A 144,179-nucleotide genomic window follows, 5' to 3' on the forward strand; every position below is an offset into this window, starting at 1 on the left:
TAATCCTAATTCGAACCAGCAATGTCAATTTCAGCGCTACTCCCCTCGTTGGGGAGGAGTACAGAAATTGATTTTAAGAACCCTTTATTTCGAAGTAAATGGCTTTGTTGTGTGGACGGATGCAGGGTTAATTTGATTTAACGCTGCTAAATTCGACCTAAACTCGTAGTGTAGACCAAGCTTTAGCACAGGGAAAGCTGAGGATCAGTTGAGAGAGTCTTTGGAATTAGTTCTGCATGGTAGTGTGCCCTTTTTGGGTGATGCTTCACCACCATCACTCCTGCTCTAGGACCCACATCTCTCCAAGGACCACAGCATCCTCTTCAGCGACACAGTCCTCTGGCCTTGCCACACACTGGGTTCCCCCCTTCTGGGGAACCTGCAGTACTCTCTTCAGCCACTTCCCTTAGTGGCAACTGCAGCGAATTGTCTGGCCACTTACTCGTGGCCCCAGCATCCTCTTTGCCCTTGCCTCAGGGCCTCAGCCTGTAAACTCCAGCAGCCAGCCAGGAGCTGTCTCTCACTTCCCTGGTCCCTGCTCGCAGCACTGCTCTGTCCAGGGTGCTGGCAGTTCTCTCAGCTCTCCAGAGACACAGTCTTTCCTCCCTGGGCTCCCAGCAGAGAACTGCCCTCCTCTGCTCTGCAGCTCCCTTTTTATATGGGCCTTCTTGGCCCTGCTTGGCTTCTCCCTTCAGCCCTTCTCTGATTGGCTGCCTTCTGCACAGCGTTCCTTGGGCTTTATTAACCCCTTAGAGCCCAGTGTGGGGCAGGCACCCCACCACAGTGGGGAAGGGAACCCACCTGCCTGTCTGACTCCTAGTCTCAGGACCTAACAGAGTCAGGGAGGAAAGGAAAGGCTGGAAGCAGGCAGCCTCACCTATAGAGCACTTCTTGGATTAAACCCTGTGCTTTCTTGGCTACTCTGCTATGCCTGTAAGGGCAGAGGAGCCGGCAGGGAGATAGTGCAGCAGAGCTCAGAGATGGTTAATCCCCCAAGCGGTTAACTGACCCAGGAAGGAGAGGAATGTTGGAGAGGGAGAACGCTGCTCTCCATTGCCCAAAAGCTGGGCAGAAACAGCTCAAATTGCAAAGTACAGGCAGGAGCAACAGAAACTGCCCCAGTCTGGTACAGTGGAGGCAGAGACTCTGGCAGCAAGCAGGAGCAGAGGAGGTATGGCCAGAGCATGTGGAGCTGATCTGCCTCCACGAAGCTGCTGAGAGAGGAGAGCAGCCTGGATGCCCAGATTGTGGGAGGCACTGGGCTGCAAAAAGTACTCCATATGAGCCCCTTAACCACTGACTTGTACAGTGTGTGTGTTAGTAGTGAAAGGACTATTTCTACCATTAGGGTTACTATAGCAATGAGTTCCACATACACTGACATTTAAGTGGCAGGTGCTGGCACAGTGGCAATCACGCAACAGTTAACTTTGCTTGAAATAAGTCTAATTGAAATGGTAACTGTAGTGCCTGTGCCCCGTGGGTGGACCTGAAGTATGTTACAGGTGTGCGAGACTACAGGGTGAGCAGCTGATAATTTTCTCTAGTGTAAGCAAAGCCTGTCTTCAAATGGAGACTCTTCCTTTTGAAAAGTTTTTGCTCTGTCATTGTGTCCCTTTTTTCTCCAGGTGTAGGAGAATGAAGCAAGACACTGCCAGATCTCCGTATGTGTCATTTGAACCCCTTTCTCCTTTAGGACCAGAAAAATTAGTATCTGTATGATAGTAACTGGCACTAACAATGCAGCGGCATTAGTGGTTGCAACAATGTTGTAAGCGCTAGTGTAGATGCATTTGGGCATTTTTATCACAATGCCATGAAAACCTTCTCTGAACAAATGGTAAAAAAAGTTCCCAATCCCAGGCTACAGTAGCAGCTTAGCACTGGTGCAGCAGCACTCTTATTTTAACACATTTACTAAAGTATTGAGTGTAGATGCACTAGGCTATTTTGTAGCTGTTTTTCAGCACCATTGCATCTATTATCCATGGCGTAGTTCTAATGTAGATCAAGAACAGGCATTTTTGTGTCACAAGGGTAGCTATTTTTCTAGTGTTGTCAAGGGCTTTGAGAGAGACAAGATGAGTGAGATAATCGCTCTTATTGGACCATTTACTGGTGGTGAAAGGGACAAGCTTTCGAGGTTACACAAACGTTACACAGAGATCTTCTTACTTCTGAAGAAGAGCTCTGTCAAAGCTTGAAAGCTCGTCTCTCTCTCACCAAGAGAAGTTGGTCCAATAAGAGAGATTTTCTTGTCCCCCTTGTATCTCTAATGCTATGTCTACACAGCAACTAGACACCCTCGGCTGGCCCATGCCAGCCAACTCAGGCTTGCAGGACACGGGCTTCGGGGCTGTTTCACTGCTGTGTGGACTGTGCTAAAGCCTGAGCTCTGGAACCTTCCCATCTCACAGGGTCCTAGAGCCTGAGCTCCAGCCCAAGCCCAGCAATGAAACATCTCCGCAGCCTGAGCCCTGCGATCCTGAGTCGGCTGACATGGGCCAGCTGAGGGTGTCTAGTTGCTGTGTAGACATATCCTAATACCCTGGGACCAACAGGGCTACAACAACGCGGCATACAAGGTCTTTGAGAGCACTTTCACTTCAAACTCTCCAGCAACAACAGGTGAATAGACCTTAACGATTCTGAAGAGTATTTTCATGGTTCCCCTAATTGGGAAAAGTCATATCCCATTAACATTTAAACAGGCCAGCTCCTGTGTGACAGGAATTTTCCTAACTTCTGGTATGACATAAGACCGAAAAGCTCTCCATTGGTCAGACATATTCACAATTATAAACACATAAGTAAAAAAGTCATTGGTAGAATATATGTCAATTACAACCAAGAATAACAGATTATTTATTGCCTGTCATGGATTGTGTCACAGAATTTCATAAACTCGCTCAGAATTTAAATTGGACTCATAAAGCTAATCCCTGGAAAATAAAGACACACTGATTTAGCATTTCAGCTGAATTGAATAAACTCTTATTATTTTTTAATTTCCCTAAATTATAGCAAATCTGTTTTTAACAGGGGGGAAGTTTCTAAGGCCTGGTCTACACTAGGAGTTTATGTCGAATTTAGCGCCGTTACATCGAATTAACTCTGCACCCGTCCACACCACGAAGCTATTTAGTTCGACATAGAGGTCTCTTAAATTCGACTTCTGTACTCCTCCCCAACGAGGGGAGTAGCGCTAAATTCGACATGGCCATGTCGAATTAGGCTAGGTGTGGATGGAAATCGACGCTAATAGCTCCGGGAGCTATCCCACAGTGCACCACTCTGTTGACGCTCTGGACAGCAGTCCGAGCTCGGATGCTCTGACCAGCCACACAGGAAAAGCCCCGGGAATATTTGAATTCCTTTTCCTGTCTGGGCAGTTTGAATCTCATTTCCTGTTTGGACATCGTGGCGAGCTCAGCAGCACTGGCAACGATGCAGAGCTCTCCAGCAGAGATGGACGTGCAATCTCAGAATAGAAAGAGGGCCCCAGCATGGACTGATCGGGAAGTCTTGGATCTGATCGCTGTGTGGGGCGATGAGTCCGTGCTTTCCGAGCTGCGATCGAAAAGACGGAATGCAAAGATCTACGAGAAGATCTCTAAAGCCATGGCAGAGAGAGGATACAGCCGGAATGCAACGCAGTGCCGCGTGAAAATCAAGGAGCTGAGACAAGGCTACCAGAAGACCAAAGAGGCAAACGGATGCTCCGGATCCCAGCCCCAGACATCCCGTTTCTACGAGGCACTGCATTCCATCCTAGGTGCGGCCGCCACCACTACCCCACCACTGACCGTGGACTCTGAGGGTGGGATATTGTCGACGGCCGGTTCCTCGGACATGTTAGCGGACGGGGAAGATGAGGAAGGAGATGAGGAGGACGAGGCAGTCGACAGCGCTTACAAACGCTGATTTCCCCGACAGCCAGGATCTCTTCATCACCCTTACAGAGATCCCCTACCAACCGTCCCCAGCCGTTAACCCGGACACAGAATCAGGGGAAGGATCACTCAGTAAGTGTTTAAAACATCTAAACATTTATTGTTAACAGAACAGGAATATTAACAATATTAACAATGGGTTTTGCATGATTACTTTGCCCTAGGCGCTTAACGTTTCAGTCCCTGGCAGTGCAACTACTGAAAAAAATCTAACAATGTCCGGTTTAGCATGATTGTTCTGCCCAAGCCGCTCTACTGTTTAGTCCCTGCCAGTGCAGCTACAGTAAAATGCGGTCTATATGTCCGGGGATAGAGCTGAAATCCTCCATGGACATCTCCACAAAGTTCTCCTGGAGGTAATTGGAAAGCCTTTGCATCAGGTTCCTGGGGAGAGCGGCCTTATTGGGTCCTCCGTAGTAGGCAACATTTCCGCGCCAGGAGACAAGCAAGTACTCCGGGATCATTGCCCTGCAGAGCATGGCGGCATACGGCCCTGGTCTTTGCAGGCTTTCCCGAAGCATCCTTTCTTTTTCTGTCTCTGAAATCCTCATCAGAGTGATGTCGCTCATGGTGACCTGCTTTGAATTAGGTAGGGGAATGTTAGTATTGGGACTGCTTGCCTGTTCCTTTACAGAACTGTAACCAGCGGTTTACAGCCACGTGGTGGAGGCGGGAGAGGGGCAGCATACAGGGATCTTTCCCTGGGACAGCCGCGAGGGGGTGGGACAGGGGCAGAGTTCATGCTTGCCGGATTGCTGGCAGCAGGGACTGGCATTGCTTTCAGTGTGAAAGGAGGCCAGTGCTACTATTAAAGTTTTAAGCAGTCACAAGTCTACGGCTTACCATGTCGTCCTGCTACACAAATTCCGGTGTCCTGCTCCGCTTCTCTGATCTGCACTGCAAGACCCCAGGCACTGAATGCGAAGGCCGAAAATTTGACCTTGTCCTGAGTGCGCATGTGATAGGTGCTGTGCATGGTCTTGTTCACAGAGAAAGACTATGTTCTTTGTTCACAACTAAATTTATCTTTCTGAGGAATTCACTCCCTTTTTCCCATTCCCACAGCTGCGACTGTCTCCCGACCTAGCCTGGCATCACACTCCCAGAGGCTAGCGCAGATTAGGCGTAGGAAGAAGAGGACACAGGAGGACATGTTCTCGGAACTTATGGGCTGCTCCCGAGCCCAGGCAGCCCAGCAGACCCAGTGGAGGGATAACTTGTCCCAAATGCACCGATCACACATGGAATGGGAGGAGAGGTGGCGGCAGGAAGACCAGCAAGCGACTCAAACGCTGCTTGGACTAATGAGGGAGCAAACGGACACACTCCGGCGCCTTGTGGATGTTCTGCAGGACCGGAGGCAGGAGGACAGAGCCCCGCTGCAGTCTATCTGTAACCGCCCTCCCCCGCCACCAAGTCCCATACCCCCCTCACCCAAAGTCCAAAGAAGGAGGGGCGGGTGAGTCCGTGAAAACTCTCACTCCACCCCTGCAGACTGCTCAAGTACCAGAAGGCTCTCATTCCCCAAAATTTGATAAGTCCTTTCCTTCCCGCCTCACCCAAGCCCCCGTCCAAGTTTCACCCCCCCAGTTTCATGTGTAGTTGCTAATAAAAAATACGTTTCTGTTAATTACTGTTTCCATAATGTTCTTTTAGAGGAGAGTCTGTCTGAAGGGGGGGAAGGGGGTTGGTAATTGGACAGGACAGTCACCTTTACCAGGTACAGAGGCGGGGGCAGGTTCAGCAGCAGGGCACACACACATTGCAGTCACTAGTTACCCTGGTTAGTCTGGGAGGTGGTTTTCATGTTCGGGGGGGGGGGAGGGGGGGCTCTGTGACTTTGTGGCGGGGGAGGGCAGTTAGAGATCTCATGCAGCGGTCCTTATCCTGGATCACAGAGCCACGCAGCAGGGGATCTGTAACCGTCCTCCCCCTGCCACAAAGTCACATAGCCCCCACACACACAGAGTCCCGAACAGGAGGGGTGGCAGGCTCTGTTGAAACCACCAGTCCACCAGTGCGGAGCCTGTCATTCCTGGAGTTTAGAAGCGTCATTTGCATCACTACACTACACCCGCTCCCCACCACAGTCTGCGTCCCAGGTTCAACACTTTAACGCGAAAACAGTAATAAAGAAAACTGTGTTCATTAACAAAATTCAAGTGATTTTATTTTTAAACATGTGTTGGAAGGGGGGAAACGGGGTATGTAACTGGAGAGGATACTGAACATTTAGTGGGTAAAGAAACGGGGGCAGGTTCAGCTTCTCTGTACACAAACTTAAAAGTCACAGGTTACCCTGCTCACTCAGGAACCTAGCTTTCAAAGCCTCCCGGATGCACAGCGCATCCCGCTGGGCTCTTCTAATCGCCCGGCTGTCTGGCTGGGCGTAATCAGCAGCTCTCACAGAGATTGTGGAGCACACAGCAAGCTGCAATAACAATGGGGATATTGGTTTCGCTGAGATCACAGCGAGTCAGTAAGCTTCTCCATCTCCCCTTGAGACGGCCAAAAGCACACTCCACCACCATTCTGCACTTGCTCAGCCGGTAGTTGAAGAGTTCTTTTTCAGTGTCCAGGGCGCCAGTATAGGGCTTCATGAGCCAGGGCATTAGCGGGTAGGCTGGGTCCCCGAGGATGACTATAGTCATCTCCACATCCCAAAGAGTTATTTTGTGGTCCGGGAAGTAAATACCTTCCTGCAGCCGTCTAAACAGACCTGAGTTCCTGAAAACACGAGCGTCATGAACCTTGCCCGGCCATCCGCCGTTGATGTTTGTAAAACGTCCCCTATGGTCCACCAGTGCTTGCAGCACCATTGAAAAGTAGCCCTTTCGGTTGATGTACTGGCTGGCCTGGTGGTCCGGTCCCAGGATAGGGATGTGAGTTCCATCTATAGCCCCACCGCAGTTTGGGAATCCCATCGCGGCGAAGCCATCTATGATGACCTGCGCATTTCCCAGGGTCACTACCTTTGAGAGCAGTAGCTCAGCGATTGCGTTGGCTACTTGCATGACAACAACCCCCACGGTAGATTTGCCCACGCCAAAGTGGTTCGCGACTGACCGGTAGCGGTCTGGCGTTGCAAGCTTCCAGAGGGCTATGGCTACTCGCTTCTGGACAGTCAGGGCTGCTCACATCCGGGTGTCATTGCGCTTCAGGGCAGGGGACAGCAACTCACAAAGTTCCATGAAAGTCCCCTTCCGCATGCGAAAGTTTCGCAGCCACTGTGATTCATCCCAGACCTGCAGCACTATGCGGTCCCACCAGTCCGTGCTTGTTTCCTGGGCCCAGAATCGCCGTTCCACAACATCAACATGACCCATTGCCACCGTGATGTCCTCGGCGCGGGGTCCCGTGCTTTGTGACAGGTCTGTGCCACTCTCAGACTTCAGGTCCTCACCACGCTGCCGTAGCCTCCTCGCCCGATTTCTCTGCATCTGCCTCTGGGAAAGGTGGATGATAAGCTGCGAGGTGTTGACAACGGCCATAACAGCAAGGATGGTAGCAGCGGGCTCCATGCTCGCAGTGCTGTGGCGTCCGCGCTGTCACTGACCAGAAAAGTGCGCGAACTGATTTCCCGCCGGCGCTTTCAGAGAGGGAGGGCGGTAGTGACGGTCGGATGATGACAGTTACCCAAAAGCACCCTCGACACATTTTTTTACCCAGAAGGCATTGGGGGCTCGACCCAGAATTCCAATGGGCAGCGTGGACTGCGGGAACTGTGGGATAGCTGCCCACAGTGCACCGCTTCCAATGTCGATGCTTTCCCCGTTAGTGTGGACTCACAAAGTCGAATTACTGTCCTTAGTGTGGACACACACGTTCGATTTTGTAATATCGATTCCACATATTTGATTTAAGTAAAATCGAACTACTCTCATAGTGTTGACATACCCTAAGGATCTGAGGGTTGCAAATGGTGATTCCAATGAAATTCTTCCTTATCCCCATAAGGCCATCATGAAGTAGCTTCTTTATGGAGTTATACAATCCTCTGCAGTTTTGAGATTGGTGTGAATAGGAATTTTATAGCCTGTAGAGGAGGTGAAACATTTGGGAAGGAAACAATGCTAAATGTTAAACTCACCTACCACTCTGGAAATTGTTTGGCTGACAACCTGGTGACAGGTAATCCAAAAGTATGGATATCAGGGGAATGGGGAACTTCTGCACCCATTGGGATTGTCCTACACTCATGCAAATAAGAATACAAGGACATTTAACTCCTTAACACCAGCAGAATTGGCATCTCCTACTATCACTTTGTCTAAGTATTTATACTATGATCCTCACCATGGCTGCAGTTTGAATTAGCATGTATCAGTGTAAATTTGATTCCTGACCCCAAAGAGTTAATCAAATTTGACAGCAATTTATGCTGAATTTACAGGTGAGTTGAATGGTTAATTATGTTGTGGCTGCTCTCCAAAATCTTGGTGCACGTTTGCTCTCTCAGGACTTCATACATTAGCAATTACCTAGCATGCTTAGATAAGCACTAACTAGAGTGACCAGATGTCCCGATTTTATAGGGACAGTCCCGATTTTTGGGTCTTTTTCTTATATAGGCTCCTATTACCCCCCCCCCCCCCACCCCGTCCCAATTTTTCACATTTGCTGTCTGGTCATCCTAGCACTAACATAACGTACGTTGTGACATACATGTTTTATGCCCCTCCCCCTTCTTCAGTAGGTTTGAGATGCCATTAGAGTCAGTGAGTAGATGTGGGCTGATGTTTTTTCCAGAATGCTGATGACATCCTAGCACTAACATAACATACGTTGTGACATACATGTTTTATGCCCCTCCCCCTTCTTCAATGGGCTTGAGACGCCATTAGAGTCAGTGAGTAGATGTGGGCTGATGTTTTTTCCAGAATGCTGATGACAACCAGCATCGTGGGCCAGGCTCATGGCCACACTGGTGCAAACTGGCCACATTGGGCAGGGGAGGAATCCTCTTCAGTAGGGGAACCCTCTGGCCGTGCAGCCCAGACAGCCTGCAAACTGGCCAAGACACGATCTAGTGCTGGAGAGCGGCAAAGGTGCTGCCCAGTGTAGAACTTCTGTCCAGGCAGAAGTGGCTGGGGTTAAAATGCCATTTTATGCTACAGGTCCTCCGGTGTGGCTCCTCTGTTTGTACCAGGTTGTTGCCTGTTGGTTCCAGAATTTGGCAGCTGCAAAGGTGGCTTAATACCACATTTGCCTCTCCACTGCTGGCCAGTATCTCGAACAGTTTGCAGGCTGTCTGGGCCTGTCTCTCCAGCTGATCTGGACTGGAAAATGCAAGTGGGTATCCTTCAGTGGTGGGGTAAGTCTGGGATAAAAATGAGAGCAGGCTGGTGAGGGGTGATTATGGTGGATTGGGAGAAGCTACCAGAGAATATGGCTGATTATCGGACCCCCCACATGCGTGGGAGTGCTTGGCCATCATTTGTTACCAATGCTTGCAACACAGAGATATGGTTAGATTTATGCAGCACAGCCCACATACTTGAACAGGCATTTGACTGTGTGGGGTTCCTGTTGGAAATCTGAAGAAGTAAAGAGTTTGTTTTGTTTTCTTGGTCACTGGCTGTTTTATGTTGTCTGGGATTTGCTTTTGTTGTGTTGTGTTCTATTGCTCTGGATTGTAATTATAATGGGAGACTGATATTGGTGTGCTTTATTATGTTTACATTGAAAATAAATAAATAAATATTGGTTCTTTTAAGTAGTGGGGGTGTAGAATTGTGGAAGACGAAGTGAACCGACCCATATTACCTTCATCGTATTTGCCATTTCCTGTTAAATGTCCTCCTTCGAAATACAAGTGAAGAGGCCAGATGTATACAGTGGGAGGTTTTCAAGATTCATTTTTTAAGAAGTGAGGTGCAGCCACAGAGTCATGTCCTTTCTCCACACATAAGATCAGCATCATCACTGAACGCACACTCCAAGCATAGACTAAAATACACTAACTAGCAAGAGCTGGTTGTTCTGGCCCCAGAAACCTCTAATCCCACAATATTTTAAAGAATGATCTGATACTTGACACCTCCAGGCCTTTTATTTCAAAATGATTTTTCCAGCACTACAGACTTGATTGAATTTGGCTGGCTATTGCCACAGAAGAATGCACTGATGAACAACATTAAGCAACATGCCAAGAATGATGTACGTACCATCATCTTCCTGTACGTCGTATGTAATGCTGACACCTTTCTCTAAGATGGCAAAATGATGGGACCACATGTCTAATGGTTGTGGCAGCTCATATGTACTGTCGGTTGACCGAAGCAGAGCCCTTTTCTAAACCTTTAATGTCCAATTGTGCATGTCTCCTCAAATGTTTTGCCCAGCTCTATTAAAACAAGTTCAAAGTTATCAGATTGGAAGCAGATTGAGAAGTGAAGCATTTTGGCCTCTACTCTACATTATCTGTGTTTATGTGACTATGAGATCCCATTCACTAGCTACAGTTGTTCTATAGTTCACACATTACGTGGCCTTAAAATAAACTCAGTTTGGCAATCCTCTCTGTATAATATTTGAATGATTTTCCACATTCTTTATTATAGGCTTCACCTTTACAGTAAACAGACTTAACAATTGGTTCCAGTGTAAAAAGAAAACCAGACAAAGGGACACATTTGATTCCAGTTTGGATAATGGAGAAATACTGTGAGAACAGCCATTGATTTCTCTATAACCAGAAGTGGAAAGTCACGTTCCTGCACACGTCACGGTGGTGCCAGCAGAAACTGACCAGCCCTTCCCAATGTGTCTACAGAGGCTCAATGGCCCATAGTGGGAGTAGCCCTTCCTGTTAGCTGCTGAGAAAAGCTGACCAGGGATGAGGATGAATGGGGAAGAGTGATCATATGTATTTTGGCGAGGTTGAGAGAGTATGTTTTTAAATTTTGTTTCCCTCATAGACCCAGAAGCAGGGAAACAAAGGGGCAAAAGACATTATAATTATTTTTAATTTCTGTCTGTCACAAGTAAGCGGACAGAAATTAAGCTCCTCTAGGGTGTAAATACTAAACAAAAAATAAACGTGGTTTTGATTTTGTCCTTGGCAAACCAAAAGGTGAGTTTGCCAGAAGCAAACCCCAAACAGGGCTGCCCGTGTCTGTCTGTCTGTCTGTCTCTCTAATAAGTAGATGACATATGTTCCTCAACTGTTGTTTAAGCATGATGGTTGACTTTATTAAGGGAAAAACACTCTGATAATAAAATATTATAACAGAGCTGTGTAAACCACTATGACTATAGAGGGATCAATCAACATTTCTAAAGTCCATTAAAAAAGCTGAAAAAAATGTTTAAATCTAACTTCATATGGTAAACCCCCCCCCCCCCCCACAGTTTTTTGTTAAATAGCTATTTACATGGTTGACATTAATCAGCTCCAAGAGGAGCCATCATGGTCATTGGGCCAATAATAATTATTTTTAAGTCTTTTTGAAATAGCCTTAATGGTTTCAAAAGAACCCGTAAGTTCTGTTAGGTCAATAATATAGGTTTGAACAATAATTTATAAACGAACAGTTTGTGATCTATATTGTCAATATATATTTCCATGAAAGGCTTGTAATCATTAATATAAAAGCAGTTTAAAATTAACCAACACGCCCCAAAGGATTTTACCAATAGGATTAAGTAACACTAAAGCTGTGACACAAGGAAAAAATAAATAAATATCTCTTCTCTGTTTTTACAATGTGCCTGTGTTTTGAACCTGCAGACATCTCAGTAATGAGGTGCATCTTTAATATTACTTAGCTGTGGGTTGTGTGTGTATTTATATAAATAGATTAGTTTGTAACATTAAAGTTAATGAGAAACTTGTGCATTTACAAGTGCATAGTAATGTCCTTCCTTTGCCAGCAGCTGGCTGTGCGTCCCTTGTTCCACTACTTTTCCATTATGAATCACTGTTATGACATCAGCGTTCTGGACGGTCGTCAAGCGGTGAGCAATAATAATGCAGGTTCGACCCTTCCTGGCATCGTCCAAGGCTTTCTGGACAATCTGCAGACAGATGCAGTAAAAAACTTATTAGTTGGAGAATCTTCCCTTTCATAGGTAACATCCTGGCCTTTGTATCAGAGGGGTAGCCGTGTTAGTCTGAATCTGTAAAAAGCAACAGAAGGTCCTGTGGCACCTTTAAGACTAACAGAAGTATTGGGAGCATAAGCTTTCGTGGGTAAGAACCTCACTTCTTCAGATGCAAGTAATGGAAATCTCCAGAGGCAGGTATAAATCAGTATGGTTATCTCCACACTGATTTATACCTCGTTATACCTAGCATTAAAGGTGCCACAGGACCCTCTGTTGATCTTTGCCTTTATAGTTCACATTATCACTTAGGTGTTCCTCACTGGGGTTTAGGAGTCAGTACTTCCCATGCATGAAGGAGGCCTCAAACACAGGGGCCTGATATTACAACCTTTATTTGTGTGAGTAATTCCACTGAAGTCATTGAGACTACTCTCATGAACAAAGGCTAGCAGAACGAGGTCCATAAGGATCTAGTTTGGACCAACATAAAACTTAGATTAACATGCAACACAACTAATTTGCAGAGGTGTAATGAATTGTCTGTGATATTGGCTGCTTACCAAATGTGTGTGTTCTATTTGACATTGCATCCTGTCTGTTTCCAACTACATGCCAAATTTAGAGAAACTAACAACCTCTGACCTCCCTGCCATATGCACTTGTCCACGTGTTTGTCAGTCAGACATGCACAATACTTAGATCAGTTTGGAGAAAGCAGACCAGCCAAATACATAGACATGACTAAAACTTGCGTGTTCATTGATAGTACCAGCAATGCCAGACACTTCTTGTTGTCCATAAAAATCCAAAATTCAGGATCCTGACATCTGGCTCACAACTGGATGGCGGTTTGCATGGTGGCATTTCTCACTTCTACTGCACCCCCATCCAAATGAACAGTTTATTCGTCCCTATCGAGTCTCCCCCATCTCCTGGAGATGGTGGCTGCAGTGGGGAAGCTCAGCCAGCTCAGCAGCAGAGGACAGCTTAATTACTCTCTCTTCACTGCACAACATCTCCTGAGAGGTGGGAGGTGTTGCTGAAGCCTTTTTTCCAAGCCAGCTGCTCCTGCATGTCACCTCTTACCCTCTGAACGCAGGTGGATCAAAGGACTGGGAAGCGGACAGAGGCAGGACAACATTAAAGCGGGAGTGAGGGACCGTCCACCGAATTGCTGCCGAATAGCTGGAGGTGCCACCCCTCTCCTGAGTGGCCGCCCCAAGCACCTGCTTGCCAAGCTGGTGCCTGGAGCCGGCCCTGGTCATAGACAGAGAGTGAGCTAAGGATTGTTCTGTGGAACTTTCAAAATTGTATTGTACATGGAGCGCCTGTGCTCTTGCAGTGAAGCGTTCAAACCCCGTAATTTTGTGTATATTATAAATGGTAGAATGCATATTACTAACCTTTTCACTTTCCGTGTCAAGAGCAGATGTGGCTTCATCCAGAAGCAGAACTGCTGGCTTACGAACTAGAGCACGAGCAATTGCTATTCTTTGTTTCTGACCTCCAGAAACTTGTGCTCCTTTGTCACCCACTCGGGTATTATACTTCTGTATAAGAAAATATTCATTGTGAAGGAAAGTTAGAAACAGAAAGTTATATTTTTCATAGCAGATAATGTACTATATTAAGCATTTCCACCGTGAAAGAAAAAAGAATAATGTAATGGTTTTTAATAAAAAATAAAATTTTATAAGATTTTATTAACTGTTTGAATCAAAATGCATATCTACAGCTACACGTATTGATAACTGCTCTGTAATGAAAATTCATTTCAGCATTAGAAAAAGACTAACTCCGAAGTGGTGCAACCACTGATGTGTCTAGTCAAAGACACCTGTACTTAAACATATAGATCTCAAGAGACTTTTATAATTTCAAGGCCCTAGAGACCCACACTCAGGAGGTGACCCTTTATTTCTTACACATCCAAAACTTTCTTCTAAGTACATTTTCAAAAACTAGGTGGTCATGAAAAAGAAATATTGTTTTTTTCAATTTTCAATTGTCATTTTCAATTCCATGTAACTTTACAGGAAGCCCGATTTCTTTGGGATTTTCCAAGGTTTTTATCCACTTTGAGAACTAAGTTCATGGCAAACATGAAGGTTAAGATGTACTTGAAACATTTTACCTTTCAGATAAGACTAAAACTAGAGAAAGTTTCAGCCAAAAAAGGAAAAAGAATTGGCAAAGTTTATGAGGAAATGAAAATAAAGGTTTAGAATCGAATGTCTCTTTTATAGTTGTTATATAACATCACTGTGGTGGAGGAAAACAAGAAAGCTGGAGCTCAGATTTTGCATGTGAATTAGCTAATTATGTGTATGTGTTAATACATATTGCAAGTTACATTTTTAAACATCAGCTTCCTATTTTCCTCTTTGAGAATTGTAAACACAAGAAAATAAGCTTTTTTAAAAAAACAAAAAAGCATATTGTTTTGCATTAATGGGAGTTGCTTAGATAGGTCCCTGTGAATATTTACCCCACACTGAGAATGGAAACACATTTTCATTTACCTCTGGGAGATTTTCTATGAAGGTGTGAATATTTGCTGCTTTAGCTGCCTCTTCAACTTCCTCCTGACTGACAACCCTACTGTTGTCTCCGTACTGGATATTTTCAGCAATGCTGCAGTCAAACAAAATAGGCTCCTGTGACACAATACCCAATTTGGACCTTAACCACTGCAAATGCAAAGACTTGGTATCGAACCCATCTGCAAACTAGAAACAGAAAAAGGGAAAAATCATTCCCTGCAGAATGCAATACTCCTCCTCAGGTGTACAATGTAAATGTGAAACACCAATCTGTAAAAATCCTCTGACCTGTGCTAGAGTTACAGTAAAAGTAAAGTGGTCAGTGAACCACTTCTGATGAAATAATAGATGATCAGATCTTTCATCCAAAATTGAACTGAACCAAAACTCTGAAAATTCAAAAGAAGATCAGATAACCTTTTCCTCTCAGAAGTATTTTTTTGTGCACGTCTGCTCTGCTAGCTTCCGTAATAGATGTGGAATTGCCAATCTATAACGAGATGTGCCCACAGAATTTCCATCTTTACTGATGATGGCAGGTACCAGAGATCTCATGAGAAAGTCTGTTTATAAGCTTCTTAGACCTAGATGGTTGAGAGCTCCAATAAGAATCCACATCTTTGGGCATTTATTCAAATATCTTTTGACTCACCATCTCTAGGCTATTCGTCTTGGAGCTCCCATCATCATTAATAGGACTTGCATCAAAAATCTCATCAAGTGATGAATTAGACCTCAAATTGTGTCATGTTAACATGACTACAGGACTAGGGACAAGGGTTATATTATGGGAAGTATATTCTTATGCCCCCTCCAATATATTAAGTAAATTAACAAAGAGATGCAATCTAGTGATCTAAAGCCAGGATGGGGAGTCAGAAGATCCAAAGTTCTACTCCCGGCTCTACCTTAAGCAAGTCCCAAGTCTTCTCTACGTACCCGGACCCATAAAAACACTTATCCACCTCAAAGGGGTGTTGTGCGGATGATTTAATGTTTGTAAAATACTTTGAAGAACAGTTCTATAAGCTCAAAGCATTAACAGCTTCACAAATCTCTTCTTACCACTTGTCCTGCCATAGGGTCATAAAATCTCTGCAACAGCTGAATGGATGTGCTTTTGCCACAACCACTGCTCCCCACCAAGGCTAGCGTCTGTCCTTTATTAACCTTCACGCTGAGTCCTTGCAAAACTTGAGCTTCTGGTCTTGTAGGGTATACAAAATGGATGTCCCTGAATTCAATGTTGCCATCAAACTGACTCTGGAAACCGCAGAAAATATATAAATGTATGAAAGAGGACCTGTCTATCTTGTACAGAAGCATCAAACACAACTCATTATGGTCATTTAAATGAAGGCGTTGACAAGTCAGTTGGAAATGGTATGGCATTGTCAAACCCAGCCAATTTTTGTCCGTTTATTATTGCTTAAATATGCAGTGACATTGGATTAGTATCTTCTGTGTACAGGACCTCCTTCTTGACTGGTTCTTTTCTGCATCTCTCTCTCATTTATATCATTCCCTTTCAGCCTGGTTCATCATTACTTTAGGTAAGTAAACAACCCTAATACCTCTCTTTTATGTCATCATTACATATAATCCAGACACTATCATTGTGTGTGGAAAATATAGGTCCTGTCCCTGGGAGTTCACTCTCTAAATAGTGTCATTTAAACACATAGTACGCAGGATGAACATAGTACAAGGTGAACATCAGATCTCAGATTGGGTTAAACATTTTTACTTTGGTGGATCATTCATACTTTTCAAGGACAGCTATGTTTTAAGTGTAGGTTTGAACAAGGAAAGGGTAGCTGATTGGCTCTTTTATGTAGGAAGGGAGCTCTGAGTATAAGAGGTGGCAAGGAAGAAGACTTGAAGACAAGGGTGAGTGAAGGAGATGTCAGGAGAGACTGTGGGAGCCTCCTTTGATGCCTGGGGGATGGGACAGCTCCAGGACCACAATACCAGCGCTGTGAGTAGAATTATAGAATATCAGGGTTGGAAGGGACCTCAGGAGGTCAGTACAATGGGCTCTTATAGCACCTAGAGAACTGGACTTTCAAGGTTTAAATTCTTTGGGCCAAATCTTAGCTTCATTGAAGTCAAAGGCAGCTGCTTCACTGGCATCAGGATTTGGCCCAGAGTGGTTTCACTTTCAATTAACATCTTTATCCGCAAGAAGATATTTCCCCTGGAGCATTAGTAGTCTGGGCATGTGCAGCTGATTCAGGAAAGTAGTCAAGCACATGTGTGACTTACAGCTGTGCACATGAGTTACTGGCATGCTTACAGTATGTGCCTGAGTCCTTTTCTGAATTGAGGCCACAGAATACACCCAACGGACAGAACCGGTGAATGAAATGTCATCCTTCCAGTCATTTTTCAAAACAGAACCGCACCTAAAAGTATTCTATTAATTTCTCAAGCCAAAAGGTATTAAATGGCACTGGACAAATATAAAATTATTAAGTTATTGCTGTTAAATTTTACCCTACCTGTCTGGTCCTGTCTTCTGTGACATTGCAAAAGGCAATTTAACAAGATTAATACAATTAAGGACAATACAGTACCACCAGGTTTGTTAGTTTCAAGGACTTTCTGAATGGCCTTACCAGTTTTGTACCCTCTTCACTATAGCTGTCAATTAAGGGTTTCCGATCCAAAAGCTGAAAGATTCGTTGGGCAGAAACTTTAGCTTTGTCAAAATCTGGTGCCAAAGAAGTGGACAGCCCAACATTTAAAACACCATATAGAACTGAGAAAAAGGCTCTGAAAACCAAACACAAAACATCTTTCAGTTCATCTAAAGAGAGACTTTTTTATTATTGTTCATAAATTACAAATATTGTTTTCCTTATTTAAAACAAACAGACTTAACACTATCTATAAATCTGAGAATTGTGACATTTTTAGAACTTTATGACTTAGAAAAATTACACACAAAGGATTAGAAACAGAGGTTTACAGCTACAAATATTTTTATGGGCAACTAATGGTATGTAATTTCTCCACGCAGAAGCATTTCACAAAGCCCGTTGTCTGCAATGAAGTGTCAACAGTAAAAGTTTCTCCATAGTAAATAAACTGAGCCAGGCTCTATATATGCCAACGCACCTGTTTCAAGCTTCCTCTCCCAGAAATAACCCTTCTGCCTGAATTGAACTCCTGACCAGATTCTAAACTGTTGGACCTCTTGCACTATTGCCTCAGTAACTAGAGTGATACACAATTACCATGTGTTGAAATCACTGCCTTTGGACTGATGTGTACTCACATATATACATTTTCAAAGTTTGTATAACAATTAGCAATGAGCCATGCCCCGAATCTGAAGATTGCTGCATTGAGAAAGTAGATTGCACATTGGACTGTTCCATAGGTAAGTCCATATAGGGGGGCTTTTGTTAGAGAGTCCCTGATAAAAGAAAAAAGGGTTTTTGTTAAAGGAAAAAATTGTCATGAAATGCCAAGAGCAGAGACTGGCCGGGAGAAGGTCAGACCTTTGGATTAGGGGTGGCAAACCCTATACCTCACTCACACAAATAATAAATAATAATAATTAATAAAGCTGCACGCTAGGGGCTCCATGAAGGTGCCTCTGGAGAGAACTTATGGCAAATGAGATCCCTTCATCCCAACTAGCTGTTTGTTGGATAGGACCTTATGATAAAATTACCTTTAATACTCAAAACATTTTAACACTCGAATGCTGGTTTCCAGAATAAATGGTTTATGGATGGCCAAAGCAATTTGACATTGATAATTTCGATAAGTCTCTTATGAGCTTTGAATGTTTGAATTTTTGGAGAATTTGGATAAATGTAGTGGTCACCATAGAAAAGTCAATGTCTACAACACAGCATAACTGAAGCACTGCAGATATTGCCTGTTCTGAGTACAGGAGGGGAAAAGGTAGCAACTCAGACCCCACTGTACAGTGGTGACTTTTAAATAGTGACCAATGTTGTTGTGTGGGATGGTAAAACTGGATCACCTTAATTATGTGCAGACCTTGCTGTGACAAAGAAACTGGTACTAGTTTTGACAAAATGATTTTTCCAAAGAAAACGCAATTAATGCATATTTGAAAATTTCCATTGGGAAAAAAGTAACAAAATATTTTATTCTGGGTTGGTTTGACCTGAATTGAAATATTTCTGCTTTGCACTCATAGCCATGTGACTCTGATAATGCATTATGCCAGTCAGTCAGAGGGGAGACCACACTGCATCATGGGAGATGTCGTCTAACCAGGGAGCCTGGCCCATAAGAGAGGCAATGATTCAAAACAGGGAAATGCAGTTTGATGTTGAACTAGATAGAAACAAAAACTTTCAGATCAGTTAAACAAAAGAAAAATTAAATATTTCAATTATTTGGGAATATAAAAATATTTTGTTTGGAGAAAAAATGCAAAAAATGGAATGATTTGCATTTCTAAATTGAAATTTTTCTAAAAAACTTTTTTCCCCATGAAAAATTTTGATATATTTTCACATTTTGTCCCACTTCAGAGCAAAACAGAGGTTGAAAAATTAGATTTTCCCACAGGATGGAAATTCAGATTTTCATTCATCTCTAGTGCTCATATATTTTTAAAATGTTTTCCAAAATAGTTTCTCTATAAATCATAATATTGTGATACAATGACTTGCCAGGACTAGAGACAAGTGCTAAAGCTGAGAATCCCATTTCTCCAATGAAATATAGATTTTTTTTCTCATACTGATGGTTTATAGAATATTGAGTCATAAAACTGTCATTGGCAGAGGACTATCATTTTCAATCCCTGCTTTAACTTAAAACATATTTAAGGGGAAAGAAACAAAATGGATGGTAGATCATTTCATTTAAATAAAATGGAGACTAGGAAAATGTCTGACATATTTGGATATTAGAAGTTAGCCCCTGCAGTGGTTAGCTTGTTGAGTGTGACTGAAAAGGCCAAAGGGGAAAAAGAAATGCATCTTATTTCAAGACCGGCAAGTCCTTACTTGTAGCACATGTCATAATACATGGTGATGTTATGTAGTAGAAAGTCTTTGCCACTTGACCTATGAAACTCATTCTGCTGCAGTACTTGTGAAGCAAGTAAATATCCCATATTCATGTTAATAAAATTTTTTACCAGGTCATTACATTCTCTCTCACACACAAATATTACATCACACACAATAGCGTCTAAGAACATATTTTAAATAAACTGAATAAATACATTTTACCCTGCCAAAATCTTTTCAAATCATTTATGTGTTTAATATTTTCAGTCTGCAAATGAATGTAATATGAATAAATCTTCAGTAGTTTTAAATTAAGAAAATATGTATTCATTGCTTTTAAAAAACAGATCTGTTTGAGAGCAAATCCTACCTGTATGGACCATTCAAACTTGCATTATATCTCTCATAGAATGCATCTTCACAAGTTAATGAAGCCACAGTTCTTATATTTTCAATCGCTTCCGTTGAAATCTAAATCGGGAGACAAGACAGATATAAAGTATTCTCTTACGTTTGAGTCTCCTCCTACCACTACGTAGTTAGCACATCTATAGCACTTTTCATCTTTCGCTCTCCAAGTGTTTTTCTTTTTTAAAAAGGAGATTAAGTATCATTCTCAGGGAAACTGAGGCACAACAATTAAATTATTTGCCTAAGGTCACACAGTGGTCTTTCTACTAAGCCAACATGGCTGCTATGTGATTCCTAAGTACTCCTCCCCCCACCTGTACATTTTATTGTACAGCAGCATTAGCTGGCACTATAGAAGCCATTAAAAGGTAAGAAGTTGCTCCTTGCTCTGAGTACACATATCCCAGGCAGCAGCTCACTGGAGGGCTGCATGCTACCTTGGTTATGCAGCCTGAGCGGCACATTGAGCTGGGTGAGCCCCACACTCCTACTACCCACCCCCAGTGGGGACTCCTGCTCCTGCTTCTGCTAGGCTTCCCCAGCCATGTGCCAGACCCACCCAGTCCACCCCTCCTCCAAACCAGGCCCTTCCCCCACACACTTTGGCCAGCACTCCCACAGGGGTGATGTGTATCTTTGCTTTTCATTTTCTGGATTTCAGATATTTAAATTTGCATGATCTCTAGCCCACCTGATCCTGGCTTCATTGGGGGGCAAGGTGAGAGGCTCTGACACTCCAAGAAGAGCAGGTTCCCTAGATCCCAGCTCACATGGAGGAGCAGGGCTCCCCCAGATCCAAGCACACACAGAAGGGGAGAATTCAGGGCTGACAGCCCACCCCCAATTCCTCAACTTCTTCTGCCACCCCTCACATTCCCCATCCTCTCCAATCACACTCCCCCAATCCCCACCCTCTACCTTATTTGAGCCCCCAACTCTTCTTCTCACCCATCCTCATTTATCCCCCTCTTCATGTGCTGGCTTCCTCCTTTCCCCAAGGGTGCTCAAACCCCCGCTCAGCTCCAGGCCCCACCCCCACTCCACCCCTTCCCCCAAAGCCCCACCCCCATCCCGCCTCTTTCCACCCTGCTTCTTCCCGCCCAGTTCCTCCCCCTCCCCCGAGCGCACCTCATCCCCACGGCTTCCCCTTTCCCCCCAGCACCTCCTGCACACGGCGGAACAGCAGATTGTGGTGGTCAGGAAGCGCTGGGAGGGAGGGGGAAGGAGTTGATTGGCGGGGCCACCGGTGGGCGGGAGGCGCTGGTGGGGAAGGGAGGGAGCTGGGTGCCAGTGGGTGCTCAGCATCCACCAATTTTTCCCCACCCACAGAGTCAGCACCTGCGCCCCCATCCCTTTCTCTAGACCCAAAACAGCCCCTTCTTCCCATTTACTCTTACACGGCAATCACCCCTTGTAATTAATTTTCTTTTCAAACATAGTTTGAGAGCCTTCTTAATTATCGGCTGTGCTCAGAGTCCATTTCTCCAAATTAAAACAAAACAAAAGTTTACATTTCATTTTCAGATTTCTGCTCAGGGTGGGCTTACAACTTCAAAGCTGCTAGAATCTGTGAACTAATTTTTTTCCCCCCTGGAGGCTGTGGGGAACCCCATACTCAAATGACCCCATCTTTGGATCACTCATCCTACCCTACGCTTTCATGACACATAGCAAATTTCAAGACAATCTGTGTAAACACACAGATTTTAGCATACTTAGTAGTCATCCTTTAAACAGGAAGGCTTCCCTCCCTTAGCTAGAGCAGAGCTGGTGCTCAGTTGTAATGCTGTATAAAATTAGAAGGCCAATGGAGCAGAGGTGCTCCACACATCCATCAGCATCATAATAGTCTCAGAGAGCTGTGAAGTGGCCCATTCATCTCAATGAGATGTTTGCAGCTGAAAGTGAACACCCAGCCTGAATTCAGCCAGAATCTAGCTCTGAGTAGGGTGACCAGACAGCAAGTGTGAAAAATCAGGACGGGGGTGGGGAGTAATAGGCGCCTATATAAGACAAAGCCCCTAATATTGGGACAGTCCCTCTAAAATTGAGACACCTGGTCACCTCGCTCTGAGACATATGAACTGCTCCATTCATGCCAGTGGATTTTCCCATTCCCCCTCCCCAAGACTGTAGAGTTTCTGACATGCCCATTCTCAGCTCCTCACCCCTCTCTCAGCAGTGTGTTCTTGGGGCATGCTCTGAGCATGCCTGTTCTAAGCTTCCCACTCAGAGCACATGGACTTCCCTGATCCAAGCTCACATGGGGAGAGGTAGAGAGAGGGGGCCAGACTCCCTTAGAGGGACAAAGCACCCCAGATTCCAATGCATGTGAGGAGGTAGGGAGAGGGGCTTAGATGTCCCCAGAAAGCAATGCCTACTGCAGACCCTGGCTCACATGTGAGGAGGATGGAAGGCAGATAGATCCCCACGGCTGGGCAAGGCAGCTTCAGAGCCTGGCAAACAGAGGGGGGTCAGGTGCAGGGCTCAGACACCCCCAGAGAGGCAAGCCCCCCCAAATTCCACCTCACATGCAGGAGGTGGACAGAGAGGCTAAGACTCCCCTAGAGAGCTAGGGGGTCCCCGAGATTCAAGCACACACACAAAAGGGACAGACAGGGAGAATGTGGAGCTGCCCCTATTCCCCCCAGACCCTCTGCAACAAACCCTCATGTCTGATTCCCAGTATCCATTCCCCAAACCCAACCTCCTCTACCACCCATTCCCATTTATCTCCCTCCCCATAATCCCCCCTCTTCTCCGTGCAGCCCCAAACCCCTCTCACCCTATTCCCCTAACTCCTCCATCCCCTAAAATGCTCCTCTCTTACTAGCAAGCATTTGCACGCCTATTTTTTAAAACAAAAATACTTTGATGACATTACACCCTCCTCCAAAATAAAAGCCTGATAGTAACAGATTTTAGCAACATGCCAGCCAAGCTTTCCCAGGTTTTCAGCAAAGGGGGGCCATGAACTGTCACTAGCTGGGGGAGTTCAGGAACAAACACTTACTGTGCATCTCTCCAGTCTATCCAGCTGCTTTGACCATATTCTACCTGAAAATCCTTTGGGGTTTGCTTTACATACGTGCTCAGTGTAACTTGTGGAGTGCTTGACCTTTACTTAAGAGCCTAGGTGGATGGCCAAACTCTTTTGCTAATAATGTTTTGAATCTTGCTTCCACCAAAGGGCTAGTGGATGCCATGCATTCTCTGGGGGCCACCCTCAAGTGAGTGAGACCCTTGTGCCAGGATCAGACCCACGGTCTGATCTCTAGATGTGGGCAAAAAAACATTACTAGCAGGAACCTTTAGAAAAGCTGATTATTTGGTGGGAAACGGCATCTCGTGAACCCCTTGGTCAAATGACCCCAAGTTTGGATCACTACACGTACCTTGCACCCCCATAAGGTTCACCTACTTATAGTGGTGCACCTCAGGAGATGGCAGGGTAGGGTTAGTGACCCAAACTTGACATCTGTTGAGCCAGATGTTCTGGAGATATAAGCCCTAAAACAGCCATTTTTTAAAAAAAGGTTCTAGGTGGTGGGTGTTTAAAAAAAAAAAAAAAAAAAACCACCTTAGAGCTAGAACTCTAGAACTAGAGTTCATAGGTAGATACTAAGAACTGGAAGATGAATCATAGACCACTGGATGGCTGTGACCTCACCCTTCAATGAACACTGCTAAAGATAAGTTAATTACAACCCCCCACCTAAGACAAAAGGAATTTTGAACTGAGTGGCTGGAGATTGCTACCATGTGAGAGTCATAGGTGGTAATTTCATTTTGGGAGACATGCAATCAAAGCATTTGGGTGGAAAATTGGATGTGTAAACTTTCTTGGAATGAGGGTTGCCAAACCTCCAGGATTGTCCCGGAGTTTCCCAGAATTAAAGTATCAGAGGAGTAGCCGTGTTAGTCTGTATCCACAAAGCCACCAGACTCCTCGTTGTTTTTCAAGAATTAAAGATTAATCTTTAAAGATTGTGTAATGTGATGAAACCTCCAGGAATAGGTTCAACCAAAATTGGCAACCCTGCTGGGAAGGGGGATTGGGGTAAATAGGAATAGGTGGTAGGGGAAGTAAGAGGTTGGAGGTTCAGGTGATGGAGGCATGTGACCCCCCAGCTCTGCCAATGCACCCCAGCCCTGCACCGTAACCCTCTGTGCCCCCTCTGCCAATAAACTCAAGCCATCCTGCACCTCAACCTTCCTGCACCCCAATCCCCAGCTTGGTCTTGACATCCTAACCCCCTGCATCCCACAGCTGTCCTTGCACCCCAACCCCTCATGCACCCTAACTTTCCTGCAGCCCAACTTGCCTGCAGCCCCAGCCCTTCTAGTGTACCCCAACCTTCCTATACCCCAGTTCTACCACTGCACCTGACCCGTTGCACCTCCCAGCTCTGTCAGTGCACCCCAACACTACAGGAAAGCTACTGGACGCACATTAATGGGGAAATTGGAGGGTTCGTGGCTGACCAGAAACCATTACAAGCTCTGACATCGCACTGTTCTTGGAGATGGGGCACATCTATCGGAAAGGGGTCAGAGGATTTTTCTCTCAAACATGAAATTGTCAGTGTTTTGGAACACAAACCCTATCTGTGATTTCTCCTACCAGCCTGCTACAAACTCCACCCTCTAGCCATTCTGAAACACGACCAGGAACACTATGCCACTGGAACACAGCTGTCCTTCACCCCAGGCACTGCATGTGAGTCAGCTTAGAGGAGGGAGGAAGTGACAGCAATAGAAAAGTTAGTACACAGGGAGTGAAAACTTCAGGGAGAGGTGTTCCCTGCTTGCAATAGGGAGCCTCTGTATGGTAGTGGGGATGGGGGAATGCAGTGAATGGGTCAGAGGCAGGGCGGGGGAGGTGTGCTGAAGCAGGGCTGGTGAGGCACAGCTGATGAATGTGTGTGTCAGAGGGTGCAGCTGGCTCAGAATGCTAATTGCGAAACACTAGATGTACAACTGCGTATATGGCCACTACCTCCTAACACCAAAAGAGCTTTTCTTGTTTAAAAAAAAAAAAAAAAAAAAAAAACCTTGGAAATTCCATGGCAAAGAACGCCATTAAATGCAGAGTTAAGGTTGCGTGGGGGTACGTTGTACCCCTGCAGAATGCTGTGTGGAACAAAACTCAAACTACTGAAAACCAGGAGATGCACAAAGAAGGTTGTGCATCCAAGCTAACCTCTGCCCTCTTTCCGCAGTGCCCAGTTAACACAGTTTGCTCTGCCAACCCCGCAGCTGCTGACATGTACAAGCTCTTCACCTCCTTTTACAGCCCATTCATTCTCACCCACAGGATTCCATCTAACAATATTACAGGACAAGGGGAAAAAAAAAAAGCCTGCCCAACCCATGTTCCATCTGTTCCATAGAGCTGGCAGTAGCCAATGGGAATTATTTGCATATACTTCAGTTGCAATCAGGATGCCAAGTGTACCTACACTACACAGTAGTTGGGCCTGCTTGGTAAGTGTGTTGGTGATGTGAGGACGTGTGGATCACTCTGAGGTATGTGAGAGAGCAGAGCAGAGCTTAGGACAGGAGGAACTCTGTGTTTTCCACCCTCTGATGTCTGAACAAAGGGAGGAGCCAGGTATGTACCTTTAGGATCCTGTGTGCATCAGTACGGTGCAGAATTGTGTACCTTATATCATTAGCAGGACACAGGGGCTGTATTAGAAAGGGTATTTTCAGTAACGAGGTCGCATATGAGCAATCTAAGTATTTATTATCTATGCACACTCCAGGCAAAGTGAGTGTGCTCAGTGGCAGATGGAGCTGTACTGAAGAGCGGAGGAAGTAGTTAGCTCTGCTTGGTAGGTGTGTTAGCGAGATCTGTGGATGACTTGGAGATGTGTGACAGAGCTGTGACTGAGATATGAGGAGATCTGTGTGTGTGTGTGGAAAGGCAGGAGGTGCATGTGTACCTTCAGGATGAAGTATGTCTCAGTTTTATGTGGAATTGTGTAGGTTATGTCAGTAACAGGGCACGGGGCTTTAATTACAAAGGATATTGCTAGCTGTGAGGTGGAATTTCAAAGGATTCTGATGCTTTCAGGATGGCTAAGTGAAAGTGTAGGTTGATATGTTATCCTGTATGTAACAGTAGCCCTACACTTAAGCTGGGAGGTGCGAGTCCCTGCTCACATATATGTACCCACTGTGCATAGCTAGGGTGGCACGAGCAGTGGCTTGAGCTAGCCGCATGAGTGCAAACCCACCCAGATCCCCATGGCACATACTACTTGTGTTAACAGGGAGCATTGAGGAATTACTGAAAGAGGGCAGAGTTAAGGTTGCATGGGCTGCAATTCCTGATGTTCAGAAGTTTGAGTTTTGCTCAAATCAAGGTTCTCCAAGGGGACGACATGCCACCAAGCAACCTTAACTTTGGGTTAACATAATTTTTTTGCCATCGAATTTAAAGGCAATATGAGTAACTGTGTGTATTTTAAAGCAATAAGAAAAGTCATCCTCAACCTAAACTAGAGTGGAGATAGCATCCCACTATAATAGAATGTCTCTTGATCACTGTTTTATTTAATATATTTTCAGAGTAATTTCTGTAGAAAATCATCACTGACAATGTTGTCCTTAAAACGATATAACATTATACCCATTTAGTTTATATTGGAGATCTTACTCTTCCGGCCTCTTCCAAAGCTTTTTGATCTTTTGATGCATGACCAGCCGCAGAGCTCAATCTAATAGCATTTGCAGCAATAAGGAAAGGAATGCAGGCCAGGATAAGCAAAGTTAATCGCCAGTCATATACAAAAGCAATAATGATGGCGGTCAGAAGGGTAGAGGCAGTCTTAGTGAACAAGCCAAGTCGGCTTCCAGTAGCCTATTAAAAACAAAAGAGTCCAAAGTTAATTCCTGAGACACAAAATATAGATCAAATGTATGAAATCATTGTTCACTCAGGATCAAATATTCAGAGGGAGAAGAATCGTAAATGTTGTGCATTTAAAATGGACAATTGTATATGCAAAAACCCATATGGACAATTACATATGCAAATACCCCTAGCTGTGGGTGAGGTTCAGGAAGCCTGATGAAAATGTGGCCACCTGGGCTCAATTTAACAAAAAATATCAGGGTCCTCCTGTGTCACAACAAGGCACAGAAATCATGAAGAGCCAACAGCCTCTAATTTGGGGCATGTCAGTTATTGGGTGCCCAGCTTAAGGCACCTAGGGCCTGATTTTCATAGGTGCTGTACATCAGCTGGAGATAATGGAAGCTGCAGGTTCCTTTAATTAGGCACTTTGTTTTCAGCAGTGTTAGCAGCAGGAAATGAGCGTTCACACCAAAGAGCTCTTCTCTCCCTGAGGATCTGCACATCCATGTAATCATGAAATGTAAAAGTGATAATTGGCACACGGAATCTGTGTAAACTGTGACACTACTCATGGCTCAGCTGGGCAAATAGTGGATTTTCTAGCTGGGGGCCAAACTGGAAAATCGGAGTGGGGGCGGGGGGGAATTGATTTGATTAGATCTGAAACAATTAAAACATATTTTTTCTTAGAATAAAAAATAATTTCAAATTGACCAAAACATTTTGGTTGACTAAAATCTCTCCTCCCCACAATTTTTTTGTATTGATTTGGCCATTTTGCGGTTTTTTTCTCCTCTTTTTTATTTGGTCAAATTTGAAAATGAAACGCCATTTCAAAACAAAAGTAGAAATGGCAGATTTTTAAATGGTCAAAATGAAACATTTAGACTTAAAACAAATCTTCCTCCCTATTTCTTTTGACTATTAGTCAAATTTTACCAGAATTCATGAATAGATTTGGGGTCTCTAAAAATACATATTTCAGCAAAAATGTCAACTGAAAACATGTTGGCCAGCTCTACTCATGCCTGCAGATGAAATGGAAAGTTTTGTGGAAACAATCCATCTTTCAAATATCGCACTGTGGACAAACCAAGAAAACCTTGGGTGGGAAGTAGGATTCTTTCTTTGCTAGCCAGAGGCTTTCCTGCCCTCAAGAGACTTTTGTGTTCAATAAAATTATATAACCAAACCAATGGCAAGATGAATTATTGCCATAGACTCTAGGGGCTTATACATAAAGATCACTTTGAGACACAGGCACCAACTCCGTGGGGCTGGTGTACCCAGGGAAAAAAATTGGTGGGTGCTCAGCACCCACCGGCAGCTCCCCGCCCTGCCCCCCTGCTCCAGCTTAGCTCCGCCTCCTCCACGAGCACGCCGCCGTGTCCTGCTTCTTCCCCCTCCCAGCGCTTCCACCATGAAACAGCTGATTCGCGGGGTAGGGAGGGATGGGGGAGGAGGGGGAACGCGGCATGCTGGGGGGAAGAGGCAGGGCCAGGGAGGGGATTTGGGGTAGGAATCCAATAGGGACAGGGAGGGGGCGGAGTTAGGGCGGAGACTTTGGGGTGGGGTGGGGTTGGAATGGGGGCAGTGCCATAGGCAGGGAAAGGGTGGCGTCAGGGCGGGAAAAGGGGCAGCGGGGCGTGGGCACCCACCGGCGCCCGAGAAAGTTGGCGCCTATGCTTTGAGACTTCAGCTAGCACAGCATATTGGCTGCCCACTTACTTAGCAGTAGCCGTGTTGGTTCCAGGCTATTAGAGAGACCAGGTAGGTGAGGTAATATCTTGTATTGGACCAACTTCTCTTGGTGAAGAAGGCCTAAAGAAGAGCTCGAAAGCTTGCCTCTCTCACCAATTGAAGTTTGTCCAATACAAGATATTACCTCACCCACCTTGTCTCTCAATCACTGATATTTCTTTGTTTTCCAGAGGAGGGGTTCTCACCCTTTTTCTTTCTGAGACCCCCCCAACATGCTATAAAAACGTCATGGCCCATCTATGCCACAATAACTGGTTTTCTGCATATAAAAGCCAGGGCCAGGGTAGCAAGCAGGGCAATTACCTGGGGCCCCACATCACAGGGCCCCCCGCGAAGCTACATTGTTCAGGCTTTGGCTTCAACCCCGTGTTGTGGGGCTCAGGGCCCTGGGCTTCAGCCCCATGAGGTGGGGTTTTAGCTTTCTGCCCTTGGCCCCAGCGAGTCTAATGCTGGCCCTGCTTGGCGGACCCCCTGAAACCTGCTCGCAGCCAGTTGAGAACCACTGCTCCGGAGAATGTAATGTTCTGATGTTCATTTTGATGTATTAAGATTTTTTATAGTTTGGATCCCATGCACCACCTTCTTCCTGTTTTACCTTGACAGCTAGGATGATGGACCTTATCCTCAAGAATTAAGTTGCAGTTTTTAAAGATTAAAGTAATTGTACGTTCAGTCAAATACTTGATTGATTCCCACTCTGTGCTGGCCAGTAAAGAGGAGATGGGAGGGAGTATGAAATCTAGTGAGTCTGAGGATCTAGTGAGTCTAGTGAATCCGGGAGTTGAGGAAGGATTTTTTTCTTCTTTTTAAAGACAAGTGAAGTAGAAATTTAATTTTATTTTAAACTATTGAATAAATCAGGAAACTTATTACTCTTTGCTCATGAGTGAATTTATTTTAAAAAGTATGGCTGATTTTTTTCTTCAGAATTTTTTTGATGGGGTTGTGTGTTGGGGAGGAAAGGGGAGATTGGCAAATTCTGCAGAATTTGCCATTTACATGCAGGATTTTCAGTGGCTCCTATCCTACACCACTCCCCAAAGTCACACAGTCCCTCGTGCTTCTGCCATCACTGATACTCTGTATTAATGACAACTCACTTCACTCCATAAAGCCCACATAAACAGGCTTCCTGTGTGAAATGCAGTGGACAGAGCTGGGAAGAAGAAATCTACCCATGTCAACATGAGGCCAGCGCATTGGCTGCAATGCCATTCTAAGAACATAAGAACGACCGTACCAGGTCAGACCAAAGGTCCATCTAGCCCAGTATCCTGTCTACCGACAGTGGCCAATACCAGGTGCCCCAGAGGGAGTGGACCAACAGGCAATTATCAAGTGATCTCTCTCCTGCCATCTATCTCCATCCTCTGACAAACAGAGGCTAGGGACACCATTCCTTACCCATCCTGGCTAATAGCCATTAATGGACTTAACCACCATGAATTTATACAGTTCTCTTTTAAAGGCTGTTATAGTCCTAGCCTTCACAACCTCCTCAGGTAAGGAGTTCCACAAGTTGACTGTGCGCTGCATGAAGAAGAACTTCCTTGTATTTGTTTTAAACCTGCTGCCTATTAATTTCATTTGGTGACCCCTAGTTCTTGTATTATGGGAATAAGTAAATAACTTTTCCTTATCCACTTTCTCCACATCACTCAAGGTTTTATATACCTCTATCATATCCCCCCTTAGTCTCCTCTTTTCCAAGATGAAGAGTCCTAGCCTCTTTAATCTCTCCTCATATGGGACCCGTTCCAAACCCCTAATAATTTTAGTTGCCCTTTTCTGAACCTTTTGTAGTGCCAGTATATCTTTTTTTAGATGAGGAGACCACATCTGTACGCAGTATTCGAGATGTGGGCGTACCATCGATTTATATAACGGCAATAATATATTCTCAGTCTTATTCTCTATCCCCTTTTTAATGATCCCTAACACTACAGCCCCCCGAAGTGGGGCTTTAGGGCCACTTGATACACTGAAGGCTTTGCTCCATCATGCAGTTTAAGTGGTGCAGAAGTGCTTACACTGGCCCTTGGACATGGCTTACTTTTAAAGTTACTAAGTTGTTTACTTAGTCGCTTACAGCAAGGAAATGGAAAGTGTACGAACATCTGCCGAAGGTTTGATAATAGTCATAATTTGGGACTAGTGAAACTGTTTCCGAGACGTTGATAGTGTGGTTTTTAAATGTGTCAGCCAGTCGCTAGAGTAGATTCACCAACTCGTTTTCCAAAATAACTTCATCGTCCTTTGCCAACACTGCAAATTCTATTTGTAAGCAAAATGTTAAAAAAAAAAAAAAAAAACATACCCCTTTGACTTGTGAAGCATCTGTAGCTAGTCTGGTTAACAAAACCCCTATGGCATTTTTAGGATCGTCGTACCACCCAATCTCCTGCAAGGGAATACATGGTTCAGTTATTTTTGCTTTTGCAAATGAAATGTTCTTATTGTAACTCAGACTTGTCAGGGTCATTAGTACAATGTATGGACATTTAAAGCTTGACTAGCATGTGTGTGTGGGGAAGAGAGAGAGCCAACATAAGCACTAAGATACTCACTCTTCTTTTGTGATGAATAACATTAGTCAGATAAACTGAAAATGATCTTAAAATAAACTATTCTTACCCTCAGAACATTAAACTGTTAACAATCCAGGTGCTAACAACTGCAAAGATTTTAGAATTTAGAGTCAAGTATGTGTCATGCACCATAATGACAGGTTTCAGAGTGGTATCAGCAAGAAGAACAAGGAGTACTTGTGGCACAAGAACTCCTCGTTCTTTTTGCACCATAATGAGAGTGCCTTCCACACCCATACCAACATCTGATAGGCACAGTGCTCCTCTCCTACACCTTTTATATTACACTGACTTCTGTAGAGCTATTCCTGATCGATATAGGTGCATATGGGAGGAGAATCAGCTTTATTATCCTTAAAGGTAGTGGAAAAGAAGGAGAGGTTTTGGTTTTTTGTAATTTTCCCTCTCCTACCCTATCCCCTTAGAATGCTCCTGTGCATATGCAGAACCCTGTGATACCAAGCGCTACCAATGGGTGTGCAGGGTGCCTAATCGTTCACCCACAGAGAATCCTCTGCAAGGAAGAAACAGAGGTGTGTCCTTTCCCAGCGATGCATCAGCAGGGAGTATACAAGGGCAGTCATATTGCAATAGTATTATTGTAAATCAGTCCTGATCCAGCTGGTCATCTTGACTAGAGAAACCGCTCTAGTGAGCAAAGACAATGCTTTGAGAACCTATACCTGTTATGATATGGTCCGTTTGCTATGGAGTTTGATGCAAACAGACCTAAACCTATTTATCTAAACATTTATATCATGACCATCAGGATCATATAGAGATTTAATTTCTGTTTTGTTAATCTTTGCAAATATACCAATGCACTCAGAAACATGCATGTTTTATACACTCTTCAATATGGTCGATATTGAAAGAGATGGCATCAAAATTAGACAGCTCTCCTAGCAGCACTGAGTTAATCTGCACATGCTTTTGCTTTATTTTGTTTCGCACGTGTGCTCAGAGACTTGGCGCTTGTGCATTGGTAAAGTTTCACTAAAAGGATGGGTTCTCTCCAAGCCGTATTGGAGGGAGGCTCTACACAGGCTGCAGGGAACCAGGAATTTTCATGCTGTTATACACACATCAGCCCACAAAAGCCATCTGGCTCACATGGCAGGAGTGCTGCATATTTGCTGTCTATCGCTATGACCCAGAAACGTGACCCATACCTGCTGAAGCAATGCTTTGAATGACAAAGATCGCAATCTCTTGGTCAGAACTTCCCCAGACTTTCCAAACATGAATCCCTAAGAAGGGAGAATGGGAAATAAAACAGTTGAATTGTATGTGCTGGGCTGTACAGTCATATTTAGAACAACCCGCTGTAAATGTGATGATATTTCAACCATTCAGCCACACAGTTTACAGAACCTACACAGTTTTTTGGGATATGGTTTCAGACGTTAGTTTAAAGCTGGTGAAAGGTACCACACACATTCCTGGAAACTGAAGTTTCCTCATACTGCCCCACCCACATGCTTCCGCAGCCAGCTGCAGAGGTCAGCAGTGGAGTCACCTTCCCTGCTTACTCATTCCTTAGCCTTACTACTCACTCTGCTATGTAACAATGCCAACTTTGCCAGTGTTTTTTGTAACGTACACAACAATGTAGTGGAACTGGGCTGTGCCCAAACGCATTCCCCCTAGGACACAAAACGGTCAGCAGCACCTTTCAGACATTGCTGCCCTGGGCTGCTTTGTAACTGGCAATCGGGAAGGGTAAGGCTCTGTATTCCATACCAGCCACTTGAGTCATTCAGTGGCTTGGCTCTGGAACACTTTATAAGAAACATAGTGAATACAAAGTTGCATTATGTCCCCAACATAGCCTCTCAACCAGATCTGAAAATCTTGACCATAATGTATGTGACCAGATACTCAGTTTTGACTTTCAATGTAGTGACGTTTACCTGGATTATGTGTGTTACTAAGCTGATCACTGCCAGTACAAGAAACATTAGAGAAAGCAATGTGGTGGTTTTGCTCCTTTTTTCAGGATCTGTTTCTTGAAAAGCCTATGTAAGAAAAGCACAAAGTGACCACCATTTACAATAGCTCAGGAAACACTGTAGAAACTATTGAACTTCACCTTCTCTCAGGTCTTCCCCAGCACCTGAATTCTGTACCTCTCAGCTTTCTGCTGCTGGCCAGGAGGTCACTCCACTTCTCCCAGCTGACCTGCCTCTCATCAGCTGCTCCTTCTCCAACCCTCCACCAGACCCTCTCCTCATTTGCCTGGGAGCTGCAGTGCCACTAAACCCTGCCTCCAGGCTGCCACTTCACCAGCTCTTCTCTGCCTTCCACTGAATGCTGTCACTCCATCAGACCATCCACCTCCCCTACAGCTGACTACAATACCCCTCTTCTCTTGCTTGAAGATAAAAGATTCCCTAAACATCTTTCTCCAGCCATTTTCCCTGGCTGCTGCTCCAACTCCCAGCAGCTTCCAACTATCATATACTGGAATTCAAAGGAAGACTCCATTTCTTTCCTGCAATGATTCAGGAATCAAGGGGTTAATTATTCAGACAGTCCCATGGATGTCCCTGGTACTTACAAACATGTTGGAATGCAAGGTACCTTGAAGGAGCTTATTGTCCGAAGAGAATGGGTACAATGCAAAGAGCAGGGTCAGGTACAAGGCAGGGAGTCTGCACAACAGTGGAGAGTGGTAAATGAAAACTGTGAGTTTGATAAGGGAACGTGATTTGCTTCACTGGAAAGGTGAAGTCATTCCAAATATGGGGCTGAAAAATAGGCAAGAAGTCTCAAGTGGGGAGAGGAGATCAAGGGCTTGATCAAGTTCCTACTAAAGTCAATGGAAAGACTCGTAGAGTTCAGTGACAGTGGGAGTAGAAGGAGGCTCTAAGGCATCACTAGAGAGGACTAGCTGGAGGGTCGAGCAGGATTTAAAGTTCTGCATTTGTGCCTGGTTCGTTAGTTTACCATACAGTTCTGAACTTACCCCAACGATTTTTCCATATAGAACAGAAAATGCAGGGTGGATGCCACCAGAGAAGGCAGCAGCAATCACACCAAAGAATATATGCAGCCACTCAGGTTTGTTCAGAGCCAGAATCCTGGAATAAGGCACAGCAGGAAGATTTTCCTCCTACATAAGAGATAAAATTCAGCTGTTCACTGAAAGTTGTGGAACATGACAATTTCCTCAGCTAGGGGGTAAATCAGTAAACTGTCCTAGCAACTGTTCACAGATAATTCGCCCCAGCCTCCAATGTACACACTGAATGAGCAAACATATTGAAGACTTGCCACGCTGTAATTTAAGGTCTTAAAACTGCAATTGCAAGTCCAAAAAATCTGCAGGCATCAATTTAACAAAAGGCTAACTGGGGGGTGGGTGGGATGGGGTCTTTATAGTTCAGTGAAATGTCAAATAGGGTCAGTGACCATGGATTACAACTTTAACACATGAATCATTATAACGACCTAAAAGTCGCACTGTTCTGAGCACAAAAAGATCAGTCTAGTTCAGCCTCTGCTAAATGCTAGTGGGTTGGCAGTAATACAATTGGGTCGACTTATGTCAGTTAGTCTGTTTTGTCTTTTACAAAATACAGACTATGACTCATTACCAGATGCATGGAAAAGGCATATGAAACAGTGATTTAGGCTTCATCTCCCTTGAAAAATACATGGCAGCTCAGTTCAGCTTCACTGAACTATTCAAAATGTCCATACATTTGTTGAGGAAGTTGTGGAAAATGAAATGAAAACACAGGAACTGGTACAAATAATTAGATGAGGTTTTGAGCCGGTTACAATGGCCTCGCCTGGTTATCTTTGCCTGTGTTTCAGATACTGGAAAAGCCTGCCCACACTTCAACCATACAAGCCTGCTGAACTTTGTGACATCAATAATTTCATGTCTTCCCATCTGATTTCTTCACTTTACTGCAAACAGTATGAATTCTGAAGCCATCTGTTTCCTCTGACAAGGCCCAAACGCAACGGTTATGAATAGATAAAAAGTGTATTCTGGACTTCTGGGTGATGGTGCATTCTTACAATGTATCCAGTTGCTGCTTATTGTTTGCATCGTGTTCTACCAGTAGACTGTACTACAATAAAAAAAGAGCTCCTAGAACAGGATTTCTTCACTGATGGGTTGCAACCCAAAATTGGGTCATCTGAATGTGTTTAAGGATCACAAGGATGGCTGGGCTCAGCTCCCTCCTCCAGGCCAAACCTGAGCAGTGCTGCAACCTCTGAGGTTGCAACACCTGGAGTAGGGAGCCAAGTCCAGCTAGCCCTGCGGGACAAGAGCTAGAGTCTGTCTCAAGAGGTCAGACTGATTTGTTTACACCTGTGTTTTCCCTGAAGATTCCCAATTCACGTATTCACCCAGGTCAATGATGCATATAACAGGATCATACCAAAGGTGACATGACTTAAGACCTATTTAAAAAAGATAATAGAATGACCTTTGGTCCTATTCTCACAAGCTATCACTAAACTTTAGGATTAAACTGAATTTTAATACTAACCTCTTTCTCCTTTGTTTTCTTCTTTTCAGATGACTTTTTCTTAGAAGAGGTCTTTCTGGTTTTATGCCTTCTGGATCTCTTAGGAATGCTTCCCATCTCAATGATTCCTGGTTCTTCAAAACCACCAAGATCAGTGAGGTTCTCCATCCTGAGATCATCTAGATCCTCTTCCTCATAGTCTTCATCTTCTGTCTCTTCATCACTTTCTGACATCTCATTTTGAGTGTTTCCACCATGACCCTAGTGACAAGCAAGGAATAGTGATACACAGTCACAAGACAGTTTGCAGCAAGGGGAAGGAACAGTATACTTGGTATGGAAACAAACAAAAATAACAACACTTTGGTTACGTGGTCACTTTCACATAGTAATTGGTATAGGCCAAGTTTTCTGCCAGTATAAATTGGTGCAGTTGCAACTTACACCAGCAGAGAATTTGGCTCTGTATGTCCCTCCACCCCCCGCTATCTATATAGTTCTGTGATGATGTCATGCACCTCTTTTGCTCAGTTATGTTTTTGATTCATTACATTGGGTAAATGTGAAGCACTGCTACCGGTGAAAAACAACCACTTCCAAATCATAAACAAGATTGACTGATCAACTTTCACTCAGCTAGAAAACATGCAGAAACTGCAAAGCAAAAATGGCCCAGCTGTTTGAGTGCAGAACCTGCATGTGTCAGCAACAGTATCAGTGCGATCATAGGCGCCGACACTGTGGGTGCTCAGTGGCTCAAGCAGTCACCCAAAAAAATTAAATTAAAAAAAATAGGGGGTGTTCAGCACTCGGAGGGCTGGATAATCTTTTGTGGGCCCCAGCACCTGGACTGTGGCCCCACCCCAATGCCCCACCCACCACTCCGCCCCAAGACCCCTCCCCCGATTGGCCTCTTCCTCCCCAATGCCCCACCCGCACTCGACCCAGAGGCCCCACTCTTGCTCAGCCTCTTCCCCCTGAGGCCCGCCTGTGCTCTGCCCAGAGGTCCCACCCCTGCTCAGCCTCCCTCTCCTGCCCCCGAGGCCCTGCCCACAGGTCACACGGGAGGGGGAGGGGGACGGAGGAGCACCCACCAGCAAATACAAAAATCAGCACCTGTGAGTGAGTTATACAGATAATTTTCTGGAGTAGAGAGGTGGTCAGTAAATCTGAAGCATTCAGTCAGGAGTGCTCTATCACAACTTATTACCTGCTGCATCACAAGAGAATAGTAGACACCCTTCTGTGTCATGAGTTCATTGTGTGTTCCCTGTTCAACAACAACACCGTTGTGAAATCCAGCAATAATATCAGCTGTCCGGATTGTGGAGAGCCGGTGAGCTATCACAATGGTGGTACGTCCAGCCCTAGCCTTACAGGGGGAAAAAACCGAGAGATTTACTTTAAAATGTGATGAAAAAAAACCCAGAAAAATCCCTACCTAACAGCACAGCGATAGTGTGGAAAATACAAGTGTAAAAGCCCTGCTGACCCTTTATAGCTGGTCATTATTTCCATGCATACTGTCTGATTTAACAGCCAAAGGACACTTCTGATTACAAAATCCACTTTTATAATAATGACAGGGAAAAGTAGATGAATTTTATAGGCTGTGCAGGTACCAATGCCTATAGCTAAGGTTGCCTGACACTTCCAGTTGTAAGACCTGTTATCAGATGCTTATAACTTTGCCAAGATTTAATTCTTTGGGCTGAAACTTTCCATGCTGGTATCTGCCTCAGGCTGTTTTTTTGTTTGTTTGTTCTTTGTTTTTAATTTCAGCAAAAATGGTTCAATGATTTCTCAGAATGAGGTTAGAAAAAAATAATGTTGTTTTGCCCATATTAAAATATTCTTATAACTGTTTAAATGAGAAGCTTTATCACCTAAATGCTTGAAACCAGGGACTTGAAATTTGGAGGAGATGGGCATGTCTGACTGGTATCAGGGATGTGCCTTTTACCATTCCCATGAAAATCTGCCCAAATTTGGCCGAGTTATGAGGCTCTGAAAATTTCAATTTGCATGTGCTCAGTAGAGACTTATTAGAGTTCAGCAGCTAAATTTCCCAAAGAAACAGCCTGAGCTCGCTGCATTGTATGACAGGAGTGCACATGCACCATCCCCATAGAGTGACTAAGCATGTTCCAGCCCAGGATTGTGGGGGCTGAGCAGGACTTTGCCTGCAATTTCTCCTCCCCATAGTCAGGGGGAGTTGTGCCCCCAGGCACAGGAAACAAGAGTAGGGAGAGCAGAAAGAACAGTGATTATGGAAGGAATCAAATGCTCTTGTCTGCAGGAAACCCGCCTTATTTGTTGCAGAAGGTGTGTAATGAATGAGGCAGGGGATTGCAGGAAAAGAAAGGATGGTCTCATTATTGTTATAGCAGCTGAATACTGCCCTAGAGAATTGGATTCTAGCCCTGTCTGTGTGCTGAGCATTCACGGCTGCAACTGAAGTCAATGGGAGATGTGCTTTTAACATATATAGTGCTGTATAATGCAAAATTCTCTGAAATACTGAGTCCTGGGCATCGCAGATGATGCACCCAAAAGTAGTATGCACTATCAACATTAACATCTCTGTGTCTCAGGCCTGGTCTACGCTATGAGTTTAGTTCGAATTTAGCAGCGTTAAATCAAATTAACCCTGCACCCAGCCACACAACGAAGCCATTTACTTCAAAATAAAGGGTTCTTAAAATTGATTTCTGTACTCCTCCCCGACCAGGGGAGTAGCGCCGAAATCGACATTGCCATTTCGAATTAGGGTTAGTGTGGCTGCAATTTGATGGTATTGGCCTCCGGGAGCTATCCCACAGTGCACCATTGTGACCGTTCTGGACAGCAATCTGAACTCGGATGCACTGGCCAGGTAGACAGGAAAAGCCTTGCGAACTTTTTAATTTCATTTCCTGTTTGCCCAGCGTGGAGAGCACAGATGACCACACAGAGCTCATCAGCACAGGTAACCATGCAGTCCGAGAATCGAAAAAGAGCACCAGCATGGACCGTACGGGAGGTACTGGATCTGATTGCTATATGGGGAGAGGATTCAGTGCTAGCAGAACTACGTTCCAAAAGACGAAATGCCAAAACATTTGAAAAGATCTCCAAGGGCATGATGGAGAGAGGCCGCAATAGGGACTCATATCAGTGCTGCGTGAAAGTTAAGGAGCTCAGACAAGCCTATCAAAAAACAAAGGAGGCAAACATACGGTCGCTCCGGGTCAGAGCCACAGACATGCCGCTTCTACGCTGAGCTGCATGCAATTCTGGGGGGGCCGCCACCACTACCCCACCCCTGACCGTGGATTCCGAGGAGGGGTTACTCTCATCCATGCCTGAGGATTTTGCGGACGGGGAAGAGGAGGAGGACGAGCTTGCGGAGAGCACACAGCACACCATTATCCCCAACAGCCAGGATCTTTTTCTCAGCCTGACTGAAGTACCCTCCCAACCCTCCCAAGGTATTATCCCAGACCCTGAAGCCATGGAAGGGACCTGTGGTAAGTGTACCTTTGTAAATATAAAACATGGTTTAAAAGCAAGCTTTTTTTAATGATTAATTTGTCCTGAGGACTTGGGATGCATTCGCGGCCAGTACAGCTACTGGAAAAGTCTGTTAGTGTGTCTGGGGATGGAGCGGAAATCCTCCAGGGACATCTCCATGAAGATCTCCTGGAGGTACTCCAAAAGCCTTTCCAGAAGGTTTCTGGGCAGCGCAGCCTTATTCCGTCCTCCATGATAGGACATTTGACCACGCCATGCTAGTAATCTGGTATCATTGCATGACAAAGCCTGGCAGCGTATGGTCCCGGTGTTTGCTGGCATTCAAGCAACATCCTTTCTTTATCTCGCTGTGTTATCCTCAGGAGAGTGATATCGTTCATGGTAACCTAGTTGAAATACGGGAATTTAAATAAGTGGACAGAGGTGGCTGTTCCTACTGGGCTGTTTGCCTGTGGCTGAAAAGAAATCCTTCCCTGCAGTTAGCCAAGCGAGGGCGGGAGGGGGGGATCATTGGCACGGAGCTTTTCGCGTTTGGCTAGCAGGGATCTTCCCTGATACCAGCCACGTGGTGGGGGGAGGGGGTAAAGCGATTATCCCAGAGAATTGGATGGGGGGGGGGTTAGTTTGGTTTCTGCAGGGATCTTCCCTGATACCGGCCACACGGTGGGGGGAGGGGTAAAGAGATCATCCCAGAGACTTGGGGGGGGGGGGGTTAGTTTGGTTTCTGCTGCTGCACGTTAACAGAAAAACCGCAGCACTCAATGGGCTTTGCTTGGTATGTGGGAAAGGAGGGCGCTGCTTTTAGGAAGGCTGCAGAAGCCGAAAGACAATGGCTTACCATGGCCGCATGCAAGCCGAATTCTGTTCCCCGGACCTGCGTCTGTGAGCTCTAACACCAGAGCCGCAGGCACTCAATATTAAGATGCAAAATGCGACCTTGTACCGAAATCACATGTGCTATGTAATGTGAATAGTGTTGTTCACCGTGAAAGAGTACAAGCATTGTTCTAGAAAATGTATCTTTTTAAATACTTCTCTACCTTTGCCTGCCCGCCCCCCCCCCGCTGCAGCTGCGAATTTTTCAAGCCTCCCTCCTCCGTCCCAAAGGCTATCTCAGATGAGGCGGCGAAAAAAAGGACGTGAGACGAAATGTTCTCTGAAATCATGGAATGGACCCGCAATGAAAGAGCTCATCTGAATGAGTGGAAGGACACGGTATCAAAGTACAGGAAAGATGGCAGTGAACATGAGGCCATGAGGGACGCTTGAGATGAGAGGTGGCAGGGTGCAACGCTGGGGCTGCTGCGTGATCAAACGGACATGCTCCGGTGTCTGGTGGAGTTTCAGGAATGGGAGCAGGATCACAGAGTGCCGCTGCAGCCCCTCTATAACCTCAATCCCCCCTCACCATGTTCCATAGCATCCTCACCCAGATGTGTAAGAACACGGGGGGAGGGGAGGGAGGCTCTGTGCACCATCCCACTCCACCCTAGTGGACAGCCCAAGCAAAAGGCTGTCATTATTTTGAACTTTTTTAGTGGCCTTTTCCTTCCCTCCTATTCTCCTCCCAAACCCCACCCGGGCTACCTTGTCAGTTATCTCCCTATGTTTATAATCAATTAATAAAGAATACATGATTTTTAAACGATAGTGACTTTATTTCCTTTGAAAGCAAGCTGTGATCAAAGGGGGGAGGGTGGTTTCCTTACAGGGAATGAGTCAATCAAGGGGGTGGGTTTTCAACATACAGAACTTTCACACCGTAGCCTGGCCAGTCATGAAACTTGTTTTCAAAGCTCCTCTGATGCGCAGCGCTTCCTGGTGTGCTCTTCTAATTGCCCTGGTGTCTGGCTGCGCGTAATCAGCGGCCAGGCGATTTGCCTCAGCCTCCCACACTGCCATAAAGGTCTCCCCCTTACTCTTACAGAGATTGTGGAGCACACAGCAAGCAGCAATAACAATGGGAATATTGGTTTTGCTGAGGTCTAAGCGAGTCATTAAGTGCGCCAGCGACCCTTTAAACATTCAAATGCACATTCTACCACCATTCTGCACTTGCTCAGCCTGTAGTTGAACAGCTCCTGACTACTGTCCAGCCTGCCTGTGTATGGCTTCATGAGCCATGGCATTAAGGGGTAGGTTGGGTCCCCAAGGATAACTATAGGCATTTCAACATCCCCAACGGTTATTTTCTGGTCTGGGAAGTAAATCCCTCGATGCAGCCCTTTAAACAGAGTAGTGTTCCTGAAGACGCGAGCGTCATGAACCCTTCCCGGCCATCCCACGTTGATGTTGGTGAAATGTCCCTTGTGATCCACCAGTGCGTGCAGCACCATTGAAAAGTACCCTTTGAGGTTTATGTACTGGCTACCCTGGTGCTCCAGTGCCAAGATAGGGATATGGGTTCCATCTATCGCCCAACCACAGTTAGGGAATCCCATTGCAGCAAAGCCATCCACTATGACCTGCACATTTCCCAGAGTCACTACCTTTGGTAGCAGCAGCTCAGTGATTGCTTTGGCTACTTGCATCACAGCAACCCCCACAGTAGATTTGCCCTCTCCAAATTGATTCCCGACTGACCGGCAGCTGTCTGGCGTTGCAAGCTTCCACAGGGCTATTGCCACTCCCTTCTCAACTGTGAGGGCTGCTCTCATCTTGGTATTCTGGTGCTTCAGGGCAGGGGAAAGCAAGTCAAAGTTCCATGAAAGTGCCCTCACGCATGCGAAAGTTTCGCAGCCACTGGGAATCGTCCCACACCTGCAATACTATGCGGTCTCACCAGTCTGTGCTTGTTTCCTGGGCCCAGAATCAGCCTTCCACGGCTATAACCTGCCCCATTAACAGCATGATCTCCAAAGCGCCGGGGTCTGCGGTTTGATAGAATTCTGTGTCCATGTCCTCATCACTCTCGTCGCCGCACTGCCATAGCCGACTCCTGCTCGCCTGGCTTTGCAGGTTCTGGTTCAGCATAAACTGCACGATAACGCGCGAGGTGTTTACAATGTTCATGACTGCTGTCTTGAGCTGAGCGGGCTCCATGCTTGCCGTGGTATGGTGTCTGCACTGTTCACCCAAGAAAAAAGGCGCGAAATGGTTGTCTGCCATTGCTTTCCTGGAGAGAGGGGGAGGATGTATCCAGAACCACCCGCAGCAATGTTTTTGGCCCCATCAGGCATTGGGATCTCAACCCAGAATTCCAATGGGCGGAGGAGTCTGTGGGAACTATGGGATAGCTACCCACGGTGTAACGCTCCAGAAGTCGACGCTAGCCTCGGTATATGGACGCACACCGCTGAATTAATGTGCTTAGTGTGGCCGCATGCACTCGACTTTATACAATCTGTTGCCAAAAATCAAATTCTGTAAATTTGGATTAATCCCGTAGGGTAGACATACCCTCAGTTCTCCTTCTGTAATATGGGAGTAAAACTACCACCTTACCTGTCTGTTGGGGGTGTTGTGAAGATAAATTCATTAGTGTTTATGAAGCACTCCGATACTACAGTGATGAGAGGTATAGAAAAGCCCATGAGGAAGTTAATAATTTTGTTTTCAGAGCAGGGTTTGAATGGCATGGGGGCATACATTGAATGCTGAGGATAAAAAGAAATATTGACTAGCACTGAATGTTGACTAGCACCATTCTGTGCACTGAGTGAAGCAGGGGCCCTCTGGAAAAATTAGTATGTGATCATGTAACTGAAGACTATCCCCTAATGCAGACACACAAGGGGACCAAATTAATGTTGACCAAGCAACTTTAATTCTGTCATTCCCTAAATTTTGAGTGCTTGACTTTGGAACCTTAATGTTCTTTTCATGTAGTGTGTGTGTGTAATTCAGTATAAATAATGATATTATCTATGCAGAATATAAGGGCTCAGCACCCAAATACTACCCTCAATTACGCCGTGCACTGCCGCTGATATTAGAGTTGCCAACTCTGACTGAAGCTATTCCAGGAGATTTTTTTCCCCAACACGACAATGTCATTTTATTAAAATATCCTATTAAAATCTCCTGGATTGCTTTCAATGGTCACTGGGAGATCGATGCCAATTCTGGGAGACTCCAAGCCAATCCGGGAGGGTTGGCAACCCTAACTGATATCACTGTGCTTAGATGGGTATAAGTGAAGGCAGAATTTAGGCCCACAGACTTAAAATTTATTGCAGATAAATGCTGTGGGCCACATAGTGCCCTTGAGCCATGCATAGAACTTATGCTATTCTGTGTTTACTATTACTGAGTACTAATGGGAGGCCGGCTTTTTTATAGAGCTTATTTTTAGGATACACCACTGGTTATATACAAATACACGTCAGAAACTTAAAGCAGTGCTGCAGCCCAGTCTTGTAGGCCTCACACAGGCGAAGCTCCAGATTCTGTCGCTGACTCACCGTGTGTCCACGTAACCTGTCCGTGCCTCAGTTTCCTCATTTGCAAAATGGAGAAAATAATTCCTAAGTCCCAGCAGTGTTATGAAGATTATTAAAACATCTGTTTATAGTGATTGGAGAAGATAAAGTGCTGGATAAGCACAATGTATTTTTATTATTGCCCTGTAGAAATCCATACAATTCTGGCACCTTGAGTTGATAATGTAGGAGTTAAATTCCTGATGCCACATTCACAGTTTACGACCAGGCAACCAATTGTGATGTGAGGCAAGATGTGGTGGAGGTCAGCATTAAAGAAGACTACTTCTGTCTACATGCAAATATCCTGGCAATCAGGAATGACGCTAACAGAAATAGTGCCTATGATTGCTTTAGGGTTACCACCTGTCTGGGTTTTATCCGGACAGTCTGGTTTTTGCTTTTGTCCAGGTGCCATTTAGGGTTTCCAGGTGCCCAGTTTTTGGTGACCTGGCAACCCTATGGCACCTGAACCAAAAGCTCAGTTACCGCAGGGCGGGGAGAAGTGCCGGGTCATTAACGTGCACCAGCCTCTGCTCAGCCAGGCCGCCTCCTACCTACAAGCAAGTTCCTTGAGACGGTCCAGCGAGCAATGGGGATGTGTGGGGAGAGGAGCAAGTGCTGGAGGCGGGACCTCAGAGGAACAGGTGGAAGGGGGGAGGGGTCTCAGGGGTGGCAACCCGAGATTGCTTAATGGAGTTTTGATTAAATATTACAGGGTCATATCATGACACCAAAATTTGAGCATGCATCCCTATTGATTTCAATGCCCTCCTTGAAACCAGTGGAGAGCTGTGCTTAAAAACGGATGGCATGCTATAGCCTTTAATGTCAAGCTTGCCATATGGTTGTTGTGCTTCTTAATATTGATTGATTGATAACTCTAGCAATAGGATTCCTACCTTATCAAGAGCTGCTTGCACAATAGATTCACTCTGAGTGTCCAGAGCAGACGTGGCTTCATCCAGCAGCAGAATCCTGGGATTCCTTGCTAGGGCACGGGCAATAGCAATTCGCTGTTTCTGCCCTCCGCTCAGCTGAGCTCCCCTTTCCCCCACCATGGTGTTAAATTTCTGAGAAAACAAGAGGAGCATAGAGATTGCAGAAGGGGTCAGTTGAAATCCTTTTACACCCCCACTCCCATCTTATTGTTACTATTACAAACAGAAATTCCCTCTTTTAAAAGTTTTATGATGGATGCTCCAATAAACGCTTTAAGAATAATTACTTCTAAAAGAACTGTTTTGGCCAATTACATTCAGTGTTTTTTTCCCCTTGAGGCAGAGGACAGTTTAAAATTCCTAATGATCGGTTAACATTTTTGTCTCTGTCTCACCTTCTAATTGGCCAGGAATTAGTATGTGGTGTGATGGTTTTCTATTAGCTTAAAGAATGTACTCTACAATTAGATTTTTCAACTATTATAAAATAGAAGCAATTGAAGTGAAAAAACAGACAAACTAGAACTGGCTGAAGGAATCCAGCCATTTGATTGGCTAACAATACTAACCAGTGACTACTCAGGACCACATCAAAGCAATTTTTTTTGCCAATCTCAACCCAGTTTAAAAAACAAATAGAAAAAGATGGGAGTATTGGAAGTGGGAAAAGATAGATAATACCTAGCAGAAGAAAACAGAATAAAAACAATCTGGTAAATTGAAAAATCTCTCATTGTCCATAGAAATACCTTATCCACCCTATTAAAAAATGTTGCCACATGACATACAGTTAGCATTGTAAATTAAGAACATTGTGGGCCAAATTGTTAATTGGAATAAATGACAAAACATCAATGAAAAGCTAGTGAAGCACCACCTATTTGCACCAGCAGAGAATTTGGGCCACAAAAATTCAGAAGAACCGAGAGAGAGAGAAACCGAAGAATTCGTCATAATTATAAGGTGATCAAAAGTACATCAACTCACATCAGGCAGTCTGGATATAAAATCAAAAGCATTGGCTTCTTTAGCTGCTTTCTCAATTTCAGAATCAGTAATACCCTCTCTTCCACAGCGAATGTTCTCAGCTATTGTTGCAGCAAACAAAATAGGCTCCTGGCTTACAAGGCCAATATGTTCTCTTAGCCACTTTATATTAAGTGTCCGAATATCTCGTCCATCTAAGGTAATCTGAGTGGAACGGCATAAATGAAGAGTTAGAGGAAATGTATTATGTTTAAATAATTCGTTGTTATAATAGTATAAATAATGATATAATAATTGACTTAAGTATTTGTTTAGCAAATAATTATTCTCACATGGAATAAAGCAATAAAATTTAAAAACAATGACCAGGAAGAATTAAAACTGTATCTTCACAATCACCTCAGACTAGAGGAATGGAAGGAGCAGGATAAACAAAAAGAATATCCCCAAATATTTAAATCCAAATTTTGACTTCCCTTCATATCAGTAAAGTCCTATCTAGGTTTTTACAATATTTTCATCATCATGGCATACAAGTAATGAAAAATCAGTTTCAGAATTTCTTTGGATGCTATGTATCTTTTGTTCTTTTAAGAATCCAATTTTTTGTAATGTCCTTTTAAAGTATAGGTTTAATCTAGTCAGGAAATTAATCTTCATCCTAGTAGCCAGGAATATCGACAGTTCATGCAAACTAACCTCTCCTTGGACTGGATCATAAAATCTCTGTAGCAGCTGAATAGCAGTACTTTTGCCACAGCCACTTGACCCAACCAGAGCGATGGTCTTCCCCGATTGAACTTTCAGGTTCAGGCCCTTGAGAATCTGGAAATATAATCTTTATAGGTTAGTCCAATAAATATAGAGCTACTTAAATAAATGGTTTGTTTAGAAAAAGGTCCATTAAGATGCTTGGCATCATGATCAAGCCAATAATGAGAGGTCTGGTCTAACAGTGCACTGAACTCCCAGGCCTGCTTTTAGTCCTTTGTTCCAATCCTGGTTGGAAAGCACTTTGAAGATGACAAGAAAAAGGTTTTATTACTAATAACAATCTTGCTTTGTTCTCTTCTTATTCTATAAAGACTGTCCTAAGAAAAAACCTTTGGCTCTGAAAACAAAGTGGATGTTTTAATATCCTCAATGGAATGAAGAGTCAGGGTTCGACAATCTCTAGAAATTATTAGGGAGGGATTAGTTATGGAGTAATGACACTTTTGTTGCAGTGTTCACATTTAGAACATTTTACCTCAGTCCGTTTATCCCATCTTATAAATGTCTAATATTATTAGTGGCCAAAATATTTGTCTCCTATGGGAACTCTTATGTATATTGATATTTAGGCTGATTTATGACTACACTTTTTTTTTGCAATAGAAGATCAAAACAACAGTAATATTGTTCTCGGCTCCTTATACTATACCAGAAGAGCTCCAGTTTTCCAGTAAGATAATAGCAGATAAGCTTTGGTGTTTGCTTGACCAAGCAAGAGCATCATTCTCCACCCCTTTAACGTCATTTCTCATCATGACCATCCCATCTCTAACCTCCCTTTTTAGGTAAGGCAGGAAAGGGCATGTCAAGGTAACGCTGACAATAACTAGAATCTTCAGCTCTCTGTGACCGGGTTCATTCCAAATTTAGGTACTAAATGGAGATTGCCTTGATCTTGTATGTTGATCATCTTTGGCTGGTGATTGATGAGAACCAGGTATCCAGCTTTGCCAGCTACGTCTGATACCATTCATAATGAGCCACTGCTGATACAGGATGGACTCTGGAAGGGATGGATGGAATCCATCTTGAATGGCTCCATCCCATTCCAGCCACAGGCCCAAAGTGTGGCTCATCCCGCCCAGGGTTTCTCTTGTGTAGAGTGATGTGGGATTCTGTCTTGTCACCCTCCTGCTCAGTTTGTATGCAAGATCATTAGGGGAAGACAGTGAGACAGTACAGACTACATTGTCTTCAGTATTCAGATAACATAGCTCTAGGTCTCTGTTTCATCAGAGCCAGCTGGGAGAAGTTGACTGGCTTAGCCAGCAAGTTAGAGGGTGGGTTTGATGCAGGCAAGTCAGCTGTGACTCACCTCAGAGATGATTGAGTTTATGCTTGTAGGTTGGAGGAACCCATCAGAAGAAATGGCAGAGCTAACAGCAGCACACTCAAGTGAGTTTGTAACCTGTTGGATCCACAGCTGCTTTTGCACGCAGGAAGCAGTAGTGGCTAATAGCATTTTGTTTGTCTTTTACCCTTGGCCAGAAGGTTCTGAACTTTCAGTTCTGGTACAGATGTCAATCCAGAGAGAAATATTGGATTACTGCAAAGTACCATACATGGGACTCTACAATAAGATGACTCCCCTCACAAACTTCAGCTGGTGGAGAGTATGGCAGTCTGTTTCTTAGAGAGCATTTTCTGTAGGGAGAATCTTACCTCCATGCTCTGTGATCTGCACTGGCTTCCATTTCATTGTCAGGAGTGATTTAGAATAATGGCTTTAACCAATAGACCTTAAAATAGGTTGAGTCCTGGCTATCTCCAAGATCACCTCTCCCCACATGGGATATCACAGCAGCTGAGATCTTCTGAAGCACTGACACAAACAGCTTTCTGGGTTTAACCACATGAGGGCTGGAGGTGAGGCATTCTTGGTGAGAGAGCTTGAAAGAAGAATTTGCTTCTGATTCAATTCACCAGAGGCCAAATTTACCACCTTCAGGTTATGCTGTAAGCCCCATTTGTTCTCCTTTGCTTTTTCCAGCAGGTGAAAATGAAGAAAAGGTGGATGATGGTGGTGAAGACAGAGCTTTAGTTTTTGAAGGACATTCATCCTGCATTATTGTTGTATTTTTATAACTATTATAGTAACATTTAGCTCTTACATAGTACATTTCATCCATATATCTTAAAGCACTTTAAAGAGGAGTTTAGTATTACTATCCCCATTTTACAGATGGGGAAACGGAGGAAGAGAGAGGTGAAGTGACTTGCCAAGTGCTACTTAGCAGGCCAGTGGCAGAGCTGGGAATAGAATCCTGGTCTCCTGAGTCCTCACCAAATGTTCTTTCAACTAGACCACACTGTGGTGCATAAATACCCAGAGTACAGGATGGACACTTTAAAAAAACTGAATTAAAATAAACACATTAAATTGATAAAATATCAGTTTTCTTTTTGGTCACACAGATAATGACAGCAGCTTTTCACTGCAAAGATGGATTTTAAAAGATCACTTACTTTAACATCAGGTCTAGATGGGTAACTGAAATGGATGTTTTTGAATTCAATCTCTCCTTTGAGCTTGTCTGGTCTGTATCCTTCCTTGGCACTGCTATCTAGAAGACGGTGCTGGAGAGAGATTTTGAAAAGGTATTACAACTGTAAAATCACAGAACTGTGTGGCTTTAGAAGGATAAGTTGTTTAGGACAGTAAAAGAAACACTGCAACACATAGCAGTTTAACTGATCACTGGTTGCTGTATTTCACCCCAGAGGCTTCTGCATATAAGTGAAATGCAATCCTTGTGTATACCCTGCAAAGCATTTTGGGATGGGGACAAGGAAAGAACAGGAGTAACTAGAATAATAAAAGATCAACTATACCTTAAATCATCCATCTCCCAACATTTACAATGGGCCCAAATCCCTTAGTTCCCTCCCAGCATCTGCCTAGGTAGAATGTGGGTTGAGAATCAGTTCTTGGAGGAGTGATGCAGCCTGTAATTGTTGGTTGGTTTAAAATGCACAAGCAAAATAAACAAACTGGGGATTTATTATAAAGTCTTCACCCCTAAAAAGATACCATCATCCTGAGGCTCCCTGGTCTGAGTCCAATGAAAAATTAGCCCGGCACTAAATAGCCTGACCTGGAATTGCTCCTCCACTTCCCAGGTTGCTGATCTCTGTTGGACTGACACTTTTCAATGACCCAGTAACCACGGGCAGAGTTCAAATCTTCTCTTTGAGTAGGAATGGGAAGTTTAAAGGGGACCTCCTCGGCTCTCTCTGCTCCACTCCAAGACCATCAAAACTAAAAATAAGTTCTGGTTTCTGATTGGTTCTGGTAGTAGCTTACAGCTTGTTCTATCTCCATCCAGGACTCTAGGCAATCTGGGAAACAGAGTCCTGAGCCTCTGTAGCCAATTTTGCTGTAGTCCGGGGCGAGTCCCCTAAAGACTTGCTTAGTGGAATAGGTCAGGAACAACCAACTCCAGAGGTGGTTACACAGAGTTTGATCACCCTTAATTTAGTTTCTCTGGGCAAAATTTCCCCCTTTGTTATATCCACACAACCTCACTGAAACCAATAGGCATTTATGGCTATAACAGAGGACAAAACTCAGCCCTTTGTTCTAACCTAATATGAACCTGAGACTGCAGCTATATAACAAACTGCTGTACAAAATTCTAAGAGTTAGTTACTAAAAGTGTGGCACCCCTCTTCCCCAAGAACAGTATTACCATAGCTTTCAACAGCACTGTTAATCTCCAGATCAAAAGCAGTTGAACTGAAATCATTTCTACTCCAATACTTGTGTTTTAAAGAGCAATGTCATTTCACTTAGCTCTTCGCTACTTACTCTAAAAAATAAATAAAACAGGAAACAGGGCCCCAATCTGTAAAGTTGAGCTACAGATCTGAATCTCCCCAAAGTTTGCAATAAGCACATTTAGGGCTTTGGTTAAGGCTCATGTCTCCTTAATATGAAGAGAAATGTCGTCTTATTTTTGTTTTCAGTGGTATGAGTCTATGGAGTTCATCCACTTTTTGAATTTGTTGAGAAATAAATCAGAAATTTCAGACAGATTGAAAAGTGACATTAAGTACCTTATTGATAACCTTGTACACTTCATAGGCAGCACCTCGAGCATTGGCAACACTCTCCAAGTATGGGGAGCCCTGTCCGAGAAAAAATGCGCCACGGAGCACAGAGAATAATACCTACAGGGAACAAAAACAGGAGCTATAGTACAGTAGTTCCAGACCTGCAGTTTCCTTAGTGCTAAATGTCATGGTAATCCTGGTGGTTCTGTAAGAACTTTTCCAGAAAAAATATAAAAAAAGAAAATCAAAACTAAGATTTCAGGCTGCATTTTTCCAGCTCCCCCAGTTTTTATTCTTTCGCTGGATTTGACACAGGAAGTGGGGAATGTAGCTATTGTGTGCAGCCACATGCCTTTTAACAGTTGGATTAGCTTTTTTTGTTGCTGCTTGTACCTATTGGGTTCTGGGAAGGGGAGGACCCACAGGACCTAAAACCCAAACAATTACGGGGGACAACTAATGTAAAAACAGGGACAGGAGTGCGATTAAAGGGTCAAAAGAAGGGAACCTGACGGGGACACTGAGCAGAGAACCCCAGACAGCACCCACTGCTCCTCAAAGGTGTCAAGGGAGCCAGTGGACGCCGCCCAGAGGAACTCTGCCCGGATACGTGAACGGACAGAGGATCGGAAACAGGCCCCACAGTAACAGGAACCTCCATCGGCCAACCTCCTCTCCCTGGTTTTATAGATGGCCTGTTTAGCCAGGGCCAAGAGGAAGTTGACCAGGAGGTCCCGCGATTTTGTGGGGCCATGGATAGGGAGTGCATAAAGGAGAAGGTGAGGGGAAAAGTGTAACCAAAAACGCAACATAATGTCGGTGAGGAGCCGGTGTAGGGGCTGCAACCTGGCACATTCTAAGTAAACATGAGCCAGGGTCTCCCTCACGCCGCAGAAAGAACAGGTGTCAGGGACAGGGGTAAACTGCGCCAAGTACACGCCCGTGCTCACGGCCCCATGAAGGAGCCGCCAACTGACATCCCCGGCGGGCCTCGGGACCAGGGTGGAATAGAGGCTGGCCCACCGGGGCTTCTCACCCTCGACAGGTGGCAGGAGGTCCCGCCACTTCATATCGGGGCGAGACACGAGGGTGAGGAAGTGAAGAGTGTGGAGCACGAGCGTGTATAGATGTTTCCTTGGCGCGGTCAGGAAACGAACCGGCTGCAAGTCGTGCAGCCGGCTCACGGAGAAGGGGCGGGGAGGCCGGTTGGGTCCAAGGGGCAGGGGCCCAAAAAGGAGGTCCGGAGGACCAGGGGTGGAGGGTGGGCGGGGCGTGCCCTCGCGCAGGACCTGGTCGAGGTAGACCCGACCAGTGGGCGGCAAAGCGGCCCTCACCTCCTGAAGTACGCACCGGGGAGTACAAGACCTGGAGAGCCCCATGCGCCGAGCGAGAGTCAGGGGATCCAGCCAGACTCCCCGGTCGTAGTCCAGGAGGTTTCTGACTCTCGTGACTTCTGCCAGGACCAACATCTGGCGCACTGTGGGGGACTTCGCCACCTGCACACGAAGCTGGGGGTTGTGTAGCAGGGGCTCCGCGAGGAGATCTACCCCCCCCGGTGGCCGCCACGGACCTGGTCGCTGAGAACAGTTTCCAGGTCCGGAGGAGGTCCTGGTAGAAGACCGGCAGCCCGGAGAGGTCTCGCGGAAGACCTCGCGGATCGAGATAGAAGAGCTGCCGGTCGCATCGGAGGCCTCGGAAGCGGCGCAGGAAGGCGTGCACCAGTACTCTCCACGCCAGACTACCTGCACCATAAAGGAGCCTCTGCAGGGCCTGAAGGCGGAAGACATGGACCTGAGTGCGAAGGCACTTCAGGCCCTGCCCTCCCTCCTCCAGGGGCAGATGGAGGACCCCCACAGAGACCCAGTGCAGTCCTGGCCAAAAGAACTCCAGAATCGCCCTCCGGAGGTCGGCCAGGAAGCCCGGGGCCGGGACCAGGGTGTTGAGACGGTACCAGAGCATGGACAGGACTAGTTGATTGAGTACCAGTGCCCTCCCGCGAAGGGAGAGGCACCGGAGTAGTCCTGTCCATTTCCGGAGCTGCTCCGTCACCCTGCCCTGTAAACCTTGCCAGTTCTCCGGCGGAGATGGATGCGTGGCAGAAAGGTAAACGCCGAGATAGAGCAGCGGACCTGCGCTCCACCGGATGGCCTGAAGCGTGGGTGGGAGGGAGCTCGCCTGCCACCCGGCCCCTACCACCAGGCCAGAGCTCTTGACCCAGTTGACCCGGGCGGAGGAGGCCGCCGAGTACACGGTCTGGCAAGCCTCCACCCGCACCAAGTCGCCCGGGTCCTGGACCACGAGGAGCACATCGTCGGCGTACGCCGACAGGACCAGCCGCAGCTCCGGCTCCCGAAGCACCAACCCCGTCAACCTCCTGCGGAGGAGACAGAGGAAGGGCTGGATCGCCAGAGCGTAAAGCTGGCCCGAGAGGGGGCACCCCTGCCGCACTCCCCGCCCGAAGCTGACCGGCTCGGTCAGGGTCCAGTTGAGCCTGACCAGGCACTCTGCGGAAGCGTACAGCACCTGGAGAAAACCCACAAACTGGGGTCCGAAACCTAACGCTTGCAGAGTGCCCAGGAGATACCCGTGGTACACCCTGTCGAACGCCTTCTCCTGATCCAGGGACAGGAGGGCGAACGACAGACCATCCCTACACCCAAGTTCCAGAAGATCCCGGACTAGATAGAGGTTATCAAAGATGCTACGGCTCGGGACGGTGTAGGTCTGGTCTGGTCGGATCACGTCCACCAGCACGGACCCCAGCCGCAGCGAGATGGCCTTGGCTACGATTTTGTAGTCCGTGCTGAGGAGCGAGACGGGACGCCAATTTCGTAAGTCGCGGAGGTCCCCCTTCTTCGGCAATAAGGCGAGCACAGCTCGCCTGCACGAAAGAGGGAGGACCCCGCTCAGCAAGGCCTCGGCCCAGACGGTGACTAGGTCCGGGCCGAGGACGTCCCAGAACACGCGGTAGAACTCCACGGTCAGCCCGTCCATGCCCGGAGATTTATTGGTGGGCATGCGGCGGAGGGCTTCCGCGAACTCGGCCAGAGAGAGAGGCAACTCTAGCCGGTCCCGGTCGCCCGCGCTGACTGTCGGGAGTCCGTCCCAGAGCACTCTGCAAGCGGTAGGGTCGGTCCGATCCGGGGAGAAAAGGTGTGCGTAGAAGGTCCTGGCCCTCTCGCACATCTCCGCCGGATCCGTGAGGGGGGTGCCGTCCTCCGCCAGGAGGCAGGTGACGTGCCTCCTGGCCCCCCTCCTTTTCTCCAGGGCGTAGAAGAAGCAGGAGCCGCGATCCATCTCCCGAAGGAGGCGGATGCGGGATCGAACAAAAGCACCCCGGGCCCGATGATCGTCGAGGGCCCGGAGCTCCTCCCGCTTCTCCCGGCACGCTCCGCAAAGGGATGGATCCTCAGGGCTGGCGGCCAGACGCCTCTCTAGCTCTAAGACCTCCCGTTCCAACTGCTCTATCGCCGCGTCCCTCCGTCGGCTGGCGCCTCGGGTGTAGTCGCGGCAGAAGAGCCGGGCGCACACCTTTCCTAGGTCCCACCATCGCTGCACCGAGGGAAAGGCACGCCACTGCCCTCGCCAGACCAGCCAGAACTCCCGGAAGGACGCCACGAAGCCCACATCCTCCAGCAAACTATTGTTAAAATGCCAATAGGCCGGCCCCGGCCTCTCCGCACAGAGAGAGGCCGTCACGATGACTAGATGGTGATCCGAAAAAGGGGCCGGCCTGACGTCGAAGGAGTGGGCCTGTGAAAGATGGAAGCGTGACAAGTAAATGCGGTCCAACCGGGAGTGGCATGACCGATGGGCTTCCACACGGACATAGGTGAATGTGGAGACATCGTCCGGGTGGTGGTCGCGCCAGACGTCCACCAGGGAGTGATGTTCCACAATCTCCCGGAGGACGTCCGCGGCGGCCGGGCACTGCTCGGTCCCCGAGCGGTCCCGCTCCTCGAGGGTAGAATTGAAGTCCCCGCCCACGACCAGACACTCACGAGGATCCAAGGAGCCGAGAAAGGCGGACGCCTGCTGATAAAAAGGCAACCGCTCCGGGCCCGATGTCGGGGCATAGACATTGACAAGGTTGATCACAAGCCCCTCCATGCGGACCCGGAGGTGCAGCAGGCGGCCCGGCACAACCTCGGCAACCCCCAGCACCTCGGGCCGTAGGTCGGGGGAGAACAGGGTAGCCACTCCAGCCGTACGAACTGTGAGATGGCTAAAATAGACCCTGTCCCCCCACTCCAGCCGCCAGCTGTCCTCAGCGGCCGGATCCGTGTGGGTCTCCTGCAGGAAAACCACAGAGTACCCCCCTTCCCGAAGGAAGGAGAGCACCTGGCACCTGCGGAGACCCACCCTACAGCCCCGGGTGTTCAATGTTGCAAAGGTAATTGGTGGCATGAGGAGGGCTGGGGGGGGATCCTCGTCGGCAGGGACGCTCACGGCCCCCATTGGGCCGCGCAGCAAACCGTGACCCACCCCGAAGGTGAGCAAGGAGTCACAGAAGCTGCGGACCCGCTGGTAAGCCGCGGCACCCTGCTTCCCAGTCCTTTTACCCTCCCCCATGAGGGCCCTCGCGGCCCAGAGGATCTGGTGGAAATCCCCCCATCGCTGGAGAGCGAGCGGCACCTTATTGCGGGAGCCACGGACGTCTTCTAAAAACTCCCGCAGCTCTGCTCTCAGCGTATGGGGGGGTGGGGTCACTGGCTTCTGGTCATCCCCCGTTAGGGCCCCTGACACGGCCCCGTGGCCCACCGAGACGGGCAGGCAAGGGGTGGACCCTCGACGTGGCGCCCGATGGACCGGCGCCACATGGCCTGCCTCAGTCCCCGGCTCAAAGGGGACCGGCGGCGGAGGGAGGACAGCAGCCCCTAGTGGGTCGGGACTGGGGAACACAAAGGCCGCTCCCTGGGGGCCATCCTCCGGGAAAGAGAAGGAGACGGCTCCAGGGGAACCGGGTCAGGAGTAAGGGCAGGGTCAGGGGCAGGAGTAGGGTCGGGAAGAGGGACAGAGGTGGGATTCTGGGCCCCAGGAGCTGGACAGCTGGAAAGTAGCTCCTCTCGGTCGGGCTCAGGGGTCTGAGGGTTAGGGAGGGGGTCCCCAGGGATGCCGGGCTCAGGCTCTACGGCAGGTGGAACAGCCACGGCAGCAGGAGGTGAACAATCTGCAACGGGGCCCCCACCCGGGAAGGGACTCAGTTGCCCCACGCCAACGAGGGACACCCCGGTAACTCGGGTCCCGGCCACGAGGCACCGGCCGTCGCCTGAAAAGGCTCGGTGGCCGTCAGCGGGGTGTCACTCGCAGCCGGGCAGGTCAAAGAGCCCAGGGGTTCCGCTGAGGCAGGAGCAGCAATTAGGGGCACAGAAGACGGAGAAGGGGAGGCCGGGGTGAGGTCGGCCAGATCGAGGCCCGCTGGCAGAGGGTCGTCCTCCCCCTGGGTGACCGGGGTCAGACCCAGGGCCTCGATCTCCACATAGATAGAAGGGAGCTCACCTCCCACCACCCCGGGGTCTTCCCCGCTAGCACCCGAGGCGACGCTTGCCTCGGGCATCGCAGGGAGTATAGATGGCAAGGGGGCAGGAGGGGCTTCAACGGGGGCCTCCGCAAGGAGGGACTGCGGAGGACGGACGGTGACACCCTCCGGTGCTGCCACACCTGCCCCAGCCAGCAACGGTTGATGTAATGCACCCGCGGGCAAGGCGGAAGGCTCGGCAATGGTGCCCCCCTTCCTGGTTTTCCGGGGGACCTCCGCACCAGATGGCAGGAGCGGAGCTCGAGCCTTCCGCTTGCCCCGCTTTCCCTGTACTAGGGTCCAGCCCTCCATGGCATTATCTGCGGGCTGGGTGACAGGGGTTGGGTCGGGGGCAAAGATAACGGCTCGAGGACCTGAGGAGGTAACAATGGGGCAGCAGGAGGGGGGGCGGATTCCCCCTGGGGAGGGCCCTCTCCCGCACCCGGCAACACCCCCACCGCACCCTCCTCTACAGGCCCCGCCACAATGCACGTAGCAGAGGCGGGGCTCTCCCGCTCGTCTGGGCATGGTGGGGGAGGTACCCCTAAGGCCCGAGCGGGAGCAGTGGTGGTCCGAGAAGGAGGAGGGGCGGCTCCGGGTACCGGGCAACCATGGGCGCCAGCAATGGTGGGGCTGGCGCCCTGCCGGGGCTCGGACACTCCTCCGTGCCGGGCCAAGGGGAAGTCCCTCCGGACGTGCCCTATCGCCCGGCAGAGGTAGCACCGGGCCTCCCCCGTGGAATAGTGCACCCGGTAATGGGCCCCCTGATAGGGGACCAGGAAAGACCCCTCGAGCGCCTCTCCGCCACGCGCCGCCGGCGGCAGTTGGAGCTGCACATGCCGGCGGAACGAGAGGACGTGACGGAGGATGGTGTCTTTGCAGCCCAGCGAGAGAGGGCAGACGATGGAAATTGGTTTCCCCAGGGTAGAAAGGGTGGGCAGCAGGGCGACATTGGGGAGGAAAGAAGGAACGGAAGTGAGGACCAGACGGACACCCAGATCCTCCAGCGGCTCCAGGGGGACGAACACGCCCCCCACCGCCAGGCCCTTCTCCGCCGCCTCTTGGGCGGCGGCCTCCGAGGCAAGGAAGAAAACAACCTTGCCATACATTTTGGAGGCCGCCACGATGGCCGTGGGCCCCACCACCCTCGCCAATGCCCGCACATAGGTCTCTACATGGGGCGAGGCGGGCACCTGGAGGCAGTGGATGCCGTGCCTCCTAGTCAAGGTGGGGAAGGGGCCCAGGCCGCTACAGATGGAAACCGAGGTGGTGGATGGACGAGATGGCATACCGGCAGGCAGGGGGGCCGCCGCCACCTGGGCATATGCCCTGGGGGCCGGGGGAGGGGCACCCGCAGAGCTGGTGGAGGGAGCAGCGGGAAGGGACGCCGCGGCTGGTGGTGGGACCGCGGCAGTGGGGGTAGCCCCTGCCATGGAGGGCCCAGTCTTCCTAGCGGGGCTCTTCCCCTTCTTTTTGCCCTGGCCTTTCCTGCCGGCAGGGGCAGCTCCCCCGGAATTGGAGGGAGCGAGGGACGTGGCAGCAGCGGAGATCACCCCGTCGGCCGCTGCTGCCGATGCCGCAGTGGTGGCAGGTGGTTTGGCAGCGGCCAAAGGGGCAGGCGGGGGAGGGGTGATAGGGCCTACTTGGGGGGACTCGCCCGCCGTGTTCCCCTCCATAATGAGCAGGGAGGGAGGGGAAAACACACCGGAGAAAAAGGGGGGGCAGCTAAAGGGAAAGCAGGTCAACCACTCCTTCCCGCTAGGCTGCAGGCAGGGGAGGAGGGCGCCAAAACGGGGGGAGGTGGAGGGTATCAAGGGTTGGGGGGGGCAGTCACCGACACCAGCTCCTCTAGTTGCACTAGAGGAGGGAAGGTCACAATAACAGCAGGGGGTGCAGTGATTAACAAAAACGTGATGGGGGGCACAAGCGCACGGGAGGGGGCATGGGCACACGCGGGGAGGGGTCAATCAGGGCAAGGGGGGGCGCAAAGGAAGGGGAGTAACTAGGCTGGGAATGGGGCAGAGAAACCAAGGGGCTAACCGCAGGGCTGGGGTGGGACAACCGAACCAAACTGTAGAGGGAAAAGGGCGGGGCAGGCAAACAAACTAAATCTGGGGAGGGGCAAAATGCTACAGAGGGCAAATGGGGTAGACAGCAAGGGGCAAGCTGGGAGGCCTGTTGTGAAGGGGAAGGGGTCAGTCCAGGGGGGGTAGGTGCGCCCACGAGCGCTTGCGTACAGTCAATATGCGGCTGCCTGCCACTGCAGGCCCAAACTATGTCAATAGGGCATGGCAGGCCAGGAAAGCAGCAGAGTCCCAGGGGCAGGAGCGGAGGCAGACGGTAAAATGGGCTGTGGGGGTGGTGGAGGGGGCAATGGTGGTGGTGGGGGGACACAGATGGACCAGGGGGCAGGCTCCACGCCACACCCCCTGTGTCCCCACAAACACAGTCTAGACTCCCACCACTAGAGCACAGTTCGAAAATTACTCAGTCCTGAATGGCCCCCTCCACAGTGGTCTCCAGAGTCTTGTGCGTTCCCCCAGCAGCCGATGGTCTACGTAGTCCTCGTCCTCCACCTCCAGGCTCCAGCAGCTCCCCAGGACACACGCAGCAGCGGCAGCTCCTCCAGCAACCCTGGCAGCGAGGCAGGAAAGACCCCCCCACAGGTGGTAGTGGTGATGGTGAAGGTGGGGTCTTGGCTTCTCTCTCCAGAGATGGTGGGGAGGGGGGGCTGGCCGGCAAGGCCCCTTGCTCAGCAGCAGTGGTAGCAGCAGCAGCTGTCCAGGGTCAGAGTACTCTAGCCAACAGCAGCAATCCAAGGAACTAAGGGAGAAGGGAGAGCTCCAGCCAGCAGGGCAGCCACAGAGGACACTGAGCACGCTCTGTAGAGGGGTGGATACCCGCTCCTGCCCTGAGGGGTTGGAAAAGCCCTGGAGGAGGGCGGCAGCTCTAAAAGCTGGGCTGATTGGGGAAGCAGCCGCAGCTGGGCCACACCCCAATCAGGCCACAGCTGGCCTGTATAAGAAGGCTGGGAGCCAGGACCCTTTAGAGAGAGAAGGGCCTGGCTGCAGGGATCTAGAGGTAGGGTACCTGAGTGGAGCAGGGCTGGGGAAAGGCTGAGGAGCTACGGAGCTCCAGCCTGGAAAGCCCCAGGCTGCGGCCTAGCATAAGGCCAATAGGTACTGGGGGTTGCAGAGGGCAACCCAGGGCTAGGCCAAGGCAGCAGGTCCAACCCCCCCTTTGCCAGTGATGAGTGGCCTATATTGCAATCTGCCCCAGGGAGATTGGTGACTGGCAGTGGCCTAGTACTGAGGCAAGGTGGGGATAGTGGGTGGGGGTTCCCCAGGGAGGGGAGACCCAGATCTGTGGGGTACTGCCAGGGGGCAGCATCCCAGTAATAGGGGCACCGGGTCCTGGGAAGGACACGGGGGCCAGAAAAGGACAGGCGGATCACTGGCCTGCAGAGGGCGCTCCAGACACTGGACGAGCTGATTCCCCGAAGCAACCAGTAGGGGGCGCCGCAGGGGTGAGTCCGCACCCTTACACTGCTGCTTTCATTAACTCCCATTAAGAGAATAAATAGTGAAATTAGACATCTCTCCATCTCTATGCAATATTAAAAACCTCAGCGTCCTCAAAGAGAGTTAATCCAGTTTCCTGAGGCCCCAATCCTTCAAAGCACATGCTTAACATTATGCATTGTGACTAGCTCCACTGAAGTCAAGTTCTCATCAGAAGTCAATGGGGCTACTCACAGTGCATAAAGCACGTACCTAAGTCTTTGCAGGATCAGGGCCTTATTCCTTTCCAAAGGAAAAATAATCTAAAAGTTTTGGTAAAGTACAATAATCCCTTGCAGGGATTTTTTAAAAAAATGCAAGATGGTCACATGGCTGTGATGCTGGCAGACCAGGTGCCAGATCATGCCAAAGCCCCAGACCTCACTAAATGCTTACAGATGCATAGCTGGAAGCCAGGCCAATTCACTTGTGTATTAGTATAGAGCAAAGTGATTGTTAAATGTATAAGAATGTATTTGGTGTTTAAACTTCATGAAAACTAATGGGATGCTAATGCATTGTTTTAACTAATGCATTGTTTTCACTTATCTGGATCCCATTATAATGATGTAGCGAACATTCACATAGTGTATGCTCCTGTCAGTAAATAACCCATCAAATGAGAAAAAAGTTCTTCATTTGCATTCCACAAGGCTTCAAGAGAAAAGTGTTAATTTCAAAGCAAGTGGTCATTGTGTGTGATGATCGAAGGTCAGACTCCAAATGTATTCCTCACTCTCTGCCATCAAAGGAAAAGCCCACAGGGGTATTGACCCTGTCACTCAGTTTTCTTCCCACAGAAAACAAGCTATGGATTCAGGGAAAAATCCTTCATCTCTGCACTTTTAGAATCCAAACAGGGCAGAATAAATGAATATGGAGATGGAAATTCTATGAGTTATTCTGGGTAGCCCTGAGAGACTTTTGGGAAACTGGCACATCACTACATCTCTGCTACCATTTGGAATTATAGACTGACTCATCTGTACATATATTTTATCTGTTTTAATCTCTCTAACTCTTATTACCTTTTCTTAGCTAATAAACCTTTAGTTAGTTTACTGTAGCATTGTCTACCAGCATTGTCTTTGGTATAAAATCTAGGATACCAATTGATCTGGGGTAAGTGATTAGTCTCTGGGACTGGAAGCAACCTGTATGTGGTGTGATTTTTGGTGGAAATGACCTTTTATCATGAAGTCAAGTTTGTCTGGGTGGCAAGATAGACTGGAGAGTCTGTCTGACTCCATGGTAAGACTGGTATAGTGATCCCGGAATTCACATTTGTTACTGGCTTGGGGAAATCTAATTTGTAGAACACACCACCAGTTTGGAGTGTCTGCCCTGTTTTCTGACAGCCTGCCCTCAGGTAGGCACTCATGGTCGTGAACCACTCCAGACAGTGACCAAATGAGATTTGTTATGGAACTTTGAGGTCTTAAATATGTAGATTCAACATCTCTGTTGATTTATATTAAACATATTTTGACATTTAATCTGATGGGTACTTTGTGCCCGAGTAGAAATTATGGATCTTTTTACGCGGTACTTAAACAACAAAGCATTTTCTCTAATTTATAAGACCATTTTTAAAAAGTTTGCCTCAGCTAATCGGACTATACTGTGCTGTACTTACAATTAACACACGTCCGATGTCCTAATTCTCTTTCTCCTCCACTGTGAGTTTGGTTCCGTACCAAAATGCAAGAGCAAAGGCTCCAAAGAAAATAAACTCTGCGAAACCAAAAGATGTGTAGGTGGTAATGGATTTTTTGACTCCAACTTTCCTAGCATTCTCTAGGTTAACATCATATCTGAAAACAGATGATAAATGTTAAATTTGGTATGTACCCAGAGGACATTCAGTTCCCGAGCTTCCTTTCATGCTTCCAGGGTTTTCTGCCATAAAAATCAATTATCTAGATTCCTAGATGGTGTGAATCAACACAGCTTCATTGATTTTACATCAACAGAGGATCTGGCCCAATAATTGTCAACAGTAGGTTTGCCTTCTGGTGTTATTTCACTGAATGTGGCTGCTCTGAGTGTATAATCAGGCACACAGATAAACATGATATGTTAGGGAACAGGCAACACGGCTTTTGTAAATGGAAATTGTGCTTCACCAATCTATTAAAATTCTTTGAGAGTTTCAGCAAGTGTGCACACAAGGGTGAGCCAGTTGATATAGCATACTTGGACTTTCAGAAAGCCTTTGACAAGGTCCCACACCAAAGGCTCTTAAGCAAAGACATGGGATAAGAGTGATAGGAAACAAAGGGTAGGAATAAATGGTTGGTTTTCACAGCAGGGAGAGATAAATAGCAGAGTCCCGCAAGGATCTGTAGAGACCTGTGCTGTTCACATATTCATAAATTATATGAAAAAGAAGGTGAACAATGAGGTGGCAAAAATTGCAGATGATACAAAATTATTCAACATAGTTAAGTCCAGAGCTGACTGCAAAGAGCTACAAAGGCATCTCACAAAACTGGGTGACTGGGCAACAAAATGGCAGATGAAATTCAAAGTTGATAAATGCAAAGTAATGCACATTGGAAAACAATCCCAACTATACATAAAAGATGATGGGGTCCAATTTAACTGCTACCACGTAAGAAAGATCTTGTAGACATCATGGACAATTCTCCGAAAACATTTGCTCAATGTGCAGCAGCTGTCAAAAAAGCTAACAGAATGTTAGGAACCATTAGGAAAGGGATAGCTAATAGGACAGAAAATATCATAATGCCACCGAGTAAATCCATAGTATGCTCACACCTCAAATAATGTGTGCAGTTCTGGTTGCCCCATCTGAAATAAGATATATTAGAATTAGGAAAGGTTCAGAGAAGGGCAACAAAAATTATTAGGGGTTTGGAACAACTTCCAGCTGACGAGAGATTAAAAAGACTGGTCTGTACATGTAACGTAAGAACCAGGGGTCACCTAATTAAATTAATAGGTAGTAGGTTTAAAACTTACAAAATGAAGTACTTCTTCACATAATGCAGTCAACAACTCATTGCCAGGCCAAAAGTATAACTGGGTTCAAAAAAGAATTAGATAAGCTCATGGAGGCTAGGTCCATCAATGGCTATTAGCCAAGATGGTCAGGGGTGGAACCCTATGCTGTGGATGTCCCTAAACATCTGAGTGCCAGAATCAGGGACTGGATGACGGGATGGATCACTCAAAAATTGCCCTGTTCTGTTCATTTACTCTGAAGTATCTGGCACTGGACACTGTCAGAAGACAGGATTCTGGACGAGATGGACCATTGGTCTGACCCAATATGGCCATTCTTAGGTAATATTGGAAAAACTGGCCTGAAATCAACAACATGAAATTCAATAAAGACAAGTGCAAAGTACTACACTTGGGAAGGGAAAATCAAACGCAAAAATACAAAACGGGGAATAACTGGCTAGGCAGTAGTACTGCCGAAAAGGATCTGAGAATTCAAGTACTTCACAAATTGAATATGAACCAACAATGTGATATAGTTGTGAAAAAGGATAATATTCTGGGGTGCACTCAGGGGAATATCATATTTAAGACATGGGAGGCAACTGTTCCACTTTACTTGTCTTTGGTGAGGCCTCTGCCAGAGTAGTGTATTTGTTTAGGAAAGGTGTGAACAAACTAGAGAAAGTCTAGAAGAGAGCAACAAAAATGATAAAAAGTTTAGAAAACCCGAGGAAAGGTTAAAAGAACTGGGCATGTTGGTCTTGAAAATTGAAAACTAAGCGGGGACCTGGCTAACAGTCTTCAAATATGCTAAGGGGTGTAACAAAGAGGATGGTGATCAGTTGTTCCCAATATCCACAGAAGACAGGACAAGAAATAATCAGGGTAATCTGCAGCAAGGGAGGTTTAGGTTAGATATTAGGAAAAACTGTCTAAATATTAGGATAGTTAAGTACTGGAATGTGTTACCAAGGAAGGTTGTGGAATCCCCATTATTGGAGGTGATTAAGAACTGGTTAGACAAACACCTATCAGAGATGGCCTAGGTATACTTGACCCTGCCTCAGTGCAGTGGGCTGGAATTGATGATCTCTCAAGGTCCCTTCCAGCCCTACATTTCTAGGATTCTATGAATATCAGCTCGCAAAGGTAAGAATTAGTGCTCACTCAATTGTTGAAGAAAAAGTGCTTTAGATAAAACCAAACACGTATGTACAAAAATGTCCTGACCAAAAGTGGGAAGGCCCAAAATGAATGGCACAGTTTGCGCAGTAGTGAAGGGATCCTAAAATGATGTGCAATTAATTTCTTCCACATAAACTGCACAGATATCATTGGTGCTGTTCAGATTAGATCAAGAGGAGGATTATTTGCAAAGCACTAAGCACGTACTTAACTTTAAGCATGTGGGTAGCCCCCTTGAAATCAATGACATAGGAAAGTGATAGGCAATCTTACCTAAGGTCATGATCCAGTAAAGCATGAGGTTAACTGTAAACACTGTAATCAATGATTTCAGTGGGAGTGTGCATGTGCTTAAAGTATTTGCAGAAGTGCTTTGTTGGACTGGAGCCTTAGAGAAGATTGCATTTTCTATAGCTTCAGCTTCCAAATTCAACTTCAGGTTAGTGTCAGAGGGAAATTGGGCCTTACAATGCCCCTCCATAATGTAGGTCAATTGAGTGATTGCAAATATTCATGGGTGACAGAAAACATCTCCCTCCATATGCTCATATTTATCTTCATCTGAACTTCTCAGCTGTCTGGGGGATAAACTCACAGATCATCTTTGATTTTTTTTAAAATAACCACATCACTTTCCCAAATATTATGTACAATCAATAATTAGATTAAAAAAAAAAAACTCACTTCGCTAATGCTTTCATCTCTCCATTGAAAGTAACAACTGTTCTGATAGCAGTCAAAATTTCTTCCGCCACAGCTCCTGCTCTAGCATAAGCAGTCAGCTCTTTTGTAGTGAATGATGCCAGGAACTGGAAAATTCGGAGGGTTGGGGGAAGGGAAATAGATTTCAATAAAATACTTTCAAGTGGTGTAAATTGTGTACTGATACAAGGGGTGATCAAGCAGTTAGGGAAAGAGCCTAGAATTTAGGAGACCTGGGTTCAAGTCCCCACTCCAACACAGTTTTCCTGGTCAATTTCGAGTAAGAAACTTCTCTCCGTGTTTCACTTCTCCATGTATAACATGGGAATCCCCTATCTTGCATGGTGTTGTGAGACTAAACAGAATGAAGCTTGTGTGGCACTCAGAAACTATAGTAATGGAGGCCATGTAAATAACTTAGCTATCTTAATTATAGGTCACAATCCTGTTTCTTCATCCACCATTTTCAGTGCTTGGGTGGGGAAAAGGGGGAGAGAAAACAAAATACAACCTATATATGGAAAAACTTTATACATTTTTCTGTGCATTACAAGCAATATCTACTACTGTGGTCGCAGTTGATGAATGCTGATCATCCTCTTCCCATGTGGTGAGTGGTGGTGACTGGAAGCAGTCCAGGCCTCCAAGGCATGCCAATGCCTGCCCGCTGATGCTCAGTGTAGACAGAGCTCTGCAAATATTGGGGCAGGAGCCAATGGAGTAGGAGAAAGGCTGCTCTCCATGCTCTCCAAACTTTGTGGTCATGTTGCTTTGGGGTTCACTCCCTCTCAATCTGTTTTTAGAAGTAGAATTCTTATTTGTTTTTCCCCAGCACTTACGATTGATCCAACTGCTGCTGCTGCAGAAAGGAGAGGGCTAACTGACAACATCACCAAAGTCATTTTCCACCCGTAGACGAATCCTATAACAATTCCTGTCAGAAACGTGGCAAAGAATTGTACAAATATACAGAACTTGTCTCCGATGCCTTCATGGATGGTGTTAATGTCCCTGTTAATTAAAAAAGAGATTTGTTAACTTTGATGAATGCCTCCTCCTCACACATTTTTCTGTTTTGCTGGAGAGAAGCTTGTCAGAAGTTTAACTGTTCAAATCGTTGGGTAGTAGGAATTTTGGACATGGGTACTGAACAGCAGTAATGGCTCTTTGTGGGGCTAGGAACTAGCAGATCACAACTCATTTTCTGTGATGTAACCTCTAGAAAGACTTCTGCCATTGCTACCCCAGCTCATTCACACGTGACCCAATTCATTTATGCAATATCCAAAAGGAATAATCCATACAAAAACAAAAATTCACCCCCAAAACCTTTACATTACTTTTTCCTCCAAGTTCCCCTATGTATCCTATCTTCTTCAATTTGGTTATTAGATTTTAAGATCTTTGAGCAAGGAATATCTCCATGTTGCATCCTATACAGTGACAAGCACTGTGTTAGTAAATTATTATTTGGAAAACCATTGTATGTCACACTAATTTTCTCTTGCTATTTACATATGTGGGAGCTAGGATTGGTGAAATTCAAGCCTCTCTCATTCCCTTCAGGATTCACATCTTCCAAAAACTGGGCATATCCCTCCCTGCAAAAATAAAAACTGGAGAAACTCTTCATACCCTGATCATACCTTCCTCTGAATCCCTGCACAAGGGACCTGATCCAAAGATTCCTAATGATTTTAATTGGTTTTGGATCAGGTTCAAAATGATAACACAGTGCCCATAACTATGAGTGCAGTTTCATTTCATACAATGTCAGGGTTTTCAGTATTTGTAAACTAGCTCGGCACAGCAGAGCTGTTTATCTACAGTAGTTTGCAAAATAGCTCAGAGACACTACGAAGCCAATGTCAGAGGAGTAAGATATTGCATTTCACAGGATAAGTCCTCGCAATGGAAATGTCACTGAAACTCTGAAAATGAAGTGGAAAATGATAACGAATTCCTCCCTCAGACAGCAGTAATATTTTGGGTCTTAGTTAAAAAGGTTTCCTGGAAATTCCCTGTAGCTAATTCTATCAAGGTAAACATCAGTCTTCTTTTTGGTTCATGTTCCTGGTGCATAGATAAATAGAGCCTTCTCACTCAGTCAGTCGGGTGTTCAACGTTCCAATCTGGCTGGTATCAAACCAAGCCATCTCCTGGTGAAGTATTGCGAAAAAAAACTTTTGTCGGATTCTTGCTGTCTGTCTTGCAGCTGAGATCAAAAATGTCCCGACTTGGATGGTGCTCAGTATCACTACAGCAAAGCCAATACCCGCATAGTAGTAGGCAAACCTGTAGTAAAATAATAAAAGTCCATAAGGTCAATTTCATCCTGCAAGATAAGTTAGGCACATCAGGTCACGTTGAACCCTGCTGAAGCCAATGGGATGTAATTGAGGGCCAAATTTGGCTTACAGTCTAATGGACAAAAATATATAGAAACTACACTGTGCTATTCTTATGGAAATAATTGCAGAGGTTCTTACCTGGTCATTTCAGCTTCTATATCCAAACCTGGAATTGCTGGACAAGTAGAGCTACTATTCATCACAGCTAAAAGATCAAGTGTAACAAAGAAAAATATTCAGTTTTATTAGAACAGGCATAAAACAAATCATGGCGGTTGTAGGCCATAATCTTATGGGTGTTTTGTAGGACACTACACTCCCTGCAACAGCTCTGTAGATTTATAACTTTCATGGTGACCATCATCCTTCCAGTGAAGGATCAAACAGGGCAAACTTCCGAGTCAGCTCAGAGGGTTACTGTAGAGTGATGTCACGGATTTAGCTCACTACGTCAAAGGGAACTGGTCAGATCATAGCTTCATCTGATCTGACCTTCGGATTCCAACAGTGGCCAATATCTGATTTTTCAGAAGTTGATAACTCCTCCTTCTACCTCACATAAGGCAAAATTCATCCATGCCGACACCATAAGTCCGACTTTTATGCACCACTTAGGTTCCGCCCAAGCCTCAAAACTGGGCCCAAGTGGGGTCCAAGTGGTGGCTCAGTCTTTTGCTGGCTGTCTGCAAAAAGGTAAATTTCACTAATAACGCACCTAACCAAAGATGCAAAACTGTTCAGACCTGGGAGAAATAGGAGACCCCTTGCAGGTGTCAGCACATATATTTTAGGGTAAGTTATGATTGCCCTTATCATAAGCTTAGCTCATATAGAGGCAAAATAGTATTAATAGTCCTATTTTGTTGTTTTAAAAATCCAGTCACAGAACTTGATTTGGTGACCTCCTGGGACAGTGAATTCCATGGATTAACTATAAGCTATAGAAAGTAGTACATTGTTTTACAGTTACCAAATGTACTGCTCTGTAATTTATCAAGTGTCTATATTGCTACTGTACTATACAGCAAGGTAAAAAGGAACGACTGCTCAGAATTTGGGGAAGGGATAGCTCAGTGGTTTGAGCATTGGCCTGCTAAACCCAGGGTGGTAAATTCAATCCTTGAGGGGACCACGTAGGGATCTGGGGCAAAATCAGTACTTGGTCCTGCTAGTGAAGGCAGGGGGCTGGACTCGATAACCTTTCAGGGTTCCTTCCAGTTCTATGAGATAGGTATATCTCCATATATTATATTATTTAATTCACTATGCTCTTCATGGCCTTTAACACCACAGCAGCACTCCATCCTGAACCTCTGCCAATCCAGTAAATAAGAGATCCTAACAAATATTTTCAGAAGTTGAACAAACTTTATTTACCTGAAGACAAATTTACTGCTTGGCCAATCGTCACAAATCTGTTTGTCATCTCTCCAGTGACAATGATAATAAGTGGCAGCCCTGTTCCATTTGCAACAGCTGCAATCAAACCTATTATCATCAAAATGATATCCAGCCAATCGGCATACCCAAACTACACGAAAGAAAAAGGTATTAATTGAAGATTGACAAATTCACATAATTGTGACAATATCCTCCTAAGACACATAGAATAGGATTTGTTTTTACATAGCACCATTCGCGATTTGGGTATCCCAAAACACTTTATGAAGCAATGAATTAGATACTGTGAAGGCAAACACAACACTTGGGATGCACTTTGAAAAAGCTTACACACAGTTTTAGGCCAGTTTTTATTGAGGGACTTAGGACATGTTGGCAGGATGAATCCCCTAATCTGCAGAAAAAAGAATCTATCTTACATTTTTCACAAAGTGATAACATCACCTGTGCAACTCACTGCCTCTCTGTGTGCATTCTACTACATCACATATTTACTCAGTGCATTTAAAATGTCAACAAGAACAGGTAGTTGACAAACATTTGGCTGCTGCCTACCAATAGAAACTGCTATGTAGGAGTTATCACATTTAAGAAAAACACAGCACTTGTTTCCCTGGATAATTCATGAGACATTATGCACGAATGGTAAAATTATCTCCAGTTGAGAGAGCCAGGGCAAGGCCCTACTTACCGCACATGCTTCACTTCAGTCCTTAACATGGGTGAATTTCACTCCGTCATGGTGCTAGTGCTGAAACATCGTCAAGCACTGGCAGTTAGCTGTGGGGGGAACTTTGCACAACAGGCCATGTTTTTAAAGAGGGAAGCCTGAGATCAACGCACAAAAATGGCTGTGCGGCAATACTAAGTTTTGCACAGACCTCTTTCCTCTCTTTCGAAATGCAGTATTGTGGTTGCACATTAGTCTGTCACCATAACGTAAAACAGGCAAAGAAAAGGAACAATGAGAAATATAAATCAAACCAATAAACTATGCACTAACCAATTTCAAAATGCCAACCATCTTTTCCTTTGACTTCTCATTTTTCTTTCTAAAGAGATTAATGCAAAATTAATCCAGGCCCTTTCTTGAAAGTCAGGGCAAGAAATTTAACAGAGTATTAAGATCAAGGAACCCCTACTTTTTCTTGTTCTGTAACTGGTCATTTTGCTCAGGTTTTTCATCATGTTGGAAAGCAGGATTGTCATAGCCATTCCTTGCAAATTCTGTGGAGGAGAAAGTAGGTTTTGCTTTCACAAATAGTAAGGTCTTTTAAGACAGCTTCTTATGAAGCACATTAAATCCCTTTCTGAATTATCTGAGCACCAAAACAGTTGATTTTTTAAAACAGGAAAACTACATTTTTCTCATGCTCTTGAAACAGCTCAATCACTTTCAATTTTTTCCTCCCCAAAAATCACATCCAAGCTGAGAACAAACAAACTAATTTTAAGGGAAGTCATTAAAGACTAACTTGGGCCTCAGTCTTGCAAAAACTGAGGGTATGCCTAAGTGTATGTCTACACTGGAAGTGCTACAGTGGCACAGCTGCAGCTATGCTCTCTGTAGCATATACACTTACTACAATGATGGAAGGGATTAGTGAATCCACCTGCTAGGTTGATGGAAGAGTTCTTCTGTCAACCTAATGGTGTCTACACTGGGGCTTAGGTCGGCTTAGCTATGTCTCACAAGGGCATGAATTTTTCACACCTTTGAGAAATGTAGCTAGGTGGACCTAACTTTTAGGTGTAGACCAGGCCTTTGTCTTTGCAGGATTGGGGCCTTAGAGTGGAACAGGCATCTTATTATTTGTTGGTATTTCAGTAGTACCTACAGGCCTCAACCCTACTGTGCTTTTAGAACACCTTTGTAGAGTCTTACAGGACACTATTATGTTTGTTTTGATTATATAACAAATCAAATGCAGTTAACTGGCTCCTGACTCACATAGTGGAGTATTTGCATGCTTAGGCCCCATTGCGGATGCATGTAAATAACTTTAGGCATATGAGAGGCCACATTGAAATTCAATGGGACTACTCGTGTGCATAAATGATCGCAGGATGGGAGCCTCAGTTATTGTTAAGCTAGAGTGCCACACCAGGGTCACTTAAGTTGGTAGAAAGGCCACACAGAGCTACGCCCAGCCAGTGCTGTGATTAAGTTAAAAGAGAATACATGTATTCAGTGCTAACTACGAATATTTTCTGAATGCTGTTTCCTCCACATAGATCCCCAAGAAGGGTCCGTACACGCTGGGTAAAGACACCACAGAAGAAAGCTTAATAGCCAGAGTAGCATGATTTGTGGAGGACGATGGGAGGGCTGATCAGTTTTTCCATAGAAATCCCTCATGGCTACCAGACAAGATTCAAAATGTGGCCTAGTTTCGTGGCAATGGAGTACATCCTTCCAACAACTAGCCTAACATTCAAAAGAAGAAACAACTAACCGAAAAACTTACTAGGATTAGGTGGTTCCTTTTCTGTGTAATTTATGAAATCGTCCTTCATTGTGTTATTCTGTCGTATAGTTATTAGACTTGCAGAAGTAAATCACTTTGGATAAAATCTGCATACACAAGGAAACAGCACAACCTTTCAGAGACAATAGCCATTCAAAGAGTTCACATTAAGATATATTTATGTTTCTTTATTAATTATTTGTTTCCTTTCAACAACTTTTCCTAGAGAAGAAAAAATATTTATCATTACATACTACTTTTACATCAGGGTAAATTACTTTTCTAAAGAACTATGTTCATTTTTAAAAATTAGGACAACAATGTGGCCTGCTTCCTGGGGGTACCCAGGGCTGTGGCCACCTGCCCTTAGCATGAGAAAGACTTGTCTGTGCCTGATGGGGGTCAGCTCCCCAACTCTAGTGGCCACAGGCAACACAAACACTCCCCTCTAGGCCTATGCAGGCCCTGCTGTCTCTTTACAGGTTAGCGATAGGCACATTCCAACCCCTGAGCTCTCCGAGCATCTCCCTGGAGTGTGAAGCCCCTGCTCCACTGCAAACTCACAGTATTTACAGATTTGCTGTTTGGAAAGGAACAGTACACCCCAGCTTACCAGTTCCAGATCAGATCACCTCTTTGCTTAACACACGACACTTAGATACGTTTATAGTGAAAACGAGCAAAAGTTTATTTAACAAAGTAGAGATGTAACTCCCCTTTCAGTGCTGGCTTAGTACCTGAATGCAGTGCAAACAGGAGTGGGGTACCTCACAGCTTTTGGACAGTTCCAAAGTTTCAGTCACCCTGGGCTCATTTCACTGTGCTGCTGGTAGGTGCCTGCCTCCCCCTCCTGGTATGCTAAAGGATCAAGCTACTTGGCGGTGCTTCCAGCGAGACAAGGGATAACCACACTAACGCTGTGGCTACAGCACTTGAACTCACAAATAATTCAAACTCACACAAGCAAACACATTAAAAACAATAACTATAAATTTTATGTAAGAACTTGACCAAAGAGAACTAGACAATCAGTGAAAATATTAAATGATTAAAATGATTTGAGATCAATAATGCTTTGTAATTACTAAAAGCTCTGCCAAGAGGCATGCTAGGTCACGTGATCACACACTCTCTCAATGTTCCTAAACAAAAGTGTCTCTTCCTACACCCACTCCAAGTTCTGTCTGTTCCCCATGTCTCAGTTGGGGAGACATGTTGCATGTGGAGACATGTTGCAAGCCTGTAACGAGATGCTGATAGAAACACACTTTATTATACTGGGAATTGGCAGTGCAGGTCTTGATGATCCAGGTAGATGAAAATCCTTCCGCAGACGCAATGTGCCTTCATGGTGCAAAATTACAACCCAACTGCCCATATAACTCTAAGGGCTTGGCTACACTTGCGAGTTAGAGCGCATTAAAGCAGCCACCGGTGCTCTAGCTCACTACCTGTCCACACTGGCAAGGCACGTAGAGCGCTCTGACGCCGCAGCTAGAGCGCTCCTGGTACTCCACCTTGGTGAGTGGAATAACGTTTGATGCGCCCCCGCTGGAGCGCTGCGGCGCCAGTGTGAACGGGGTGTTGCATTACTATGCTCTGATCGGCCTCCGGAAATGTCCCATAATCCCCTTAAGTCAAGTGTCCACTCTTGTCATTGTTTTGGAATCACTGCAGGAATGCAGATATGCCCTTTCAAAGCTCCGTTTCTGACAGCCGGCATGCTTATCTGCTCCGAGACAAAGCAACCATTACTGTGGAATGCTGCGTGCGAGAGAGAGGGGGAGGAAAGGGAGTCTGCTGCTGTCTGAACTTACAAGACAGCATGCTGACATGCTCTCAGCCCCCCAAAAACCCACTCTCTCTCCCCCCACATACATACAACACACTCCCTGTCACACTCCACTCCCCCCCCCCAATTTGAAAAGCACGTTGCTGTCACTTGCATGCTGGGATAGCTGCCCATAATGGACCGCTCCCAATGCTGCTGCAAATGCCGCAAATGTGGCCACGCCAGTGTGCTTGAAGCTATCAGTGTGGACAGAATGCAGCGCTTTCCCTACTGCGCTCTCCGAAGTCTGGTTTAACTCAAAGCGCTCTACATTTGCAAGTGTAGCCATGACCTAATACAGGATACCCCCTCAGGTTCCATTTCTGGCTGAGTGGTCAGGAGACTGATTCAGGCAAGCAGGTCCTTCCTAGGGATCACTGGAAATGTACTAACCACCCACTCCCTTCTGACACAGTGCTGACAGTCGTTAAAGCTTGGAACCCATGGGTTCTAAAATCCCGGATCTGGTGTGAGCTGGCTGCAGGGCAGGCAGGCTGGAAGAAGTAAATGGCAGGAGACAGGGCCGGCTCCAGGCAACCAAGCACATGCTTGGGGCGGCACCTGGTAAGGGGCGGCGGGGGGAGCGCGGCGCGGCATTCTGCGTGGGGGGGTGCTCCAGCGGCGCGGCGCTTGGCTCCGGCGGCGTGGCACTCGGCGGGGGGGGGTGGCGCGGGCGCGGCGCTGGGGGGGGGTTCCGGCGGCGCTCAGCAAGGGGCGGGGGCGGGCTCCGGGGGGGGCGGGGCGCGGCGCTTCGCGGGGCGCTCGGGGGGGGTCCCGGAGGCGCTCGGCGGGGGGGCGGGCTCCGGCAGCGCAGCGCTCGGGGGGGGCGGCGCATTTTTTTGCTGCTTGGGGCAGCAAAAAAGTTAGCCTGTCTCTCCTGCCAGGGCCAGCTCTATCTCCTAAGGTTGCTGGCAGGTGGCGACAGGAGGATTGTCCCCTCCTGGGGCTTTTCTGCAGGCTGGAGTTACAAGTTAGGCCAGTTGCTGGGCCTGGAAATGCTGTGCTGGCAGACTGCAGGCAGCCCTGCTCTCCCCTCCGCTTCCCAACTGGTCTCTCCCACATGGTGGGAAAAGCTGAGCTATTCATAGACTTCCTCCTGCTTTCCCAGGCCTCCAGGGCTCCCAGGGTGATTTAAAGGGCCAGGAGCTCCCAGCCGCCCACCGCTACCGCCCTGGGCCCTTTAAATCAACGCCCGAGCCCCGCGGTCGGAGCCCTGGGGTAGCGGCAGTGGGGCTCTGGCAGTGATTTAAAGGGCCAGGGGCTGCCGGCCGCAGCGGAGCCCCGGGCCCTTTAAATCACTGATGGAGCCCCGGGGGATCCCAGCTGCTGCCGCTACCCCAGGGCTCGAGGCTCTGGCGGAGATTTAAAGGGCCCGGGGCTCTGTTGCGGTAGCGGTGGCAGAGGCGGTGGATGTAGTGTATTAAAGTGCTCTCCATAGTAGTGTGCTACTTACGGTGTACTGAGCATGCTCAGTACATCTGCTGAAGCCACTGCCCTTCACCCTGCCCTTATTAGCCGTAAGATTCTGCGGTTTGCTTTTGACGGGTTAAAAAGTGGCAAAGGGTCTTTGGAGGAGGGGGGTGGCCAGGGTGTGAGAAGGGGGTGGAAATTTACTGGTCGGGGGGTCAAGCAGCTGGATGCAGCATTAGGAGAGGGGCTAAAGGGAAAATCAAGGCTGAGGGGAGGATCAGGTGTTAAGCTCGGGGTGAGGTGCTGGCAGAGGGTGACAGAGGGCAAAACCCGGCACAGGCAGGGGCACAGGGGTAACAGTTACCCCAGTGGCATTGAGACACCCGTGTTTGCAAAAATGGTGGGGGGCAAAGGGGCTTTTTTTTATTTCCCCTCTCACAGAAAGCACCTCTCAGCATCGGCTTCCCAGGGCTGGGTTCTTAAAGGCACAGGCATCCCAATGCCTAGTCAATGCAACTCCTCTTTGTCTGATCTAACCTACTGAGGCTATGTCTACACTACAAAGTTCAAAGCGCTGCTGCGGGTGCCAGTGCTCCTGGTAATCCACCTCGATGAGGGGATTAGCTCTGAGCACTGGGAGCCGAGCCTGTCCACACTAGCGCTTTAAAGCACTCAAACTTGCTGTGATGGGGGGGGGGGGTGATTTTTCACACCCCTGAGCCAGCAAGTTAGAGCACTTTAACTTGCCAGTGTAGTATCAGATTGCATAGAGCAGTGTTTCCCAAACTTGGGAAGCCGCTTGTGTAGGGAAAGCCCCTGGAGCAAACCGCAGCCAGTGAGAGCCGCCATCGGCCGAACCTGCGGATGGGGCAGATAAACAAACCGGCTCAGCCCGCCAGGGGTTTTCCCTACACAAGTGGCGTCCCAAGTTTGGGAAACACTGGTATAGAGTCTCCTAGCAGTTGTCTTATCTGTTGCTGCGATTCCCTGAATTCCCTGAATTTTCAAATTTAATTTTTTCTTCTCATTTTAGAGCGGACTGAATTTTTGGCCTAGTGTCAAAAGTTTGTTTTGAGTCAATCCACCAATGGGGATTGCATTTTTGCAACTGTTATTTTGCCTCTCAGTCTAGCCCTTAGTGTTTTTCCGCATGCCACTGTGTACAACTTGATTCTCAAATATTCAATAAAGGCAGTATATTATCTCCTATAAGGTCTTTCTCCCTGGAAAAAAAATCTATTTTAATTACTGCCATCGTGGGTCAGACAAATAGTCCGCCTAATTTGGTATCCTGTCTTGTGACAGTGGCCAATGCCAGGTGCTAATTTGGGAATGATCAGACGAGGCAATGACTCAGTGAACCATCCCATTGTCCACTCCCAGCATGAGTTATACACCCTTGAGTCAAGAACTTTTAATAAATAAATCATTTTTTTATGTGCTTCTTTGTTCTTGAGCCTGTAGGGTGCAGTAAGGCCAGTTCCAATGCCTTGAACCTAAACACCTGAATGAATCTTAGTCTACCCTCATACAGTTCCTGTTACCTCTCCCAAACATTTAATATACCTAAGGCCATATCTACACTTTAAATGTGTAGTAACTCAACTTATGTCAGCATAGAGTCACTACGTCACTTGTGTGCATGCCTCCTGGACTCCTTGTCTCAGCAGTCAGGGTACTCACCAGAAGCACTTGTACAGAGTCAGAGTGAGGTGCACCATGAATAGATATCCCCTGTATTTTGGGAAGCTTTGTTTTGGCAGTGTATGCTGGGTACCAAACAGGTCAGACAGGGGTGGTTGTGGCCATGGGATCCAACTTCTTATAATGCATTGTTAACCATCCACTAATTTTATATGTATCCCATACATAAATGTATACATAATGTTTACACCTTTTTTTCTAAACCCACTAAGCTGCCTGGCCCTCCTCACTGTCTGCCATCTCACACAGAATCATGGAACTTGCATGGCTCTGCACTATTGTCATGAGCGTTTGCACCCAAAGGTGCATGCTCCTTTATTGTTTGCAGATCAGCAAACATACATGTGGGGTGTGACATTATACTCTACATTCTTTATGAAAATATGCTTATGATATGGATATGACATAGCTAAAATACACTTTATGCAAGACGTCTGATGTGGGGTATCATTGCAAAATGGAAGACCTATTGACTGTGTTTATCCAACCTGTATGCATGTAACATTTGTCTCTGTATTTCAAAAGTTGTCTCTGTATTTCAAATGAAGTAAAAATCTTAAGTGAATCTGAATGTTCCATAGAATCTCTATGGATAGTAATTTCATGCTCTAATAAGAATATAACATGAGGGATCTATTATCAACCACCTGACCAGGACAGTGATAGTGACGATGAAATGCTGAGGGAGATTAGAGAGGCGATCAAAATTAAGAACTCAATAATAATGGGGGGGTTTCAATTATTCCCATATTGACTGGGAACATGTCACCTCAGGACGAAATGCAGAAACAACATTTCTCGATACTTTAAAGGACTGCTTCTTGGAGCAGGTGGTACAGGAACGCACAAGAGGAGAGGCAATTCTCGATTTAGTCCTGAGTGGAGCGCAGGATATGGTCCAAGACGTAACAATAACAGGTCCGCTTCAAATAGTGACCATAATATAATAACTTTTAACATTCCTGTGGTGGGAAGAACACCTCAACAGCCCACCACTGTGGCATTTAATTTCAGAAAGGGGAACTATGCAAAAATGAGGGGGTTAGTTAAACAGAAATTAAAAGGTACAGTGACTAGAGTGAAATCCCTGCAAGCTGCATGGACACTTTTCAAAAGAGACCATAACAGAGGCCCAACTGAAATGTATACCCCAAATTAAAAAACACAGTAAAAGAACTAAAAAAGAGCCACCATGGCTTAACAACCATATAAAAGAAGCAGTGAGAGATTAAAAAAAGCATCTTTTAAAAAGTGGAAGTCAATTCTAGTGAGGTAAATAGAAAGGAGCATAAACACTGCCAAATTAAGTGTAAAAATGTAATAAGAAAAGCCAAAAAGAAGTTTGAAGAACAGCTAGCCAAAAACTCAAAAGGTAATAACAAAATGTTTTTTAAGTACATCAGAAGCAGGAAGACTGCTAAACAACCAATGGGGCCCCTAGACGATCGAGATACAAAAGGAGCACTTAAAGACGATAAAGTAATTGCGGAGAAACTAAACGTATTCTTTGCTTCAGTCTTCACGGCTGAGGATGTTAGGGAGATTCCCAAACCTGAGCTGGCTTTTGTAGGTGACAAATCTGAGAAATTGTCACAGACTGAGGTGTCACTAGAGGAGGTTTTGGAATTAATTGATAAACTTAACAATAACAAGTCACTGGGACCAGATGGCATTGACCCAGGAGTTCTGAAAGAACTTAAATGTGAAATTGCAGAACTACTAACTGTGGTTTGTAACCTGTCCTTTAAATCAGCTTCTGTACCCAATGAGTGGAAGATAGCTAATGTAATGCCAATATTTAAAAGGAGGTGATCCTGGCAATTCTAACATCAGTACTGGGCAAATTAGTTGAAACAATCGTAAAGAATAAAATTGTCAGACACATAGAAGAACATAAATTGTTGGGCAAAAGTCAACATGGTTTCTGTAAAGGGAAATCATGTCTTACTAATCTATTAGAGTTCTTTGAAGTGGTCAACAAATATGTGGACAAGGGGGATCCAGTGGACATAGTGTACTTAGATTTCCAGAAAGCCTTTGACAAGGTCCCTCACCAAAGGCTCTTATGTAAATTAAGTTGCAAGGGATAACAGGGAAGATCCTTTCAAGGATTGAGAACTAGTTAAAAGACAGGGAACAAAGGGTAGGAATAAATGGTAAATTTTCAGAATGGAGAGGGATAACTAGTGGTGTTCCCCAAGGATCAGTGCTAGGACCAATCCTATTCAACTTATTCATAAATGATCTGGAGACAGGGGTAAAAACTGAGGTGGCAAAGTTTGCAGATGATACTAAACTGCTCAAAATAGTTAAGACCAAAGCAAACTGTGAAGAACTTCAAAAAGATCTCACAAAACTAAGTGATTGGGCAACAAAATGGCAAATGAAATTTAATGTGGATAAAAGTAAAGTAATGCACATTGGGAAAAATAATTCCAACTATACATACAATATGATGGGGGCCAATTTAGCTACAACTAATCAGGAAAAAGATCTTGGAGCCATCGTGGATAGTTCTCTGAAGACGGCCACGCAGTGTGCAGCGGCGGTCAAAAAAAGCAAACAGGATGTTAGGAATCATTAAAAAGGGGATAAAGAATAAGACGGAGAATATCTTATTGCCCTTGTATAAATCCATGGTATGCCACATCTTGAATACTGCGTACAGATGTGGTCTTCTCATCTCAAAAAAGATATACTGGCATTAGAAAAGGTTCAGAGAAGGGCAACTAAAATAATTAGGGGTTTGGAATGGATCCCATATGAGGAGAGATTAAAGAGGCTAGGACTTTTCAGCTTGGAAAAGAGGAGACTAAGGGGGCATATGATAGAGGTATATAAAATCATGAGTGATGTGGAGAAAGTGAATAAGGAAAAGTTATTTACTTGTTCCCATAATATAAGAACGAGGGGCCACCAAATGAAATTAATGGGCAGCAGGTTTAAAACGAATAAAAGGAAGTTCTTCTTCACACAGTGCACAGTCAACTTGTGGAACTCCTTGCCTGAGGAGGTTGTGAAGGCTAGGACTATAACAGGGTTTAAAAGAGAACTGGATAAATTCATCGTGGTTAAGTCCATTGATGGCTATTAGCCAGGATGGATAAGGAACGGTGTCCCTAGCCTCTGTTTGTCAGAGGGTGGTGATGGATGGCATGAGAGATATCACTTGATCATTACCTGTTAGGTTCACTCCCTCTGGGGCATCTGGCATTGGCCACTGTCGGTAGACAGATTACTGGGCTGGATGGACCTTTGGTCTGACCCAGTATGGCCATTCTTATGCTCTGTTAGATGAGGCCAGACAATGTTAGTGGCTTATTGAAGGAATGCACAAACACATAAAGATCACCCCAGGAACTGTGTGCAATAGGAACCTCTGAATGATAGTGCTATACAAAGGCCATCGGATGTTGCTAACTGCTACAGAGAGCAGTCTCACGTACCTACGGTGTGAGAAACTGCTATCTGTCGGAATTAGCTTCATCAGATTGCAGTGTTACAGGTCTCCCATGACCGTCTCATAAACAAACTATGGAAATGCAACCTAGATGGAGCTAAAATAAATGGGTGCAAAACTAGTTGGAAAACAGTTCCGACAGTAGTTATCAGTGATTCACAGGCTGAAAGGGCTGAGTCAGGCTGAAAGGGCATAACAAATGGGTCTCTCTAAGGATCAGTTCTGGATAAGTTTCTATTCAAAATCTGAATCAGTGATTGAGATAATGGCATAGAGAGTACAATTATTAAGTTTGTGAATGATAACAAGCTGCACACATACTAAATGGGAAATGACTTCCTAGGAAGGACGACTGCAGAAAGAGGTCTGGGGGTCACAGTGGACCACAAGCTGGATATGAGTACTGTGGAAAGGGATCTATTCCAAAAAACAGAACATCACTCTGGGATATCCACTCTACTCTGCGCTGATTAGGTCTCAACTGTAGTAAAAATTGGAGAGAGTCCAGAGAAGGGAGAAAAAATAAGGTCTAGAAAACCTGACCTATGAGGGAAGTAGCATCTTTTTACAAAAGCTGTTTCTTACAATCTATAAGTATAAATAACAGCTATAGATAGCACATTTCTACACTTAGCAATTTCACATATACTACAGTGCAAGAAACTGCTACCTGTAGGCATTTGCTACATCGGGTAGCAGTTTACTACAATAGCAGTTTCTTATAATCCATTACCTATCGGTAACTGCTACCAGTAACACAGTCCTACCCAGAGCAGTTTAATACACTACACCTGTCTGGTCCCGGACAGGATCGGACCCGCTTACTTTCACCTCCGCCCCCCGCAGTGGCCACGATCCCTTTGCTTTCAGTCCCAGCGGCCAGGGCTCCCTTGGTGCACGTCACTCCGGGCTGCCATTGGCCATGAAGCGCGCAGCCCCCAGAGACGCGGCCCCGATCCTGCCGGGGAAGGTGCCCTGCTGCCCGCGTGCGGCGGCCGGGGAGCGCCGCTGAGCCCCCGTGGGAGGAGAGCGAGTAGCGGGGAGGGGCTGGGCGAGGGGTTTGCTCGGACACGCCGCTGGCGCCAGAGCGGCTGGAGCTTCCCCATCGCACAGCCCTGGGCCGACCCCAGGCGGCCTCCTGCCCGGGGCGGGGGGGTGTGACTGTGGAGGCAGCTAGGTAAAGCCTGTCTCGGGGATGGGAGAGATTCCTCAGCCGGAGACTGTCCCCGTCCCAGCGGTTCTGAGCCTCACCTGCCCGCTGCTCCCAGAGCGGGTGTGACTGCGGAGTGCCCACACCTGCCTTCACTCCCTAACCAAGGCAGACTCCCCGGGGTGGTGTGTCCCAGACGCTGCTCTTCCTAAACCTCAGTGCCCGCTTTACCCTGCCCCTTATAAACAGCAGGCTGCTTCCCGCCGCCCAGTTTTCAGCTACCTTGTTTCCCTTCCTCCACGTACCGAAGGATCAGGTTTCAAGGTAATGCTCTGGGGCCCCCTTTCCACATCTCCTATCAGTGATTCCTTCCCCACAGTTACCCCCCGCCCAAAAGAAGAAAACCATTTCTGGTGAAGACATGCCGCTGCGTGGACCAGAAATGGGTAAAAGGACTAAAGCCTCCAATTGTGGTTCTTTCCTGCTTAAATGAGTTTAAATGTCTCCTAAAAAGTTCAGAGAGTTGATTCAGAAAAACACCCCAAAGCTCAGATTCTTCACCACACTTGTAGGGACGTCTATCAGTTACTAAGGGAAAACTTATGCAGACCTTACAGTACCCTGTGGCTCCCCACCCCTTTCCACTGTGCAAAAACAAAATCCCATAATTATCTTCCCCTCCATCTGGGTGCTGATATCATCCTCATCATGCTGGAATCTGAGCGCCCAAGGTTTTTGGAAAGTCAGGGAAACCAGTGGTAGTTTTGCCTGATTATGGTGTTCAGGCCTGGGCCCTGGGTGATGATTCCTCTTTTCATTCCCCCCCACAAGGTTCAGGGTAAAATGATACAATTCCCTTTGAAAGAAAAGGCAACATTTCCCATCGCTTTCTTCACCTCCCCCCCCCCCCCATTACCTTTTACTTTCCAGCTAGACTTCAATGTTGCTCAAAACCCTACACCTCAAGTCTGTTTATTTCTAGGGCCCCACGCTCTCATTACCATTACATTATTTTTTTAAGCTAGGCATTGTACAAAACACATTGTGACAGGGACTGACTCTTCCTAAGAGTTTATTAACTCCTTGGCTTCCATAGCTCAGATGTCTGTAGCTTAGCAGGGGGGAAAGGTGAGAAGCACAAATACATGATTGTCCCAAGCCCCAAACTGTGTTATTCCCAATGGAGTCAATGGAATTTTTGTCATTTCAGTGGGAACAGGAACAACTCCTGCATCCACACTAGGAGCGTTTTGCCGGTGTAGTATACTGGGATAGCTTTACTGGCAAAGACTTTTCAAGAGTAGACCTGGCCATCGGTTTAGCTGTGCTCATGGTTGAGCTCAGATACCATAGCAATGAATGCCATATAAGAATATAAGCAGAATTAAATAGGAAAGATTCTGCAATATTAGGCAGAGACTTAGCTTAATATTTGCTTTGTTTTTGATACTTAAATGGCAACTTAACCCCCCCCCTTTTTTTTTTTGCTTTTACACTCCCCCTTTGTGCTTTTTTTAGCATAACTAACATTTTTAAATTTTTAATTGCATTAAGCTTTGTATTTTTGTTTTTAGCTTAGGAGTATTAGAATTAGCCTTATAAGTTAACTGGATATAACAATAATGCATGATTAGTATTGTGGCAAAGTTCCTCCTCTACCTTGGTGGGTCCCGCACTTATTGGCGGATTTGCTCGCTCCACAGATTCACCCTGTGCGTCAGGAAACAGTTCAGAAACCTTCCCCTCTGGTAGAAGCTATAGTCCAGGTCAATTCCTCCTGTGTTTGATCAGGAGTTGGGAGGTATGGGGGGAACCCGGGCCCGCCCTCTACTCCAGGTTCCAGCCCAGGGCCCTGCGGACTGCAGCTGTTTAGAGTGCCTCCTGGTACGGTTGCACGACACCTACAACTCCCTGGGCTATTTCCCCATGGCCTCCTCCCAACACCTTCTTTGTCCTCACCACCGGACCTTCCTCCTGATGTCTGATAACGCTTGTACTTCTCAGTACGCCTACTCACTCTCAGCTTCTTGCACTCCTCTTGCTCCCCGGTCCTCTCACTCTCACACATTTCCACTCCTTTTGGTTTGACTGGAGTGAGCCCTTTTATAGCATCAGAGGGGCCTTAATTAGAGTCAGGTGCTTAACTGCCTCACCTGACTCTTAGCAGGTTAATTGGAGTCAGGTGGTCTATTAGCCTGGAGCAGCCCCTGCTCTGGTCACTCAGGGAACAGAAAACTACTTATCCAGTGGCCAGTATATCTCCTTTCTGCCACTCTGCTGTTCCCAACTGCTCTGGGTCTATCACAGTATGAACATGAAAGGCATTTTTGTTATTACATTTATTACAACAACAATAACATATTTTTAGACTAAATAAAAGCAATATACCCATTAATGTTTTTATTGTAATAATATGCTGGGGTTGTTTTACTGTCTTAGTTATATAGCACATTACATTATAATTAGTACATAAAGTAAACACTTTATAGGCTGTATGAAAAGCATGTTTTTTAATTTAATATATATTTTGAAGCACATGGATTTAACCCTACAAGTTAGAAATTTTTTGAACCTTTGGTAGGAGTAAGCGCAAATTTTGAAATTGGTTGGATATTAAAGTGGTTCAATTAAAAGAATTTGATACCTAAGGTTTGATTGTAGGACTTGTTTGCAGGCCAATAAATAATGTGATTTTTTGCGGTTATGGTGAAATTTTTTAGATATTATGCTGAATTATTTAATTTTACAAGCATTTTTTTTATGGGCTTGGCAGGATTTGGTATGTGGGAGTCTACACCTCTCCTATCGGCCCATATGCTTGGAAGGAAGGAGCACTGCGAGTACTTGCACATTTATTTTGAAAATTTTTAAGTATGTTTTTATGGCCACAAATTAGATGGCATTTTTGAAGCTCTAGTCAGGGCAGTGGGCCACGCTTGATGCTTGAGATTATTTTGAATGGCCATTAGTTGGTCATTTAGGAAATTTTGAATTTTTGAACATGCTAGATTTTATTGCAATTTTTTTTTGCCTTAGTGATTTTTAATATTATTTTTGTTAACAGCTTTTGGGTTATTAAACTAAGGGCAGAAATAACATGTAATTTACCAACTGTAGCTTGCACTTGGGTTAGCTGTCCTTTAGTAATAAGACCAGTGGCTTTTTTTAGTTGCTTTAATTTTTTATTATGTTGTTGGCCCTTAAGAATATTTCAAATTGCTGCTGCACTATTTGCACCATTTTATACGTGGTTAGCTAAGTCTTTTTTTTTTTTTTTAGAGGAGACCTGGGCTTTTTGCTGTGCTAGCCAAATAGCAGCCCCTTTGAGCAATTTAGATAAATGAAAGTGATTTGAAAGCTGGATAGGGGCAGGGTAAATTTTACAGTTTTTAATGTGGCATTAATTATTGTTATTTGATATTTTAGTATATTTTTGGGGGGGATAGCATTATATTATATTTATTGTTTAAATATTTGTAGGTACTTTTGAGAGGCATTAACATTAATAGCATAGGAAGGAGTATTTTGTAATATGGTACAGGTTAAATTATTAGTTACTGGGATTATTTTAGTACATGTACAATTTTTAGTAGCAGAACATACTCTTTGAGTATGAGTTTGATTATTTATTAATTGGGTAACCAAAACAATAAGGACTTTTTTAATATACTATACACTTTTTGTTTGGCCATTCTATTAACCCCATTATAAAACTTTAATTTTAAATTTTTGAAGCTTATTTGTAGTGATGTTATATATTTTTATTTGTTTTGATTAGTTTTTTTTTCTTTTTAATTGTTTGCTTATATGGGATATTTTGAACTTTAAAAATAATTTTTGTAAACAATATTTAAATAAATTACCAAAGTGTGAAGGCTTTGGCCATTGGGTTTTATTAGATATATGGCATTGTTTGTATTTGGATGTATTACAGGGGTAATAGTGTAATGGAGGAGATGGCGGGGGTAGTGGCAACAAGGTGCCTTTGGTATTTGTTATTTAAAATTTAATTAGGGAGGGCAATACATGCTGAAGGTACTTATTTAAAAACACAGGGCGCAGCCTGTAGAATAAACCCCAACATTTAATTAATACCACATTCCTAAGCATGGGTTTTACAAGGGTTTTTTTTTGCCAGTGTATAATTTTTTGGTTTTTTTTTAATTAGGGTTAGTTAATAATATTTTTCGGAGTTAGGAATATTTGGACTTTGGCAATTTTAGCGGAGCTAGTATTTTTTTTTTTTTTTTAAGCAATTGTGGCTTAGCATTATACAGGGGAGAGGTTACCAGCACATTGCCCTGTAGTGCTTTGGCTTTTGTAGCAAATACTGAATTCAGGTTAGCATTGCCAGTGGACAAGGGAGAGGTTACTAGCACATTACCTTGTTTTTCTCTTTTGCTATTTAGGAGGAAAAGAAATACTAGAAGGAGAGACCGGCTGATTAATAGTAGGAGTGGAATTATTTTGAGGAGGGTTTTTTTTTTTTTTGCAGTGAGAAACATGGGTCCAGACAGTTAGTTTTTGGCCCTTTACAGTGGTGTTGGTAGTTAGCAGGACTTGGTAAGGGCCTTTTTAGCGTGGAGCCAAAGCAGTTTTTTGTTGGTGGACCTTTACATAGATCCAATTTTTTGGTTTCAAGGAGTGGCAGGGCTGCTAGGGTTTTTGGGTAGCGCTTTTTTTATTTCTGAGCAGGGCCAGCTCTGGCTTTTTTGCCGCCCCAGGCAAAAAAGCCTCCGCCGCGCCCCCCCCCCCCCCCCGCGGGGAGGGGGGGGCGGCCGGAGCCCGGCAGGGGGGCGGCGAGCCCCGGCGGGGGCTCCGCTCTCCCGCCGGGGGGAGGGCGGCCGGAGCCCCGGGGCGAGGGTGGCGAGCCCCGCGGCCGGGGGGAGGGCGCCGGAGGGGAGGGCGGCCGGAGCCCTGGGAGGAGGGCGGCGAGCCCCGGCTGGGGCTCGGCTCTCCCCCCGGTGGCCAGAGCGCAGGGCAGCCGGGGGGAGGGCGCCGGGGGGAGGGCGGCCAGAGCGCCGGGGGGAGGGCGGCCAGAGCGCCGGGGGGAGGGCGGCGAGCCCGGCTGTGGCCCCGGCTCTCCCCGGCGGCCCGAGCGCCGCGCCGCCCCCCTCCAGGTGCCGCCCCAAGCACCAGCTTGGTTGCCTGGTGCCTGGAGCCAGCCCTGTTTCTGAGAAAAGAAACCTAACACATTTTATTAATGCTTGGCAGTGTTTTGCAGATTTTACAGCTGCTTGGGCATATTTAAGTCCCCCCCCCCTTTTTTTTTGTTAGCCAATTTTTAGCTGTGAGCAGCGTCTTTGAACAGGGCCAGCATTTTATTTTTGGACTAAGCTTGCTAGCTATGTTTTTTTTGTTTTTTGTTTTTTTGTTTGTTTGGTTTTGGGGGGGAAGCTTTTTGTTTGTTTGGGCGGGGTTTGGCTTTTTTTAATTTATAGGAAATTTTTACTATGATGCATCGGGTTTTTTTCTCTCCCTTTTTTTTTTTTTAACCTGAGGGCATCATCACAACGCCTTTGTGCGGACTGAACACACTTGTGTGCTTTTTTGAGGGCGTTACCACCCCTCAACTCAATAGGTCTGACCTAAGCCACACATTGGCTTACCCTGGGGCAACAACACATTTCCCAGTCCCGCATACGCATATTACTGACCTTACATGGGGCAACCAATTCCCCAACACTGTTCTGCGTCTGATCTTGTTGCATAAATAAAAGGTCGCATGGCATGAGCCCAAAGGGACAGATGGCCCCAGTCAGTCCTCCTCCGACACCCCAGCAGAGATTTCAAAAGGTCTCTTGACGCCTGGGGTTCGAAGGGGAACGGTCCGTAGTAGTGGTCACTGCCTCAGCCGGGCGTAGCCATCCGAGTCACACGGCACCAAATATTGTGGAAGAAACAAACTTTACTTTTAGGTTGGAAGCAATAAAATTACAGACAGCTTTATTTAGGACATGCAATTGCAAGGGAAGAACACAGCTGACAGAGAGCATCTTTGCCTTAGTTTTTTTAAAGTACAAGCAATATTACACAAGCATTTATACATTTTAGTGGCATGCATTAATTTAAAACATTTGCAGTTTGTTTATGTTATGTTTTGCTTTTTTTTAATTTTTGTTTTTAATTATTGCTATTTTAAGGCTGGGTCACACTGACTATTTTGCTGTTTTTATTTGCTTTTGATGTGAGCCCTGCTTTTACAGGCTCCGCAATATTAGGCTAAGACTTAGCTTAACAGATGCTTTGTTTTTGATACTTAAATGGCAACTTAAACCTTTTTTTTTTTTTTTTTTTGCTTTTACACTGTCATGATCCACAACACTATAGTTTACAATCGTGTCTCTGTAGTATTTTGGGCCATTACTGTAGAATACTGTAGACTGTTTTGTTTATGATTTAAGGAAGGTGTGCGCTTTGGAAGGAAGAATGCCATTTCCCTTTTTAGGTGTTCTATTTTATCAAACCACTCAATTAATTTTAAAAATCATCTTTGGTTAGAAATAGACAATCTTCAGGCCCAAATGTCAGACTTTGAGGCCAGAAACGACAACCAGATCATCTAGTCTGACCTGCTGTATATCACAGGCCACCAACACCCAGGCATTAAACCCAACAACTGAAATTAGACCAAAGTATTAAATCCCTCAGGAGATTAAACTGTCACAGGCAGAGAATAGGAGGCGCGGAGGTGCACCAGGCATGGCAAGGAATTGAGTTAATAAGATATACCCTGATGATTCTAACACAAGAACTGCACCACATGCTGCAGAGGAAGGCAACCCCCTCCCACCCCCAGCTCACTGCCAATCTGACCTGGGGAAGATGCCTTCCCAACTCCACATATGGTGGTCAGTTAGATCCTGAGCATGTGAGCAAGAGCCAGCTGGCTAAGCACATCAGAAAATTCTCAGTAACACCTGAGAGCTGGGCTTACCTCATCCAGTGTCCCATCTCCAGCCATCGCCATCTGTGATGCTTTAGAGGAAGGAGATAAACACCAGAATACAATGCGGGGCTGGAGAAAATCCCTGCAGGTGACCAGCTGAAGCCCTTAAGCATGATATTTTAGGAACATAAAATATGAACCAGAAGGGATGCTCAGGGCTGTGAAGCCAGCTCCCCTAACCAACCACATCATACAATCCCACTCATAAATTTGTCCAGCTCTCTCTTAAAATTAAGTTGCTTGTCCCAACAACTCCTATTGTGAGACTGTTCCAGAACTTCATTGTATTTGATTGCCCTTCTAAGAGGCAGCTGCTAATGGGAAGGTCCTAATCACTACAGTGCAGCACCAGTCAAGTTGAGTTAACTAGCATCAGCCCTAACTGGCTAGACTGGAGGGTGGTATCTGCTTAAAGGAAATACTGGTTACAGCTGGACTATACCCACTATAGCATTCATAAAAAACAAGCTACACTTTGTTTTCCTGAAGTGATTGAGCTGAAAATACCCCAATGTGTGGCAACTCTCACATTAATATATCTGCATGTGGCAATGGTAAAATAATAGATACCATTTTCGGCTTACCACCCCCACCCCTGATATAGTAGGCAAATACCAGGAAGATAGAATTCCTTTCTTGGGTGCCTCTCCCAGCAGTACCCAGGCCTGGTTGGGGTTGGACAATTGTTACAGAGTTAAGAGTTTGGTGGCTAAATCCTTCCTTCAGTTACAACCATGCAACCCGTGTGGGGTTAGAGTTGTGTAACTGAGGGCAGAATTTAGCCCATTGTACCAATTCTAGTTGATAGTGTAAGCTACTACATTTTAAATAGAGACATAATTAGTACTCCATCACCACCACAACCAACAAAAAATCCTTCTGCTCCAATATTTGTTAAAAATCAGGAGCTGGGGTGGAAACTGATGTCACAACACTCTGCAGTTTCCTAGGTCACCTCCACAATCCCAGCATTCCCCACTGTCACACGCACCTTCCCTAGTTCTAGGGCATTATTGTGAAACATAAAACACAACATTTATTATGACATTTATAGTCTGGAGGTAGCACCTCAAGGCCCCAACACAGCCAATTCTTATTAACTAAGCTAAAATTTATTAAAAAACTAAAGAGAGAGTATGGTTAAAAGATCAATATACATACAGGCATGAATTCAATTCATTGAGGTGCAGATTCATAGCAGAGATGGTGAGCTTTGTAGTTGCAAAGAGTTCTTTCAGAAATCGTTCATAGGTTATAGTCCGATGTCCAAATATCATATTCAGGGCGTACCAGCATAACTGGGATCTTGGTCTTGCGACTCAAAATTCTCCTGATGAAGTCCAAGTAGATCTGAAATGACAGAATCAAGACCCAAAGATCTTTTATACAATTTCATGTCTTTTGACAAATTGGAGTTCCTCAGGGAACAAAAGGTAATTAGGATGACTTTGAAGGAGGTCCATCACTGGTACTTAGCTATACGAATTAACATAAGGCCATTTGCTTGTTCCTCCTCCATTCACAGTACATTTCAAAGAGAGATGAATACCAAGATATCCCATGTTTACAATTCATTTAAATGATAGGATGTTCTTTTGACCTCTGAATTATCAGAATACAGCATAGACAGGGACTGTTGATTACATTGTCAACCCTACTCATACATATGTAAACACACAAAAACACAAACATTATCTCCCCACATGTCTTTTGAGGGTTATTTATTTTGCAGGATATTTAACCACTTCTAGCCGTGCATTACAGCACCTATATCCCCACCCCAGAGAAAAAAGTGTTCCAATTTTTCACACTTGTTATCTGGTTACACTAGTTTCAAGTCCCTTTCATCCAGGGGGATCCCAGTATAAAATCCAAGCATGTTTCAGATGTCCTTATGTGCATCATGAATCTCACAATCATGTCACTGAATCAAATTGCTGCCTTGCCAAAAGTGGCAAGAATGGAATGGATTTCTATTTTCTGTGAGGATGTATACAGGCATTGCCTTTCAGTCAATGTCTAATATTTAATCTTGATAGGGGAATGGCAGAATAAGAGGCTAAAAATAATAGTATTTGGCATTTACAGAACACCTTTCATCAGAGGCTCTCATACTGTTCAAATACAGGAGTGGTAAATTTAACTCAAACATACCTAAGAAACCCAAAGGAAATGTAAAAATAAGTTCACTATCTTGGTAATCCTTATGGGTACTTACTGGCTGTGTTATTCTCTTTGGAGGACAAATGCCTGGGAGGTCGCCTGGCATGGGGAATCTGCGGGGCGACGGGAGATGAGAGCACAGGTCTGTGATCAGGGCCGAACGACAAACAAAGTTACAGAGCCCAGCCCCTGGTGAGGGCAGGGCAGCAAAGAGTCTCTGGCTCAGGCCTGCACTCAGGCTGTGCAGCAAAACAGTCGAGCCTCCTAACTGTAGCGGAGGGCCAACAAGTGCAGGCTTCTTGCCTAAGAGAGGGAACTGCCACCCACGGATTGGGGTGGCAGGGGGGGACGCAGGCCCATCCACTCCCCTGCGTCCCAGCAGGGCCCTAGCAGTGCCAGAGCGGTCTGCCAATGGGTCAGCGGGGATCCTGAGCACACCACACTGACTCACTTGCTGACAGTGTTGCAGCCAGACAGGGATCGGCTATCTCTGGGCCACTTATTAACTCTCCCTCAGGGCGTACCTGGCTCTGTAGAGGGTCGTCCATGTTGTCGGGGAAGAGGGCCTCTGTCAGGGCTTGCAGCTCCTCCGTGTTTGGGTCTCTAAATGGCGTTGGCCACTCCGCAGATTCCTCAGGGTCTGTGGCAGCCTCCCAGCTCGGGAGCTTGCAGGAAGCCTCTGGCGCCTCCGGCAGCTGGGCCCCAACTGAGTTTTCCGGCCCGACTTTTGTACTTCCTGTCCCGCCCTCCGGCTGGAGGGTTGAGTGTGGCGTGGCTCTGCCCACCAGGGTTCAGTGAGGGGCCCCTCCCCTCTGGGTTTGTGGGCGGCCAATCCGCCTCACTACAGTCGGTCAGTTGAAAGTGATATGTTTTTGTTTTTGTTTTAGGATATAAATGGTGCAAGACTTCCACTTCAGAAAATTCTTTGTAAATCTAATAACAGCTGTATTTGCACTGCCAAGGACCTCCTGCAGAGACTGAATAATTTTTGAAAAATTAAGAACCTCAGCAAAAAGGAATAGATCTTCAAATTTTGAACAGTGCTTCAGAAGAACTGCAAAATTAAAGCCGGAATTTATCTAGTTCCTTGGAATTAGTAGCAAGCAATACTCCTGCTTCTGAAGAAATGAGATCATCTGAAAGCAAATGGAAGGAGTTATGTGAGGAAGCTGAACACATAGCCAAGGAACCTGAAATTGCCTTTTCCCCTCAGGCAGTAGCAAAAGTTGACCTCAGCACTGCAAACCAGCAAGGCCACAAAGAACAAACAAAATATACTCCAAGCTGGCACAGCTCTTTGTTTCTGGCACACAGGATCAGTCGTTTGCATATGATGTTCTGAAGAGCAGTCAACAATATATAAAAAACGGTTTCTACTATCCTGTGCTGGATGAATTCTCGCTAAGCTTGGCAGATGATTCACCTCTAACTCTAGTTAGCTGTCTGATTTTTTTACATTTTATCCTTCAAAAAGATCCATGAGTTTATTAGGCCTGGTCTACACTAGGAGCTTATATCGAATTTAGCGCCGTTACATCGAATTAACCCTGCACCCGTCCACACCAGGAAGCTACTTAGTTCGAAATAGACCTCTTTTAAATTCGACTTCTGTAATCCTCGAAAACGAGAGGAGTAGCGCTAAATTCGAAATGGCAATATCGAATTAGGCTAGGTGTGGATGGAAATCGACGGTAATAGCTCCGGGAGCTATCCCACAGTGCACCACTCTGTTGACGCTCTGGACAGCACTTCGAGCTCGGATGCTCTGACCAGCCACACAGGAAAAGCCCCGGGAAAATTTGAATTCCTTTTCCTGTCTGGCCAGTTTGAATCTCATTTTCTGTTTGGACAGCGTGGAGAGCTCAGCAGCACTGGCAACGATGCAGAGCTCTCCAGCAGAGTTGGCCGTGCAATCTAATAGAAAGAGGGCCCCAGCATGGACTGATCGGGAAGTCTTGGATCTCATCGCTGTGTGGGGCGATGAGTCCGTGCTTTCAGAGCTGCGCTCCAAAAGAAGGAATGCAAAGATCTACGAGAAGATCTCGAAAGCCATGGCAGAGAGAGGATACAGCCGGGATGCAACGCAGTGCCGCGTGAAAATCAAGGAGCTGAGACAAGGCTACCAAAAAACCAAAGAGGCAAACCGACGCTCCGGATCCCAGCCCCACACATCACGTTTCTACGAGGCACTGCATTCCATCCTAGGTGCGGCCGCCACCACTACCCCACCACTGACCGTGGACTCCGAGGATGGGATATTGTCCACGGCCGGTTCCTCCTCGGAAATGTTAGGTGACGGGGAAGATGAGGAAGGAGATGAGGAGGACGAGGCAGTCGACAGCGCTTGCACCGCTGATTTCAACGACAGCCAGGAGCTCTTCATCACCCTTACCGAGATCCCCTACCAACCGTCCACAGCCCTTACCCTGGACACCGAATCAGGGGAAGGATCAAGCAGTGAGTGCTTTAAACATCTAAACATTTCATTTTAACATAAGTGGAATATTTATATTGTGAAGAATGGGCTTTTCAGTCACTCATTTAAACATAGAAACTTTTATTTATAACAAAACAGGAATATTAACTATATTAGTAATTTGTTGTTCATGATTTGGTTGGCTTAGTGAACTATTTACTACTAACTATATATAGAAAATCAAGTACTGTCCGGATATTCATGATTAGTCCACCACAGGACGCTCCACTCTGTAGTCCGTTATGCTGAACTTAAAGGAAAAGGCGGTCAATGTGCCCGGGAATGGACAGACAGTCCTCCTGGGATAGCTCGGCATAGCTCTCCTGCAGGTACCGCTCCAGCATGCGCACGAGGTTCAATGGCAGGGCGATCTTGTTTGGTCCCCCGTGGTAACACACGTTCCCACGCCATGAGTCCATCAGGTAGTCGGGGATCAGTGCGCGGCACAGCATGGCGGCATACGGCCCAGGCCTCTGCATGCTTTCACGCAGCATCCTTCCCCTCTCGGTCTCCGAGATCCTCATGAGGGTTATGTCACACATGACGCCCTGCTTTAAATTAGGAAGGGGAATGTTAGTATTGGGACTGCTTTACAGCCACGCTGTGGAGGCGGCAGAGGGGCAGCATACAGGGATCTTTCCCGGGGACAGCCGCGAGGTGGTGGGACAGGGGCAGAGCTCATGCTTCCCTGATTGCTGCCAGCAGAGAGTGGCCTTGCATTCAGTGCGAAAGGAGCCCAGTGCTACTATTACATGTTTAAGCTGCCACAAGTCTACGGCTTACCATGTTTTCCTGCAGCAGAAGTAGAGGTGTCCTGCAACGCTTCTCTGATCGCAACTGCAGGACCCCAGACACATAAGGCGAGGGCCGAAAATTCGACCTTGTCCTGAGTGCGCATGTGAAAGGTGCAGTGCATGGTGTTGTTCACAGAGAAAGACTATGCTCTTTGTTAGCAACTTCATGTATCTGTCTCAGGAATTTACTCCCTTTTTCCCATTCCCACAGACACATCTGCGACTGTCTCCCAACCCAGCCTGGCATCACACTCCCAGAGGCTAGCGCAGATTAGAAGAAGGAAGAGAAAAACTCGTGAAGACATGTTTTATGAACTTATGGAGTGCTCACGAGAGCAGGCAGCCCAGACGACACAGTGGAGGGAGAACTTGTCACAAATGCACAGAGCAGTCATGGAACGGGAGGAGAGGTGGCGCCAGGAGGACCAGCAGGCTACTCAAACCCTGCTTGGACTAATGAGGGAGCAAACGGAGACGCTCCGGCGCCTAGTGGATGTTCTGCAAGACCGGAGGCAGGAGGACAGAGCACTGCTGCTGTCTATCTCTAACCGCCCTCCCCCGCCACCAAGTCCCACACCCCCCTCACCAAAAGTACAAAGAAGGAGGGGCGGCAAGGTCCGTTAAAACTGTCAGTCGGCCACTGCACACTGCTGCAGCAATGGAAGGCTCTCGTTCCAAAGTTTGAAAAGTCCTTTCCTACCCATCTCACACTAGCCCATGTCCAAGTTTCCTCCACCCCCCCCCCCTTTTCATGTGCGGTTCACAATAAAACATCTGTTTCTGTTAAGTACTGTTTCCGAGAGTGTCTTTTGGAGGGGATTCTGTCTGAAGGGGGGGAAGGGGTTTGTTACTTGGACAGGACAGTCACCTGTAGCAGGCTACAGAGGCGGGGGCAGGTCCAGCATCAGGACACATACACAGCACAGTCACCAGTTACCCTGGTCAGTCTGGGAGGCGGTTTTCTTGTTCTGGGGTGCGAGGGGGTTGATCTGTGACTTTGTGTCGGGGGAGGGCAGTTAGAGATCCTATGCTGCGGTCCTTATCCTGGATCACAGAGCCACGCAGCAGGGGATCTGTTACCCTCCGCCCCCTGCCAGAAAGTCACTTGGCCGACACATACATCCAGTCCCGCCCAGGACTGCTGGCAGGCTGCGTTGAAACAACCAGTCCAGCACTGCGGAGCCTGTCATTCCCAGACTTTAGAAGCATCATTTGCATCAAAACACTAAGCCCGCCCCCCCGCCACAGTCTGCGTCCCCGGTTTAAAACATTCCCGCGAAAACAGTAAAAAAGAGAACCTTGTGCATTAACGGAACAGAAAAGATTTTATTTGTTGGGAAGGTGGGGAAGGGGGTATGTAACTTGGAAGGATAGTCAACAGTAACTGGGTAAAGAAACGGGGGCAGGTTCAGCATCTGTGTCCACAAAGTAAAAAGTCACTGGAGACCCTGTTCAGTCAGGAACCTGGCTTTCAAAGCCTCCCTGATGCACAGCGCGTCCCGCTGTGATCTTCTAATCGCCCTGCTGTCTGGCTGGACGTAATCAGAAGCCAGGCTATTTGCCTCAACCTCCCGCCCTGACATATAGGTCTCCCCCTTGCTCTCACACAAATTGTGGAGCACACAGCAAGCAGCTATCACAATGGGGATATTGGTCTCGCTGAGATCACAGCGAGTGAGTAGGCTTCTCCATCTCCCCTTGAGACGGCCAAAAGCACACTCCACCACCATTCTGCACTTGCTGAGCCAGTAGTTGAATAGTTCTTTCCCTGAGTCCAGTGCGCCAGTGTAGGGCTTCATGAGCCAGGGCATTAGCGGGTATGCGGGGTCCCCGAGGATGACTGTAGGCATCTCCACATCCCCAACAGTTACTTTGTGGTCCGGGAAGTAAAGACCGTCCTGCAGCCGTCTACACAGACCAGAGTTCCTGAACACCCTAGCGTCATGAACCTTGCCAGGCCATCCAACGTAGATATTGGTAAAACGTCCCCGATGGTCCACCAGTGCTTGCAGCACCATGGAAAAGTAGCCCTTCCGGTTGATGTACTGGCTAGCCTGGTGGTCCGGTGCCAGGATAGGGATGTGAGTCCCATCTATAGCCCCACCGCAGTTTGGGAATCCCATCTCGGCAAAGCCATCTCTGATGAGCTCCACGTTTCCCAGGGTCACTACCTTAGATAGCAGTAGCTTGACGATTGCCCTGGCTACTTGCATAACAGCAACCCCCACGGTAGACTTGCCCACGCCAAACTGGTTAGCGACGGACCGGTAGCTGTCTGGCGTTGCGAGCTTCCAGAGGGCTATGGCCACTCGCTTCTGGACAGTCAGGGCTGCCCGCATCCGGGTGTCCTTTCGCTTCAGGGAAGGGGACAGCAACTCACACAGTTCGAGGAAAGTCCCCTTCCGCATGCGAAAGTTGCGCAGCCACTGGGATTCATCCCAGACCTGCAGCACTATGCGGTCCCACCATTCCGTGCTGGTTTCACGGGCCCAGAATCGCCGTTCAACAGTATCAACAAGACCCAGTGACAGCGAAATGTCCTGGGCACTGGGTCTCATGTTCTCAGAGAGGTCGGAGCTAGTGTCCGACTTCATGCCGTCACGGTAGTGCCGTAGCCTCCTCTCATGATTGATCTGCAGCTGCCTCTGGTACAGGTGGAGGAGAAGATGCGAGGCGTTGAGAACTGCCACAACTGCAGCGATGGTCGCAGAGGGATCCATGCTCGCACTGCTGTGGCGTCCGCGCTGTCAGTAATCAGAAAAGCGCGCGAACTGATTTCCCGCCGGCGCTTTCAGGGAGGGAGGGAGGGAGGGCTTGAGTGACGGACGGATGACGACAGGCGCCCAAAAGCACCCTCGACACATTTTTTTACCCAGAAGGCATTTGGGGCTCGACCCAGAATTCCAATGGGCAGGGGGGACTGCGGGAACTGTGGGATAGCTGCCCACAGTGCACCGCTTCCAATGTCGACGCTTGCCCCGTTAGTGTGGACTCACAAAGTCTCACAAAGTCGAATTACTGTCCTTAGTGTGGACACACACGTTCGACTTAGTAATATCGATTCCACATAGTCGAATTAACTAAAATCGAAGTACTCTCGTAGTGTAGACAAGGCCTAAGGGCGTAAGTAGCTCCTGGGCCCTTGCTCAAAGTTGGGCTGGGCTCTCCCCACCCCCCCCCCCCCGCAAAATCTGAAATGTCACCCCTACAGCAGATTGCCACTTCAGTAAAGATTGCTTAGAATGGAGTTAATAATGCAGACACTGACACGGACTGTAAAGCTGTATTCTAGTCTAAAATCCGGAATATTGATAAAATACATGTTCTGAAAAAGAACTAATTTGACAACAGTTAACCACGTATGAACAAAAAGACTATACATTCCACTACAGTCAATTCAATTTTTAATCTTTCTGGAATGAAATCACTTTTATTCCAGAATATTACTGCACATCCAAAATGGAGTAACTATTCCAGAATAAGGTGATTTTTATTCTGGAATGCAGTGTTCACGTAGGGAACTGTTCCGGAATAGCTATCGCAGAACAGCTTATTCCCATCAATTACTCCATGCTGACAAACAAGCCCTAAGGCAAACCGAGTAAGGGTTGCACAACCAGGTGCTTAATGATCATCCTTGAAATAATAACACATGATGCACTTGCACTTCCCTCTGTGGTGTATGTTTCATAGAATATCAATATTTTTATTGTAAATGACGGTGAATGAGACCATTGACTGTGGTATTTAAAAAAGAAAATAGAAGTGGGTAGAGACCTTAGAAGTCATTCTTGAAAGTTTGGGTTTTTCTTTGAATGAATCGGCACCAAAATAATACAGTATGTTGAAAGTCCCAAATAGAAAGAATAAGAGGAGCATTCACAAAATCTCATTGAAAAATGGCTCAGGACTGTATTATTCTTAGTTATTTTGGATTCTACCTTACACCCAATAAGGGAGGCACAATTGGGACCAAAATACTTATGTCTTTTATTGTTACATATCCAGGCCCATTTCTACTGCAGTGCCCCAGAATTCAACATTCAAAGACATCACAGCTGCCAGTACTTCTAAGGCTGCGAAAGAGTGGATCCACCTTGCAGATGCTAAGGTAAGATGAAGATTTTTAAAAATATATTTTTAAAACCTATTATTTACATCTGGATATTTTTCTTCATATGTGAAAACATGTTTTAAAAATCTGACACTGGTGTACAGAAGAGAGTAGGAGCTTTAAAAGTGTGGTGACTGTCTATTTGCACTCTACAATTTGCAAGGTGAATTGACATTCGGAGAAGTCACTTGGTTTATTCAGTCAGTGCTCCCACGCATTCAAAGAGATTATTAAAAATTCCCAAACCTGTTAAACATTTGTTAATTTTATTGTTTTGTTGGTTTGTTATAAACTTAATTTTAAGAACAAGGAATTTAACTATAAGGGGTCTGACTCAGCTCCCATTGAAATCTATTTTGAAACTCCGTTGCTGAAAGATCAGTCCTTTAGGCTTGGTCTATAAAGCCACTTATGTCGACCTAACTAGGTTAGTGTCTACACTACAGCCTTGCTCCCGCTGATGTAAGTTCCCTACTACACCAACACAATAACTCCACCTCCAGGAGAGGCATAGGGCTTATGTTGTTGTAGTTAGGGCAAGGCAGTGTCTGTGTAGACACTGCTCCTTATGTCAACTGTTGGCTGTCAGTCTTGTCAATTTCATAGTTCCTCTGGAGCCATGAAATTGACAAGAAAGTCAGCTCCTGGCCCCCCAGCTGGGTGGCTGGTCTCTGCTCCAAGTCAGGCTGCCACCCAGGGTCCCAGCTTGGGCTGCCGCCCAGGCTCCCCACTGGAGCCCTGCTGCCCCCTGAGGTCCTGGCTGCTTGTTCCCAGCTGGGAGCATGGTAACCAGACTCTGGGTTTGGATCTCCCTGCCAGAGGTGAGAAGCCCGGGCTCTCAGCCCCCCACAATGCCCCTCTTCAGTTGGTGGAAGCACTCCTGGTGAGGTCATGCACCTTTGACAGATGGAAGGTAGTGTGGACATCAGCCAACACAGTAATTACTGCAGTGGCTGTAAGTCAACGTAACATAGGTCTGCTTAAGATTGTAGTGTAGACAGGTCTTTAGTTTCCTGGGTAAAGCTTAACTTATCCTGCTATGACCATTTATTGCTGGAGTCTACAAACAACAGATGTTTTTATGTATTGTGCCTATGATGTCCTGTAATAACTAACCACAAAAGGATATAGGTGGAGAAGAGAGAGCCTTAACTCTAAATTTCCCTGAATTTTTTGTTGGTTTGGATCACAGTGTTAAAGGGAATCACCAGTGTTTTTCTATCAAATCCCATATAGATATTTAGAAAGAAAGCCATAAAAATAAAAAGTAATGTTTAAACTTGTTTTCTGCTTCAACATTAATTTCAAAGGGAAAATCACTCTTTTTTGAACATTGTTTTCAGGTAAGTTTCAAAATGTATTTAAAAGTGGTGGGTTTTTTTTGGTCGGTAAATTATTTTTTCTTTATATTTGAAATGACACTTCCTTTTCATAGCTTATGTACAATAACATTTTCAAAAATATTTTAACCAGGTGTAATCCAATATGCAGCATAATCCACAAATTCATTCAATAATAATTAGAACTTATTTTTTTTTAACTGCAAAATTTACCCCAAAAATTGCAATATATTTGTTTTAAAAGTAGCTTCCTAGCATGAAATATTTAAACCCCTTAATACAGATTTGAATAGAACACGATCTTACAGACTACATGGTGATATAACATTAATATCAACCAGACACGTGTCCATACATTCAACTAAACTAAACTGAGTCCTCCCTACAGAAACCAGGACTGTTCATGTGAGAGACAAGTCAAATTTGAACAATGTTAATGTTTAATGTAATATGTCTTTAGTATTCTATAAATACATTAGGAGTAAGAGGAACACAAGGGAAAGTGTAGGTCCACTGCTTAGCAGGGAAGGAGAGTTAATAAGAGATGAAATCAAGAATCCTTGAGGAGTTTAATGCCTGTTTTGTTTCAGTCTTCATTAAAAAGGGTAACAGTGACCAGAGGCTAAACACAATTAATATTAACAACCTGGGGAAGGAACGCAAGCCAGAATAGTGAAAAAACAGGTTAAAGAATATTTAAAGAGGTTAGATGTATTCAAGTCAGCAGGGCCTGATGAAATTCACCCTAGGATATACTTAAGGGACTAATTGAAGCAATCTAGGAACCCTGAGCAATGTCTTCAAGAACTCATGGATGATAGGTGAGTTCCCAGAGGGCTGGGGAGGGCAAACCTAGTACCTATCTCTAAAAGGGGAACAAGGAGGACCTGGAGAATTACAGATCAGTGACCTTAACTTTGATACCTAGAAAAAACTGCAACAAAGTATTTAACAATCACCTTGTAAGCACCTGGAAGATAATAGGGTGATAAGTAATAGTCTGCATGGATTTGCTAAGAGAACAATCATATCAGGCCAACCTAATTTTCTTTTTTGACAAGATTACTGGCCTACTGAATAGGGATGAAGCAATAAATATAATTTATCTTGATTATAGTAAGGCTTTTGACACTGTCCCATATGACAGTCTCATAAGCAAACTAGGGAAATGTGGACTATATGACATTACTATAAGGCAGGTGCAGAATTGATTGAAAAACCAAACTCAACAAGTAATTATCAATGGTTCACAGTCAAACTGAGAGGATTTATCTGTACTGGGGTCAGTACAATTCAACATTTTAGATAACTACATGGATAATGGAATGGAGAGTATGCTTATAACACTTGTGAATGACACCAAGCTGAGAAGGGTTGCAAGCACTTTGAAGGACAAGATAAGAATTCAAAACGACCTTGACAAATTGGAGAACAGGTCTGAAATCAACAAGATGAAATTCAATAGACAAGTGGAAAGTCACTTACGAAGGAAAAATCAAATACACAACTCCACAATGTAAAGACAGCCATACTACGGAAAAGGATCTGAGAGTTATAGTGGATCTCAAATTGAATATGAGTCAACAATGCCTTGCAGTTAGGAAAAAGGCTAACCCCATTCTAGGGTGTATTAGCAAGAGTGTCATATGTAAGACATACTTCCACTATACGTGGCTTTGGTGAGGCCTCAGCTGGAGTATAGTGTCCAGGCTTGAGTGCTACACTGTACGAAATATGTGCACAAATCGGAGAGAGTTTGGTCGCCAGAGGAGGGCAACAAAAATAATAAAAGGTTTAGGAGACCTGACCCTGAGAAAATGTTAAAAAATTAGGTTTATTTACTCTTGAGAAAAGAAGACTGAGGTGGGACCTGGTAACAGTTTTCAGATATGTTAAAGACTGTTATAAAGAGGATGGTGATCAGTTGTTCTCCATGTCCACTGAAGGTAGGACAAGAAGTAACGGGCTTAATCTGCAGCAAGGGAGATTTAGGTTAGATATTAGGACAAACTTTCTAACTATAAGGATAGTTAAGTATTGGAATAGGTTACCAAAGGAGGTTGTCAAATCCCTGCCATTGGAGGTTTTTAAGAACAGGTTGGACTAACACCTGTCAGGGATGGTCTAGATCAGGGGTCTCAAACACGCGGCCCGCAGGGCTCTTGCATGTGGCCTGCCAAGCTCCCCGCGCCCCCCCTCTGCCCCTCTGCCTACCCACGGGATTGCCCCCTATGGTGCTGCGAGCCCCGCGCAGCTCTCTGAAGCAGCTGGCAGCACGCCCCTTTGGGGAGGGAGGGGGAAGGAGGCAGAGGGCTCCTGCATTGCCTCCTTCCAGGCACCACACCCCACAGCTCCCATTGGCAAGAAACAGGGAACCGCGGCCAATGGGAGCTTTGAGGGAGGTACCTAGAGCAAGAGCAGTGCACGCACGGAACCCTCAGCCTCCCCCCTCCCCCAGGGGCTGCAGGGATATGGTTCCAGCTGCTTCCTGGAATGGAGCAGCGTGGGGCCGGGGGCCAGGGCAGGCAGGCAGGGAGCCTGCCCTGGCCCTGGTGTGCGCCACTGCCACCCCGGAGCCACTCTAGGTAAGCGGCGCCGGGCTGGAGCTCGCACCCTGCACCCCTCCTGCACACCAACTCCCTGCCCTGAGCCCCCTGCCACATCCACACCCTTCCTGCACCCCAACCCCTGCCCTGAGCCCCCTGCCACATCCCACACCCCAACTCCCTGCCCTGAACCCCCTGCCGCATCCCACACCCCAACTCCCTGCCCTGAGCCCCCTGCCACATCCCACACCCCTCCTGCACCCGAACCCCCTGCCCTGAGCCCCTTGCCACATCCCACACCCCTCCTGCACCCCAACCCCTGCCCTGAGCCCCCTGCCACATCCCACACCCCAACTCCCTGCCCTGAGCCCCCTGCCACATCCCACACCCCTCCTGCACCCGAACCCCCTGCCCTGAGCCCCTTGCCACATCCCACACCCCTCCTGCACCCCAACCCCTGCCCTGAGCCCCCTGCCACATCCCACACCCCTCCTGCACCCCAACCCCCTGCCCTGAGCCCCCTGCTATATCCCGCACCCCTCCTGCACTCCCTGCCCTGAGCCACCTGCCTCACCCCTCACCCTCTTGCACCCCACCCACCAACACCCTGCCCTCAGACCCCTGCCGCTCCCTGCACACCACCTGCCCCTCAACTCCCTGCCCTGAGCCCCGGCTGCACCCTGCACCCTTTCTGCACCCCCTGGGCGCAGCGTTGGGGTGCGGACTTCAGGGAAACGGTTGGAATGGGGCAGAGAAGGGGTGGGAAGAGGTGGGGCAGGGACACGGCCTAATGGAAGGGGTGGAGTGGGGGCGGGGCCAGAGGCAGCAAGGGGGGTGTCAGTGATGCGGCCCTCGGTTCAATGCATTAGTCCTCATGTGGCCCTTGTGGTCATTTGAGTTTGAGACCCCTGGTCTAGGTATACTTGGTCCTGTCTTTGCACAGGAGATCAGCCTAGATGACCTCTCAAGGTCCTTTCCAGCCCTACATTTTATGATCCTATATGACACAAATCCTACAATGGGAAAGTGTAAACAGGAAGTTAAAATGGAACTCTATATGAAACCTTAAGTATGTCATTTGCTACTGTATCTGTGTAGCCTCTAGGCTTGAATTTACATCTACTGGAGCTTGCCTCTGAATCTTTAAAGTAATATTGGTCTGCCTTCAAAAAATAATTTGTTAGAGAGATTAAATGGTAAAGAGACAAATGGTCTGTTTGTGTGTGCTGTGTCCACATTTGCCCATTGGAAGATCTCTGTATGGCTTTCAGGAACTCAGAAGTCAACCAGAATTTATTTTAATTTGAAAGACTAATTATTTCCAAAACAATGCAATGAAGAGAGGGTTAAAATTGTACACTGTATAGAGAGGTATATTTCTACACCTCAGTAAAAATAATGCTATACCCCAGAAGACTCTTTCAACTAGTCTCCATTGATTTCCAATTGAGGACCAATAGCTCCAGGGATTTGGAGATATCAATAGACCTGTTACTCTGTTTCAAATCTCAGGTGACAACTGGAAGCAGCAGTTGGTGATCAGCTGCACAGGCGCCAACTTTCTTTGGCGCTGGTGGGTGCTTGTGCCCCCCCCCCCGCCCCCAACCCCGCCCTGACTCCGCCCCCTCCCTAACCCTAATGGACCCCTCCCCAAATCCCCACCCTGGCCCCGCCTCTTCCCTGAGTGTGCTGTGTTCCTCCTCCTCCCCCCTCTCTCCCAACGCTTGCCGCGCGAAACAGCTGTTTCGCGGCACAAGTGCTGGGAGGGACGGGGGAGAAGCAGGACGCGCTGGCGCGCTCAGGGGAGGAGGCGGAGGTGAGCTGGTGTGTGGGGGACGGGTCTGGGAGCTGCCGGTGGGTGCAGAGCACCCACCAATTTTTCCCCATGGGTGCTCCAGCCCCGGAGCACCCACGGAGTCAGCGCCTCTGATCGGCTGTGACTACTAGAGACTATGGATGGTTTAGTGACTAGGAAATCTACCTGGAACTTAGAAGACCTGGGTTCAAGTCCCTGCTCTGTTACAGACTTCCTGTGTGATCTTGGGCAAGGCACTTCGCCTCTCTGTGTCGCAGGTCCCCACTTATAAAATGCAGATAATAACACTTCTCTACCTCACAGAGGTTGTGACGCTAAGCACTGCAGTATTTACACACTGATGTAATAACCTTTGAACAAAGTATGTCTTGTGAGATATCATTTGAAAACTAATTAATCCTGATCATTAACATTCTTGTGTGATGTATGTATGCAATGTGTATTAAGAGTTATGAATATATGCTGGAATTATTATTAAAGTGTGTCAGGGGAGTTTACAACAAGCCAGCAGAGGGAGGAGATGGCAGGAAACAGAACAATTTGCATTTCAGCAAACACAATTGAGGGAAGAAAGAGCATGTACCTCCATGTTGCCTTCCTCACAACTTGAACAAACTTCACTTTGAGGGGTAACCTTCATTAGAATCTATTTTAAAGGTTTGCGTGTGTATAAACATAGGCGGTTGAACCTCAAGTAATAAGCAATTGAATCAATGGATTGTAAAAAATATTACTGTATTATAAGAGTGTATAGACCAAGGTCTTTTCTGAAAGCTAATGACACACTAGTGATGATATCATTATGAAATGTGTGTATTACCACTATCTGAGGACATATGGATACTTAATGATGTTATGTTTTAAATTCTGCAGGCAAACAGAGAGGAACAGTTTCTCTCCCATACAGGAGAGGAGGCAACTATTTACCTGTCTCCTGTGTAAATTAAGCATGCTGGAATCAAAACAATGGAAACTCCAGTTACATACAGGGGGCTGGGAAGCCCATAGGAAGCAAAGAACAACATGAGGTCATCCTGCCTCTTGAAACAAAGTAATTGAACTTTGGAAGATATGAGCATAGACAGAAGGCTTCTTTGGCATCCATCACTAGACACACAAGGGAACCGAGCTCTTCCAAGCTAAGAAAGATAGGTCCTTCAACCAAGGGTGGGAAGGGGGTGAAGTCTATGGAACTGAATATAGATGAGAAACCTACTTTAGTAAAGATCTTTCAGCCTAAGAAGACACGGAAAGCCAGCACCTTGTACTTTTGTGGAAGGTCCTGACTGAAGGAATGTCAGCCATGGCTAGGAAGAAGAATGAGAAACCGTCTTGAACAAAGCCTGTAACTTGCTAGATTAAGGTTTAGACTTTTAGAAGCATGTTTTCACTTTGATTTGCTGGTAACCCTTTCTAACTTTATTCCTTTTAGTTGGCATCACTTAGCCTATGTCCTATTTTTAATAAAATTTGTTCTATTTTTATTATAAACCAACTCCATGGTGTGTTAACTGGAGTAAGTACACCCTTCCCTTTAAAGTTACTAGGCTGTGATATGCTTTTGGGTCTTTAGAGGAACAAATGGACCTTTTTATTTCTCTGAACTCTCCAGGAGAGGTCTGGATAATAGAGAACACACTATTTTGGGAAAATTCAGGTTTGTTGCGGTCATCTTTCTGGTTGTAACCAAGGCTGCTGGGAGTCTGAGTGGGGCTGTGGTGTAGTAGACAGGGTGCTGGGGTCAGAGCTGCTGAGTTAGGGTTGCCTAGCGCACAGAAACTTCAGGGTGTGACCTGCATGCTTGTAGGCTGGTTGTGAGCATCCCAAGATGGGATCTAAGTAGCAAAGCATTGTAGACCCATGGTGACAACCTCTCTCTGGTCAGCATAGCACCCCCAGATTCCATCTCAGAGGTGTTGTGAAGATAAATACATTAAAGTTTGTGAAGCAATCAGGTACTCTGGTAATGTGGGTCCTGTAAGTATCTGAGACTAGATAGACTATTGTGATTAATAATGTAAAATAACTTGCCTCTACGGCTACCTTCTACTTCCCTGTTTGTCTATTTAGTCATCTGGTGTATATTGTCAGACTGCGCTCTCTGGGGCAGGGCCTCTCTGTGTTATTTGTTAGTACAATGGAGCCCTCATCCCTCTCGGAGGTCCATAGTCTTTACCATATAGCAATAGTAAATAATAACAGGAACCAATTAAAATTTCTCTAGTAGGTCATTGGACTACAGGAGTCTATACATGGCTCATTTGATGGGGTTAATTTAGCCTCGGCTCTCCAGTGAGGTAGCAATACTTTTTGGATGGGGAAACTGAAGCTCAGAGATTAATGGCTTGCCAAGGAAGTCAGTGGCAGAAAATGAAATTGAACGTAGATCTCCTGTTTATCTGTCCTTCCTGCCATTCATATCGGTCAGCATTTGGTATATTATGCCTGGAATAGACAGTGAGAGATTGGGGTGTGAGGCTCCTCCCATTATAAGGTCCTGCCCTGTACATGTTCCTATTAAAGTCAATGGCAATTTGAGGTATGCAGGGAATGCATATTTGGGATGATAAAGATGCACAGTTTGACCACTGTATAATATGAGCTTTGCTATTAAATCTCACAAGATCTCTGGTTAGTGTTACACTTCCCCAAAAAAGTTACAGTAAAAATTCAGATGTTGAAACTGTTCATAACACAGGCCCAGTGGAACTGAACTGAAAGGAGCCGACACATCATGCTTTCCACCCCATCAAATGCCATGTATAGACTCCAGTAGTTCAATGACCTACTAGACTGAGATGGAGACGATTGGAGATGCTAAGATAAGAGAAACTTCCTTATTGTTCTTAGCTTTTGGATTTTGTGAGCATTAGACAACATAGCAGTAGTCCCTTCCTCACCTTCACTCCGCCTTTTTTTTTTAAATGTCTCCCTAACATTGACTTTATATGACATGCAGCACCGTTTTTCAGTGTCCTTTTGGTGTGTCAGATATACTGTCCTCGGCTTTATCAAAACTACCTTATCTTACCAACCACTTCCAGAAATCAAAAGCACTATCTGAATTTCTTTCAAATGTTGCCTTGAATATTTTAGGTTCATATTAAATATTTTCAGCAGATAAAAAACCTATCCACTGGGAATGGGTGGGTTGAAGGACCCACCTTTCTTAGCTTGCAAGAGCTCAGTTCCCTTGTGTGTTTAGTGATGGATGCCAAAGATGGTTTCTGTGTATGCTCATATTTTCCAAAGTTTAACGGGAAGGGGGCTAGCTCAGTGGTTTGAGCATTGGCCTGCTAAACCCAGGGTTGTGGGCTCAATCCTTGAGGGGCCCCTTTAGGGCTTTAGGGCAAAAATGTGTCTGGGGATTGGTCCTGCTTTGAGCAGGGGCTTGGACTAAATGACCTCCTGAGTTCTCTTCCAACCCGGATGTTCTATGAACCTATACCTGGAGGTAACGCAGTAGAACAGAGATTGCATGGGGAAGTGGCTGGCCTCTGTACTCAGAATAAACATCCACAGAACAGAGGTTTGGCCATATGGATAAGAGGACAGCTTTATAATAATGCAGAAGGTGATATAGCAAACCAGGAGCACAAGATCATTAACACCTGGTGAATAAGGTAGAGGTTGATCCTCATTGCTGAGTAAAGTAACAAAGTTGGAGAATCTATACATTCTATTAGATCTTGTGTGTGTGGACATATACTAATAAAAAATGTAACATGAGCCCTCCTTACACCATCTTGAACTTCTTGTTATTACTTAGTTTACAAATCAGGATATTTCTCTTCCCCACTGGCAGCATCCTAACATTTTTACTAACTGATGTAATTTCATCCAAACAATTTCTATAATTTCATGATAAGGGCCAACACCATGTGCCAGGCATTTTAGAAATTTAGCCTGAGAAATTGATCTGGGCAATTTCCAGTGGAGGAATGTGGAAACCTTAAGGGGTGGGGAAACCAAGATTTTTTATTTCAAATTTTGGAAAATGGTCTGATTTCTTAAACAAAACCCCCCCAAAATAACCGGAATTCTGGCTTTTCCACCTAATCAAAACCAGAATCTATTTTCTAAGCAAAACATGAACATTTCTGGACATTCAAAATTTATTTCAGACTGTAAAATCAGTTGGCATGGAAATTGGAACATTTCTAACCTCTCAGATTTCCCTGTGAAAATATCTCTTTTGTGGAAAAAAATTAAGTTACTGTCTCACAAAATGACCTAGAACAAAATAATATGAAATTTTACACAAGAACCCTCACATCTTTCTTTAGTATCTAGTTGCTATAAGGACAAGGTTTATTATTTTTAAATCTGCTTTATCAAAGTCTCTCTCTACTCCTCTCCCTGAAGCACTGATGCCCAGAAATGGTGGATCCAGGATACCTCCACTGAACCTTTGTCTCCCACTCTTTTAATTTGCTGTTTCCTATTGTCACTCCAATCTATCTGCCAAAGTTTCCATCTGCTTTGGAAGTACAGCACTTGGAATTTTTTCCCATTGATGTGATATTTCAGTGAGACTTTTCCAAGTGACATTAAGTTCCTTTCACAAAATGTCTAAGTGTCTTGTGTCTGTGTTTCTTGTAGTTTCCAGGGTCTACTCTAGCAGAGCTGTCTAACCACTTGACTATCAAAGCACCTCCAAAGTGATGAGATTTCTAGACAGTAAGTGCTGCTGGCTAAGTTAAACCAGACCAGAAAGATCAAGGATTGATACACTTAGTTTCCTTCATTTTAAAAATTACTTTTGATAAGCACAGAAACTTCATCAGTTCCTTTTCAGACTACACATTTTTCTCTTCACAGGCATCCAAGATTCAATATTTTTTTAAAAAGTATATATTTCATGGCTAAAAAGAAAATCGACAAGTTTTCTGACTTGAATTCAAGAACTCCACTTCATCCACTGGAGTTACAATCCAATCCAATATCTTATCAATAAATTTAATCCTTAACATAGTGCCACCACACACACCTCAGTTCCCCCGGTATATAATAATCATAGAATCATAGGAATGGAAGGGACCTCCAGAGGTCATTTAGTCCAGTCCCCTGCACTCATGACAGGACTAAGGTGTTTGTCTAACCTGCTCTTAAAAATCTCCACTGAGGGAGACTCCACAACCTCCCCAGGCAATTTATTCTAGTGCTTAAGTACCCGACAGGAAGTTTTTCCTAATGTCCAACCTAAATTGCCCTTGTGCAATTTAAGCCCATTTCTTCTTGTCCTATCCTGAAGTTAAGGAAAACAATTTTCCTCCCTTCTTGTAACAACCTTTTATGTACTTGAAAACTGTTATGTCCCTCCCCCCGCCCCATTCTTCTCTTCTCCAGATTAAACAAACCCAGTTTTTTCAATCTTCCCTCATAGGTCATATTTTCTAGACCTATAATCATTTTTGTTGCTCTTCTCTGGACTTTCTCCAATTTGTCCACATCTTTCCTGAAAAGAATACTTTCCTGGATACAATACTCCAGTTCCTAATCAGCATGGAGTAGAGAGGAAGAGTTACTTCTCGTGTCTTGCTTACAACACTCCTACTAGTACAGCCCAGAACTATGTTTGCTTTTTTTGCACCAGTGTTACACTGCTGGCTCCTATTTAGCTTGCAATTCACTATGACCCCCATATCTCTTTCCACAGTACTCCTTCCGAGCCAGTCATTTCCGATTTTGTATGTGTGCAAGTAATTGTTCCTTCCTAAGTGGAGTACTTTGCATTTGTCCTTATTGAATTTCATCCTATTTATTTCAGACCATTTCTCCAGTTTGTCCAGATCATTTTGAATTATAATCCTCTCCTCCAAAGCACTTGCAACCCCTCCCAGCTTGGTATCATCTGCAAACTTTATAAGTGTACTCTCTATGCCATTATCTAAATCATTGATAAAGCTATTGAACAGAACCGGATCCAGAACTGATCCCTGCAGGACCCCACTCGTTATGCCCTTCCAGCTTGACTGTGAACCACTGATAACTACTCTCTGGGAATGATTTTGCAACCAGTTATGCACCCACCTTATAGTAGCTCCATCTAAGTTGTATTTCCCTCGTTTGTTTATGAGAAGGTCATGCGAGACAGTATCAAAACCCTTAGGCCTGGTCTACACTAGGCGTTTATGTCGAATTTAGGGCCGTTACATCGAATTAACCCTGCACCCGTCCACACCACGAGGCTATTTAGTTCGACATAGAGGGCTCTTAAATTCGACTTCTGTACTCCTCCCCAACGAGGGGAGTAGCGCTAAATTCGACATGGCCATATCGAATTAGGCTTGGTGTGGATGGAAATCGACGGTAATAGCTCCGGGAGCTATCCCACAGTGCACCACTCTGTTGACGCTCTGGACAGCAGTCCGAGCTCGGATGCTCTGACCAGCCACACAGGAAAAGCCCCGGGAAAATTTGAATTCCTTTTCCTGTCTGGGCAGTTTGAATCTCATTTCCTGTTTGGACAGCGTGGCGAGCTCAGCAGCACTGGCAACGATGCAGAGCTCTCCAGCAGAGATGGCCGTGCAATCCCAGAATAGAAAGAGGGCCCCAGCATGGACTGATCGGGAAGTCTTGGATCTCATCGCTGTGTGGGGCGATGAGTCCGTGCTTTCCGAGCTGCGCTCCAAAAGACGGAACGCAAAGATCTATGAGAAGATCTCTAAAGCCATGGCAGAGAGAGGATACAGCCGGGATGCAACGCAGTGCCGCGTGAAAATCAAGGAGCTGAGACAAGGCTACCAGAAGACCAAAGAGGCAAACAGACGCTCCGGATCCCAGCCCCACAGATCCCGTTTCTACGAGGCACTGCATTCCATCCTAGGTGCGGCCGCCACCACTACCCCACCACTGACCGTGGACTCTGAGGATGGGATATTGTCCACGGCCGGTTTCTCGGACATGTTAGCGGACAGGGAAGATGAGGAAGGAGCTGAGGAGGACGAGGCAGTCGACAGCGCTTACCAAGCTGATTTCCCCGACAGCCAGGAGCTCTTCATCACCCTTACAGAGATCCCCTACCAACCCTCCCCAGCATGTAACCCAGACACAGATTCAGGGGAAGGATCAAGCGGTAAGTGCTTTAAACATATAAACCTTTATTTTTTACAAAACTGGAATATTAAGACTAAGAACAATGTGTGATTCATGATTTCTTCCCCCTGGGCGCTTAAGTAATCAGTTCCAACTATTTAAAAAAAATCAAACAGTGTCCGGTTGTGCATGATTCTGCTGCCCAAGCTGCTCCACTTTTTAGTCCCTGCTACTGCAGCTATATTAGAATCCTGTCTATATGTCCGGGGATAGAGCAGTAATCCTCCATGGACATCTCCACAAAGCTCTCCTGCAGGTAATGGGAAAGCCTGTTCATCAGGTTCCTGGGGAGAGCGGCCTTACTGGGTCCTCCGAAGTACGAGATGTTCCCGCGCCAGGAGACAAGCAAGTACTCCGGTATCATTGTCTTGCATAGCATGGCGGCATAGGGCCCCGGTCTTTGCAGGCTTTCTCAAAGCATCCGTTCCTTCTCGGTGTCCGGGATCCTCATGAGAGTTATGTCGCTCATGATGACCTGCTTTGAATTAGGTAGGGGACTGTTAGTATTGGGACTGCTTGCAACAAGTTCCTTTACAGAACTGTGACCGCTGGTTTACAGCCACGCGGTGGGGGCGGGAGAGGGGCAGCATACAGGGATCTTTCCCTGGGACATCTGCGAGAGGGTGGGACAGGGCCAGAGTTCCTGCTTGGCCGATTGCTGGCAGCAGAGACTGGCAGTGCTTTCAATGTGAAAGGAGGCCAGTGGTACTTCTAAAGTTTTAAGCAGCCACAAGTCTACGGCTTACCATGTTTGCCTGCTACATAGATTACCGTGTCCTGCCCCGCTTCCCAGATCGGCAGTGCAAAAGCCCAGGCACTGAAGGCGAGGTCCGAAAATTCGACCTTGTCCTGAGTGCGCATGTGATAGGTGTGGTTCATGGTCTTGTTCACAGAGAAAGACTATGTTCTTGGTTCACAACTACATTTATCTTTCGGAGGAATTCACTACCTTTTTCTCATTCCCACAGCCACATCTGCAACTGTCTCCCAACCCAGCCTGGCATCACACTCCCAGAGGCTAGCGCACATTAGGCGGAGGAAGAAGAAGACGCGAGAGGACATGTTCTCAGAACTAATGGGCTGCTCCTGAGCCCAGGCAGCACAGCAGAACCAGTGGAGGGAGAATTTGTCCCAAATGCACTGGACACACATGGAACGTGAGGAGAGGTGGCGGCAGGAAGACCAGCAGGCGACTCAAATGCTGCTTGGACTTCTGAGGGAGCAAACGGACACGCTCTGGCGCCTTGTTGATGTTCTGCAGGAACGGAGGCAGGAGGACAGAGCCCCGCTGCAGTCTATCAGTAACCGCACTCCCCCGCCACCAAGTCCCATACCCCCCTCGCCCAAAGTCCAAAGAAGGAGGGGCGGCAGAGTCCGTGAAAACTCTCACTCCACCCCTGCAGACTGCTCAAGCACCAGAAGGCTGTCATTCCCCAAAATTTGAAAAGTCCTTTCCTGCCCGCCTCACCCAAGCCCCCGTCCAACTTTCACCCCCCAGTTTCATGTCTGGTTGTTAATAAAAAATACGTTTCTGTTCATTACTGTTTCAGTCAGGTTCTTTTGAGGGAGAGTCTGTCTGAAGGGAGGGAAGGGGCTTGGTAATTGGACAGGACAGTCACCTTTAGCAGGGTACAGAGGCGGGGGCAGGTCCAGCAGCAGGGCACATACACAGTGCAGTGACTAGTTACCCTGGTCAGTCTGGGAGGTGGTTTTCATGTTCTGTAGGGGGCGGGGGGGTGGTTGCTCTGTGACTTTGTGGCGGGGGAGGGCAGTTACAGATCTTATGCAGCGGTCCTTGTCCTGGATCACAGAGCCACGCAGCAGGGGATCTGTAACCCTCCTCCCCCTGCCATAAAGTCACATAGCCCCCACATACACGCAGTCACGCTCAGGAGGGCTGGCAGGCTCCGTTGAAACAACCAGTCCGCCACTGTGAATCCTGTCATTCCTGGAGTTTAGAAGGATCATTTGCATCAGTACACTACACCCGCTCCCCACCACAGTCTGCGTCCCAGGTTTCAAACATTCCCGCGAAAACAGTACCAAAGACAACGGTGTTCAATAACAAAATAAAAATGATTTTATTTTTTTGGAAGGGGGTGGAGGGGGTCTGTAACTGGAGAGGATAGTCATCATTAACTGGGTAAAGAAACGGTGGCAGGTTCAGCTTCTCTGTACAGAAACTTAAAAGTCCCTGGTTACCCTGCTCACTGTGGAACCTAGCTTTCAAAGCCTCCCGGATGCACAGCGCGTCCCGCTGGGCTCTTCTAATCGCCCGGCTGTCTGGCTGGGCGTAATCAGATGCCAGGCTATTTGCCTCAACCTCCCACCCCGCCATAAAGGTCTCCCCCTTGCTCTCACACAGATTGTGAAGCACACAGCAAGCTGCAATAACAATGGGGATATTGGTTTCGCTGAGATCACAGCGAGTCAGAAAGCTTCTCCATCTCCCCTTGAGACGGCCAAAAGCACACTCCACCACCATTCTGCACTTGCTCAGGCGGTAGTTGAACAGTTCTTTTTCAGTGTCCAGGGCGCCAGTATAGGGCTTCATGAGCCAGGGCATTAGCGGGTAGGCTGGGTCCCCAAGGATCACTGTAGGCATCTCCACATCCCAAGACTTATTTTGTGGTCCGGGAAGTAAATACCTTCCTGCAGCCGTCTAAACAGAGCAGAGTTCCTGAAGACGCGAGCGTCATGAACCTTGCCCGGCCATCCGACGTTGATGTTTGTAAAACGTCCCCTATGGTCCACCAGTGCTTGCAGCACCATTGAAAAGTATCCCTTTCTGTTAATGTACTGGCTGGTCTGGTGGTCCGGTCCCAGGATAGGGATGTGAGTTCCATCTATAGCCCCACCGCAGTTTGGGAATCCCATCGCGGCGAAGCCATCTATGATGACCTCCACGTTTCCCAGGGTCACTACCTTTGAGAGCAGTACCTTAACGATTGCGTTGGCTACTTGCATCACAACAACCCCCACGGTAGATTTGCCCACGCCAAAGTGGTTCGCGACAGACCGGTAGCTGTCCGGCGTTGCAAGCTTCCAGAGGGCTATGGCCACTCGCTTCTGGACAGTCAGGGCTGCTCGCATCCGGGTGTCATTGCGCTTCAGGGCAGGGGACAGCAACTCACAAAGTTCAAGGAAAGTCCCCTTCCGCATGTGAAAGTTTCGCAGCCACTGGGATTCGTCCCAGACCTGCAGCACTATGCGGTCCCACCAGTCCGTGCTTGTTTCCCATGCCCAGAATCGCCGTTCCACAACATCCACATGACCCATTGTCACCATGATGTCCTCGGAGCTGGGTCCCGTGCTTTCTGACAGGCCTGTGCTACTCTCAGACTTCAGGCCCTCACCGCGGTGCCGTAGCCTCCTCGCCTGGTTTATCTGCATCTGCCTCTGGGAAAGGTGGATGATAAGCTGCGAGGCGTTGACAACGGCCACAACTGCAGCGATGGTCGCAGCGGGATCCATGCTCGCAGTGCTGTGGCGTCCGCGCTGTCACTGACCAGAAAAGTGCGCGAACTGATTTCCCGCCGGCGCTTTCAGGGAGGGAGGGAGGGCGGTAGTGACAGATGGATGACGACAATTACCCAAAAGCACCCTCGACCCTTTTTTTTTACCCAGAAGGCATTGGCGGCTCGACCCAGAATTCCAATGGGCAGCGGGGACTGCGGGAACTGTGGGATAGCTGCCCACAGTGCACCGCTTCCAATGTCGACGCTTTCCCCGTTAGTGTGGACTCACAAAGTCGAATGACTGTCCTTAGTGTGGACACACACGTTCGAATTTGCAATATCGATTCCACATATTCGATTTAAGTGAAATCGAAATACCCTCGTAGTGTAGACATACCCTTACTAAAGTCAAGATATAACACATCTACCGGTTACCCCCCATCCACAAGGCTTGTTGCCCTGTCAAAGAAATCTGTTAGGTTGGTTTGACAGAATTTGTCCTTGACAAATCCATGCTGACTGTTACTTGTCACCTTATTATCTTCTAGATGTTTGCAAATTGATTGCTTAATTATTTGCTCTATTATCTTTATGGGTACTGAAGTTAAGTAGACTGCTCTGTAATTCCCCGGGCTGTCCTTATTTCTTTTTTTATAGATTGGCACTATATTTGCCCTTTTCCAATCCTCTAGAATCTCTCCCATCTTCTATGACTTTTCAAAGATAATCGCAAATGTCTGATATCTCCTCAGTCAGCTCCTTGAGTATTCTAGGGTGTATTTCATCAGGGCCTTGTGACTTGAAGACATCTAACTTGTCTCAGTATTTTTTAACTTGTTCTTTCCCTATTCTAACTTCTGATCCTACTTCATTTTCACCTGGCATTCACTATGTTAGATGTCCCATCATTACTAACCTTTTTGGTGAAAACTGAAACAAAAAGAGTCATTTAGCATTTCTGCCATTTCCACATTTTCCCCTCCTCACTGAGTAATGGGTCTATCCTGTCCTTGGTCTCCCTCTTGCTTCTAATATGTAATAATGTATAATAATATTTCCTTGTCAATTTTAGGTGACTCAGGAATGTGAAAATAATTAACTATTGGCCTTCTACCCCATGCAATCAATTTTAGATTCCTACAGCATGGATTAATGAAGGGCCAATTCTCAAGAAGGTATTGCCCATGTTAGGTCCATTATTATTGGTAGGGGACATTCTTGGAGCAAAGGGAGCTATACAGCTGATAGACTCATTGCTTAAGTGCTGTCATCTGAATTTAGCAGTCAGCATTTTGTGACTATGCTTCAACTTTCACCTGGAGTGAGAAGAGACATTATGATTAATTTAGGAATGTGAGAGAGTTTTCTCATTTATCCTCTTACCATAAAAGGAAACCAAACTAAACTCCATCTTTAAAATGTATGCAGATTCTGCAAAACCTTTGTATTCAACTCCTATTGTACTCTTCTTCCTTATGCAGAAGATTTGCAGGATAGGGTCTATAAAAGGGTATTTCTTATTTGTTTTATCATGTAGAGAATCTTTAAATACTGACAGCATGTACCATTTGGGGCTTTTGAAGACACAGAGGTGCACAATGAGTCTGCTTGATGTTAAAAGAAAACTCACAATGAACACTAGACCTGTTTATGAACACGACTAGAAAAAGTAGAAAAATGCAGGCAGAGAGAGAATCACGTTCCCAACTGATTTTAGATACAGAACAGGCCCCACTTCAGACCTACCATCAAAGCATCCACACAGGGCCGTCCTTAGGCACATGCAAAATACGCAGCTGCGTAGGGCACCTGAAAATTTGGGGCACCACTGGGTCTGAGTGTCCACCCCTCCCCCCCGTCCAGCTTTCCTTTCCCTATTCTGACCCTTCCTGCAGGCTCCCACAGCTGGCTGCTGCAGCCTGGTTACTCTTACTCTGAAGGGATCTAGTAAGTTAATAAAGTTAATAGTGAAAAAGCCTCCAGCCTGCCAGACCTATTAGCACAACACTGAAACTGTTAAAGAGCCATTCAAGGGGTAATGAATCCTTTTAACAGGCATTTGCCAACCCCCAGGTATATACTGCAGGTTCTGAATTTACTGACAAAAACAGTTGTGCATTACTGTAATATTTACTCAGAACATGTAAGTCTACAGGACCTTAGTTTAAAATTTGCTTTCAAAATATTTCATTAGTGAGTTGGTGAAAATTATAAAATCACATCTCTAAAAAATCCTTGCATAGATTTTTAGATGCACAGTCATCTTTAGCCTTAAATGTTTGGATCTTCAGACATATAGTTTTTCCAATAAATCCTTCAAAAGACCACCCTTATCTAAAATGCAACTTTTAATTTTAATTACTATATTAAAAATACTTGCTTCCAAAGTCCTCTCTGTCCTTCCCTTTTCCCCTTCACCTCCCTCCTTCTCCTCCCTCCCCCATTGAAGAGAGCCCTTAAAGGGACAACACCTCTTTCCTTCCAGATAGCTGGACAAAGAGTTTCCCTTTCTTTACTTCTGACTATCTGATGAACTAGTTTTAAGAGAACCCTCCAGCAAAATCAGTACCTTAGTAAGATATAAAATCCTTTGTTATGCCTAAAATCTTTGGAAACATACTTTTTAAAGTAGGTGACATTTCATAAACATGTCTATTGTTAGGGAGATCACACAGAGTAAATTAGTGTTCCCTTTTTCTAAAAGCAATGAACATTGTTATGAACACACTAAACCTCTGTGACTGATTAATTTAAAATAATGTCTTTGTTTCAGGGAGTTGAATATATAATAATCTGGAATGATTACTTTATGAAGGTTTAAGACTACATTTAAAACATAAAATCAGCTTAGAAATACTGATTAAGAAAATGTAAAGCAGAGAAGAGCTGCATCATCTATTCCATGATATTTAAGGTTGTATTCAGGAAGACAGCTGACTCGCCCTTACTACAAAGTTTTTGCAAATAAATGTCTGACAAATTTCAGGGCATATCAAAAAACCTGTGACTGACATTTTTTATTCCAAAGTTTAGTGCTTTTAATTAGGTACCTTCTGCATGTCCATTCTGCATGAGGGAGAGGGTACAGGGGTCTCTATGGGGAACTGTGACTCCCCTCCACCGTGAGGTGGGCTGGGCATCACGCTATCCTTTGCTGCCTCGTCCACCCCCGCATCGGGCTGCGAGCCGAGGCTCCCATCGGGCATAGGAGCACTGGTTTAATAATAGTGCATAGGGCTCCATAAATCCTAAGGATGGCCTTGCATCCAAAACACATAAAAATGAGAGGGAAGAAATCTCAGTGCTTGTCTACATAGCACCACAGTCCGGTCTATGGGAGTGTAAATTGTAGAGAACTCTAAAGTGTTCCCCATATTGTGACAGATTTATGTTACCAATCTGTCTGAGGCGTTAGGTGACTAGGCTGAGGCCATAGGATTGTAAGGGGAGGAGATGAAGGAGCACACTAAGTGACTAATTTTAAAGCTTTATTAATTAAATAACGATGAGTGAGCGGTGAGTGCTGGATTTTCCCCACATCACTCAAAGGAAAGAAGAAAGCGTTAGTGCCCAAGCCCTCACCCGCTTTCATACTCACACACGCACAACCCAAGGCTGGCCAAGCCCAGGTGCAATGTAAGAAGAAGAGGGGGAAGGGTGGACAAGAGTTCTGTCCTGTGCACAGGCCGTCCAGGGTCCGCTGTTGATCTCCGACTTGCTTCAGCTCTTGGGAGGATTTTTAAGCCCTGGGTTTTTCCGGGGGCAGCTTGTTTGTGTGCATTGGTGTTGAGCGGCACTTTCGCTCCTTATCTTTGAGCCTAGCTGAATCGTCGAGTTAACCCGTTCCTTTCTCCCTTCCTCCACCTTCGGCCTCTTGAAACCTGCAAAGGAATCTTTCACTCCACACTCACACCTCCAACCCTTCCCAAAATCCTTTCCAATGTGTATAAAAGCATTAGCAATATACAAAGCTGGTGTTTACCCAGGGGACCTCCTGGGGGGGGGGGGGGGAGCAATTTTATTGTGACATTCCCCCCCTTGACACTGAATCAACATTCTGTTTTGAGGGGTCACCACTTAGGTTTGCACCCTCCCTTCGACACCATTGCCAGTGTTACCATTGGCCTCCTACACACAGGGCCGGCTCTGGCTTTTTTGCCGCCCCAGGCAAAAAAGCCTCCGGCCGCCCCCCCCCCCCCCCCCCCGCGGGGGGGGGGAGGAGCCGGGGGGGGGCGGCCGGAGCCCCGGGGCGAGGCTGGCGAGCCCCGGCGGGGGCTCGGCTCCCCCTCCCCGGCGGCCAGAGCGCCGGGGGCAGGGCGGCGGGGGGGCGGCGAGCCAGAGCGCCGGGGGCAGGGCGGCGAGCCCCGGCGGGGGCTCGGCTCTCCCCCCGGCGGCCAGAGCGCAGGGCGGCGAGCCCCGGGAGGGGCTCGCCGCTCTCCCCCCGGCAGCCGGGGGGAGGGCGCGGGGGGAGGGCGGCCAGAGCGCCGGGGGGAGGGCGGCGAGCCCGGCTGTGGACCCGCTCTCCCCGGCGGCCCGAGCGCCGCGCCGCCCCCCTCCAGGTGCCGCCCCAAGCACCAGCTTGGTTGCCTGGTGCCTGGAGCCGGCCCTGCCTACACAAGCAGCAATATAACCCAAACAAAATTATTAGGGCAGCAACAATTGCATACACAAGCCAGTAATGGCTTCTGGCTTTATTAGTAACATAGCATAACACATTCCCTTGTTGACATAGATGCCCCATCTGAACGGCGGTGGGAAAGGCAGCTTTCTCCACATTGAAGGTGTGCTGCAACACTGTAAAGGAGGAGGCATTACACCCAAAGAAAAACTTTGGGCGTAATCCATGAAAAATTAAACACAATATAGTTAGAAATATTAACCATACTTGGCATAATTGCGGGCCAATGCACCAAAAAATTTTGCACCTGAGAGTGTAACAGCAAATCAAGGGGCACCCTGGGGTAGGTGGTCCTTCAAACACACACAGAGGTATTGGTAAACATATTTGCCTTAGTGGGGGCATTTCCTGATGTCTCCCCTTTTCAGCAGATGTGTTGACCCACATCATAAAAACGGCCTGGCATTGCTTTTTTTTTACACATTATTTGAGGGGGCTTTATAGGCCATAGCTACCAGGTGTTGCCCTTTGCAATTCATATGTGCTGGTAGTCAGAAGATGTTGTCAGCACATACCACTTAGCCATGTCATTGGGGGGGCGCCACCTTCCACACGTTGTGATGGACCACCCAGTCCCAGAGGCAGCCTTTCCAAAGGCCCGGTTGGATTTTTATAGTGGGGGCCCACATTCCTTTTATAGGGCCAAAGGCGTGCAGGAGCAGGCTATACCTGTGCACTTCCAGTTAGTGAGCCTCCAGGAATAGCGAAAAGGCCATTACTTCAGGGAATCCTTGAGTGGGAATGGATTTTCCCAGGTCAGGCTCCATGGAGCACATCCTTATGGCGGCTACGGCCTTATTGGGTTAACTATTGTTGGAGCTGGGAGCACACCAAACCCCACGCTAGTTGGTCCCCGGCCTCCATTATGGTTTTAATCAGTTCCCACAAGGTGTCCCACGTGTGGAGGGCCAATTTCGCAGAATGTTTGAGGGCGGAGGTGGCCACTATAAGGTGCGTAAGAGCCTCACTTGTGACCAGCCCCATGGCCTTTTTTAACCGGTTTAACTGTTTGTTTTTTATGGCCGCTTGCTGAATATTTTAAATACTAACTGCCGAATTGGCCCCATCCCACAAGGAACTTACTAAGGTTCGCCTTTTTCGGGGGGTGCAAGGACAACGTCTGCGTAAGTTGGAGGGTGGCCCCCCCGGTGCAACTGGGGAGGAAGGCTGGGCCCTGGAAGTGTGTCAGGGGTAGGTGAATGTTTACAGCTTTTAAAGTGGCATTGAGGAGGATTTAGTGTTGAGTGGCCGCTTTTTATTTGATGGCTGGTAACATTTGCCACCACTGCTGGTGGGGGGGAGATGTGGAGGTGCTTTTTTAGAGTTATTTTTTGAAGACTGAGGGCTAAGCGGATGCTGGAAATTGTTTGGGGCATGTAATATTTACCTTTTTACACTGGCGGGATGTGTGTGTGGATGAGTGGGTGATATAGGTGATATACTAACATATGGAACTGCAGGGGTTAGGTTGAACCCTACACCATCCGGGGACCAACACTGCAATCACATCCTGATGCCAGCTGCGAATACTGAACTTTTTTGTGACATTGAAAACCTCCCCATGTACCCTCCCATCGGTGGTTTACTTGAGCCATTGCTTTTAGATTTTTTTTTTTTAGTGGAACCACAAGCACTGGCAGTATGGATAGAGATTTTTTTTTTTTAAAGGTAGGGGCCATTGTTTCCAGGTGGAAACAAACTTTTTGGGATGGGGGCTTAAAGGGAGATGGGACGCACTATTGTTTCGGGTGGTGCTGTTTTGCAGGGTATGGAGTTTTTTGGAGTTAACCCTGTTTGGGACCCAATTGGGGAGGGAGACACAGGGCCAGGGGACCTGGGGCTCTCGTCAGGGGCCCTCCCCTGGAAAAACGCCCAGGTAATACGCGGTGCCACACTTCCAGGATGACATGCCGCAACTGCCCCCTTGCCAATGGACAATAGACCTTTTTTTTTTTACCATGGCCAATTTTGGATAATGGTAAAATTAACGAAGGAAGACAAAAACATCAGAAACCCAAGGAATTTCATAAAACTATGCCACCATATATACATTGTATTACCAAATGAAGGATTTTGCAGGCTTGAAGCAGCAAGAGCAGTTTTACCACTTTTGTTTGGTGTGTTCCTGGGTTTTCGCTATTGCTACCTGTTCTGTTAACAAAGCAAAAGGGAAAGAAAAGGGACAACGTAAATGCACCTATTGGGGAAACTGAGACACATACAAAAATTTGTTAAGCCATTCGTTGTCCTGTTACAGCCCACCCTGGCTTCCATTATGGATGTTGTTTGCCTGGTTTAGGAGGTTACAACAATGATATTGCATTTAGGGATTAATACTTGCTATTGCCCGCCAAAGGGCCTTTTATTTCGCTTCAGGCCACCACATGAGGAACAGAGTCTGCCCCTTGGGGGTCCATGGGAGGTCCGGGGCCACCCACCAGATATTTTGCTATGGCCCTGCTGTGTTTATTTGGACTATGGATTGCCTTTATGGCTCCTCCTCTCCAGCCTTACACCGCACTGTGGCTTTGGCCCCATCAGTTGATTGAACCAGGGAGAGGCTTTGGAGGTACTTTCCCGCCTCATAATTATAATTATCCAGATAATCCCATGAGCAGATGGAGACCCGGATAGTCCAGGCAGATGGCAGGTCCACAACCGAGGCCCACGACGCCATGACCGGAAACCTAGGGAGAAGCATATGTTTTGAGCTGATTGACATGCGCCCATTTTAGTTTACCTGGTAGCTGAAGTTGGTACACTACCGGGAAGATACGATTTACAATGGAGTATGGCCCCACCCACTTGGCGTTCAGAGTGTGGGCTGCCTTTTTTAGCTTTTGCAACATTACTTTGTTTTTAAAGTGCCATTTTTAGATGTTTGTAACGACGATTTTTTTACACTTGGCCTTTTTTTAATTTAAAGCGGCCTTTACGGCTTTGCAGGTTTTACATAGCTTTTTTTTTTTTTTAACTGGGCAAAGCTGAGACTTTTTTGGTTGTGGCAAACAGTAAATGTGATTATTGGTAAAGACAGTATTTACATTACATTTACATTTGTTTACTAGCGGGTTGCTAACACTTTTATTTTTTTTAAAACACTTTTTTAGGAATTAACACATACACATTGCCCATTATACAGTACTTTGGTTTTATTATTTAATTTACTTTATATACAGGATTTTAGTAAAATGTTTTTAATAGGGCTTTGGAGCAACAGGCAAGGACAAGCACACCCACTTTTGAGGAGTTTACTTGGTACAACCTCTGGTGTTCAATAGCTTCCCTCCCTCCCCAGCCCACTGGCTCGAGGTCTGGGGTAGCCAGAAGGATTTTATGTGCCATATAAGGAGTGGGGTAACTTTTTATATTTTTGCTTTTAGAGCTTGTTGGTGTGCATTTTTAATAACAATTTTTTAATTAATAGGTTTGGCCTTACTATGCTAGAAACACACTGCATTTATTTGTATTGATAAGTATTAGACAGTGATTTTTTTTTTTGCTTTAGCAAGTATATTAAAACCTTAGTATTTTTTGATATTACCCAAAACATTTTGTGTTTTAAGGTGGACAAAGCAAGTATTTGCATTTTAGTACATTTTATAGCTATAGCAGCATGTTTTTTTATTTTTATTTGGTTTTGTATTAGGCTGTTTTGTAGCTGGGACAGAGAGCTTAATTTATTTTTAATTACCTTTAGGTATACAGTATTTATAATTTTTGCTTTAAAACCAATTTCCCCTAATATGGTGTTTACTACCTGAGGATGTTTTTTTGCAGTTTTTTTTTTTAATAGTGCTAGCAACAAGACAAACACCACAAGATAAAACAGAAAACACAATTTTTATTGTGACTGTAGATTTATGGTATTTTGGGTTGCTTTTTTGCTGGTATTAGCTTTTTTTTATTTTTTTGAAAGACAAAAAGAACATGTTTTTACCCCTTGGAGGGTGGCAGATTATTGCTTAAAAATATTTTTTTTTCTTATAAATACCCTTGCTGATTGCAGGCAAAACAGAGGAATTACCCCCATATTTTTTTGTGTTTGTTTTATAGGCAGGCCAGGTTTTAATGGTTTTTACCTTTATTAGTTAGGTAATTTGCATTAACCCAGACGCTTTTTGGCTTGCTTTTGGATTCAAAGCCATTAGCAGCTTAGAGACTTTGTTTTTAAAGGGATACAATTAACTTTTACCAGAGTTTTGATTACTTTTAACTTTTGCTTTTAAAAAAAATTTGAAAAAGAAAACACAACCTATTGTGGCTTTCTTTGGAGCCCTAATAGGATTTTAATTAAGTAGCATGGCATGTTTGCAATTTTTTTAACCCCTTCTACAATATACACTGCACATGTTCTGGGGAAAATGCACATTTTTTTACACTGCTTTGTTTTTATATAGATGTATATAGATTACATTTTATATATATAGATTTGGGGCAGTTAAGTTTTAATAGAACCCTCTTATATTTTTTTTAGCAAATTTGACTACATTGTTTATAGTTAAATGATTTTAGTTGGATAGTTTTTTTGCCTGGATTATTTACAGACTTTTTTTTGGCCCATTTTTCTTCAGAATGGCTGCAAAGAAACCAAGATTTTTTTTTATAACACTTTAGAAAAATATATTTTTACTAAGTTTAACAGCTAATTTTTTTTAGCCTTTGCAGAGTTCACTTTTTACTTTTTTTATAATTACTTGCTTATTTTTTAAAATGATACCTTACTTAACTTAGATTTTACCATTTGAAGTACTATTTTATGGATTTGAATTTTCCATTTCTGCACTTACTCCTTTCCTTACTCCTGCCACTATGCCCTCAGGGCTTCCAACCTGTTTTTAATTTTTTGTTGTTGTTGTTGCCTGCCTGCTTGTTTGGGGCCAATTTTGTGTTGTTGTTGTTGAACCATCCCTTTTCATGAGCACAGGCTTGGGTTGCTGCCTGGTTAGTAATTTGCTCTTTTAGTTGCTTAATTTTTACTAGCTGCCGGGTACACACTTCTGCCCTTTTCCCCAACTTTTTTTTTATTTTGACAACATTTGGTACCACATAGCCACTGCAGTTTACATCAATCCCATTGTTGCCCCTAAGTTTTTACCCTTCTGCCTTTCATACTTGGCATACTGGTTTAACAAATTTTGCCAAGTATGCACGCCTTTTTGAAGCTTTGCCACGGAACCCCAGGGATTGTATGCCACCTTGGTGAGGTTCTTACCCCCCCTTTGAAAGAGACAACAGAATCCCGTCCCTTCTTGTCGCCCCTTCCATGGCACGGGCATCAAGTCCACCAGCCTCCCGTGACACCAGAGGGCCATGCAGCGGGACTCCCATGTCCGCGCTCTCTAATGCCCGTCCATCCAGCCTTGAACCCATTGTTGATGCCATCGCCCATGACTGCAGAACTTTCGAGTCCGCAGTTGTACCCTTCTGTTTCCTGAACATGTTGTCACAATTCATTAGTACAACTTTTAAGGTTTTTTTAATTACTTGATATTTTACACTGCCCATGCCAGCACCGGGGCTTACAATGTTAACCCAGCCTGCGCCAGAGGGAGAAACGCTAAACCTTCCCCTGTATTACTCGGCCTACTACCACCGAGGGTCCATACACCAAATACAAAACCCATCCCGGGCAGAGCGAGAAACCCGAAGTTCTTCTTTTATGCTTAGTTATGCTACGGCTGAGGGTGTATGCACCGAGGATTTTTTTTTTTTTCGCTTGGAGTGGGGATTTTTAAGGGTTTTTTTTTATTTTCCGGCACTTTTACGACTGGGGTATACCCACCTGCAACTATGTTCCCCACCGCCTGGAGTGGATGAGGGTGGAGAGAGGAATGCTAAACCACTTTTTGTTTTTTAGCCCTGCAACGACTGAGGGTGGGCATACCTTTAATTATAAAATCCTTAACATGAAATACCAACAGTGCCGGGCAGAGCAAACATGAAATACCAAGGGCAGCACAGTTGGTGCGCTCAATATTTCATTGTATGAAAAGACCTCCAATCCACTTTCTAAAGCATAGGAGGTCTAATATTGTTATCAGAGAAGGGCTGCCGGTTGGAAATTTTTATTGTCTCTTTATCATACCAGCAAACCAACAAAAGGTTAAACTTTGTATAGCGTATGAAAGGTTATTTACTTTAAGATTACACATGTTTTTAATGCTCTGTAGTTTGTTTGCTTAGCCCTTCCTCTTTTCTGTCAAACTATATGCTATCAACACAGGAGGAGGAGAATCATCAATCAGTTTTAGAAATACTTAGAAATACTGTTATAAAACTTCCTGAAGTAGGTCATCGAGCATGAGATTATGGCTGAGTTATGTCAGGTCAGTTGTGAATAATGTGAATACTTTCCATGACTACCCTTAATGTAAATTTGTTTGTCTAGTAGCGTTGCCTCCCTCCCTGGTTATCGTAATGAGAAACGAGGAGTCTATTAGGTACAGTAATTGAGACTGAAATATTTCTAGATAAACAAACACTAAGAAGAACTTGGGAAAAAAATCCAGTTCCCAATTTTTTTTTTAATCACTTTAACTTAATTGGAACTGGAAGGGGACTTTTAGCTGCATCTACCTAATTTTTTAAATTAAACATAATACTGAAGACTTGTTAATCTACCCCCTTGTTTCAAAAAGCTGACTTATAAATGCTGAAAATTAGCTAATGGACTCTTTGACCTAAGCGACTAACTTGGAAAACATAATGAGAAATGGAACTACAATACAGTAACTCCTCACTTAAAGTCGTCCCGGTTAACGTTGTTTCGTTGTTATGTTGCTGATCAATTAGGGAACATGCTCGTTTAAAGTTGTGCAATGCTCCCTTCTAACGTCGTTTGGCAGCTGCCTGCTTTGTCCACAGCTTGCAGGAAGAGCAGCCCGTTGCAGCTAGCTGGTGGGGGCTTGGAACCAGGGTGGACCAGCAGCCCCCCTATCAGCTCCCCGCTCCCTTAAGTTCCCTGTGCTGCAGCATCCAGAAGGCTAACAATCAGCAATTCAGCTGTCCCTGCCCCCAATGCCATGTGCTGCTCCTGCCCTCTCCCTTGGATCTGCTCCCAGAGACTCCTGCTTGCTGTTCAGGAAGGGAAGGGAGGGGGCTAATATCAGGGTGTCCCTCTCCCTCCTGCTCCTGCACCCTGCTTACCCCTTCTCCATATAAAGCAGGGAGGGGACACAGATGGAGGGAGACAGAGAGAGCTTGGAGCAGCAGCTGCTGTCTCACTTCCTGATCCACTTAAAAAGACAATGCACTTAAGAGTGGGTCAACTTACTTAAAGGGGCAGTGTGCATCTCTCTCTCTCTCTCCCACACACAAGGTGTGTGTCGGTCTTTGTCTGCTATGCTGTCTCCCCTCCCTCCTGTTTATGTTGCCTTGTGTGAGAGGCTACATTAACAACAATGTGTTAACCCTTGAGGGCTCAGCCGAGTGCTAGTTCTTCATTTAGCAGCAAGGCATTCCCTGGGAAAAAACCCTCCCCCTTCCACCCTCTAACTTCACCACCTCAACCAAGCTTCACAATCATTATAGCTGTGAAGAGTATTAAATTGTTTGTTTAAAACGTATACTGTGTGTATATCTATATAATATATAGTTTTTTGTCTGGTGAAAAAAATTTCCCTGGAACCTAACCCCCCCTATTTACATTAATTCTTATGGGGAAATTGGATTCGCTTAACATCATTTCGCTTTAAGTCGCATTATTCAGGAACATAACTACAATGTTAAGCGAGCAGTTACTATAAAATAAAAAATAAATTAATGGAAATATCCTATCTCCTAGAACTGGAAGGGACCAGTCATTGAGTCCAGCCCTTTGCCTTCACTGGACAGGACCAAGTACTGATTTTGCCTCAGATCCCTAAGTGGCCCCCTCAAGGACTGAACTCACAACCCTTGGATTAGCAGGCCAATGCTCAAACCACTGAGCTATCCCTCCCCTTGCTCTACTGCAAAGGAGGAAAAATTATGTTACTGTACCCTCAAATGGTGAGCAAAAATGAAGTAACATCAGATAGGCACAGCTCCAGCGAGGAAATGTAAATAAAATAGTCCAGTGAAGAGTAAATGTGCTCTCATCTTCAAATATTCATGCCCTTACCATCAGCTTTTAAAGTTCTGGGAATAAGGGTCTCTATTCATGTGCACAGTCATTACTTGTGCCTAATGAGACACAGCTACCGTAGGCATCGTACCATTGGCATTCACCACACAGACTGTTAGAGCAATTCATTTCCAAGAGCAATTGGTTTCATAGTGTTTTGCAAACACTATGCTGCATCGCAGTCAGAGCCAGGAAACAATAGAGACAACACTACTGACAACATGACACTACAGACAGAACACTATAGACAACGTTTTACATGGCACTTTATCTAGACACTCTGGTGTGGCAGGCCAAAAGATAAATCATTTCAGCCAGGTAAAGATAATTCTCCTGAAGGGTCAGACTCAACTGTTCTGCCTTCCGCTGTGTGTGGGGGGTGGGAGTGAAGGGGCAGAGGATATAAGAACATAAGAACATAAGAAAGGCCGTACTGGGTCAGACCAAAGGTCCATCTAGCCCAGTATCTGTCTACCGACAGTGGCCAATGCCAGGTGCCCCAGAGGGAGTGAACCTAACAGGCAATGATCAAGTGATCTCTCTCCTGCCATCCATCTCCATCCTCTGACGAACAGAGGCTAGGGACACCATTCTTACCCATCCTGGCTAATAGCCATTTATGGACTTAGCCACCATGAATTTATCCAGTCCCCTTTTAAACATTGTTATAGTCCTAGCCTTCACAACCTCCTCAGGTAAGGAGTTCCACAAGTTGACTGTGCGCTGCGTGAAGAAGAACTTCCTTTTATTTGTTTTAAACCTGCTGCCTATTAATTTCTTTTGGTGACCCCTAGTTCTTGTATTATGGGAATAAGTAAATAACTTTTCCTTATCCACTTTCTCAACATCACTCATGATTTTATATACCTCTATCATGTCCCCCCTAAGTCTTCTCTTTTCCAAACTGAAGAGTCCTAGCCTCTTTAATCTTTCCTCATATGGGACCCTCTCTAAACCCTTAATCATTTTAGTTGCTCTTTTCTGAACCTTTTCTAGTGCTAGAATATCTTTTTTGAGGTGAGGAGACCACATCTGTACACAGTATTCGAGATGTGGGCGAACCATGGATTTATATAAGGGCAATAATATATTCTCAGTCTTATTCTCTATCCCCTTTTTAATGATTCCTAACATCCTGCACCATATCTCCACATGGTGCAGTTTTGTACCAAATACACATAAAATACCATGGAGCAGAGGTCTCAATATGCTTTACTGGGTTAGATCCGTGTAAACTGGACTGATACAAGAGTGAATCAAGCTCTCTAACTGATAGGAATTTTCTTGCATTTACATCTCTGAGAGTTTTGTCTGCAAGGACAGCTGGCTCTCGAAAGGCAAAAAAAGAAGGAGAAACTTCAATGGGTGAGACCTGTAGACTCAATACATGACATAAAGCCAATGAGATATGCTGCCTCCAATGATTGCCATTGTTCTTCAACTCCAGCCTGTAGTTGCTTTGAAAGGCTTTTGGCTACAGGCAGTTAGAAATGTGGGACAGCAACATTGCTTTCCTTTCACTCATACGCAGAACTACTGAGCCATTGTCACAATCTAAGGTACATACAATATACCATTACATCTGATCACCTCATAGTCTTTAATGGGGATGGTATGAGACTGCCTACAATGGCATGTAGCTGATTTGCGACTGCTAGCAGCAAATATCTCCAACAGCTAATGATGAGACACTAGATGGGGAGAGCTCTGAGTTACTACAGAGAATTCTTTCCCAAGTGTCTGGCTGCTGGGTCTTGCCCAGGGTCTAACTGATGGCCATATTTGGGGTCAGGAAGGAATTCTCCCCTGGATCAGATTGGCAAAGAACCTACTGTTTTTTGCCTTCCTCTGCAGCCTGGGGCATGGGTCACTTGCACATAAGAACATAAGAACGGCCGTACCGGGTCAGACCAAAGGTCTATCTAGCCCAGTATCCTGTCTACCGACAGTGGCCAATGCCAGGTGCCCCAGAGGGAGGGGACCTAACAGGCAATGATCAAGTGATCTCTCTCCTGCCATCCACCTCCATCCTCTGACAAACAGAGGCAAGGGACATCATTCCTTACCCATCCTGGCTAATAGCCATCAATGGACTTAACCACGATGAATTTATCCAGTTCTCTTTTAAACCCTGTTATAGTCCTAGCCTTCACAATCTCCTCAGGTAAGGAGTTCCACAAGTTGACTGTGCGCTGAGTGAAGAAGAACTTCCTTGTATTTGTTTTAAACCTGCTGCCTATTAATTTCATTTGGTGACCCCTAGTTCTTGTATTATGGGAATAAGTAAATAACTTTTCCTTATCCACTTTTCCACATCACTCATGATTTTATATACCTGTATCATATCCCCCCTTAGTCTTCTCTTTTCCAAGCTGAAGAGTCCTAGCCTCTTTAATCTCTCCTCATATGGGACCTGTTCCAAACCCCTAATCATTTTAGTTGCCCTTCTCTGAACCTTTTCTAGTGCCAGTATAACTTTTTTGAGATGAGGAGACCACATCTGTACGCAGTATTTGAGATGTGAGCGTACCATCGATTTATATAAGGGCAATAATATATTCTCAGTCTTATTCTCTATCCCCTTTTTAATGATTCCTAACATCCTGTTTGCTTTTTTGACCGCCTCTGCACACTGCGTGGACATCTTCAGAGAACTATCCACGATGACTCCAAGATCTTTTTCCTGACTTGTTGTAGTTAAATTAGCCCCCATCATATTGTATGTATAGTTGGGGTTATTTTTTCCAGTGTGCATTACTTTCATTTATCCACATTAAATTTCATTCGCCATTTTGTTGCCCAATCACTTAGTTTTGTGAGATCTTTTTGAAGTTCGTCACAGTCTGCTTTGGTCTTAACTATCTTGAGCAGTTTAGTATCGTCTGCAAACTTTGCCACCTCACTGTTTACCCCTTTCTCCAGATCATTTATGAATAAGTTGAATAGGATTGGTCCGAGACTGACCCTTGGGGAACACCACTAGTTACCCCTCTCCATTCTGAGAATTTACCATTAATTCCTACCCTTTGTTCCCTATCTTTTAACCAGTTCTCAATCCATGAAAGGACCTTCCTTTTTATTCCATGACAGCTTAATTTACATAAGAGCCTTTGGTGAGGGACCTTGTCAAAGGCTTCCTGGAAACCTAAGTACACTATGTCCACTGGATCCCCCTTGTCCACATGTTTGTTGACCCCTTCAAAAAACTCTAATAGATTAGTAAGACACTATTTCCCTTTACAGAAACCATGTTGACTATTGCTCAACAGTTTATGTTTTTCTATGTGTCTGACAATTTTATTCTTAACTATTGTTTTGACTAATTTGCCTGGTACCGACGTTAGACTTACTGGTCTGTAATTGCCGGGATCACCTCTAGAGCCCTTTTTAAATATTGGTGTTACATTAGCTAACTTCCAGTCATTGGGTACAGATGCCAATTTAAAGGACAGGTTACAAACCATAGTTAATAGTTCCGCAACTTCACATTTGAGTTCTTTCAGAACTCTTGGGTGAATGCCATCTGGTCCCGGTGACTTGTTAATGTTAAGTTTATCAATTAATTCCAAAACCTCCTCTAGTGACACTTCAATCTGTGACAGTTCCTCAGATGTGTCACCTACAAAAGCTGGCTCAGGTTTGGAAATCTCCCTAACATCCTCAGCCGGGAAGACTGAAGCAAAGAATCCATTTAGTTTCTCCGCAATGACTTTATCGTCTTTAAGCGCTCCTTTTGTATCTCGATCATCAAGGGGACCCACTGGTTGTTTAGCAGGCTTCCTGCTTCTGATGTACTTAAAAACATTTTGTTATTACTTTTGGAATTTTTGGCTAGCCGTTCTTCAAACTCCTCTTTGGCTTTTCTTATTACATTTTTGCACTTAATTTGGCAGTGTTTATGCTCCTTTCTATTTGCCTCACTAGGATTTGACTTCCACTTTTTAAAGGAAGTCTTTTTATCTCTCACTGCTTCTTTTACATGGTTGTTAAGCCATGGTGGCTCTGTTTTAGTTCTTTTACTGTGTTTCTTAATTTGGGGTATACATTGAAGTTGGTGTCTTTATTATGGTGTCTTTAAAAAGCGCCCATGCAGCTTGCAGGGATTTCACTTTAGTCACTGTACTTTTTAACTTTAGTTTAACTAACCCCCTCATTTTTGCATAGTTCCCCTTTTTGAAATTAAATGCCACAGTGTTGGGCTGTTGAGATATTCTTCCCACCACAGGGATGTTGAATGTTATTGTATTATGGTCACTATTTCCAAGCGGCCCTGTTATAGTTACCTCTTGGACCAGCTCCTGCGCTCCACTCAGGACTAAATCTAGAGTTGCCTTTCCCCTTGTGGGTTCCCGTACCAGCTGCTCCATGAAGCAGTCATTTAAAGTATCGAGAAATTTTATCTTTGCTTTTCGTTCTGAAGTGAAATTTTCCCAGTCAATATGGGGATAATTGAAATCCCCCACTATTACTGAGTTCTTAATTTTGATAGCCTCTCTAATTTCCCTTAGCATTTCATCATCACTATCACTGTCCTGGTCAGGTGGTCGTTAATAGATCCCTAATGTTATATTCTTATTAGAGCATGAAATTTCTATCCATAGAGATTCTATGGAACATGTGGATTCACTTAAGATTTTTACTTCATTTGATTCTACATTTTCTTTCACATATAGTGTACAAGCACTTTAAAAACGTGCGTCTGTTTATTTGTCTGCCCTTTTAGATGTGTCAAATTCTTTTTTATGTGAATGTTTATCATCTGATCTGGCCCTTACATTATCCTCTTCCATCCTCTGCTCCTGACTATAACCTGGAGATTCTCTATCATTTGACTTTCTCCTAAGAGAAGTCTCTGTCCGAGCCACATGCTCCTCTGCAGCAGTCGGCTTTCCCCCATCTCCTAGTTTAAAAACTGCTCTACAACCTTTTTAATGTTTAGTGCCAGCAGTCTGGTTCCACTTTGGTTTAGGTGGAGCCCATCTCTCCTGTATAGGCTCCCCCCATCCCAAAAGTTTCCCCAGTTCCTAATAAATGTAAACCCCTCCTCTCTACACCATCGTCTCATCCACGCATTGAGACTCTGAAGTTCTGCTGCCTACCTGGCCCTGCGTGTGGAACTGGGAGCATTTCTGAGAATGCCACCATAGAGGTCCTGGATTTCAGTCTCTTCCCTAGCAGCCTAAATTTGGCCTCCAGGACATCTCTCCTACCCCTCCCTATGTCATTGGTACCTACATGTACCACGACCACCGGCTCCTCCCCAGCACTACGCATAAGTCAGCAGGTTTAAACTAGTGTAAATGGTGAATTTTCTGTAACTCAAAGTCTTTAAATTATGATTTGAACACTTCAGTAACTGAGCAGAGGTCCGGGGTCTATTACAGGAATGGGTGGGTGAGGTTCTGTGGCCTGTAGTGTGCAGGAGGCCATACTAGATGATCATGATGTGTCCTTCTAGCCTTAAAGTCTATGAGTCTAATTCATTTATCCTCACAATGCACCTGTGAGGTAGGGAAGTGCTGTCATCTATATTTTACAGAGGGGGAACAGCAGCACAGGGAGACCAAGTGATTTGCCCAAGGTGAGACAGGAAGTTTGTGGTGGAGCGGAGAATGGAATCTCTGTCTGTAGAGGTCCAGGCTAATGCCCTAACTGCTAGACCATACTTCCTACCAGGGAACAGAGCATACTCCCTGCACCATGTCTCACTGAATACATAATTCTTAATAAACGTATCAGTTTAGAGAATCTGCGAGATCTATGATGTCATTGCTGACCACACAATGTGGTGTTCCGTCCTTCTTTCATATCGTCAGTCCCTGTAAAACTTGCCTCTGATTTTCACCTAAATCACTCCATCAAGCTACCTAATCTTTTCCCCCAGCCCCATTCAGTACCTGGGGCAGCCAGGCTGCAATGGTTAGAAACTAAGCTTAGTAGGCCTTCCCATCTCATAAATCACACAAAGCCATTGTTACTCATGGGGATGATGTTAGAAGGCCACCCAGACACTGTCCAATGTATGAGTGAAGACGTCCTGATGCTGAGTATTCTCTGGTTGTCCCAGCCTTGCCCTCTCTCTGCAACCAGTCCCACCACCTCTTGGGGATAGCTGGGTTCCTGCTCACCCAGGTGCTCACTAAACTACATGGGGAGATTTTCAAAAAATAGGAAATTTAGGAACTCAAGTTCCACTGGAACTTGGTAAAATTTTCAAACAAATCTAAGCAATGCAGGAACCTAAGTCCTATTCAAAGTCCCACACAGTTACTCCTGGTTAATAAAGCAGTGAAGGAGATATTCAAAAGCACCTGGGCTTCGAAATCCTTTAGCTGCTTTTGAAAATCTATCTCATGGTATTTACTGAGCAGGAGTGTTAACTGGAAAAATATTATGGTAGGCAGAAAGTCATAAGTCATAACATCAGCAATCCAGTTTCCTCATTTAAAGCTCACTCTGAAAACATACCTTCTTTTGGGACCGAATGCAACTCCCATCAAAACCAATGGAAAGATTCCTAGACTTAAAGGGGAATTAAATCGGGGGCCTTAATTAACTGTTAACTAAATCCATAGGATTCAATGTGTGTTAATAGAACAATATATATTATTTTAAAATCTAAACCATTATTTCTCTAAGATAAAGCATGCTTCACATAATACTCAATACAGTTTCTCATACTTTGCCCCTTTGATTTGGGTTTATTCTAGACAATTGGAGATGGATGCAATTCTGATGACTTCACAGCCGTCCCTTTTTCAAACACAGGCATTTTATTTTAATTTTAGGCAATGTCTCTTTCCTTCCCAGTCAGCACAGTTGGAGCACCCGGGGACTTTTTAGGGTGAACTGAAAAGGTTTTGTAAATGAACAATGAAAGAATGATCCCCCAATACGTGAGTCAATTATAACAAATACTGAGTATTGTCTTTAAAAGCCACCTTTGAATTCAAACACCAAGATGTGTATGTAACTAAATGGAGTACCTGTGTGAGCTTATTGTTGTAATCCTCATCTTTCCTTGCCCCTTTACCTTCTACTGTTTGTTATCCTATACATGGTGTCTTTTCTTATATTATATTTTATGCTCCTCAGAGAAGGGACAATGTCTTTCTCTCTGTGCTGTACAGCGCACAGCATATTTGGCACTAACATAATAAATGACATCTCAGGAAAGACTGGTGTATTGTCAGTAGGTGTGACAGAATTCTGTTGCGAGGTTTAACAACAGGTCTTCAAATTTCAGGGGCACAAAGAAATAATTAAATAAATATTAAACAAAAATGGGGAGAATGTGGGTGCAAATTACATGCAAACCAGTTCAAAGAAAATTATTTATGGACAAGTAAGAATGGACATTATGAATTAGAGACATTTAAGTAGGATATGGATTAGCCAGGTTTACTAGTCTAAATAGCAACACGTTCCTCACATTCAATTAGTTATTTCAAATACTTCCCAGGTGTGAGAGTGTGAAGTTTAATATTTTATAGTATAGCCAAAATATGTATTAAAATTTACTTGGCCAGGGCACAAAATTAAGACAAACTAGGACTTTTTATACTCACGCAAATAAAGGAGAACTTACTTTCCTTTAAAATCCATGATATTTCTTTCAAGCATAGAGGTTTTACTAACGGTGATGTCTTTTCTTGCCAAATACTAAGGTGATTATACTCTACCTACGTGAAAATGAGTGACACCACATCTCTGTCATGTATACTTTTATGTACCCTGGTACGTGGTTTTCAATCTTTACTATCTAGGATTTTATTTTTATTACTATCTAACAACGTGCTACTGTGACAGCTAGCTAGTTTAGCACTTATTAGTGTTGTTACTGAAGCCCAGATTCTCAAATATATTTTGCTGCTGATTTCAATGGGAATTAGGCACCTAAATACCTTTGAGTATCTGGGCCTGACTGCCTTCCAAACACTAATGAATTTATCCTCAGAAGGAAATTTGGAATGTGGGGGATTGATGTGTATTTGCTCTAGAGATCGCATAGAGCCTTTTAAGAGCAGATGAAAGGACCAAGTGATACTCTCTTGCCCCCGACCTCTTCCAGTTCTAGTCAGAATCTAATGAATTATTAGAAGAGCTCTCGCCAGCAGTCCTGGATTTTACACTCCAACCCATGTATCTTCACTATGTTAAAATAAGGCAAAAGTAAAAAAAAAATATAGAGCAGAGACTTTCCAATCCCTCATGTTGAGGTCTTCTGGAAGGAAGCCTGGAATGCCACCTACATCTCCTACCTCTGTTCCAATCAGCCCCATAGCCTATGTCAGATACAGCACCAAACAGAGAAAGTTTGCTAATAATTTCAAAGCCCTCTAAATAGAACCAATACCACCCTCATTGCCAAGAATCCTAACTGTGTCTGGTGCCAACCAACCTTTTTTTTCTGTGTGAGTTTTCCTATGCCTAAAACCAGGTTTCAACTGGAAATACCATGAACAACAAGCTGCTCATTGATTTGATTAAATGTCCCTCATTTTCCCCATTTTGTGTAGAAGATTAAACTTATTTTTTTTAATTATGTGTATAGCACCATAGCTATGCGTGGAGTTTTGCTGCCAAGTACAAAGCTAGGTGCAGAGTATGCAGTCAAAATAAGGCAAAAAACTCATGATGGGATGACAAATTAAATATGTGGGTGGAGGTATGGGTACCCAACATAAAGAAAGAGTGAGCTATGCTTATTGTTACTTAAGTTGCACCATGCAAAATTTATGCAAGCATTGATGCAGGCCCAATATTTCACATTTACACACATTTGTTAGAACAGCTTAGATGCCTGCCTTTGAAAAGATAGCCCTTACAGATTCATACCAAAGATCTCATCTCTGTTACGTATCTGCTTGCAGAAGTCCCACTGACTTCACTTGTGGGTTCTATCTTTTGTACACTTATAGGATACCCAGCAGAGACTTGCACTGCAGATAATAATGTGGTTGGAGTGCAGTATAAGAATACCTATTAGCACTTTCCTGCTTCAAAGGACCTCACAAAGGTTAATCCAAGATCCAGTTCTAAACAGCTTGTCCGATATCGCAGAGGCCCTGGGTCCTACTCCTAGTGAAGTCAATCAAAGTTTTATCGACCTTGAAGTTGTCAACATCCCTTCTCCCAAACGGAATTGCATTAATGAGGAGTTAAGTGGAACCTTGACTGAGAAGCTCTTATCAGCTAACCAGGACTTGATTTCCCTTGGGGACCAAGAACAGGTGGCTCCGGTCAACCTTAACTTCTCCTCATTACATTTTATCAGTGGGAACTAGGTCCAGGCCAAGCTTACCTGTTTTTAACAAGCCTTGGTCTTCAACTATAAGGAAAACAATAAGAACTGAGAAAAATTTGAATGGAATGAAATACAAACAAAACAAACCGATTGTGCAATTTTTGAGTTATCTAAGGACAAATAAGTATCTGATTTTTTAAGCATGAACAATCGGACTTTCCTTGAAAGAAAAACTCAAAAATAACTCAAAACCAATGTAAGGTTACTAAATTTACCAAAAATTTCACCCTCAGCTTGAGACCAAATATGAGATTTCAGGGCAATGGATTTTTTTTCATGAAAATTGGCAATGTCCGAAAACAAAGGTTAATAATAAAAGTGCCTTTTTCAGCCTCAGTGCTACAATATAATGACACATACCAAAGCTGTTTTACAGTTGTGGATATTTTTAGGGGGACCCGGGCATCTCAGACTACATTCTAATAAATGACTAGTGATTTTGGATGCCTTACTTTTTGTGTGTCCAAAGTGACATGTCTTGGAGGGCCCTGATTTTGAAAAAGGGCTGAGCTCCCACCATCTGCATCTGAAAACAAAGCCATTTTAAGGTGTCTTAAATTGGACATCAAAAATCCCAAACACCCCAACTAACTAACCATTTAAAAAAATTTAGGCCAAGGTATAATTTTGAGTAGCTCAAAGCACTTCCCTCTCAAGAGACATATACTGTTTCCATAAGAAGTATGTTACACCTGGGTCAACTATTCTTTCCTATCAAACTGCAAATTAACCCATATAGTGAGAACCCACAGAAGGTCAAGCCTTTCAGAGGCATTATCACACTACAATGTTACCAGCTGCTGACTGTGCAGTTATTATCCCTTGTCATACAGAAAATACATATTCAATTCCCAGGGAAACATTTAATTCTTTACGGACAATATCATGATTCATTAAGCCATGGTCCATGTTAGGGCTGTGTGGAGAAAGAGAACCGTGACTCCCTGATAGTGGTGGTTCTAAGAGTTGATATGTCTGATTCAGTCAGAATTCTTCTGGGGGAGCACACATCAGAGTGGGAGCTGCAATACAGGGTGCAACATATGCCTTACGATGGGAGCTCTGCTCTCCCTTGCTTCCACTCCTTTCCAGTCCCTTTAGGTAGTCTTTGTACTTGAACCTGGGGAGCACAAGGCCTGTGACAAGCCCAAGCAGAAGTGCAGAAGGATGGGAAAAGGCTCCTTGCATCCTTCTCTACCCTGCAAACTCTCTTGCAGGGGCAGCAACAATATAGCCCTTTACTTGTATTGTAACTTGGCATATTTCCGATCGTACCATACACAGTGTATTGCACTATGAAACAGTGCTGGTTTGGGCACTTTTGGTGTTGAGTAATTCATGATCCACAACTTAGCAATCTAACATCCTTGTAATGATGGATTCTTTCTCCAAACATTGACTCATGGAGTGGTGCCTCTTACTGTGTATCATGTCATTAATGTCTATATACAGAAGAGGGTGGCTATTACATTGAATTTCTAAAGCCTCGAATTTCTCAAGCATGTGACAGCACCAGCACAGTCCATAGGAATATTCATCATATTCACATTTTTCTGTCTCAAATATCTATTTTTAGAAAATGCATTGAGTGGATTCTTGCACATCCACAGCATCCAGTCTGTTACTCTTGTCACATTGTAGTCATTTACTTTAAAAAATCCGTATTTATTAAATCTATCCTTAAATAAGAAATCTACCTACACTAAAACAGTTCATATGAGTTCATCTAGCCAGCTAATGGATGGAACAATTGCTCTACTTAAATAATGCTAAACAAGTTTTTCTTTTACTGAAATAAATAACTTGAACAAATAACATGAACAGTCTCAATTTGAACTACTTCTCTTAAAAACAATGTAATAAATGTTAGTGCAAATCCAACAAGGTACAGCAAGGAAGAAGCACAATGTTTGAATCCATAAGTCTATAACATTCTGCAAAAACTACTAATTTTAACAAATAAAAAAAATCAATTATTTGAGCAATAGATAAATGGCAGAACTCTGCTTTCATTTACACCCGTGCAACTTCATTAACTTCAAGGGAGTAAACAAAGGCAGAAATAAAGACAGGTAAGTCTTCAGTGGCAATACAGAAGTTTAACAGAATTAAATTTGGGCTGGTTATTATCCACTTGAGTTTACAGGGACTACGATTTGGCTCCTCATGTTTCCAGGACATTATTTATTATGCAATACACAACACAAACTATTTTATCTAGCTGCATAGGTGCTGGAACTAGGACTGATGGGGGTGCTATCGCAGCCTTCTGGCTTGAAGTAGTTTCTATCATACACAGGGATTACAGTTTGGTTCAGTGGTTTTCAGCATCCCCACTGTACAAATTGTTCCAGCGCCCCACCTTGCTGTGGTTCCTTTTTTTAAAAAAACTAAGAAAGCGGTGAAATCAATTTTACATATGCAGTGGTATGGAGGTTTTAGATTATAGGCTACTACAATCTGTTGGGCTATTGTGTTATTGGGAATGGAAAATTCTATAAGGGTGACAATTCATCCATGTGTAGCACAATGCCTATGCACCACAAATCTCACATAAGATCTCGGGTTTAAGTGTAACTAAAGAGGGGCACAGTCCTTGTGTTGAACCTCCGCACAAGGGTGAATTTCGCCGTCAGGCCCTGCTGTTGGAAGCTGTATCTAATGGGTGTATTGCTGACTTCAGTAAGGTGCATGAGAACAGGGGTCTCCTCACACAAAACAAGGCACAGAATTGGAGTCTAAGTGTTTATGACTTTAAATTGATTGGTTTTAAAATTTGTAAGGCATCTAGAATCCCAGAAAAAAGGAACAGAAATAAATATAACCCTGAAGTTGTAAAAACACAAAGCAACTATGGAGATTGGGAATAACTCGGAGTTTACTTGTGGAAATAATGGCACATGGCCAGTTTAGAATCCCAGAGTCTCCCAAGCTGTAACAAAGCAGATTTTTAACAGGCATAATTCAGAAACAGATGAATAAACAGTAGTTATATGAATATCTGACCAATTCAAGTGTGGAGGAGGGAATTCCTTGATGAGGAAAGGAATGTTCCCTTGAGATTTGAAACCACTGGATAGAATGGAAAAAGCCCATGTTAAATACTACCAAATTCTCCTTCACAGATCCAAGACACCACTGTTAAGTAATAGCTTGTCATCATGAAAACAGTCCTTTTTAATAGAAATACTGATATTATTAGAATACAACAATTGCTGCACTAGTTGATGCTGTTATAAAAGGCGTATTGGCCATACTTCATTATAGATTTTTCCTCCGAGTTTACAATTTACAATCAGATTCTATATTCAGTTCATAAAACAATGCTCATCTTTAAAGGCATAGAATCAATATTTTTTTTAAAAAATTACATTTCTCTCTCTTTCTCTCAAAAAATATAATAAATTTCTTGCAATTTCCCTGCTCCACTGGCACAAATTGAACCTGAAGCTGACAGTGCTGGCTAGTGGCTGATTACTCTAAAGTAGGAGGCTCCTCGGGTGGCATAGATCCAATGCATTGTAGAGGACGATGTTGCAACTTTGCAGTGTCACTGCGTCACTGTATAAATCAATGTGTTGATTTACAGTACTTGTACAACAATTGAGAAGATAATAGTTGATACAGAATAAATATATTAATTTATTCTCAGGGCTTCGCTGATGCCACAATCTGCAACCGATTCCTTAGCGTGAATTAAAGCACATGGTTACTTACAGCCAGCTCTTTACAGTGCATATAATTTGGGCCTGATTCACCACGGCATTACTCCAGCTTCATAAATAGGGGTCAACCAAACTTGCGGCTGTTGAAAATTATGTCACAGACTGTGAAATTTGGTCTCCCCCATGAAATCTGGCCTTTGGCTGCCAGCTCTGAAGGCAAAGTGGAGATCAGTGGCTGATGGACAGGCACCTAGCTCTGAAGGGAGCACCGCTGCCAGCAGCAGCATAGAAATAAGGGTGGCAGTATCACCCCATTGCAGGAGAGGGATAGCTTAGTGGTTTGAGCATTGGCCTAATAAACCCAAGCTTGTGAGTTCAATTCTTGAGGGAACCACTTAGGAATCTGGGGCAAAAATCAGTAATTGGTCATGCTAGTGAAGGCAAGGGGCTGGACTTGATGACTTTTCAGGGTCCCTTCCAGATCTATGAGATAGGTATATCTCCATTTATTTATTTATTTTATACCCCCTAATAGGCTTGTGACCCCCTTTTGGGTCGGGGCCCCCAGTTTGAGAAATGCAGCTGAGAAATCACACATTTTTGTGGCTTGGTCCTGGCATAAATAACAAATTTCATGGACGTGTTACACAGCCACAAAATTTGCTATTTATGCTGTGACCCCAACCGATGAAAAACGTGGGACTTCTCTGAAATTTAAGTAGACCCCTATTTATCAATAGAATTCACACTGATATAACACTGGAGTAATGCTGTTACGATTCTGCTCGTTAACTTTAATCTTTAAGTGTTTATCGTTTTAAACAGTCACAATTATTAACTATTCAAAGAGTTAAGGTTTTCACTGACTCTACTCTCTACGTTGCCAGGGGAAATGAATTGCAAATTTTCTTTTTCCTACAGTTGGCTAAGAAATAAACTTACTGGCATATTTTAAAAACACAAATATTGAGCAATATATTTGGGGCTTATCATCTCTCTCAATGTGCCAGTACAGCAAGTAAACATTCTCATTATCCAGCAAATGAACTTAGTGTCCACAGTTACCCCTTATATGAGCTTCCCCCTAATATGGCTACACCATTCAGGCTCCTGTGCTGAATTAAGCCCATTATAAATCTTGGGAGAAATCCTAAATTCGTTGGAAGTCAATGAGAGATATGCCATTGACTTTAATGGGAGTTGGGATAACACTATCCATCTTTATTGATAATACAAAGTGTTAGATGACTTTGGGACATGCACCTCATCAATACAAAGAATGTTGCGTTCCCAAAAACAAAAATTAGGCCTGGATCCAACAACTGATGGCATGGACTGGGCACACCTCTGCACCCAATTGCAGGATTGGGGCTTTAAAAGGAGAAACACTTTTTTCAGCAATCAGTTTGTGAAAAGGAATCTATTTCTGAGAACTTTCATCCAGGGCCGCCGAGAGTGGGTTCAGGCCCCGGTGAAAAAAATTTTTCGGGCCTCCCAGCAAGGGCAGACCGGCTAAACAGGGCCGACGAGAGGGGGGGAGGCCAGGGAATCCGGGCCCCGAGACCCCTTCCGGACCGCGGTAATTTGTATCGGCTTCCCCCCACTCTCGTCAGCCCTGCTTTCATCACAATACCAGAAATTTCACCTGCGATCTTGAATTCTATCATGTTCCCATATCAAGTAATTCAATAAAGCAAATGCCATGGTCTGATGGCTTATTGTAGTGAATCAAATGTCCAAAGATGGAATGTGGGCCTCACCCTTTAAAATGTGGCCATGAAAAGGAAATACACTTGACACCTGCCCAAATCCCACATTTGCACACGCAGTCTATGGGATCACACATCTACTCTAGCTACCCAGGAGTACATGCAAGAGCAATTTTTGGCAGGTGTGGCCATTGCATCGATGTTTGGAAATTTGGTCCAATTCATTTTAAAATACAAAGAGGAAGGTGCAATCATAAATCATAAATCATAAAATTTCCTCTCCCTATTTGTCAAACGGAGTTTAAATGAACAAATAAATCCCTAAGTAAAACACAGTCACCGAGAAATTAAATACAATTAAAAATCTTTTCCCATCTCACCGTACCCAGTGTTAGTATTATACATTATGAAATAAACAGTAAACTGAGGACTCCTCCACTGTACTGCATTGACATATGTCATTCACTGAGTTCTTTACTTTTTTCAAAATATGGAATTAAAATTAGTCCAGTTTCACTTTAAATTGTCCATCAGCCGCTCACTTTAAAACAAACTATATTAATTTTGTAAAATATATTCACTTCATGTTCTGTTTGTCTGTTGAGGGAATTATACCACCGGCATTGCTGTTGTATCTGAGTGCCTCTTTGTTTAACACTACTGTAAGCAGTGCTGTGTTTTACAATTTATAGAACTCCTGTGTTGGAGTTTTATGTTTGATATTAAAGGTACATTTTACCCTGTAATTTGATGATTAAATAGAGTAAAATGTTGTACAATGGATTAAATTTTCTTGTACTTATACTTTTCTCTGCCAGAATGGATTTTTTTTTTAATAAACCATCAGTCAGCAACTAAAGGCCCATCACTTCCTCTCAATTACACAGGTGCAGTTGCTTTCACCTCTGAATTTTATGAGAGAAGGGGTTGCCCCTTACAATTCCATTTCAATAAGCAAGATGTTACTTCTACACTACAATAGTTCAAGCAATGTTGCAGAAGCCCTGGGGGGGGAAAAATCACTTTTCTAGGACCTTGGGCAACACATACGCAGTTCTGGTTTCTATTGTGTCTAGCCCAAAGTTTCGACATGGAAAAACTAAACTGTTTTTTTCCGAGTCTGCTCAGTCCATGTTAGTTATGGCCTGCAGCCATACCATCCTGGATTGTGACCTCTCCAGATCTTAATGGGGTGGGTCCTGTTTAACACCTCAATGAGAAGCCACCAAGAAAACCCCTCATTCGGTAGGAAGTGATGTTAGTGTAGGTGGCATTCTTCCCTGTGAGTCAGTACTATTGCACAAAATGTCCCACTAGCAGAGCAGGAGGGGACACTGTGCTGATGAGATGAAAAGCTATGGCCCTTACCACTTGTGCTCATTAAAGAGTCAATATCAGTTTTCTCAACATCAGAGTTGTTAAGCCCAGTGTCCTCCCTACATTTCACTATGTGTAATTACATTCTAGCTACTTAAATTCCATCTGCAGTTTCAACTGGATAAGCCATTCTTCACATCATCCTGTCCTGAAGTATTGTGTAGTGTTACTATGCATAAACAGCTGTTGCAGTCCAGTATATAAACATCTGCATTTGAATAGGGGGTGAAATAATTTCTGTTAAAATAAACCAAAAAATGAAAACAAACAAAAAAATCCCAAACAAAAAAACCCTGACACAGGTATTATATCCAGGCATAACTCAGCTGAAGACAATACTGTTGTTATAGATCAGTGGTTTCCAACCTGTTGTCTGCAGACCCCTGTGGGTCCGAAGACTATGTCTAAAATTTCCAAAGGGGTCTACACCTCCATTTGAAATTGTTTAGAGATCTGCAAATGAAAAAAAGGTTGTAAACCACTGCTATAAATTAACAGTGTCACAGAGAGCAGAATTTGGCTTATAATTTGTAAAAGTGCTTTGGGTTTCTTTGGGATGAACATAAGAACATAAGAACATAAGAAAGGCCGTACTGGGTCAGACCAAAGGTCCATCTAGCCCAGTATCTGTCTACCGACAGTGGCCAATGCCAGGTGCCCCAGAGGGAGTGAACCTAACAGGCAATGATCAAGTGATCTCTCTCCTGCCATCCATCTCCATCCTCTGATGTACAGAGGCTAGGGACACCATTCTTACCCATCCTGGCTAATAGCCATTTATGGACTTAGCCACCATGAATTTATCCAGTCCCCTTTTAAACATTGTTATAGTCCTAGCCTTCACAACCTCCTCAGGTAAGGAGTTCCACAAGTTGACTGTGCGCTGCGTGAAGAAGAACTTCCTTTTATTTGTTTTAAACCTGCTGCCTATTAATTTCTTTTGGTGACCCCTAGTTCTTGTATTATGGGAATAAGTAAATAACTTTTCCTTATCCACTTTCTCAACATCACTCATGATTTTATACACCTCTATCATGTCCCCCCTTAGTCTTCTCTTTTCCAAACTGAAGAGTCCTAGCCTCTTTAATCTTTCCTCATATGGGACCCTCTCTAAACCCTTAATCATTTTAGTTGCTCTTTTCTGAACCTTTTCTAGTGCTAGAATATCTTTTTTGAGGTGAGGAGACCACATCTGTACACAGTATTCGAGATGTGGGCGAACCATGGATTTATATAAGGGCAATAATATATTCTCAGTCTTATTCTCTATCCCCTTTTTAATGATTCCTAACATCCTGTTTGCTTTTTTGACCGCCTCTGCACACTGCGTGGACATCTTTAGAGAACTATCCACGATGACGCCAAGATCTTTTTCCTGACTCGTTGTAGCTAAATTAGCCCCCATCATGTTGTATGTATAGTTGGGGTTATTTTTTCCAATGTGCATTACTTTACATTTATCCACATTAAATTTCATTTGCCATTTTGTTGCCCAATCACTTAGTTTTGTGAGATCTTTTTGAAGTTCTTCGCAATCTGCTTTGGTCTTAACTATCTTGAGTAGTTTAGTATCATCTGCAAACTTTGCCACCTCACTGTTTACCCCTTTCTCCAGATCATTTATGAATAAATTGAATAGGATAGGTCCTAGGACTGACCCTTGGGGAACACCACTAGTTACCCCTCTCCATTCTGAGAATTTACCATTAATTCCTACCCTTTGTTCCCTGTCCTTTAACCAGTTCTCAATCCATGAAAGGACCTTCCCTTTTATCCCATGACAGCTTAATTTACGTAAGAGCCTTTGGTGAGGGACCTTGTCAAAGGCTTTCTGGAAATCTAAGTACACTATGTCCACCGGATCCCCCTTGTCCACATGTTTGTTGACCCCTTCAAAGAACTCTAATAGATTAGTAAGACACGATTTCCCTTTACAGAAACCATGTTGACTATTGCTCAAGAGTTTATGTTTTTCTATGTGTCTGACAATTTTGTTCTTTACTATTGTTTCAACTAATTTGCCCGGTACCGACGTTAGACTTACCGGTCTGTAATTGCCGGGATCACCCCTAGAGCCCTTTTTAAATATTGGCGTTACATTAGCTAACTTCCAGTCATTGGGTACCGAAGCCGATTTAAAGGACAGGTTACAAACCTTAGTTAATAGTTCCGCAACTTCACATTTGAGTTCTTTCAGAACTCTTGGGTGAATGCCATCTGGTCCCGGTGACTTGTTAATGTTGAGTTTATCAATTAATTCCAAAACCTCCTCTAGTGATACTTCAATCTGTGACAGTTCCTCAGATTTGTCACCTACAAAAGCCAGCTCAGGTTTGGGAATCTCCCTAACATCCTCAGCCGTGAAGACTGAAGCAAAGAATCCATTTAGTTTCTCCGCAATGACTTTATCATCTTTAAGCGCTCCTTTTGTATTTTCATCGTCAAGGGGCCCCACTGGTTGTTTAGCAGGCTTCCTGCTTCTGATGTACTTAAAAAACATTTTGTTATTACCTTTGG

At 45.2% G+C, this 144,179-nt stretch overlaps 1 protein-coding gene across 1 annotated transcript; it reads right to left on the bottom strand.

Moving 5' to 3' along the window:
* Window positions 1–11,774: 11,774 nt before the first annotated feature.
* On the bottom strand, window positions 11,775–87,029 carry LOC135894764 (ATP-dependent translocase ABCB1-like). The gene is given in 26 exon segments (XM_065422861.1): window positions 11,775–11,972; window positions 13,406–13,552; window positions 14,525–14,731; window positions 15,611–15,808; window positions 17,164–17,320; window positions 17,826–17,966; window positions 19,922–20,022; window positions 26,627–26,830; window positions 30,906–30,989; window positions 32,349–32,426; window positions 33,090–33,194; window positions 34,145–34,291; window positions 35,688–35,927; window positions 36,859–37,038; window positions 44,503–44,673; window positions 45,529–45,732; window positions 46,228–46,353; window positions 48,769–48,879; window positions 50,359–50,472; window positions 61,070–61,247; window positions 64,273–64,397; window positions 65,130–65,301; window positions 66,394–66,585; window positions 66,780–66,807; window positions 68,019–68,172; window positions 87,003–87,029. Coding segments are annotated over 26 exon segments (3,789 nt in total).
* Window positions 87,030–144,179: the final 57,150 nt, after the last annotated feature.

Source organism: Emys orbicularis (genome assembly GCF_028017835.1).
Source record: "Emys orbicularis isolate rEmyOrb1 chromosome 2 unlocalized genomic scaffold, rEmyOrb1.hap1 SUPER_2_unloc_1, whole genome shotgun sequence".
Classification (NCBI taxonomy): Eukaryota; Metazoa; Chordata; order Testudines; family Emydidae; genus Emys; species Emys orbicularis.